Source organism: Ambystoma mexicanum, chromosome 4p, assembly GCF_040938575.1.
Source record: "Ambystoma mexicanum isolate Mex_15411 chromosome 4p, UKY_AmexF1_1, whole genome shotgun sequence".
Lineage (NCBI taxonomy): Eukaryota > Metazoa > Chordata > Amphibia > Caudata > Ambystomatidae > Ambystoma > Ambystoma mexicanum.
Window position 1 is genome coordinate 71,588,004 of NC_090927.1, and position 144,179 is coordinate 71,732,182.

Sequence of the window (144,179 nt, forward strand, 5' to 3'; positions counted from 1 at the left end):
AAAACTAGAGACCATCGAAAATCTAGTCACTGACTTTATCAAAACAACCACAGCGAAGAAAATGGAGAAACTTATCAAAGATGTTAAAAACTTTTCTAAAGAAACAGCATATCCGTATCTCAGCACTGACTACCAGGGTCCAGCCAATTGGAGGGACCCAGATGACAACACAGGGAATTAGTTTTCCCGCAAGAAGGTTACCTTTTCAGATACCTCTTCCGACGAGGGAGATGGCTACCAAAAGGGTAGGAGAGGTATCCAACAAAATCAGAGACAACGGGGCAGAGGCCAACAAAGAGGGGGAAGGAGAGGAAGACATAACATCTTCTTCCAATATCCTCCTTATTTTTATCCCCAGGGGTTTGCCCAGCAGGGGCAGATGCAACCTTATCCTCCCCCTGAACTCCCTTTTCCTCCACCTCAGACAGGCCCGCCCTGTTAGGAAATGTATTCAAGACAAGAAGGAGGGCGTACAGAATGTAAACCCTCCCTCTGCGGTATACAACCTGTCAAACAAGAATTTGACACCTAATGAAGTTTCTATACTAGAAAAAGGCTTTTCTTTTATTCCTATGAGGGATCCTAGTAAAATGGAAGTAGAAGGTGAACTCAGGAGCATGTTCCGTAAGATTAGACTCAAAGATTTCTTTTCTAATACTCAGATTGCCTCTACGGAATTAAGCCCTAATACGCCTTTTAGACCTCCTTCTAAATTTACTCCTTCACTGAATATATCTAAAGAAACGGCCACTTTTGAGAAAGTGGTGCTTAGAGATGTTCATGCTATCTATGCGAACAAAGATAAGACTACGTCAAAAAAATGCTTCAATTTCACCAAAGAAGATTGGGCAGGACTTAAGGAATTACAGTCAGATAGAACGATTGTGATAAAAAAAGCTGACAAGGTAGGGGGAGTTGTAGTTTGGGATGCTATGAAATATGACCATGAAGTTACTCGACAGCTTGAAAACAAAGAGGTTTATGTAAAACTACAAGCAGACCCTTCCCCTAGGATTCGGAAGGAAATTGAAACATTGGGCAAAGATGCATTGGAAAGAGACATCATTTCGCAAAAAGAACTTAATTTCCTGCTGCCCTCTAACACCAGGACTCCTCTTATCTATATGTTACCTAAAATACATAAAAGCATGAGTGCTCCCCCGGGTCGACCTATTGTTTCTTTGAGTGGTTCCATTTTGGAACCTATAGGTCAATACTTAGATTTTTTCTTGAAACCATTGGCAAAAAATACGCCTACTTACCTTTCGGACTCAACGGATGTTATAAGGTTAGTAGAATCTTTTCAACGCATTGGATGTTGAATCGTTATATTCGAATATCCCACAAGGTGATTCCCTGGGGATTATGAAGAGATTTCTCCAAACCAGAACAGATATTATTTCTGTACCTAGTGAGTTCCTGGTAGAACTATTAGAAATTGCTCTCTCTAAGAATTTTTTCAGATTCAAAAACACATATTACATGCAAATAAAGGGGACTGCAATGGGGGCATCCTTTGCCCCAAATAATGCTACCCTATATATGTGGGATTTTGAAAACTCTAATATTCTCACAGAGTCCAATCCATTTAAACCGGCTCTAAAACTCTACAAAAGGTACATCGACGACATACTGATTATTTGGGACGGTTCAAAAGGTGACTACAATATGTTTTTCACTTGGATTAATAATCTTAATCCAAATTTGAAATTCACGATCCAGACCAGCAACAAAGAGATTGCCTTCTTGGATTTATTAATAAAAGTGGACGATAAGAGATTGGTTGTGGACCTGTACAGAAAGGACTCTGATAGGAATACAATATTGCACCATCAGAGCTTTCACTCTCAATCTCTGAAATCAAATATTCCCTATAGGCAGTTTCTTAGAGCTCGTAGGAACTGTACTAAAGTAGAAGATTTCATCAAGCAAGCCTCTATTATAGAAGATAGACTATTAGAAAGAGGATACCCTAAACAACTTCTCAGACGCTGTAAAAAACGAGCACGTTACCAACATAGAGAACTACTTTTGGAAAAAAATGTTGTACGAGAAAGAAAGTTGAAAGATGATCAAATAGTGTGTGCGCTCACATTTAATTCCCAGCACAACCAGATCAAGAAAATTATCTCTAGCCACTGGCATTTGCTCCAACTAAATATGCAGAAATTACCCAAACCAATTGATGCATTCAAAAAGGGCAAGAACATCAAAAACTGGGTTTCAAAAGCAGATAGGAACCATCTACAAGATACACAACCCACTATTTCTATGACTTGGGGCATGTCCCCTATTGTTGGCCATTTCCCATCTGGTAACTGTTGCAACTGTGCTAGCACTTCAGCCACCTCCATTGTTAATATTCATGGGAGGGACTGGAAACTTAGGCACCACACCACTTGCCTCAGTACTAATGTGATTTACGCTATTATTTGCCCTTGTAAGAAGGCATATATAGGAAAGACCACCAGAGCGGTCAAATTACGAATAGGCGAACATCGTTCGAAGATTAGAACCAAACAAATCAATGCCCCTTTGAGCACACACTTTTTGGAACTAAAACACAGCCCAGAAGATCTGCAATGGTGGGCTGTAGAAAGAGTATGTGGCACAGATAAGGCTAATGTGGCCACACGTCTTGAGCAAAGAGAACAGTGGTGGATATACCATACTAATAGCCTCACTGCAGGCCTGAATCAACAGGAGGAATGGAGCTAAGAAGGATTTTTTGAAAATAATTTTATTTAAAATAAAGTCATTTGGATTTCATTCCTCCTTGTATTATCAGTACGATGTTTGGTCTTCTAATTTTAAAACTTCAAAACTGAGTGTATCTTTTAGATCCTGGCGACAATACACAGTTTATTTCATTTTTACACACATTATTTGTTTTGAAGAACACCTATATTCGGGCTACAAGAAGTATACAAAATGATGACACTTGACATTCTTTTTCTTCTTTTGCACACTGATTGGCCATTTATCTGTAAAAATTTGGCACCAGATCATTTATATGGCGGTAGAACACACGAGCGTTAGAAACAACTCTCCTTCGGCAGGTGAATATATGGCGTTGGTCCTTTTTCTGTGTCTGTGACCCGGGGACACACGATAATGGTCCTTTGTTTGTACCTATGCCCCTAACATCCTCGACATAAAAGAGGGACTAGCACTTTCCGCTTGGTCTCCTCAGTCTGCTGGGACTCTCCGTGGGCGACGGTCACTCTGCGTGAGGTAAGCGCTTTTTCAGAAATTTGCTTTGAACCTTCTTTTTTGAAATATCTTTTTTGAAATATGTTTTGGAAATTAGCTTTGAACTTCCTCTTTTTCTTTTTCTCTATCATCAAGCACATATTGGAGTGCTTCCACATGCAGCCTTAGCGTGACATGTACTATTTGTCATGTAACATTGGCGTAACACTTTCCATTTCGCTTCTTTTTTAGAAGCAGTACTGCATGCAGAGTAGAAACTGCTTGACAGAAGGGATATTACAGCAACATCATTTAATCTTCGAATTGCTTGCACAGAAGACATTTGGGAGTGCTACGCCCCATATATTGAGTAAGAAGGGTGGTCTTCTCTTCTCTCTTGTTTTCCAATTGTTTTCCAATTGAAGAGCACACATTGGATTGCATTTCTCTACAGCCTTAGCGTAGTATTGATATGTTTGATTTTGTTTTTCGCGTTTAGAAGCTGCGTCGCATGCAGAGTAGGAACTGCGACACAATGGGGACGTTACGGCGGTCACAGTTTTCTGTCTATCCCTTTTTCATTTCGATGAAGTCGGCCTCGATAAGAGACAGACGGTGCCGACATTTCATCTATACAAAGTCAAGGAGATTTATCCCTTTTTTGAGGTAATTTCGCTGGCATTCCTTTTGTGGTGCTCATTTGCCTCATATCAAATACTCTTAAAGTAGGATTGTAATACAGTGGTGACAGAAGTACTGTTCTTTTGTTGTTTGGCGTTTCAGGGATGTTTGATGTTTACAAATTTCCTGGAGTGTGCTTTATAACGAGGACTACCTGTATTTGACCCAGCATCTCTAATACAGAGGAGAAGCTGGTCAAGACAAGACCAGTTTACCATCCGGTGTATGGTTTTCAGGTATTACTTTAATTGATTGTTGAATGGAATTCCAAATGGAGACATGGGGGGAGTGGGGTGTTAAACTAGGAAAATATATTGACACGAAATTATAGTGTCCCATCAACGTGAAATGATTTTTTCTTTCCTGATGCATTGAATTCTCTATCCTTTTGTAGAGAAAGGGGGTATGTGAGGCCTTTTGAGATATGCATTGCCCCTCAGTGGGCAACATTTAAACAAATTGGAGTTAACCCTCTCCATTTAGTCAATTTTGGGTTGGTTTCAGAGTATGACTTAATTTGTCCTCTCCCCATATTTGGACTATTGGTATTCACAGAGAGCAACTGAGTGTTTTTTAACATCCAATTTTAATTGTACCATTGTTTTTTCTTTTTCTTTTTCGAAATGTTGTTAGGTTCATCCCTATCCTGATGAAGACATAGATAACTATTCAAGTCGAAACTATGTATTAAGAAGTCCATTTGACTAAGAAGACTTATTTATCTTGGCATCAACAGTCTGGGCACTAATAGTCGATAACCTTTGTCTGGAATGAACCATTATCATTGAACACTGGAAGTGCTGTTGACATTTCCATTACACAGAATTTGTATCTGTTTGCTTTTGATCCCATTAATTGTTTTTTTAGAAAGCGTATATTTTTTATCCTAACAATGGAACAGTTGTTGCACTTTCTTCACATTTCCCTTTAAAAAAATGTAAATGCACTATTTTTAGAGCTGTATTGAGCTGTATTAGTATGAATGAATGTATGAATGTCTGTTATATAGGATGTGTTTTATAAAATGAATTAATTAAAGATTTTTTTACAATCTATAACAAAATAAAATGAATTTTTGATGCAATACCCTTTGCCTTGTTCTTCAGTTGCTCTCGTGTTTCCGGCACCACCACCTGTTTCATATGTATTGTTTTACCTCTAGGTGCTGGGTTTGGAGGTTCCCATCACTGTTGGTGGTCCAGAGGTTACCCTGTTCCAAGAAACTAGGCTGGCCTTCTGAACTGCCCACCCGGTCAGAGTTCAAAAATCCGTCTTAACATTCAGATTCACAGCTCACAATAGAACTCCCTAGGCCGGGCTCGGACCTTTCAATCACAAGTTCACACAAGCTCACATATCACCCTCAGTCGGGCTCAGACCTGTTAACAATCCTTTCCAATATCTGTTTAAATCGAAGACTTTCAACTGTGTGCTGGTTTTACAAAGACCTCAGCATGACCACTTTGATTGTAACTGACTTCCATTCTTCCTTTTACTTCTTTTTGTTATACGTTAAACAGAGACCTTCGATTGGGCACTCTCGCTATGCCGGACCATTCTGTTAATTTGTATTGCTTACGGTTTGTTTAACTCACAGTTCGTCAAGGTTTCCATAGTTAACAGTAATTCACTTTCACCTGCGTCTTTCCAATATACACGTCAACTCCACTCTCTCTGGATACACTGTTGCCGCTTGCAACCTTCACTTCAACACAGACTGGCCTTGCACAACTTTTCTCCAACTCACTGGCTGTGTTGATTTCTACATTTGCGTCTTTGATCTGGGAGCCAAGGATGATACAACAGCGGCTGCTTCACCTTCCCAGCTCGATCAGCCGTGCAGGAGGGCAGTGGGTATCTCTTACACACTATGCAGAATTCAGCAGCTTCTGTTATTGTGCTTGCATATTTCGCTTTCAAGGATCCCGGAAGGAAAAGTTCATTCGCCGGAAAGCTCAAGGTCTCTCTCCTCCTTGACTCTGCCTCTCGGTCTGCCGTCTTGTTCCACCTGCTTAGCTGCTGCCCCGGAGGAACTGCTCCTTTGCCTCTCAGAGTGTGTTCCCATGCTCCTCTTTTATCCGTGTGGGGAAGATCAACAGGAATCAGGTGCGAGCAATTAAAGTTAATTGCCTGACCATTGTAGCAGGACATGTCGGTGGAATGTGTGTGTGTTAGTCTTTCCTCAGACCAGGTTGTCTGTGTTTCAGTATTTGTGCAGGAAAGGGCGGGCAGTTGGAATCTCGGGAAATATCCTGCATAGTAGGATGGGGTAGAGGTGTTAAAGGGGGGGATGTATCGCCATCATGTGTCCCAACACCACTCCCCAAGGAGCCCTCACCCAGGTGATCCTTCTGTACTGGTCCATCCCCAGGGTCTGGTTCCAAAGGCAATGGCTGTGCACTGGCCAACTGAGAAAGAGATCCCCAGGGACCAGACAGTGAGCATCCTCTGGTTTCTCACACAAGCAAAGTTCCCACCTACAATTAGAACTGTGGCCATTGTCCAGAAGAAGGGAGTCATTTTTCTGGACCAGGAAGATCCACTACCTCTTTAATATTTGTTACAAGCGTAGGCATTTTGACACACAATGATGGGCTTTTTTTGTTTACTTGGACATTCCGACCGTTTCCTTAGTTCCTTGGTAGAGGCAGGGAAACCCCTCTCAGAGTTAGGGAGAGATATGTCTCCTCTTTATTTTGATAAAATTAACATTTATGCCAACAAGCATGCCACCTATGCATTGGTCTCCTCCTTCTGCACCCTTATAGAAAGGACTACATGTTATGTTGGTGTCAAACCATGTGATGTTAAATGAAGCACAGTTGGTGCTGCACATAGCTAGACTTGGATTTGGAGAAAGATGTAAAGATGCATGTGTATGCTACACATGCATAGATGTCTAGTGTTGTACCAGAGCAACTGTATTTCAGAAAGTCACATTAGAGTAAACTGCAATGCTTCAGCATTCACATGTGGACGCTGTGAAGACATTTTTACCATATAGTTTATTAAGAGTAAAATCAGACTTACCTTTCCCTATGTCTTTGTGGTGTTCCCTACCTTTTTAATTGATGTACCACTAGTATAACTAAGGCCAGGAGAATGACTCCCTTCTCCTGGGTGATGTGTTTCTTCACAGAGGTTTACTTGATTATATTGTTCTACTCAATAGATCATATGAAAATAGTCTCTGCTTATCTTTTGGACTAAGTTCTGCAGTTCTTTTAGGCGACTGTCAGCTTTCTTGTCCTCTTTCTTATAGATTATCTTTGTTCTGCTCAAGTACCTTCTCTCTCCCTCTCTTGTAGGACTCCAGACCACCTTGTTCGTGGTTTTCTTTCTCTGGAATTGTGGTTGCGCATCTTCCAATTAAAGTTCACCTCTTCCTGGGGTGCTTTTACATGTATGATATGTATCTTTCTGACCTCACAGGTCTTGACTCCCCAAATGTGTCTGTGGTTTCTGCTCTTTCTTATCCCAGGGTATGGATTGATTTTTCCCTTTTCCCAAGGCAATAAGATTCCAACTTTATTTTATCTGACTCTGACATGTGTGTTTTTCTCTTTATCTCATTGATGTAGTTTTGTTAATCTGCTCATTTCCAATTCTTTTCCCATTAGAACTGGAACAAGTCTTGTTTAATGTATACAGAGTCCCTTTTAACTTTCCAGTATTCCTGTTCCCTGTATTACCTTGTGTCTTCAGGGATAATGTTGACGGTGCCTGTAGGACTTTAGACTCTCGACTGCTTGGTAGTTACGCAGCTCACTTTCTGCAACATCCATTTCATATTCGTCCCGCTCTCGCCTTGTGGTTAGAACTGTTGCCAGGAGTTGCTCCCTCCCACTGGTGGTGTCGGTGTCGTTGTGCAGGCCGTTTGGCCACCAGGTGTGCTGCGTGGTCATTACCAAAACAAAAGAGGTGATGGCTGGAAGGTTTAGAATAAATCTTAACCTCTGGCATTGCTCTGGGCAACCCTCCAGACCATCGTTCTTCGCCTGCAAAGCCATTACAAAAGGTGAAAGACCATATGCAAATCAGGCTTGGTCCCACCCCCAAAGGGGTAGTCCAGCCCGAACTGCTAGGTCACATCCCAACTGCACGAGACCACAAGCATCCCCAGACATGTTTCAACTTTGTTGGGCATCATCAGTGAGGAGTAGCTTGGGTCTCTAGGCCCAGCAGGCACGGGACCCACGTCTGGGCATACCCGTCCCACTCGGGGTGACAATAACAAAACAAAAGAGGTGATGGCTGGAAGGTTTAGAATAAATCTTAACCTCTGGCATTGCTCTGGGCAACCCTCCAGGTCCATCAAGGCCGAAACATGTCTGGGGTTGCTTGGTTTTCTGTGCAAAGGGGACCTGGCCTAGCAGTTCGGGCTGGACTGCTACCAATGGTGGCGGCAGCTGACTGATTTGCCCATGGCTGGACCCCTTTTACAGTGGCGCAGACGGGCTAAAAAACTGGTGTGGAAGGTTGCCCAGAGCAATTGCCAGTGGTTCAGATTAATTCGAAACCTTCCACCCATCACTTTTGTGGTCACAGTTTGTCTCTCCATGCGAGAGAGGGTATGCCCAGACGTGGGTCCCTTGCTCGCTGCGCCATAGGGAACCAGGCTGCACCTCACTGAGGAGATCCAACAAGGCCAAAACATGTCTGGGGTTGCTTGGTTTTCTGTGCAAAGGGGACCTGGCCTATCAGTTTGGGCTGGGCTGCTAACAATGGTGGCGGCAGCTGACCGATTTGCACATGGCTGGACCCCTTTTGCAATGGCGCAGACTGGCTAAAAAACGTGGTGTGGAAGGTTGCCCAGAGCAATTGCCAGTGGTTCAGATTAATTCGAAACCTTCCACCCATCACTTTTGTGGTCACCGCGTGGTCATTACCAACTTGTTTGAATTTCCACCATTTATGCACGCCAATCTCTCACTGTTTCTCATTCAGCACTTGTGCTGCTCTGGCTTACGAGGGCTCTGCGTTTTGTGACAGCTCTGCCTCCTTTCGCTTTGTTAAGTTTAGGGAGCTTCCCCTGGTATTCCTGGCTTTCCGCCCTCTCTTGGCTTTTCCCCGTCTCTCGCTGGTTAATTGGTTTGTCATCCCCTTTCAGCATCCTCGGCACAGTCCATTGGAGACTGATTTAAAGGGATATCCTCAGTTTCTTGTTGATAATATAGGTTCACTTTATCTCCATTAAACTGATAACGTTCTGGTGTATTAGGTAAGTCCATTTGGAGGGCATATGGGAGTTCCTGTCATGCACCCTAAATGGAAACTGTGGAACTATTGGAGGAACCATTGATTGTTCCATTACGTTTCCTACCGTTCTTTGGGCTGCTGTCTAGTTGTTTTAGGAAAGATGGCCGCCACCGTCTGTATACCGACTCCCATGGCAGCCGCTCGGTGCGTTGCACCTTCAAATTCAGCCTTGTATGTAACGCTAGTGTTTTTCCTTCCTTTGAGCTAACGCTCCGTTGCCTTTTCCACTTCAGTGGTTCCTCTCTGTTTATTCAGGCGTCCCTTCACCTGGTTGCTTCCGATATTCTCCCGTTCGTTCGCTCTCTCGTGCGAACGCTCCTTTTCACTCTGGGCTCGCGTATCTGCTAGTTTCCGACTTACTTCCCGGCGCGCGTCTTTGCGAGTGTTAGCTGTATTTTCCTTCATTTGCTTCTTTGTTATTGCTTTACTTACTTACCTCCGTTCAGTACCTAATTTGCTCAGGTCTCTCTCTCCTCCCTGTTTATATCGGATTTGCTTCTTACTATTTTCTTTTCTTTCGGTTTTCATTTATATTGGATTCATATTTCTGCAGCCTTGCGCTGCGAGCCCAGTTATTTTTGCTCGACTGTTTCTTCCTTGTGATTTCTCGCTGGGAGAATTCCATCCAATCCTCCAGAACCTGCAAGAGATTACCTACCTTCCATACCTTGGAAAGTTCCACAGTGGATAAAGATGAGGAGGAAGGGGGAACATTTTTACCAGAGTCTGACAGTTCCTCCCAGGAGCAGTAGTTCTTGTCCTCAAATGGGGAGTCTCTTCTGGGGAGGTCCAACTTGCCTCGACCCATAGGTACGGCGCAGGCTCACCTCCCTAGCCTAGGAGCGGGGCTCACCCTAGGAAACAATCTCTCAATTTGTCCTGACTATTGCCATCCTAATTGTTTTTATTGTGATTTGGTTTGTTTGCAAACCTTACGCATAATTTTATACAAAAACACAGAAAAAGGAAAGAATAACTTCATTCATCAAGTGTGCAGCGAATGAAAATGATATCGCAAATAACACATTGATTGATTTTTGATTAATAAATATCAATGTACAATCATACTCCAAACTGAAAAATGCCCATCGCTAATTTTATTGCAGCTAACATTAACAAACATGATGGATTGACTGATTGGATGCCTACTGTGAGAATCCAGAGACAGAAAGAGCGCGGACACAGGATTGATGCTTCCAAATGTCTTTCTTTAAATAATAAAGGGGTTGGAAAAAAGCCTTACTTGCCCTAGTTCTAAATGGGAGTATCCTCAACCATTAAATCAAACAATACCTCTGTCGTCGTCAGGATGCCAAAATAATATAGTGTCTACCGTCCTGCATCAACACCAAAACAACAACCTACTCTGACCCTCACAATTACTACACCATAAAACCAGTATTCGGGTAAAAACTAACAATAGTGGGCTGCTTCTCTGGTGCTGCAGAGTGGCTCGTTTGCCTGCTCTTTTCAAAGTAAAGTTCATTTGCCAGGGGGACACTCCCCTTCTCTGGTCTTTCCATTTGCTTAGGGTCTTAACACCCCCAATGTGCCAGGGGGACACTCCCCTTCCCTGGTAATTCAGATATGTCCTTACTGTGCTTTGGGCGTCCCACAGCTCTGTCTTACATAAACAAATATCTGCTTTATAACACATTATGTTTTCTGTACACCTAGTGGGGGTTAATTCAGGGAAAGAGGAGTTGGGCCTTCTTTATACGCTTCTTAAGTAGATAACATCTTATTTTGTCCATTTACGTATTCCAGCCAGCCCCCTCCTTCCCCTCTCCGTACCTTAGATTGCAGCGTTATAATTGGTACACGTCTTTCCTGGATAGCTTCACTCGGCTCTCCAGCATGTGTTCCAGGTGGCGTCCTTCTCCGCACCACACTGCACACTATGCTCCAAAGCCTGATGATAACTCATCTGTGCGCTACCCTGTGACCACCCCACACACTGAAGTGTTTCCACTGGCTGCCTTCTTGTTTAACACGGTTCGTTCACCGCACCCTGGGAGGCTCCAATCCTTGTAGATATGCCAGCCTCTCCTTGACACCTGAACTCCCCCTGCCACTGGGAGTATGCCGTCCTCTGGCATCAGCTGGTCTCCGTGTCTCTTCCTGGTTCAGCGTGACCCCCCGATTAGTTGCTCCTTTCTTCTGCTCGCCGCAGCACACTTCCCCACTGCTCCTCCTCACTTTTGCCTCCCATTCTCGGCGGAGGCTGGCGCCTTCCCCACTGCTGGGTTCCTTTTCCCCGCGGGATGCTCACATCACGCTTGGGAGGTATGCCGGCTCTTCTGATGAAATGTCAGCAACAGCCTGCACACATTTATTACAATGTTTCCTACCAGCAAGGCGTTCTGCCCGACAGCAGCTGCCAGCTCGTCCAATATGCTGCTTGTTCTAGGAGATGGAGAGGCCGCTGGCCAGACCCACGCGCAGACAGTTTTGCAGGCATATTTCACATGTCCCCCTCCCCAGCTGCAGGTGGTTTTCTGGCTTGATTTGTGTAGGAAAAAGTCTCTCTTCTGCTCAGTAAAGGTCTTCTATTATGCCCCGATTTCTGCCTGTTTAGGCCATTGTTTCTAAACTTCGTCATCTGAAAATCTCTCATCATGATCCCTCAAATGTATAATTCCCATCAACTCTTACTACTCCCCTGCCCCAATAAGCGCTTTTATCACCACTCACTTCTTAACGCTAACAATTCAGTCAACAACACCCTGCCCCTTATCCAATGAGGCACTCGCCACATACCACAATAATTTGGTGAGGGATGGGGGGCAAGAGGGGTTATATTCAATTAGAGACACATGTGGCATGGGGCTTGCATTGATGTACACAATGCAAGCCACAGAATGTTTACCAGACGTGGAACCTGATGTCACCTCAAGGTTTCAGGAGTGACGGTGGAACAAACAGGATGGGAGATCAACTTGGAAGGATGCGGTTACTATAGCTCCCTATCTGCCTTTCATATTGAATCCCTGTAACACAATAAAGCCTCTTCTTATTTATACTCGCCTGCTTCCAGTGTGCTTCCTGCTTACCTGATTAATGTATGAACCCAGACCCTACAAGTGGCACGAGGATCTTCAATAAAGTGAATCCAGAGAATAAGGTGAACCAAGGAGAAGAAGTGAATCCAGGCAAGCAGAGCAGAGCTGAGGTCAAATGAAGCGAATTTACAGGTGTCCAGGCTGTGAGAGAGTCCAGGTGGGGACCAGTACAGCTATAAGTCCTGCTAAGTAGGGGTACTTATGGTTGGACAGCGGTGTACCCATGCAGGCAGCCAGAAGAAGGTACACTTTGCCGGTGTACTACATGGACAGCAACTTTAAACATGCGCGCCGTGGCGTTTTGAAGATGTACTGGACGTGAAATCCATGTGTATTATGCTTCCGGTTCAAGGTACTGTGTTTTTTTTTTCCTTTTTGAAATATGTGCGGCAGACATGGGAGCCAATATTAGGCCTATATCACTGTTAAAGGTGGCAGCGGGAGGCTTGAGAGGCAGCGCCGCAGCTCGTCGCTGTCGCGTGGCTAACGGAAAGTCTGAGCTCCGTTCAGCTTGGCGTCCATGAAGCTACTGATTACGTCATAATAGCCACGCTGAACAGGATGGCTAACGGTCGCATTTCAATTCGCCCCGCCCACTCCAATAAGGGTTGAGGAAAGGACCCACGTGCGCCCGGGGGACGTGATGACGCACCCAGTTGGGCAGCGGCCTCGGAACGTACGTGGCACGTAAGGAGGAGCGCGAGCCGAGTGAAGATGGAGAAGATTTAAAGTGAGTTACATGCATGTAAAAGGATGGTTTCATATCTCCAGGGTAGCACGTTTGAGGGTTCTACGGAGCACTGCAGTATTTAACATGTTTCTTTTGCAGATGGTCCACGTTCAAGTGCTGTTGGGTTGTATATAGGGTGTGCAGGCATATGGTGTTTATTTACAGATGCTGATGTCTTTGCACATCCTGAATTTTCTGTGGTATTTGTTTACAAATTCCGATTTTAATGTGGTCCATTTAAGCTTCCAGTGCTTATAATTGAGGAAATGTGTTTTAGGGGCAAAAGCATACTCGTGAAATGATAGTGTGCATTGTGACATGGGCGCGCATATAGATATTGGGGCAGGGGAAGGAAGCCCTATGAACCATGAAACTGAGCACATGTACCTGCCCTATGAAATGGAGAAGCTCCATGTGAGGTAGCCTATGTGATGTATTGGGAATGGGCACATATAGGTATTTGTTCATGACATGGATTTTGCATTGAAAAGCGTTACGGGAAAATGTATGTGCACCGGTGAAATGAATGTGTATGCCTCATGTATGGGAGTTTGACGGGTCAACTGGTGCAAGAGTTATGGCACTGTGTGAAAGTTAATGGCCTATGTTTTTGTGCACATGTGCTGGTTGAATGCATTCGTGTTGTGAGATATTTTCACTCAGATGGAAGTCTGATCAACTTTCTATCACTGTGTCTTTCTGACGTACTGTCCCTTTGGCAGTTAAGTTTCTTTACATGTATTCTTTGTGTTGTTTGTCGCTTTCCTTTTCTATTTCTACTTTTGTATGTCTCCTGGGGTTAGTTGTGGTGTGATCGTGATTTGTTATGTTTGCTAACCGGATGGTGCAGGTGACAGGTCTTTGTTTGTTTGAGGCTTCTTTGTTGTGAGAATGGGAGGTGTGTGTGGTTATGTTATATTTTGGCACGGTTACAGATGGTTAGTTGTGTTTACTTGGATGACTGCGTTAGTGCTTTGGGCGTGGCAGGCCTGAGACCCTGAGTAGCCAGCAGGGTGAAAGGAGAGTACGCCTGGATGGTGAGGGAATGTGGCATTGTGTGTGGTTTGTGCTCATAGGTTGTAGCTGTGAGACCTGGGAGTGGCAGTCCTGGTTAGGTGCTTGTTTTGTCTTGTGGTTGATCAGAATGTTACGTGGATGTAGACTACGCTGTGATGGTTGCAAATGTAGTTGGTGCTTTTGAAGTTGTTGTGTGGAGTATGTTTGATGGAGAGCTTGTTTTGTTTTGTTTGATGCGTGTTACGTTGAAGGTGTGTTCCCTGTATAATGAAGGGGGATGTGTAGCATGTGGCTTGCATTGATGTACACGTTTATTTATTGTTTGTAGTTCGTACAGAACTTTTACAACAATTCATACGTTCACACAGAAAAGAATAAATACATACTTCATTAACAACATTTAACAGTTCAGCATAATATTTACACATCACAAATTGTAGCAAAAAAGTATATTTAAAAATACAGTGCATACTTTCATTTCTAAAATTCTTCCTATACAAATTCTCACAGAGAACAAAAACTACTCATTCTTAGCATTATAGCACCATCAACTATCTTTGACGGCCCACACTTCATCTCATACTGCCACGAGTCAAGTTCATATACGTGGATGGAGGTACAAGCACTAATAGTAGTTGGTCTAAACCATACACTATACATAACAATCTGGGTGTTAAACTCCTATTTCAGAATGAGGAGCATAGTTGTTTTCCATACACAGTATAAAGCTTTAACCAATCTTTCAGATGATTTATTTAGGCATAAATACCAGAATCTATGGATGCAATGGGCTCATAATTATGCACATAGTGGCCATATATACATATTTACGAGTTTAGGGCACGCATTCAATATATGTCAAGGTGTTTCAAGATTATTGCCAATGTTGCATATGCGACAGTTCCTTTGTGTAGGAGCCAACTGCCGCTGAGTGCCAAACGTGGCTCTCACCGGCAGTTGATTAAGTCGCATTCACAACCTAAACTGACATACAACTGGAGACTGGCATTTTATCAGATATTGTTGAGGACATCGACACAGATGGGTTATACCTTCCAAATGCACATAATTATGCAGTTTGCCCATATATGCAAAGTTATCAGTCCAATCTTTCATTCGGGCTTTATGTATTAACGCTCTTTTAATACAGCCATATCTCCCACATTTAGACCGCTCCAGTGACCAGTTCAGGATCAGGTATAATGCCATGCAAAGTTGGTCATATTTCTCTGTGATCTTATCATGCTCGAAATCAAAGATCCCCTTTTCCCACGATCCTCAACATGTCGCTGGGCTGATGGCAACTAGCTTTCAGCGGGAGCAGGTCCCTTTGGTACTGTACAATAGCTTTAATGGAAGTTAGTCCCCATTCCACTCTGATATATTGAATGGGACATGCTAGAGGTAGATTTAGTAATGTCCGTCCGGAAGTACCATTCCACTTTATCTAGCCAGGATAGATTATTGAGAGTAAGAGCTTCTAGGCCATACATCAACACTGGTATGAACCATTGCCTATAAAGCAACATAATACCTTTTTTATAGGTGTACCCAGCGTGGTGTAAGACAAACCTGCGCACTAAATTAGTGATATGTCTTGCATGCTGGGTTTTCCTTTCTATTAGAGTGGTATATCCTGATTTACTATCCATCTCGACCCCAAGATATTTATAACAGGCAGTATAGTCAATAACACCTCAGCTAATTCTCTTTTCTTGTCTATTAACCTGTTCTGCAGATAGAAGCATAGTTTTAGTCTTTATAAGATTGATGGTCATATCGTGTTCGATGGTAAACTGGCCAAGTTCTTCAAGTATTGCTTTCATGCCCTTTATTGTATGATCTATTATCACCAGATCATCCGCGTATAATAACGCTGTAAACTTAGTAGCTTTAAATTAATGGCACAATGGGCACGCTTTTCAAATTGCCGTAATAAGTCGGCAATATACAAATTGAAGAGCAAGGCCGCCAACAGGCAACCCTGTTTGACGCCCTTATTAATACGAATAAAGCCAGTTAGTCTACCATTATTATCCAGGCTAACACGAGTCATATTATTTTGGTGTAGTTTGATCAAAATTTCAACTAGCCAGGAGGGGCATCCAAGTCGAGACAGGGTCTCCCACAAAATATTGCGGTTGATCCTGTCGAACGCTGAGCTAAAATCGACAAACGTGATGCATACTGATGGATTGCCGTGACGTTTAGCCCTAGTCATAATGGCATCCAGAATTCTGATATTATAGGTGGTGCTGGACCCGGCACAAAACCCTGACTGTAGTGGGTGAAGGACTTTATTAGCATCAACCCAACTCTGCAGGTGTAGTACAATAGCAGATTCTCGTGGTATCCAACAATGATAGAACTTTGTAATTACCAGGCAGGGTTCTAGTGCCCACTTTATAAACGGGAATAAGGATAGCCAAGTCGAGGAGGTCCACAACTTGGGTATCGTTTTTACCTGACACACTTCTTTAAGTCATTCACTTTTTAGTCATTAATATCAATGACCAGCTCAATGGGTTGTGCTTGACCACTGCAGATGCCAGGCCGTTAGGACCAGGTGCTCCAGAATTATTGAGCTTGCCAATTAGATCAATAATAGAATGTCTACTGAAGGTCATGGGCCGTACCCCTATAGAGCAAGGATTTTGCTACTGAGAGATGATTTTTTTTAAAACAGTGACACTTACACCATCCTCTATACCTGGTTTTTAATTGTTTACAAATACTATTGTACTCGCTACATGGTAGGGAGAAGTTCTTCAAATGCCTAAGATCGCGACGATATAATCGTCTTTTCATCACCACTTCTTTATCATATGCGGTCGTATGCCTTCTGTTCGTGGAAATGATGGGACTACCACGAATAGAGGCAACTTCACAGGTCCAAGAGCTGATAAGAGCCTCAATTGCATCGCCATCCAACAAATGAATAACACGATGAAGATAGAGCAGAGACCGCTGCAGTCTCTTAGACATTTTCATGATTTTACCTTGGTTCCATCTTATTCTACAACCATTGTTAGACACTTAAAATTATATGTGGCCCTACCAATATTGATCAGTGGGTCTCAAATTAAGCAGGGCTACAACCATAGAATGATCACTGAAGGGCACCAGCACTACTTCAAAATCATTCATATAGCTAAGTGCTGTAGGATTCCCACTTAAATAGTCAAGGGTAGCAGTTTTACTGCCATTAGACCAGATGCATTGGCCAGGACTATCACTTTTAGTTCTTCCATTTAATGGCCATAAATCCCAGTCATGTAGAAAATTACTCCACACTCTACCCCTCGCATTGCACTTATGTTTAACCATAATATTGGTTGCTACAATGTTGGAAAATTCAGCTTCAATTGTGGTAATTCCGCAATGGGCATTAAGATCGCCGCCCAAGATTACCACGTCATTTCCATGGCTAGCTTCCCAATGGCGTCCAACTGATCATGTATGTGCTCCGTACTCTCTTTGGTAGGTGGGTCATATATGTTTAAATTAGGAGTGGGCATTCCTTCTTTTCCTTTAATTTCAACTGACATAATATTGTAATTCTCAAATGTGTCAGTTCACTCGACCAAAAATTATGACTGATACCCGTAAGTTGTCCACCATACGGGTGTCCTTTCTCCCCCGTCTTTGCATGGTGTTGATAAATGCAGTGGGAGTCCACATGAAAATCAGACATTAAACAAGTTTCTTGTAATAAGAATATACAATGTTTAATGATACTATCAAACGAACTCCCTTTGCAAAGAAAGTGAGTATGTCCCATGAGGCAACAGAAATGGCTCATGGTTGCTTCCAATTGGCTCAATAGATTTTTGAGCCACTTCCAACCCATTTGGTTTTCACCGTACTTTCAGGTTGACCCGATTTAAAATCTGTCCAGATTTATTTTTACATGTACTGCACTGATCACAGGCCTGTGTATCTATGCTGGTAGGAATTGAAATATCAAGATCATAGCCCATGAAATTGATTGAGTCCACTTGAGATCGAATGACGGACGCTGTTGCTGGAAGGACAGAGTGGACTAGCGAAATAGCCCCAAATTGGCGTTTGTTCAACCCCTTAAACTCAAAGTGGCACGACTTGAAAATGCGCAAACCAGGGATCTTAGCACGAAGTTCCAACAGTGAAGGTCTGTTGAAGGGTTTCTTTGACAGCATTTCCATTTGTTCGCTAAATGTAACCACTCTGTTGTGCTTAATTGTGGTATTAGAATTTCCAGCATTTTCCACACTGCGTCGAGTGGGCTTCACACCAGGTTTATTCCCTCTCATATCATGAATGATTCTTACACCGGCTTCAAATGGAGAGTTCTGTACTGAATTCTGTTTATAGGGGACCGTAGGAGTCTTCATATTGGCATTATCATTAGTTGCCAACCAACTCGTTAAAGTTCCCAATTTAGCTGAGGCTCTCTTTGTCTTTCTGTTAATCCGCTTCCTAAGGCGTTTAGCTTTAGCTTTAATAGCAACACGTGAGGTAACAGTAGAGTTCAAAGGTAAGCTATGGTCATTGTTGTCATCATCACTACCAACAATTGGTACTAGAGAAGGGGATCTCTGCTTACGTTTTTCCACTCGTTCTTTCGGAGTTCAATATCTTGTAGGTGATTCAGTGATATTGTACGAATTAGCAGCTTCAATAGCTTCAGCTGGATGACAGCAACACTGGGTTCATGAATTATTTCCATGTGACCATTATTAATGTTTTCACCAGGACAAGGCAAGTGGGCACTATCTTTTGCTTGTAAAAGGGAGTCCAACACTTGGCCGTTTTTCACAGTTTGGTAATATGTTTGGTCAGTGAGTTTGATCAAAATTTTCAGAGCGAAGTGTATTAGTCCAATAGCAGGAAATGGCAAAGATTCAGGGAAAGTATTCTCTTTAGGCTCAGTCGAAAGATGGGGAGTATTAGACACATTATGGTCCGATATGTTGATCACCTCGGATGTCGACGGTATTTCCGGTCCCTGATGACTAGGGAGACCTGATAGCGGGAGCAGAGAGTGGGTGCAGGACAGACGTGAAGATGGATCATCAATATGGCATGATGCTTCAGGTGTATGGTGGATAGGTTTATCATGCATATGGTCAGTCATTGCAACCTCAGCTTCAGCGGTCGCTCGATTCGTCCCACACAGGCGATAACACAATTCCAGCAAGGAGTTATCATCTTATGGCATCAAAGGAAGAAAGGGGAGGAATACTTTCACCCGTACCCTAGTAGGTTGATGAATTTCTCCCGTAATGGTGCTGCCAATGCTAACGGTTTGACAAGCCTTTGTTTGAAGATTGTCAGCGGCTTAAAAAAATCTGTGATACGGGCGGAGTTGCAGGCGGCTTTGGATTTGCTAGCACGAGTCTTAATAGACTTGAAATCGGAGGGGGAGGCCGTCATCATATCACAGATTTTACTGTTCATAGATGCTCGTGCCTCGCATTGATAGCCTTATGCTTTTCCATAGGGTTTACTTTTCCTAAGATTATAATGTTTACTTTTAGTTGTTGTCTTGCCCGGCATTGTTAACAAATGCGCAGGCTTACTCTTACCTCAGGAACGTGAAACGAGGTATCCAAAAGAAGAATCAGTAGAAGGCATGAAGCACAGGGAACACCTTCCACTCGCCGAACACCGCCAAACACACTCTTCCACCACACTCCGCGTAGCAGCTATGGTGCTGAAGAGGCGGTGCCAAAGTCAGCAGTAGTCAAGGTAGAAGGACTTCCGCCACAGTGCAATAACTAAAGGATCAGCCGCCAAACGCGTTCTTACATGTACACAATGCAAGCCACAGAATGTTCATCAGGCGTGGAACCTGATGTCACCTCAAGGTTCCAGGAGTGACGGTGGGACACGCAGGATGGGAGATTAACTTGGAAGGATGCAGTTACGGTTACTATAGCTCCCTATCTCCCTTTCATATCTAATCCCTGTAACACAATAAAGCCACCTCTTCTTTATGCTCACCTGCTTCCAGTGTGCTTCCTGCTTACCTAATTAACGTATGAACCCAGATACTTCAACACAGTAGCCAGTATTGTTATGCAGCATAATAATCCGTTAATGCAATACATGGGGGGATTTTTTTTAAATAAATGTATGTTCTTTGCTGCTGGACAAGTAGCTAAAGAAGATTATGTTTAGCTATTTATCCAGCAGCAAAGAACACACATTTAATCCACTGGCGCCTCACGAACTATGCATTACAGTACAGAGCTTCTGCAGGCTGCAGTGATTGTCCTCCTGCGAAAGCTGTTTTCTCGCACTTCCCTTTTCATGAGACATGTGCTTCTTTTTCTCTCTCCCTGCCCAAACGCCCTGACCAGCGGCTAGGAGCTAGCTCATGTGGTTCTCTGCAGCGCCTCTCTGGCACCCGTAGTCCGCTGCCGGGTAGAACACTGCAGGTAACCATGGCTGGCCCACTCCCACTTACATGGCAGTCCAGTATTTGTGCAAGATCGCTGTGAAACTCCCCTTGATTCCTGTCTGCTAGCGCCACACAATACTAGTGTCCGCTGGGTTTGTTTTCTTTGTCCCTCTTGAAGTCGATTGTGACACGGCTTCACTCTGATGAAATATTTCAGTCAGCATGGCTCTTATAAAGTTAAACTTACTGCACCCCAAACACACCAGAAAGACGGGTACACCACAACCACACGCATGCTGTCAAAAAATCCTATCTGTAAAGTAATGACTGAGCATGCACAGAAACACTACTCCTGCTCAATCAGCAAGGATAGGCTGTTTTGACACACAGCAAAAACTGACGTTCCACTGGAAGTACAGTTCGCGCATGCCCTGTATAGTACGGACATGGAACAGCCGCAAATTATGAATATTACCGGAAATGCAGTTTGCGCATGCCCTGCAGTAGGGATAGCCACCGCCGCTGGTTATGAATATTACCGGAAGTACAGTTCGCGTATGTCCTGTAGTACGGATAGCCACCCTCGCTGGTTGTGAATATTATCGGAAGTACAGTTCGCGCATGCCCTGTAGTAGGGATAGCCACCGCCGCTGGTTGTTTTTTTTTATTTTATTTTTTTATTTTATTTAGTTGAATATCAACTTTACAAATACATATTAAAAAAGAAAGGAAATCATCATTGTTATAATATGATCAATCAAATTATATCTTACATATTAAGAGAAAACAGAGAAAATTAATACATAACAAAACTTGTGATTTAAAAGAAAAGAAGAGCAACCAAAATCTTTCACAGATCTTTCCAAGATTATCAAATTTCATCATCATCAGATTTGTATTTTCATTTTCGCACGGTGGTTATGTTACTCTTTTGTTCATATGGAAATGCATCGTCAAGTATGTTAATAGTTGCAATTCTTATCGAAATCTTTTTTGTACCAAATATCTCAGCCCAAAGTTCATTTACAGATCTTGTATTAAACTTAGGGTCCATACATTTGGCCAATTTCATTCGTTTTGTTGCAAAAGTCTTGCATTCTAAGACAATATGACAAAGAGTTTCTATGTGAGATGTCTTCTTACAGAATCGACAATGTATTGGATCTTTTTCAACCAACCCTCGTCTTATTAAAATTTCGCCAACCGGCCATAGGTTCAGACGAAATCTTAGAATTTTTTGTCTAAGAACAGGAGAAGGACATTTCACAAGGTAATCAGCCATCATGCGGAATCTCTTATGACCAAAGACATTCCTATCAAAATCTTTCAATTTCAAGCAATAATCTTGCGTTAGAATCCAGTCGAACTGGTATAATTTGATCTTAGCTCTAGATGGATTTATGAGCAGTAGATCAATTGAGATATCTGCATTGGCTGGCGCATTTAACACAAAGTTTCGCCATTTGAGTGGGAATATCTGATTTGATGTCAGTAGATGCTTCGCTAAGATAGCTAAGCTATTTTGATTAGCAATCCCCAGTATGCATTTCCTTAACAATGTACACATTTTCCATGTGATTTGTGAATGAATAGACAGAAGCCCTAATTCCAACCTTAATAGCATAGAGGGAGAGCTTTTTGGTAAATTAAGCACAGATTTCCAAAATGTTGCCTCTATTTGATTCCAGAATTTAGGATAATGGGCAGCATTGATTCAATTCCATAAGTAATCACAGGTATGACCTTTTGTTGATAATAAGTCATGGTTGGGTTACATGTGAATTTACAGTATTTGGCTAGAATTATTTTTGCTTGGGAAGTTAGCATAATAAGTTTTGATGATATTAGGGCTTCCGTCGATTTATCCGATTTTAAATTGTTGAACATCATCCCCAAATATTTATTACTGTGAAACTTATCTCTAGCTTTTTTTCCGAGATTGACCATTCATACTTGTTTGAAAAGGAGGCTTTTGGTTTGTTCAGTATCAATATTTGGGTTTTATCTTCATTCACCGTTAGATTATTGTTACATACATAACAATCCAATGTGTCTAGAAGGATTTGAAGACCCGCTGGAGTCTGCAAAATTAAAACCAAATCGTCTGCATATAGCAGCCAAGAAATAGTTTGGTTTTGTATCTTTGGAGAGTCTGAGGCGACAAGGGCTAGGTCATCTACAATATCCAAGAGAAAAAGATTGAATAATGTCGACGCAAGAATACAACCCTGTTTCAGGCCTCGGGCGGTGGAAATAGACTTAGAAAGGAGGCCTTCCATATTCAATTTTATTTGTATGGACGTATCAGTGTGCAAAAGATTCACCAATTTTATCAGTGAGTCTGGGCATTTGTATTTCAATAGTTTTTTTATAAGAAGATTTCGGTCGACAGAATCAAATGCCATGCGTAAATCCACAAAAACTATATATATAGGTTGATTTTGTATAATACATGATGATTTGATAATATTGAGCAGTGTCAGGTTTATGGAGGTACCTAAACCTGCGACAAATCCCGTTTGAAAAGGGTCTCTGCGATGATTAGCCAGAGACCAAGCGTTTAAATCACGCAGAATTAATCTGCAGAAGACTTTTCCGGGCACATCCAAAAGTGCAATGGGCCGATAGCTCAGTGGATTTTGGCGGTCTCCCTTTTTGTATATTGGCATGATAATTGAATGGGTCCTGGATTTAGGGAGCTTCTGATTGCAGATCGGTTTAAATAACATATACAATATTGACACCCATAGATCAACATTATTTTTCAACGTTAAATTCGATAGTCCATCAGGACCAGGGGCTCTAGACAAGCTAGCCTTATTAATAAAAAAAAATATCATCTTCGTCAAATTGTAGATTGAATACGGATGGCTTAAGACTTGGAGCATCTTGTTGTGATGGTACCGCATAAATGGCCGAGAAATGATTTATCCAATCATTTTCTTTGACACCATTTAGCTGTGTTGTTAGTGATGGAGCTCTATTGGTTGTATTAAGTAGCTGCCAAGTCTGAGCAGTATTCTTATTTTGCATGTGCATTAGCATGCTGTCACCCTCTTTCTGTTGTAAAGAGCGTCTATATTCAATCATCCAGTTTTTATACGCTGTTTTAATGGATTTCAAAGCTGCATCTCTATTTACTGCTGGTACCGTACATACTTAATCGTGCTTTTCTGAGTCTGATGGTATTATCAACGCAACGCAACATTTTTGCTTTGGCATGCTGACATGTTGCATACATCTGCATTAAATCAAAGGGCGGAACACCGTTCACACCTGGGTCACTTATACCTGTTTGATCATAGGTTCTCAAATGATCTCTATATTTAATAAGAGAGAGTTCCGACCATTTTAGTCAATTTTGTAAATTATTCGGGATCACCGCACCTTGAAACCATTGTCTTTGTAGACTCGGAGCAGATGACAAGAATAATTTAAAAGTTAGCGGTCTATGATCGCTATATTCAGATGATATTAATGCAAATTCTGATGTGTGATCAAACAGATTTCTAGTGACAAAAATATAATCGATGGTCGCGCTTTGATTGCGGCTGGCCCAAGTTGGATTTGGTGGTGAGTCAGTCGCACTCGTTCCATTCAACATTACTAGATTCCATGCTTTGGCAAAAGTATTCCAAGATTTAACTCGGTCTTGATTTTCTGTGACAATCCTATTTGTAAGATGAATATTCAAGTCACCTGCAATTATAAAATGAGTAATGCCATTATTCAGAATGATATGCTCCATTGACGATGTCAGGTTTTTAAAAACAAATTAGTCGAAATGTCCACAGGGTTCCAGTACACATTGATACATGCTATTTTAAAGTGGTTAATAACAAAATAGGAACATTGTATAAAAGAATTAACAGTAGGCAAGGAATGCAATTGCATATTAGTTGCGGAATTCATAGCAGTTAGCAATCCTGACATTGGTCTACCCTTGGTTGCTCGTATGGCAGGTTCCAGATTAATATCATAATTGTTCCAAACTGGAGAGTTGGTTAACCAAGTTTCTTGAAGGAAAATGAGATCATAATTTCCTAATATGGAACAAGGGTTATTGATGAAGTGGCTAAAACCTCGGGTATTCCAGCTGATTACTGTTAAACTTACTTTATCATTTTGTGAATCTAGTTACACTCTAGTGATGTGACTGTGTTCTTTATGTTCTGTTGCATTTTGTCTAGGAGTGTAAGAGACAAAATTCTGCGGATTCTTGAGACAAGATTTTAAAGGACTTTTTCTATTACAGTTAGATGTAATCAAGAATCCCAGGTTAAATAAAGCAACCTCTGCAGCACAGATGTTATATATCACTAAAGACCGAGTCCATATTAATGCTTTGCCCAAATTATTTTGATTGGGAAATTCAATCTGGTCTAGATCAACAGCTCAAAAATATCAGAGAAAGTTTTTAAGATGCTCTGACGGTTCAGGATGTAAACAGGAGAGACTTCAGGTTGACATGCTAACAACATAGAGTATCTCGATTCTGGGATGGAGTTTGTCTTTTTACTAAGAGGAACGGGACGTTTTCGAGAAGCCCCAGGCATTATGTCAGCGTCCTTTCTACGCATATTTTGAGAGGTTTGTGTTTTAGCTTCTACATGTGGTCCTGCTTGGGACAACGAACCATGTCTTTCATTCAGTTGCCATAGCTGTGCAATTGAATCTCTTATCTCTTGAAGTTCATTTTCCGGTAAATGTGAATGATTTGTGTTTTGAGCAATGGCGAGATCAGTCATCTCGGGCTTCGAGTCTGCAAATGAAACCTTTTTAGGTGGTAAACTATTATCATTTGGAACCACTGACGGTGCAGCTAATGTTGGAAGTACTGAAATACATTTGGCAGGGCCATTTGTTATAATGGGTATGATGGGAGGTCAAAATTTACGCTGTTCCAAATACAAATCATTTTCTCGCCGTAATGCTGTTCTAGCATCTACAGAGTTTTTAGGAGGATTCTTTTGATGAACAGGTATCATTGGATCTTTGAGCAGAAAGGGATTGATTCACGGTGGCTGAATGAGAAGTTTGCTGAGTTACTGCTAATTTGATCAGCATACCTAAAGGAGGATGGTCAACAATTATTCTAGGAGAGTTAATTGACTCAATAAACTTGGTTTTCTTTAATTTTACCAATGCTGTATATTTTTTTGTTATATTATTAGATGCACAAGAGTTCTACTATTTGCTCGTGTTAAGTTGTTAATAAATTGTTTTGTAGCAGAGGTTGCAACTAATTTCGCAGTTTTCACATTTTTCGTTTTCTTTTGAGCTTGATCTTTTTTAGAATTTGGTTTCTTTGGAATCACAGGATTAATAGCCTTCACATCAAAAACCGAGTATGTAGTTTTCAAATCATGAGAGCCACTCGCAAGATTTTTAGCGTGATTCACAAGTTGTATGTCGTGTGGGATCGGTAAAGGAGCAGGTGCTCCAAGTTTTTCTGTGATTATTTCTTTTATAAAAGGTACTGATGTTTTTAATGCCACATATTTCATCGTGGGCATTATGTTTTCACATACAATAGAATCTAAAACAGTTATAACAGGTATACATTCTGTAATTTCTGTTGTTTGTGTATCAACATCAGCATGCGTTTTAATAGCTTTCAACGAAACCTCCTGTTTCTCAACAAGCATCTGGGAGCACTCTTTAGATGCTTTAATTGCATTGTCCAGTTTCTCATTTAGGCTATTCTGTAAATGATCAAAGACTGTAGTCATAACTAGCTGGTCATGTCTCATGATGTTGACATTTTCTGAAAGATCTTCAAGATTATTGTCGACAGATTCAAATAACTTGGCAAGTGCCATTAATGCAATGTTCATTACCTCTAAGGTAAGTTGTGAGGTCTTTGAGGGTTCCACATTCTTTTGAGATATTTGCAGATCCCCATTTGATCTCCGAGGAGTAGGGGCTATATAGGAAGCATCTATTCCTGATACATTGCAGCCAGATTGCCGGAATAGATCAGGGGATTGAGAGAGATTTGACTCTACGCTGGCTGAGAAACAAGAATTTGATGAATACAATTCAATCACAGCTTCTTGGCTGGGATTGGCAGTGTTTATTATTCCATGAGCAGGGGCTCCTGAGAGTGCATTACGTAAAAGCATGCTATCCGTGAGGGAACTGTTAATACCATCCAGTTTAGACGCTGGTTCGACCCGTGTGCTGACCTTGGGAGGAATTAGAGCATGGCTGCCCATTCCCAAATTGGAATTTATATCGCCTAGATCGTTATTTGGCAATAGTCCAGAAGCTGTTGTAGCGTCTTTATGAGCCGGCATACTTATACCAGCTGTACCAAAGCCGTATTTACGAATGTCGGTGTTGTCTTGCTCTCCCCCTTTTTTTTATTATTGTTCGTCTTGGATTTACATCGCAGAGCTCGCACAATTGGAGTAGAACAGGTGTTGGTAGCAACCTTAACTGCTGGTGCCTCTTCATGTGTTTGTTGGGATTCTGACATGATTCGCTGGCGAGTGTTCAAAGGCATTCCAGTTGTTAGACGATAAATGCCGTTCGCGACCATGAGTATTCCAAATAGATTTCCCCTTAAATCCAGACAGAACAAACAATTGCCCTATTTATGCTAAGATTACAGAGATTTCCCAGTTGATTGGAGCACTTCCAGAGCCACGAGAGCCACGGACGCCGCGGCAAAGCGGGACTCACCGGGATTCTTCGGGTGCGCGCGCGAGGGTGTTTTTATACACAAGCCCACTGGTTTTAGAAAAGTGCCTTTATAAAAGGGATAAAAGGCAAATCAGTACTCATCCTATGAGTATGAGAGTATAAAACACTGTTCCTGTGCAATAAGTCACCTTGTGGGTATAGAAGTCCTCACGGTTAGTCCTTTCGTTTTGAAACGCGGATGAAAAAGTCGAGACGTCCGGGCAAAGCGGGACTCACCGGGACTCTTCGGCTGCGCGCAAGTGTGTTTTTATACACCCGCCCACTGGTTTTAGAAAAGTGCCTATATAAAAGGGATAAAAGGCAAATCAGTACTCATCCTATGAGTATGAGAGTATAAAACACTGTTCCTGTGCAATAAGTCACCTTGTGGGTATAGAAGTCCTCACGGTTAGACCTTTAGTTTTTAAACGCGGAGGAAAAACCTTTTTAAGCAACTGTAAAATGTGCATTTCAATATTCTGAAAACACAGCTATTGCATTCACACTAGAGTATATATTAATATTGTATATGGTATGAACAGTCATATTTTCAAAGCCAAAGTTTTGACAGATTGTCACAGAATTTAAATGAAGACTTTACGCAACACTAAATCATTGAGCTGTTTACACTGCCCTGTTTTGATTGGAAGTAAGTGCACAAATAACTAGTGGACCCATATGCAGTCAGAATAAAACATTCCCTGGGGCAAACACCATTTTGCTTCCCCCCAGATAATAACCACAAAACATTGGATGAGTGTTGGCAATAAAAGGCTGTGGGATTTTATTTCACAATTATGGTCATAACAAACCTAATCATAATTACAGTAACCATAATATGCTGTATTTTTGGGCACCGGGTCCTGAGGTTGCCCCTTCTGGCCTGTGCCGCCTTCCCTGACCCACAACAGTGTGTGGTCACCGTACGGTGACCTGACTTATTCATCTTTCTTCTCTCCCTTTTTCTAGGGTGGGAGGGTTCTGGGAAAATGCAGATAGAGACTCTGCGTAAGCAGTGTATTCTTTTTTCTTGGGTCCCCGTGCAGGGTCCCAACCCTGATCTGTTTTATTACTGAAAATCAGCTCCTTATATTGGACCCAGGTGTTGGCCCTGGTTCTTTGTTGTGCGTGTGTGGGTTGCTGTACTGCCAGCCCCCTGGCTGGCGGCGCTGACGTAAATCGCCACCCTAGGGTACTTTCTGCTGTTTGCCCCAGCCTATTTCCTGTTCCCCCTATCCTGGGTGCTTAGCACCTCATTGTGGGGAAGGGAAATGTGTTGCTTACACCTTGCCCTTCCTTCTTCCCGTTTGTGTTGGCAGCAGCGTGTCTGCCCTTGGGGGATTGTGCAGGCTGACGATGGAGAGGGGAGGGGGCTGTGCATGTGCAGCTCCGTAGTTGGCTGCCCCACCCTTCTGCGGCCATGGGGCATGGGTTACCCGCCCCCACTTGGTACCCTGCGCTGCTGGCCATAGCCAGTGGACCCATATGCAGTCAGAATAAAACATTCCCTGGGGGAAACCCCATTTTGCTTCCCCCCAGATAATGCACACGAAACATTGGATGAGTGGTCGCAATAAAAGGCAGTGGGATTTTATTGCACACTTATGGTCATAACAAACATAATCATAATTACAGTAACCATAATATGCTGTACTATTGGGCACCGCGTCCTGAGGTTGCCCCCTCTGGCCCGTGGTGCCACACCTGTGCGGGTTGCTGGCTGCCCAGGTTCCCCCAAAAGTTGTTATTGACAGCCCCTGATTGCCAGTTTCTCAATTATCTCCCTGTGGGCCTTCTCCATTCCTGAATCTGACAAATGTGTCCCGTCTTTATGAAAAAGATCCGGGTTTGCGAGTTGTATTGCGCTGTGTCTTATGAAACTGAGACCCCTTTTTGCGCACAATTTTTCAATGCCTCTATTCAATTTCTTCCTGGGAGTGTCCGTGGCTTTGTACGAATTTGCTCCCAGCCAGGTTTTTCTGGGTAGCATGGCTGTATAGAATATTTCTGTCTCTCCAGTTGTGGGCGATACCTGCTAGAGAGGAGCATATTTCTTCTAGTAAATTTCTCCTGCCCATGGACACTAGGTTGTTCCCTTCTCGATGTATCGCTAGGAATTCTGGTGGATCCTTGTAGGCCACTAGTTCTGCCAGTTTCCCATGTAAGTCTGTCAAGCGCAGGCCCCTGTACCCCCACCATGAGGTGATGGTGTTGTTAAAAGTAGTCCTTTCTTTTGTTTCTTCCACCCATCGCCCTGTTCTGAACACAAAGGAGTGCCCTACCATCCATGATGATTTTAGGGGTGCTTCCTGATCTGTTTGATGGGGAAGAATGAGAATATTTTTTACATTAGTTCTGGTTTTATGTATTTCTTAAAGCAGTCTGATTTCCACCCTCCTATGTTTTTTACCTGCTGAGAGCTCAGACCAGCCCCTCCCATGTGGTTGTTGCTGCACCAATTATGAAGGAATTGGTCCCGAATTCTTTTGGATCCCATCCTGCTTTGGAAATGGCTTTGAGTAGTATCCCCTTAAACGTATAATGGCTTAAAGCAGATGCATCTCTATGTATTAAAAATCTGCCCCTTACCAGTGGTAGTGAATCCAGTATAGATTGATAATGCATACCGGACAATTGTTTCTGTTGTCGATACAATAGATATTTATTTCTCTTTTTGCTCCCGTTTTGGACTTCTGATGTGATGCTGTCCGACCGCACCTTTGTGTCCATCATCCCTAAAACATTGCTGGCTTTGGAACTGGAGGCTATCAGTTTCACTCGCCCTGAAAGCTCCAAAGTATGCCAGTGGAGAAGTTGTTTTGAACAGCAGGGTTTCATAGGGGTGCGAGCATATGCCCTCTAATAAGCTTGTTATTGTAATCCATTTTTGGAAATCCAGTGTGTGTCTTTTGCCTAATTGGGGTCCTTCAGTTTGCCCCAACCCTTCAATGCGCATGAAGTTAATGAACTCCATCTGGGGTCTCAGTCTCCCTGAAGCTTTGAAAAATATGATACTGCTGAGAGGTGTTTCTTAGCCCGTTCTTTCTTAAAACCTTGATTGAATGCCCACCATAAAATGCATTTATATCCTTTGTTGTCAATAATTCTAAATGTTTTAAAAATGAAACATCTAGTACCGTTTGCAGACACTTACTGTATTGTGCTGTTGTGCTGTTGTGCTGGCAGTCAAGGAATTCTTGGCCATTTCTAAAAGGAACCCTGTGTCAGGGTGTGTATTTTTGAGAGCGGCATTTTGCTGCATTCACCCGTGCTTGATGTGTTTGTAGAATCATGTTGTGCATTCCGGCCCCAGCCGTACGGCGTTGATGTAGATTTTTCTAACGTTTTCCAGCAGTCTTCTGGGATTTCTGTCATCTCTTTTCGGGCTTTGGGCACCATCTGGTTTTGTCCACTGAAAACGAGATAAAGCACCTGCAATGTTTATTGTCTGTGCCTGCAATGTGCTTTGCTCTGATCACAATATTCAAGTGATCTTTGTGATGGCTCTGAGAACTTTCAGCACCAACTTGCATTTGGTTGTTCTCTTGTTGATGCTTCCCACCACCGCCATATTATCAGACCATGCAGTAAGCTCTGTTTGCGCCAAACGCTTGCCCCAAATGTGCAAAGCCAGCCGGATGGGTATAATCTCTAATAGTGTCATGTTTCTGGTGCACCCTGCTGGATGCCATGTTCTTGGCCATTCTCCAGCGACCAGTCTGACTCCAGAGTGTCCCCGAACACTTTGCTGCCTGCTGCATCGGTAAAAAGCACCCTTTTGTCATTTGAGTTCAATGGCGTGTGCCCAAGTGTTGTCCCGTTGAAATGTGTCAAACTCCTCCCAAACGTTTAGGTCTTTCTTACATCTTCTCCCAGTATGATGCCTATGTGGGGTTTTGTGCATGCTTTTGTTTTTAGTTCCAGGCTTCTAGCAAACACCTTTCCCTGAGGTATTACCCTGGCTGCCAAATTTAAACTTCTTGCCAATTACTGTATCTCCCTGACAGAGCTTTTTTCCTATTTTTTGGGTTTTCTCTAATAGTTCCTTTTTATTTTTGTGCTTGGGATCTTGCAAATCCCTGCTTCAGTATTTATTTCAATCCCTAAAAATATAATATTTGTTGCAGGTTTGGTTGTTTTTTCAGCTGCCTGGGGTATGCGCCAGTGTGCCGCCATTTTATATAATTTCTGCCAGTGCCATTTGACAATCGCTTGTTTCTGCTGGTCCTATCATCATGAAATCATCTAAATAGTGGACTACTTCTGCGCCTAGTAATTGTTTTAGAAAGGCCCACTGAAGAAAATAGCTGAACTACTCAAACAGCGCGCATGATACTGTGCAGCCCGTGGGCAGACATCTGTCCACGTAAAACTGATTGTCAAAAGAAAACCCTAGCCACTGTTGCAATGCCGGGTGGATGGGTAGTAATCTAAATGCTGACTCTATGTCTATCTTTGCCATTAATGCCCTCTTGCCACAGTTTTGAACTACTCTCAGGGCTTCTTGGAAGTGGGTGTAGGTCACTGTTGATTCTGATTCTAGGATCCCGTCATTAAGTGACATACCCCTTGGGTATGATAAATGGTGCATCATCCTCATTTTGCCTGGTTCCTTTTTTGGTACTAGACCTAACAGTGATACCATTTATTCCTTGAAAGGCATATGGGCCCAGGGGCCTCCTATTGTGCCCGGTTCCAGCTCTTGATGAATCTTTTCCCTTATTATCTCCGGGTTCTCCCTTGCTGAAATTAAGTTTTTTGGGATTCTTGTTGATCCCACTCCTTGAAATGGGATGGGGAAAACCCTCTCTAAAACCTTTTTCTATTGCTGCACTGGTGTTTTTGTCTGGGTACCCTGCCATTGCTGCCCTGGGCCCTGCAATGTTGATGGGGGGTGGGTGGAGGTCTTTCCTGGCTCTAAATTTTAAACCTTGAATTACTAATCTTATTTTAACGGGCAGCCGGGTGCAGTTGCTGCTTGGGTGGTCACCCCCGCAGTTTGAGCAGGTGTGCTTATACCTACACTCCTTACCCCATGCACATTGATTTTCTCCATAGTTCCAGCAGGTGGTAGTTTTGCTGGTACTTTGTGTTTTAGACTAGCCGCGGGTGTTGGACTTAGGCCCCCATGGCTGCCTTTTTCCAGAAGGGCTGCTCCCCTTTACCTTGTCTTTCATTTCCTGGCATTCTCTTGCCCCTTGGTTTGCTGTGGGCCCGTGTTTTTACTGCTTCTGCTGGGGGCTTCCCATTCATTAAATAAAGGTCATTTTGTACCTCACCCCATTCTATTGACTTTCTTTCTGACAAGTTCCTTCTGAATCTTTCATCATAATCTAACAATGCATCCCTTTCATATGCAATTTTTACTTCCCGAATTTCGTCCATGTAAGCTAATATTTTGACACCGTCCCCCCGGATTTCTTTCCAAGTATACAGTTGCTAAAATAAGTGCCAAGGGCGAGGTATCTTGTCCTTGGCAGTGCACACACAGTGCCAAGGACGAGATAGCTTGTCCTTTTCGGCACCTTGTTTTGAGCGATCCCTGCTTTGCTTTGGAGGGATCGCTCAAAACTGTAATCCAACCTCCGGGCTATGTGAGGGGGAAGTCCCCCCCTCACTGCCAGGGGGCTGGATTACCTTCAGTTTCACGTTGGCGTGAAACTGAAATTAAATTCCCCGCAGCAGCCATTTTCGGCTGCTGCGGGGAAGAGAGAAGGTAAGAGACCTTCTTGTTCCGCCACGATCTCCGGCTGTATTTCAAGCCGGAGTTCGAGGCAGGTATCGTTGGAAAGGGGAGATTCATTGTGTGGCATTGCTGCCCGCGGATCAGGCGCAGGGCGCGCAATCCCCGGGCAGCAATGCCACCGGATCAATACAGATCCGTTTGTGACACGGGGGAGAGGGGGCTGCTTACTAGGTAAGCAGCCCCCTTCCCCTCCGTGGCCCCAAAGCATGGGGCCACAGCGCCAGAGACCCCTGGGGGCAGATGATCACTGTCCCCAGGGGTGAAAAGGGGAAAAAAAAATAATCGGGGGGAGGTGGGAGGGGGTTTGGGGCCCTGGGACCCACTAGACCACCAGGGATATGGCAAAAAGTGGTGTCTTTGGAAAGGGGAGGTTCTCCCCTTTCCAAGGACACCACTTATATGAGGCATTGCTGGTCACGGATCGGCGCAGAGCGCTTTATCCGTGACCAGCAACCCACTAGACCACAATGGATCCGTTTGTGAGTTGGGGGGGGGAGGAGGGTGCTTCAAGTAAGCAGCCCTCTCCCCCCTCCCGGCCCCCAAAGCATGGGGGCACATGCATGTGAACCCTGGGGCAGATGGCTGACCATCTGCCCCAAGGGAATATAACAAAAAATGAAATGATGGGGGGTGGGGGGCCACTAGCCACCACAGACCTTTTACTGAATGAAGGGGGTGCCCCGCCCCAACCGAAGTAGAAAGGGGGGCACCCCTTGTAACCCTCCCTGGGGGCAGATATCTGCTCCTAGGAAGGGGCATCTGACCCCAGGGAGGGATGCATGAGGTGCCCCCCCCCCATCTGCCCCCAGGGAGGGTTGCATGAGGTGGGGCCCTCCATTTGGGGTGGGGGGTGAGGGCCACCCCCCGTTGCAGTACATCATTCGCTGCCAATTTAGGGTGCCCCTCAGCCCCCCTAAAAATTTGTATTATTTTTTTTGTTTACCCAACTTCACTTGGTGCAGATGGCCACAATGGTGTGCCAATCTGCCCCCAGGGTGCCCAAACCCTACTGCCCCATCTATTGGGGGTCCTGCCCCACCTTTTGTGGTGGCCCTCTCCCCCCCACCCCAAATGGCTGGGGAGGGACACCTCATGCAGCCCTCCCTGAGCCTCCTAGGAAGGGCTGCATGATGTGCCCCCCCCCCTCCGTTCGGTGTGGGTGAGGAGAGGGCCACCACAAATGGTGGGACAGGCCCCCCCAATAGATGGGGCAGTAGGGTTTGGGCACCCTGTGGGGCCCTCCATTTGGGGTGGGGGGGGGGTGAGTGCCACCCCCCCGTTGCAGTACATCATTTGCTGCCAATTTAGGGTGCCCCTCAGCCCCCCCTAAAAAGCAGCCTATGATTTTGTATTATTTTTTTTGTTTACCCAACTTCACTTGGTGCAGATGGCCACAATAGTGTGCCAATCTGCCCCCAGGGTGCCCAAACTCTACTGCCCCATGCATTGGAGGGCCTGCCCGACCATTTTTGGGGGCCCTCTCCCCCCCACCCCAAATGGAGGGGGGGTGTACCTCACGCAGCCGTATGTAGGAGGCCCAGGGAGGCCTGCATGAGGTGCCCCTGCCACCCATTTGGGGTGAGGGGGGAGAGGGCCCCCAAAAATGGTGGGACAGGCCCCCCAGTGGGTGGGGCAGTAAGGTTTGGGCACCCCGGGGCCAGATTGGCACACCAATGTGCCCCTCTGCACCAAGGCAAGTTTCGTAAACAAAGAAAAAATGGAAAATGGTGGAATGCTTTTTGGGGGGGGGGCTGTGGGGCACCCCAAAGGGTCTGGGTAGTTTCTAATGGGATGGGGCATTGACCCCTTGCCCCCAGCCGCAATGGAGTGGGTGCCATGTCATGCAGCCCTCCCTGGGACCAGATATCTGCTCCTAGGAACAGACGCCTGAGCCCAGGGAGGAGTGCAGGACAGCCCCCCCCCCATTATCTGCCCCTGGGGAGGGCTACATGAGATGGGCCGCCCCTCCAATTTGGCCATGTGTGGGTTCCCACGGGTGTCCTCTTTTGGAAAATGCGTGGGGTTCCCTGTTTTCCTTGCTGGCTTCGACACCCTAGGCCCACATCTGTAGGTTGCCCACATGAACAAAATGGGCAGTGGCGAAAGGCTTGGGGTTACCAGTGGGTTACCCTTTTCCTTTTGCGCCCCCGGTAGGTACACCCACACATGTGAGGTACCATTTTCATCGGGACACCTGTAGGAACGCGAGAAGGTAGGCCATGTGGTGTTGGCGGTGTGTTTCGGTGAGTGGCCAGAGGGAAATGTCTGAGAATTGTCTGCATTTCCAGCCAATTTCAGAGACTTTTCCCTGTGTCCACTCACCGAAAATGCGTTTTTCTCCCCACATTTCGGACTTCGCGGGGGTGTCTGGGTAATACATTCTGGGGCGATTTGGGCATCTCATACCTCTGCGGATTCCCACGGGTGTCCTCTGTTCGGAAATGCAAGGGGTTCCCTGTTTTCCCTGGTGGCTTGGACACCCGAGGCCCATATCTGTATGTTGCGCCGGTCGGCAGAGCGTCTCAAATTCCGGTCAAAAAACCGACTTGGGGTTACTTGTGTTTTAGGCTTTCCCCTTGGCGGCCAGGTAGGTGCACCCACACATGTGAGGTACCGTTTTCATCGGGACACCTGTGGGAATGCGGGACAGTAGGCCATGTGTTGTGTTTGTGTGGTTCTCATAACGTTTTGACCCATTTGCTGGTGGCCTTTGTCACACAACCCTTTCATTTCCCAAATGTGACCTACATTTAGTCGCTGCTTTAGGCACCATACACTTTTGTAACCTGCACAAGTCACCTACCCTTGAAAAGGTCTGCCTGTGCTCTTTCAGAAAATGTATGCTTGCCGTTCCTCACCACATTGGTTTTCCTGATTTACACATGCTAAGTGCGTCTGTTCAGGCCGTGAGCGTAAAACTCCTGTGTACCATGGCTCAGTGTTTGGCTTGTGGTATTGCTTGTTTTGTAAAACACTACAAAAAATGTGTGCTCTCCTAACTGCAAGAATCGGGGGAATGTAGCAGAGCATTGCTTTTCTCAAAATTCATAGAAGCCATTGCCGTATCAAGCCAACGATGTTCAACACATAACTTTTTTTCGGTCATTTTCCTGCTTTTCCCCCAATCTATGGCAGTTTCCCCTACCTAGTTGTTGCCTGACCTACGCAAATCACCCCTTCCTAAACTTGGAATTTTGTCTACTTTTCAGAAATATATGGCTTTCTGTCCTCCAATTCGGCTTTCCTACCCTTTTCTTCCATTCCGTCCATGCATGTCCAATTGGCAAAAATGGGCAAAATCGCCTACCTCTCACATAACGGTTGATAACCACATCAAAATAATTTTTTCCACTCAACCTGTTCTTGAAAGCGAGGAAATCGGGGAACTCAGCACAGCAAACCATTTGCTCCTAGCTCCTACAAGGAAAAAACCACAGGCTTCTTTGTACATCATTTTATTGGCATTTTTTGAAAAAACCCAAAATTTTCGCCCTTTTTGCTTATTTTCTCTCACCCCCCTACAGCAACCTAGGATTTCTGGGTGGCGTTATGACCGCCTACATGTGGGGGAAAAAAGGAGCCAAATTTGGCCGACATATCTCATGTAACAAAGTTACAATCCATTGAATGGCCACATACCGAAATCACCAAAACAAACCCTGGCACTGGGGAGAAATACCCATGGCACTTAAAGGGTTAACCAATTGTCCCAATTACGTTTTACATGCGCTTTATCTTCAATATTTTTGGGATCTCTAAAAGCATTTATACCTTTTTTTCTGTGCTTCAATAAGTGGAAACACTTCTATTTAGTCCTTATTACATATTGTATCTTTTATTGTAGGGTCAATATTCCAGGCTATGTATCTATTCAATATCTAGGTTTTTAAACTTTTCCTCCTGCTGCTCACTGGTTCTCATTGTCACCTCTGTGGCTTGTGGGGTCTCTGTTTGTCCTGTGTTGCTTGCAGTTGCTGTTGTTGAGCTGGGAAAGCGGCCCTCTGGTCCCCGGCTCCCCCCTTTTCTCTAGTCGCCAGTGTATCTGGGAGGGGACTGCTTTCAATAATCACAATTGGATCCAAAGGAACTCTATTTTCTAGGGCCCCGATTGGCTCTTTGGGTGGCTGCTGTTTTTCCTTCATTTTTAACATGATCTGCTCAATTTTTTAAATACTCTTGCTTTGTTGTGTTAAATATTTAGCAGCAGTCATCAAACAATAAAGATATTTTCGCTGCATTTTTACCTTTCTTGCTCTTTGCTTGTCAGTTTCTGCAACCCCTCCGTGTTTCTTTGCTGGCGGGGGTGCCTCTTCGTCCTCTGCTGAGTTGTTATCTGTTTCTCCCATTTGTTCTCCATAAATGTGCTCCCTTACCCATGGCCAACCATAGTGTTTTGCTTGTTCCTCTGCTAATCTAAGTAGCTAAGATTTATTATTTTGTGGTGCCTTCTTGGGAGGCATCGTTCTTAAACTGCTTGTGCCCCGTGCTCAGGGTAGTGTTTTGTGAATATGGACTCTTGTGTTAAAAAAAATCTTAGCTGTGTCCCCTGCCAAAAGGTGAAGTCGCCTGCTTAAAAACCCGCTTGTAGCGTTGTTTACCTGCCCAAAATAATAGTTAATGATAGTATGACAAGTGGCTGTATGCAAGAACAAAACCTTGCTCTGCGTTGTCCTGCTTCCAAATATTGTTTACGAACAATATTGCTGTCTTCCGCTGTTTGCCACTGCCTCGAAGACTCTTCCTGCCGTGTTATTTCTTTCCTTGTAAGCCGTTGCCTAGCGACCCCAGCCCGGGCTCCGTTTCACAGCGTTCGATTCTATGTATCCCTGGGCAAAAAACCCCGCCCTAGGATCTGCTAGTGTTTTCAAGATAAACTTCCTGCTGCCGCTCGATGCCAGGTGCTTCATTCTCTTGGACCTGTCTTGCGGCGCCGCTAAAGAGGTAGGTGGGGCTCCTCTGCTCTTGTCCACTTACCGCAGGCTGTTTCTTAATAGAAAATATTTTCTGTAAGAAGATAGAGACTCTGCATAAGCAGTGTACTCTTTTTGCTTGGGTCCCCGTGCAGGATCCCAAGCTGATCTGTCTTAATGCTGAAAATCAGCTCCTTATATTGGACCCAGAGGTTGGCCCAGGTTCTTTGTTGTGCATGTGTGGGATGACCACCCTGGGGTGCTTTCTGCTGTTTGCCCCTGCCTCTTTCCTGTTCCCCCTATCCTGGGTGCCCTTGGGTGATTGTGCAGGCTGACTTCCAAGGTGGAGAGGGGAAGGGGCTGTGTGTGTGCAGCTCTGGTGTTTAGCTGCCCCCACCCTCTCCTAGTTCTGCGGCCATGGGGCACGGGGTACCCTGCGGTGCGGGCCAGGACCATTTTAAATGCCACTGCATTAAAAGGGCCTCTGATTGTGGGCAGGCATCTCAAATCATACACCTGTTTTGGTAAGGCTAAAAGCTGGGCACGACTCACACAAAGGTTGAACAACTGGTGGTCCAGCCGCCTGGGTCTCTGCCTTTCTTATAAGGACACCCACGCCCAGATTTTTCTATAAACGTTGTTTCGACAGTGAGAATAAATGATTTGGCCAGGTTTAGACGCTTTAGTTAAGTGGTGAACTCAGGATTTTAGCTCTGTCTGCGATTTTGGCACTTTGTCAGCAACAGCTCTAGTTCGTACAAATGCGTGTTTGATTGGCAAACATTTGTATTTTGGATTTTACGCCGCCATTTTCCTGGCTCGGCCTGTATTTGGCCCTTGGAGCCAGGCCAGACCCCCTGGCTCGGCCCTCCTCATGAATTCCCTCGCTCTCCCAGCCATTTTTCACACTGGATATATATATATATATATCCACCACTTTTTAGCTGAATACAACTGTATATGCATTAACACATGTCCAAATTAAACTAGGCGAATAGGCATTCGATCTTGTCAAACTGTAAATACGCCTATATCTGTATGTGTGACTGGTGTTACTTTCTGAATGGGAAGCCATGTGATATGCATGTTTTTTTCATAACAAAACTGGCAAATGTGCTTAGAAGGGGCACCTTTTCTCTTTTAAGTAGCCTTGGGAACAGAGCCTCCCCTCCTTGTTGGAAATGTGAATTTGACATTTTGAATTAACCCTTCCCATGCTGTACCGTGTACTGAGAGTTAGGCATACTTTTCAAGGTCCTGCAAAGGCTCCACCCTGAAGTGACACTACAAAGCTCGCAAGTAGCTGGCTTTCCCTTCATGCAGGAATGAGAGAGGCATTCTGATTTGTACCTTTTAGCAGTTAATACAACCCATTTAGGAAAAGGTAACATATTTCCACTGTAGAGGAACAGAGGATTTTGACAAAGTTGCCCTGTTTTCTATTATGTAATGTTACTATCTTTTGAAACACGTGGTAGTGAAGGAACATGCAAACGTTGGAACTCAAAAGGAAGTTCATCAAGGAACTCGTCAAAGAGTATGCCTTGGCATGGACAGCAATTTGAAATTACCGGCACCCCTAAAACTCAGCTGATGCTGCTTCAGCATTATTGGTCTGGCAAAGCAATTGCTTTGTTGACCTTTAAAATCCCTCAGAGCTTCGCTGTAGGCAGCATAACATGCCTGTCTTTGATAAATGCATGATGGGCGACACAAGTAGAGACTTAAACAGCACCTGGCGACTGGTCGCTATGGACACAATTTGTGATCCCACAACATTAAGTGGAACAACAAAAGACCACCAACAAATTACACTTGTCATGGGTGAAAATGTTTGATGGCCCGCTGTAATCTGGCCATTGCTGAAAGTGGGGGAGTGCCGAAGGCAGCTATGTTTATATGATAACAATTCTGGAAAGATACAGCCCCAACACTTTCTATATTGATCAGTCCTTGAGGGGAGTCTCTAGTTGATGAATTCAACCCCGTAGGTCCCCCAGTCATTTCTCCAGATCCTCTTCAATTTTCCACTGGTATAGTAAACTGAAGACCCCTGGGGGGGGAAAGCACTTCCAGAAGAGGTATTGCTTTGGCATATAAAGCAAGTGTAGATAGACTTCAAGCACCCTAACATTACATTTCCTGACCTATCCGGACAATGAGACCATTCCCCAAGAGGAATTTCTGTTTTTTTGTAGCTAAATCAAAAGACTTAGTATGCATATAGCGCAACCTTTTCCTATCTTTAATTACAATTCACCCTAGTTTGTCTCGCATCTCTTATTGGTCCAGCCCAGATGCTAACCGTGGAAGACAATCCTCTAATCCTAATAAGGAGCCTCTGCATTTGAGTACACTGATAATCTGACAAAGAACCTAGGCTGAGGAAGAGACCTAAAGGAAAGCACAATTCCCAAACAGGCCTCAAAGTTTGCACTCACAACATTCTTGAAAAATGTTTATTATGTATAGTACAGCAAAATTATAGGCTTTTTATGATGCATATATAGCAACTTGCACACCCAAATGGAGGGGGAGGAATAGTTGCTCCCAATGAACCTTGTGTAGGTTATGACAAGGTTATACTTTTTAACATACAAGGATGACAGGCAAACCTGATATTTGGCCGGCTGCAACTTATGCACCCTGCAAACTTGCCCATATTTAATACAGTTTCTAGAAGAAACTAACTTCTTATGTACTGCGAGAAAAAGAAAAGAGCAGTTGGGAAATGTAGTGGCCAATTTAGCACTCTAAATGTGAGTTCTGTTATCCCAACTGGAGCTATTAATTAAGCAGAAGTAAGAAAAAAGAAGGGTCAGAGAGTGTTTTCTAACTCACCCTTCCTAGCCACAGTGCTATCCCTAGAGCATGCTGGTGAGCCGCCTGCATTAGTGGATATAATGGAGGAAACAGTGATGTTTTTGGTGTTCTAAACATTAGGCTTCTTTCTTTCTTTGTCTCGCATTACTATTTTCCAATAAACAGTGGTAGGTCCATAGTGTGCATCCCTATTGGTATACCAATGGTATTATTTTACATTAATAGCCAGTACCACAGTTATTTTTTTTTACCACAGTACAATAATTAAAATACCACATGTCTAAAACTTGATGTATTGAAAGACTAAACCAGTCAGTTGAATGGCATAATAGCCAGCCGTAACTGTCTGGTATATTTAGTGTGTGGCAGTTATTGATGAGCCTTCACTAACTGTGTTAACACTTTAAATCACTTATCCCAGTCCGCCTACTTCAGTCACACTTAACCCAACCACCACATCTAGATTTGCACCCCCACTCTAGCACCCGCAATATGTAGCATCTGTTCCTGCACACATTCTCTTTCACCAAGGCCCATCATCCGTGCAGTTTCTCTATGGTTCTCCATAACGCAGTCAGGTGATATATCAAGAGGATCTCATTACTTTCAGGAAATTGTTGCCAAAGGTCTTCATCGACCTGTTGGCCTCTGCCCATAGCCAGTAATGCACACTTTCTATTTACATGAAAACTGGGCAGTAACAAAGCAGATGTATAGCAGTTTCAATAATATAGAACCTACAAAAACGACTTGTGCGACATCCATGTTATATTTCATCCTACCATACTTCATCCAAATGTATGACTTTGGGAATTCCTGTAAGTGGACCCCAGGAGGGGGACCGGTAGTCAGGCCATGGATGTAGACTGCACTGCTGCTTTTGGCAGCCAAGTTAACTCAGTTCTGTTCCCTATCGTACTCTTTAACCTGCTTTTACAATAGTCATTTAAATTTAGACAATGAAAGCTCTGCGGTCACCCAGATTTTTATGCAAGTTGCCGGCTTTTTTGCTAATAAGTGCTTAGTAGCCACTACTCAGGCGGTAATCCAAGCGCCAGTCTGAGCTATACAAAGATTCTTATATAATAGTCTGTTTTAGCAAACACATGCTAGCAGAATCAATATCGACTTCATTTTGAGGAAATTCTATCGTAGTGGAATGCGGCAGATGTAATAGTGCTCTAATACAACCACTCTACAGCCCCTTTAGGCCTTTTTCTATTCCCATTTTGACGATCCTCCAGATGGCACCACTTCTGCCCAGGAGAGAGACCCTTTCCATTAGACTAGGGTGGGAGGCTGATAACCGATAGTCCCCTAGGGTGGTAACATGCGGGAGAACCTCATGGGGAGGAATTCCCCTCCTGGGGACATGCACGTGACTCTGGGACAGGGCCCCATAACTTCCCAACCCCACAGGGTAATAACCTCACCCAAGCCTTCCGTACATCTGGCTAAATCAGAGACTGTACTACTCTAGCGGGTCAGACATTCTCCCGATATCAAATACTGGGACGAAGAAGAACGCTACCGCAAAGCACAAGGGCAGATGTTGTCAATTGGGCCTGATGCTGTGCCGGAAGAAACCTGGCTATTTAAACCAAACAGCAAGAAAGGAGAGGGGTAGCGACATCCGGATGGAGCAGTCAGCAAGCTGGGAAGCTGACTAGGAGTCTGTAAGGTTGAAACTGGGCATGGTGAACCTACAGGAAGGTTGTGGAGTGGAGCGCAGAAGTGCCACTGGATTCCCAGGAAGCGTCTTGCCAGTCGGCTGGAGGCCCGCACAGTTCAAGTAGAACGGTGGCGCGACCTGTGGTGGGGTAGACAGAGCAGTCCAAGAACTACGCTGAGACTGCCAAAAAGAGCCTTCGGCAGTCCCGCAGAGGCAGCCATATGAAAAGCATTCAGAACTGTGGTGGCTGTGTGACCTATAGTGGGTGGACAGTCGAAACTAATGTCAGCAATATTGGGCATCGAAGTGAAGCTGGCCTAACATAAGTGAAGGAGAAGAAATTATCGAAGCACGGCCCCAGGCAGAACTGGTGAATCGCTCCCCAGGAAGCAGATAACGGGAATGGGTTAAAGTCCAGGGGCTGGGTGGGGGGGGGGGGGTGCTGGTGAAACCGTGAGAAAGTAGAAACAGAAGTTGAAACTGTAGTGGTCCATTTTGCGAGACAACTACCGCGACAGCTCCACAATCTTTTTGGCCTCGGGGAGCCTCTAGCTTAATATGAGTTAATATAAGGGACAGATTTTGCTATGAGAATCAAGAAGTAATATGGGATGATAGCGTTTGACTTCTGACCTGCTTCCGTATATATATCTGACCTGCTTCCATATATATATATATATATATATATATATATATATATATATATATAATTTCTTTGCCCCCCCCCCCACACTAAACCTCATTCAGAGCGGCCCATATACATTTTTAGCAAAGTTTGGTGAGGATTCGGCCAGGGGGAGCGAAGTTATAAGCCGCACAAAAAGTGGTATTTCTATGGATTTAGCAACTTAACCAGAACTACACGGCCGCTACCGGCTATGATATGAGATATGGCATTTATAACGTGCCTATATGAAAGTGTTTCAAGGCACTACGAGGCAAGGGAGGGGAACAGAGGGAAGACAGGCAATGATCCTACTAGGCCAAGTGTCATTCAGATTGCGCAAGTGCATGGGAAGGGGAGGGAGGAGAGTGCGGGGGAGGGGAGGAGGACAGTGCAGTACATGGGATAAGAAAATAAATAAACAATAAATAAAAGTACGGCCAGCAGGTGGCAAGTGCAAGGGTAATTGCAGACATCGGGTGTCAAGTGCTGGTAGTGGGACTGTAGGGATACAGAAACAGTCCCCAAGTGCAGGGTTGCCAGGAGGGCAGTGCAGGAGTGTGACTGGTGGGGGAGGGGACCTGGGACCGGGATCAGAGGGCGGCCAGGCAACCAGTGCAATAACAGTGTCAGCCAGGAAGTCAGCAAGGGTGAGGAGGAGAAAAGGCAGAAGCAAAGAGAGGTTTTGAGGTGCTTCCGAAACCGAAGATGATTCTCAAGTTTAAGGGAGGCAGGGAGGCTGTTCCAGAGGGAGGCCCCAGCCGAAGAAAGATCTACCACCAACTTGTTGCTTGGGGAAGCGACTGACCCTAAGGGAGTTTGAGGCAGATGAGCGAAGATCTCGACAAGGAAGGTATTTAGGAAGAGAGAGTTGAAAGTATTGGGGCCCCAGAAGGACTTGTGGACGATGCAGAGGGTTTTGAACTTAATCCTCGAAGCCACTGGGAGCCAGTGCAGAGATTGCAGTTCTGGAGAGATACGATCCCTGGGCTTGAGGCCAAGGACAAGTCTCAGTCCTGTTCTGGATGAGTTGCAGGGGGCGGAGAGTAGAAGCAGGAAGAATTAGAAAGAGGCTGTTGCAATAGTTCAGCCTTGAGATAACAGGAGCTCTGGAGACAGTGAGCTTCTGGGCGAAGGAGAGGAAAGGAAGAATGCCTCTGAGGAGGTGCAGTTGGTAGTGTGACTTTTTAGATACGTCAGATATGTGAGGAGAGAAGCAGAATGTAGAGTCGTAGATGACCCCGAGGTTTTGAGCCTCACAGGTGGGAGCAGGAAGAGGGCCAAGAGAGGCTGGCCAGAGAGCTACAGGAAAGGAGGGAGCAGGTGTGCCGAAGAGGAGAATCTCAGTCTTACTGGGATTAAGGCAGAGGTCATTGGCGGCCCACCACTCCTGGATAGCAGACAGACAGTCAGAGATGAGGGAAGTAGAGGAGGGGGCAGAGGGTAGCTTGAAGATGAGCTGGGTGTCATCCGCATAACACTGAAAGTTGGGGCAGAGAGCAGCGATGCGGTGGGCCAGGAGCGCCAGGTATTGGTTGAACAGCCAGGGAGAGAGGTTAGACCCCTCCGGGACGCCACAGGTAGTGAAAAAGATAGCAGAGAGAAAGGACCCAAGTTGGACCTGAGAGGGTCAGTCGCAGAGGAAAGAAGTCAGCCACACCAGAGCCTGACCGGTGATACAGAGGTTATCACAGAGACGGTTGAGCAGGATGGCATGGTTGACAGTGTCAAAGGAAGAAGAGCGATCCAGCAGGGTGAGGACGCAAGGGGTTTTAGAGTCAAGGTTGGAGATCAGGTCTTCGCGCATGTTCAGGGGAGCAGTTTCTGTGCTTCTGGCATCTCTGAAGCCAGACTGATGGTCATGGAGAAAACAAACGGATTCAGTGTTGAGATTAAGCTGGGAGATGGCCAGTTTCTCCAGGAGCTTGCCCAAGAAGGGAGTGATGGAGATTGGGCGATAGTTGGCTGGGCAGGAGGGGTCAGCAGCGGGTTTCTTAAGAAGAGGGTGCACAAGGGAGTGCTTCAGGGGGGATGGGAAGACTCCAGTGACAAAGGAGTGATTGCAGAAATCAGCCAGGGCAGGAGCCAGAGTCGGTGGTCCTTGATAGTTTTGGAGGAACAAGGGTGAACCTGTTTCAACGAGACATTCATAGATTGGACTTGTATAGAAACCATGTCTGCGGAGAACAGGGGAAAGGCAGAGAAGGAGGGAGGAGAGGCAGCTGCATAATGGCGAGAGGAAGAGTTGGGGGTGGGCGAAGGGGGGGGGGGCAGGAGGAGAGAGAGAACAGGATGTCCTGAGTTTTAGTGATGAAGTGAGACGCCAGTGCCGTACAGAGGGCCTGTGAGGGGACAGGAGAGGTAGAGACTGCAGCATGGTTGGCCAATTCCTTTCAGATTTTAAAGAGTTCAGCCGAGTTATTAGTTGCCGCAGAGACACAGGCTTGGATATGAGCTCTCTTCTTGGTTAGGACAGAGAGCCGGTATTGCCTTTGAAGCAGGCGGCAGGCCAGTTTGTCAGAGGATGTACATGAAGCACGCCATTTCCTCTCGGCCACCCTCCACTTTACACTTGCGTTTTAGGGTGACGAGGTCTGAGTCGTACCAGAAGTTGCACTTGGCTTTGGGCTTCAGGCAGATTCTCGTGCCGGGCAAGGGTATCGAGTGTATCAGATATAGCAGAGTGGAGCGTGGAGAGGGCTGTGTCAGGATGAGTCAGCCAAAGGTGGAGGGGGCGTGAGAAGGTGGCAGCGAAAGCCTCAGCCGACACGCACTTCATGGGTCGGATGACCGAGAAGGTGGGTGGGTGGCAGTGATGGAAGTGGCCTGGCCTGAGGGGTAGGGAGAGTGAGGTGGGAGGAGAGGAGAATGGGATCACTCCAGGAGAGAGGAATGGTGAGGGGGACAGAGAGGGGAAGGTCTGAGGAGATCAGAACAACAAGAATGCCCTGCAGAATGAGTAGGGCCAGAGGGGAGAATAGTGAGTGAAAGAGAGTCGCAGAAGTTGCGAAAGAGTCCAGAGGGAGGACAGGAGGCATCCAGGTGGATGTTGAAGTCTCCAAGCTGGAGGAGTTGAGTAGTTGAGGCCAGGAGTGAGGAGGAGAGGTCTGCCCACTCAGAGAGCAAGGATGAAATCTTACCATGTGGCCGATATAGTAGCCACAGTAAGTGAAAGGCTAGGGGAGAGAGGGAGCCTGCAGACGAGGCATTCAAAAGAGGAGTAGGCCTGCGTAGGAGTGACAGAGGCAGGAATCCACTCCGGGAAGATCAGGGCTACACCCCCACCAGAGCGGTTGGCCCTTGGCATGGCCGGATCTTATAGCCGTCAGGTAAGAGCAAATGAAAGCTTGTGACAGAGCTGGCTGTGAACCATGTCTTGGTGAGACCGAAGACATCAAGATCAAGTTCTTCCAGAAGGCGGCAGATATCAGAGGAGTGTTTGACAGCAGAGCAAGAGTTTAGAGTGGCAATATGGAGAATGTTGCCATCCGTGAAGGACTTTGGGGGAGGAGGAGTACAGGTCAGAGGTACTCCCTGCGGAGGTGTAGAAGCAGCCCGAGAGGGGGCATAGAGGGAAGGGGAAGGAGAGGTAGTCTGGGAAAGGGGAGAGGGGACAGCAGGAGAAGAAAGGAAGTTGATGAGGCGCGTGAAGCATCTATCAAAGAGGTGAAGGTTGGCCTGAGGGCCTTGGACCAGGACGGTCCCATTAGCGTAGACATTAATGGTGACTTTAGAGGAAAGGAAGGATGCCAGAAGGGTGTCCTAGCGGGTGCCACCATTAATGGGAGAAGAGGAGAAAGGGGAGAGCACATAGACCATATGATGGGTCCATAGGTCTGGCGAGGGTACGACAAAGAGGATGTTGGTGAGGGTTTCCTGAGAGCACTGATGTAGGTGTCGGCAATAGGGAGGCCTGCGTTGGAGACCAGGATGTCCTTTTTAAACTTCTTCCTACCAGATTTAGCGAGGAGAGCAGGATAGTCAATAGAGAAGCAGTTAGAAAAGATAGGAGAGACAGAGAGCACCATAGAGTAGGTAGGGAGATGAGAAAGAGGAAGGGAGAGGGGAAGAACCTAACGAAGGTCAGTGGAGTAGACAGACAGCGGGAGGCAAGCAGGTTGCACAATAGGACAGAAGACAACACTCGGGATAGGAGTTTTCAAAAAACGCCGGTTTGAGACAGGTAGGAGGGCACACCTAAGTTTGAGAATCCTAAAAGGGGAGAAAAAGGCCTGGTTTTTTACAATGCCATTTTTTAAATACTGATGCAGTGCATATTATAACATGGGTAAAAAACACCTAAGTTTGAAAACCTTAAAAAGGGGAGAAAAAGGCCTGTGTTATATAATAGAATGCTGTTTGCTAAGTATCTGGGAGAGTGACTGACTCTCTAATATGTCGTCAAATAATATCTTCAGGATTCGGGCCCATTCCATCTGGGCCCCCTTAAATAGGCGGTTTGAGGTAATGTTGGGCCGGGGAGCTCTCGAATTACTAGCTCTCATTATCACCCTATACACATCACTTGTGTCAAAGATAATTGAGCCCACCAAGCCACTCCATTCTGTTCCTTCCTCCCCTCAACCACAGAAGATTGGTTCGCATAAAGCTCTTGGAAATGCCTCACCCAATCAGATTCTGACACTGCATTAATAACCTGGTCCACTTCAACCATGGACTGGTTATTCCTCAGTGCCCAAAAGGCTCGGGAATGTTTCTGTTGCAAGTGCCCGAGCATTTCCTCTGCATCGACTTGCAACATCAGACCTCTGTGGTTTCTCACCCAGTTCTTATATTTCTTTAGCTTTTTACTTTTTTCCATGTCCTCAGTCGTGTCCGATTTCCTCTTATTGATGGCTCCGATTTCAGCCCTCGTATCCCTTCTTTGCCTAACCAGGGCCTTATTACTTGTGCGATTTATTTATTTAAAATAAGCTAGAACCTTTAGTTTTTTGTCAGAATTCTTACGCCCTGGTAAACTGTTAATAGATTCACTCAACAGTCTGTTAATATTGTTGTGTGAAAGTTAAGTTTCCAGTTATGACTAGAAGAGGACACAACAGCCTCTATTTCATTGTTCACTAGTTAAGTCATTCTAGGATTCCACACAATTCTATTTCTATCTCCATTTAATGACACACTTTCTTTGAAAAATGCCTGTTCACACAGCGGTGCACGCACAAAACATTGCAGAATGCAGTTGTTAGGAAAGATTTCATAATTGTATGTAACTTTCCCTCCATGTGGCAACCCCCAAACTTTTTGCTGCTGTTTTACACCCTGATCTAGACTTTGCCAGAGAAGCGCAGCCTTCCGCCGCACTCCTCTGGGCTTTCGCTCAATTCTTATGGGGAAACTGACATGCCCTTAAAACAGTCAGTACTGGGAGACTTGGTTTCCCTTAGTCCTTTCCTCATGTTGCAGCTTTTGTGCAACATGAAACAAAAGTGCACTATAACTTACTTTACCGCGCTCTTGGGTCTCTAGTCATTCCAAAGGCCCTAGAAACTCTTGCTGGACATATTATGAACTGTGCAAGTGTGTCACGGACAGGACTGGTGGCTATCGTTTCTCTTGTGTTTTGAACCCTTTTTCGCCATGTTATCCGCGCTTACCGCGTTTGGCACAAATGAGCGGCCTCGCTCCAAAATGGCCATGCCACGAGGTTCTTTGTCCTGTCCTCTGACCGTCTTGCCCCTTCCCCAGGTCGAGCCAACCCGGGTCAGTCCTTATTTGGTCAGTCACTTTCCCGCGAAACCCAAAGCTTTCGTGGGCTTATGCATCCTTTTGTGTATGCCTCCAGGATGTGCGCTGGGATGTCTGTTCCCAATACACATCCTGGGTGCCAGAGAGTCTGGAGTGTCCTGAATGCCTGGGACCACCGTGTTCTGTGATAGGTCCACGTATGGTGGGAGTGTTTGTGAGCAGATCTCCCATTGGGTCCTCTCCGTTTTGGCGTGAAGGAAACTTTGGATAAGAGGAGGCCTCAAACGCCACTACCAGGTCGATCTCCTGAGTTCACACCGAACAAGGGATAAGGAGCCAAGTATCCTGCAACAAGAAGCTGAGTTGAGGGACCGCTGGTGACCCGCTGAATGTTTGGCACCCTGAACTGCTGTCGTCCTGCGAGACCCCTCTGCATCTGATCATCCTAGAAGGTCTGTGAAGGCGCTTCGACCCATTGGAATAGTGGGATCAACTATTCCCGGCACCTTCATCAAACCCTGCAAGTAAGCATCTTCGGAAGTGTTCCTGGGCCAACCAGTGGGCTGACCAGTTTACGCAGGACGCTTTGCTCTGTCACTGCTGCCGTTTCGGGGAAGCCCTCGAAACTTGGTCTACTGCTTGTTCTGCGTCCATGACACCCTCACACCAAATTACGTACACTTGGCATTCCCAGGTCTGAAGTGAGACGAGTGCGCCCGGACCAGAGTAAACACGGTTGCCGTGTTGCCCTGCTGCGGTAACAACCTGTTGACGTCTGCTGCATTTGGGACACCCTCGACCCTGCATCCTGCTACACAGAATCTACACGGTGTCGAGACGTCCTGATCATTGCAGCTGAACTTGCCAGCAACGTGAACTGGACTGAAGAAGTCTGGGTCTGCCTGTGTCTGGGACCGGTGAGTAGTCCATATCCCAACCGGTGGCCCCTCGTGCAGGAGTCTGTTTCTTTTCTACCGCTGTTGCGAAATAGCGACTCTATCCCGCACTCTCACCCTGCCTCTGCCCACAAGTGGAGGCCTTCCTTGAGTAGTGGGGACTTGTTCTTCATCGCTTCATTCACCTTCCTGAACTGCCTGAGACCCGTGAAGAGACCCTACTTTATCCATTGGCACCAGCGCGTGTAGGTACTTTTGAGCATAAGGCTCCTCTCTTCGTAGGGCTCGGAATTCCTCCTAGTTAGGTGTATTTCTGATGTCGAACTGGGTCTAATGATTACTTGCACTGCATGATTTCCTCCTCATCTAGGTGGTCTACATATTCGTGCTCCTAACTCCTTAGACCCCTTGGTCTTGTATATATATTGTATTGATTATGATGTGTTGTTTACTTTAGTATTATTGTGATTCTTTGCTATGGTCGATGTTACAAAGGCATTGTAATAAATGTGTCTATATTTTTAATATAACACCTGTCTGAAGTAATTTGTAAGTGTCCTTGCTTTGTGTGCTCATTGAGGTCTTTCAGTCACCCTCACCCCTCTTGAGACTTAGTCTTGACGATCGCTACCCTGATTGGTCTGGCTTGTCCAGAGGTTAGTTACCCTGTTCCAAGAAACTAGGCTGGCCTTCTGAACCTCTGCCCCTCTAGGTCAGAGTTCAGAAATCCATCTTAACAGCCGTGGTCGCTCCAACCATTCGCTGCAATCTCAAAGTTGTTACACTTTCCCATTAGAAAATCATCAACAAAAACATAGTCCAATATTGAACTTTGATTACCTCTGGACCAAGTCGGGCAACGCCCATTATTTCCCTCAACCATACCATTAAAGCAATAGAGACCCAGATGTTCAAGCAGCTACACCATTTAGCGCCATTGTCCTGCGTGTCTAAACGATCAATGGTGAGGTCGGAATGGCCCATTGCAGCTCTACTAATATCTCCTGAGGAATCGGGGGGATGTGTGCAGTCTGAATTAAAATCCTCCCAAAACAATCACTTGTCCCAAGGGATGCCCCTCCATCCATTTCATGACTAAACCAACCAGTGTTTACAGGAATAGCTCAAATTTACATATTCCAACGTGCCAGTAGACATTACAAACTAAAAAATACCTCAGAGAATCCCCTTCTCCTATGCACCATTCAGTGGACAACAATCCTTGTCTAATGTTGAATTATTTAACATTGTCGAAGCCGCACTCAGATTTTAACATGGTACTGAGACCCCCTTGCATACTTTGTCCGGGGCCCTTTGTTGCCTATTGGGTTACTGCTTGTTATCCATCCCAATCGGGGAAACTCCGTCAGCTACGACTCCTGAATGCAAACCACTTCAAATGTACGTAATTGAAGACCCACTTCCGGGTTTTTAAACGGGTGTGCATGGCCCCTGGAGTTCCAAGACACCAGATTGAAGTAAGATGTCACTGGGACGACCTGTATGACACTCCCCAAAAATGGTGGCTATTTAAAGAAGCCACCACCCAAGACCAATCTTTTGCCATCTGTGCTCGAGCTTGCATTATGTAAAAGACTGGTGCCTACCTCCTTCCATTACTGGACAAGCCGATCTGGAGTCAAAGGGTGGAAGAAGAAAGCCAATTTGCCAATTTTCCTCAGAGTTGAGGCTTTCCTCAGTAGCAAATCCTACACCAACCTAGATTCCAAACCCAACGCCATCTTCTCTGTGGATCTAAACATTCAATCTTCTCAATGTCTCTTGTTGAGATCATACTTAAATTTGCAATTTTTTTTAACAAAGCTAGCACATTTGACTGATTTTAATATAAGATCACCAAAATGAAACACACGTTCCAAAAGAATCTTATATTTGGGTTGCCTTTGCAAACATTGATCTTTGGTTAAAGGGTTATTAATGACACTCCTCTTGGTCTCATTTTCACTTTTGGCAGAGGAATAACATCCCTCCCCTTCGCCCCTTTAAGGACAGCGTTTGGTTTGAGTGCTCTTTGCTGGAATTGTCCCACTCGCAGAGATCTTCTCATGGATGTATTTGGCACCCTTTTGGATAATCTAGGAACCTGCACAGTGTATCCTTACGATGCACCCCTGTACTGTCAAAACAGTCGCACTCGCAGAGCTTCCCATCGATGTAATTCGCTCCCTCTAAATCAATAACATAATTATTGGATGAGTTGCGGTAGTATCTTGGAGAGACGTTACTTTGCTGGTCATTCTGGATGAAGAAAACCTTACTTTGCCCCTTGGTTGTTTCTGGATGTGGCTCATTTAATCTAACAGCAACCTTTCCATCCTCCTAGCCCATGCACACATTATCGCGGCTAGAGACAAGAGCCCCTTTGCATGTCCGCTGCACGGAAAGAAGTAGGCTGTTACCTGTGAGGACGTTTCCACACTCCGGTTAATTTCCACCTTCAGCGGCGAGTTCGATTTAACCGCATCAGTGGGTGATGCATTATCTTGCATGTAATTAGAGGGTACTTCCTTCAAACATTGTCCTGTTTTGGGGATCTCTCGGCTCCCTTCTGCTGGGTAACATAACTTAACCCCCCAATGGGAGCTTCTGTACGTTGTGAAGTGATAACCGGTCAGAGGGTCGGCTGCTTTCGCACCATCTTCATACTTCACTGGTGAATGACCCTCAACATATTCATCGCCTTCTACTTCCTCTGCATCCAGTAGGTTTCCCACCAGGGTTATTGTGGTAGGTACCAAGCTTAATTTATCAACTCTGACACTTGGTTGCTTTTTTGCCACAAAAACCTCAGTAATGGTCCATTTCTCATAGATTTGCCTGCGCTCAGTTTTGTTACAACTTCCTTATTGCTTTGTTTAATTACTTTCTTCTGCACTGTTTGTACGTATTTTGTTTTTTCAGTGGCCTTCATGCTGGTCCGGGCCAAGGCTCCATTGTTCAGCTGCAGGCCCAACGGGGGTGGGTTGGACACACCTCCCCTCTAAATCAACATTTGGCCGGGGCGCGGTCTTAACTCCCTACCCCAAGTTTGCTTTTTCAATAATCACCGCTTGCGATGGGTCTGAAGATTCGACTCCTTGTGGTCCTTGCATATAGTCCTCTGGTCCGGCTAACCTGCACAGTGTATCCAATTTATTTTGAATAACTCCCAAGGCTATAGAGCCCTGCAGATGTTGAAATCACCTGATTGAGGGTTGACGGGGCAGTTTGGGCCTTTGTTTCTGCTTCAAGGGACTGGTGATATTGGGGACAGAAGAAGCTGCGTCTAGACTTCACACCATAGACTGGACGCAGCGTTGATGCATAGGAGGTGCTCTATCATTTTGCCCATTGCCGTCCCCATCGTCACTTCTAAAAGGATGGGGAAAAGGCAACCCAAAACCCCGACCCCCGCGGTTGCTTGTAATAACGTCTTTCAACAGCTCGTGTGCAGTCCTCGTCCAATTGCCGGCTCGAGTGCGAGTCGCTCCTCCTTGTCCCACACTCATTCTCCTGCTTTTCAGCTACATTAGTAGCCGACCACGGCGGGTCCTTACCAACTCTTTGAACATTGTTGCTGCCCACCATGGCTCTGGAGCTGTGCGCATTGAACTGTCATTGCAGATTGATAATCAGTGGGCGCTTTCATTACACATATTATAGGAGGCAGCAAGTCAGGGAGAGGCAAGTCTTTTACCATTTCAAGGTTTTTTTCTTTCACAGTCATGTCGGAGGGTTTAGAAAGGCTGCGTAGCCCAAACATCTTGCACACAAGTAATGCTCTTGTCTCTTATGTCCAAAGACAAAAACACTTGGATATTTTTTGCCGTACAGTACTGTAGCACTGTTCCTCACCATGAACCACTGTAAACCCCTCTTGCCCCACTTGACTCTCTGCGCTCCAAATGCTCTTTAGTAGTGTTGTTTTAGTTTTTCTACAAAAGATCCTCCTCCTGCAGTAAACAATGTAGAGAGACTCCAGTCTGCCACCACTGCAAACCACTCTTGCTCCACTCGAATCTGCTCTGAGATATTCCACACAAGCTGCGGGCAATTGTCGATTCCCGGACTTGAAGCTAACATAAGCACAGATATTTATATTCGCTAACTTCTTCAATGTTGATCCCTTGCATAGCCCAGCTAAATTTGCACTTACGCCCACATAAATGCCATTGTCTTGGTTTTATTTAAATTTAGGACCGAGTCCAGCTCCAAGGCAAATGATAGAAGTTAGTTCAATAGCTTTTGTAGTCCAATTGGTGTCAAATTTAGCAGCACTAAATCATCTGCATATCCTATCCAATAAAAGGGGTGATTTCCAATTTCAAAGTGGGAGTGATATTTCTTGTCAACGTTAACGTGAGGTCTGCCATACATAGGTTGACGAGTAGAGGAGCAATGGCACAGATGTGCACAAGACTGGCCCAATGTACCTACAAGAGAAGATAAAACCCTACCTCCCATCTCTTACCCTAAGATCAAGCACTGCCCTCTTTCTAGTAATTCCATCACGGACGGAGGATCCGCCTTCTCAACCTTGGCCCCAACTCTGTGGAACTCACTCCCCCCACATGTTCGACACACCCGAGACTACATGGCCTTTCGCAAAGCTCTAATAACCTGGCTCTTTACAACATGACAACCAAGGCCATCTAAGACCGCTAAGACCTTTCAACCTGATAACAAATGTTCATGAGATCCTGAGCAATGACACCACTAAATGCGCCTACTAAGTCTCTATAAGCTTACTGTGACAGCAGCATTTGCAATTGTGCGCTTGAAATCTGGAATTAGCGAGCTTGTTGGATCTAAACCCCCACGCAGACACTCACATCTCCTATTTACTATGCTCACTCTCTAATCTACAGCAACACACAATTAGAGTGCGGCTACACCTCATAATCAATTTCGGCCTAGCTGCTCACATACAAATAATACTCCATGAACACCTCAACATTCTGATGAAACGCAGCTATACCCATAAAAATCGGCCTAGGTGAACACATACACATACTACACAGGCCTAATGCAGCCTGGACCCAGTCTTGGTGACCATCCTCCAGACTCCACACGTTCAACTGATATAAATACCACCACACCTAATGCTAGGATGGATACAGCTACCATCAGGCAATCCCATCAGCTGCGCACATAATCGGTGCACCCAAACACCCTTTGACACCTTACTTGCTCGACTAACCTGGACTACGGTCCCCAAGGGCGTTCAACCTACCAGCGCTTTGAGGTCATACCAATGATATATAGAGAGCTATATAAATGGCAAATAACACAACATGTTAAGGTGCCCATGTACCCAGCTTCTTCCATAATGTGGTTCTGATTACTGTGTCTACCGCACCACTAAAAGCCACAAATGCAGCATACAAAGCTTGCTTACTTATCATCCAGGCAGACTCCACCACTGTGGTTAGCAACAGTATCTAGTTATATTTTCGGATGTAATAATTTCGAAAGTCATATTGTCGAATATTATTTTGAAAATATGAATGTCGAATAAACAATAAATCAAATTTTTTCAAAATAATTCTACATACAAGGTAAGTGTTGTAGTATAGTATACATTTTGTTAAACAGTAAAATTGGTATATTATTATATTATATTAAAAAGTAACTGGTCCATTAAATATTTTGTTAAATGATAACATTTCTAGCTATAATAAATATTTTATTAAATAATAACATTAGTATTTTTGAGTTGTAACTTGGATTCATTTCTATTTATTTTCACCACTGGATGGTGCCATTTTATAACAAATTGCAATGTATGTATTATTGTTATTAAGTTCCCGACGTAACTGTATGTATGCCTTACGTCGACGTAAGCAACATTTTTAAAGTCCATTTGTTACGCGCTTTCGTTCCGGTCGGGTGTCCTCGTTGCGGTTTCTTGGATTTTTGGTGATATGGTGTTCAGGACATGTTCAGGACATGTTCTTGGGAAACAAAGTTGAATTTGAATTGGGTGGCTGTTATTTCAGCATCAGTCGCAAGGGAAGGCAGTCTTTTGACGGCTAGTAGTTTCTTTTTGAAGTGTGAGGATTTTAGAGGCTTGTCCATTCTGAATAGTAGTGCACCAGGCTTTAGTATAGTTGATGGGGATGGTGGAGGGGATGGGAGCTTCCAGTTCTCTAAGTAAAGGTATTGGAGGAGGCGTTGTTTATGCAGGTATTCAGAGAATTCGCTTTGTGTGCCATGACAGCTGATAGGTTTTATTGGCTATCACAAGTGAGTTAGCCGAGGCGGTGGTTGGGGCCTATTTTATGTGAGTGCAACAACGCTCTTTTGTTGCGACGAAGGGAGATGAGCTCTTAGTTGAGCCAAAAATGTGTTTTAGCAACAGAGGGTATTTTAGGAATGATGGGGCTAATACATCAATGGTTGATTTCCAGCAGTTATGGTAGATGGATGAGATACTACCGGGGTTGGTATTTTTAGTTGGGTAGGACTTGAGGGTGTCGGAGAGAATGGGGACGAGATTTTCTGCTGTACGTTTGCGGGTATTTCTCACCGCAATGGGGCAGGTTGTGGGTTGAGGACTGCCCTGAGTAGCGTAAGTTAAAACTTATTGGATAGTGATCCGACCAAGTGATTTCGGAGATGGATTCTAACGTTTAGTGTTAAGATCAAGTCCAATATTCTTCCTTTGGCGTGGGTGGGAGTGTTAACAATTTGGGTGAAATGCATTTCTTGGAGGGCCGTGTAAAATGCAGAAGCTTTGTGGTCCAGTTTATCATTAAATCCAAGGTTGATGTCACCTAGGATAATAAATTTAGTATTGGGTTTGAGGAGGGGGTTAGGGAGTGGTGAGTGGTGGAATGTCTGATTCGGGGTGGTTGGCATTATTCAGTGATCTGTAGATGAGAAAGTTGGTTTTGGGGTTGGTTGTAAGTTTGAGTAGAAGGAGTTCGTATTCATCCACTGGGTCTAGTGAGCAAGATCTTAAATTGTGTGGAATTGGCTATAATGGCTTCTCTTCCTATGGGATCCTGGCGTCCAGCCCTGAGGAAGGTATAGTCGGGAGGGATGGCCAGGACCAGTAGAGGACCAGAGGCTTGGTGTAACCAAGTTTCCGTGACTAGGAAATCTCGATGTTGCTGAAGGACTAAATAATGAATGTCAATAGCATGCGCTGAGAGAGACCGCGCATTTAGAAGGGTGCAGAGACCGCGCATTTAGAATGGCTTTGAGGCTGGGATTGGACACTGGCAGGGGTGAAGAGAGATCTGTCGGGTGATGGAACGGGGTGTGCACCTTGGGCCATGTGTGGTCTTGCTCACACTGTGGTGTGGTAGTGGCTGTAGACTGCCTTGGGCTGTGTGGGTTCCTGGTGCCACTGCAGAGTAGGAGGGGGGGTAAGGGGTGGTAGACCTGAGGTGTACCAGCGGGGGTGGTGTAGACAGGTTCGTGTGGCTAGTCTCAATAGCTTTGTGGTCCCAAGGATAGGGCGGGAGGAGGATGGAAGGGTTGTTGGTGTTCTTGAACTGAGACGCTGACGCTGAGTTGTTCCTAGCGATGGGTTAGTGGACCCTGGTGGGGCTGTGGGGATGGTGGAAGGGGTGATCCCTGGGGGGGACTGGCTAGGTGTTTGGGGCTTATTACCCCTCTGGGCTGGACTAAGATTGTTGTGGCGATGCAGGGCCATGTTGCTGGTGGTGGGAAGGGGGAAGCTTTGGGGAGGAAGGGTGTCCGACATGGGAGAGGGTGGTACTGGGAGCACCATAGTCGAGCAAGGCCATTACCAAACTGGGTGAATGTGTCTGCTGTGCAGTGCAGTAGGCTGGGCATGTTGTGGGCAGTGTTGAATCTATAGGCCTGAAATGTAGTCCTGCTACAGATAATTTGAGTGGCTAGGTAGGGCTGGGTTTCCTATTTGTGATCAGATAATAAGGTCTAAAACTGAAATTAGCAGCAGTGTGCTAGATATAACATGCTCTTAGTTCTCCGCGGCTAGCAGAATGTAGCATGCACTAGATTGACCATGTCGAGTAAGGTACACCATGATTTGAATACTCAGCGGAAGGTAAGATGCAACATTACCTGGATTGGCATTGGCGAGCAGGCTACAACAGGATTTGGGTTTTTTGCAGTAGGTAACTAAACAGAATAACCTGGATTAGCACTAGAGCAGCACGATTTGAATTGAATTAGCAGCAGCAAGCAAGATCCAGCCAAAGTTGAGTTGGCATTGGTGATCAAGATATAGCATGAAATCAGGTTAGCAATAATGAGCAAGGTACATGATTTGCATTAGCTGCGGCCAGCAAGATACATCGTAATCTGAATTGGCAGCGGCGATCAAGAAATAGCATGAAACCGGGTTAACAAAAATTAGGAATGTACAACATGATTTAAATAAGAGGCGGCAAGCAAGATTTAGCCTAATGTGGTGGGGCAAGCAAAATGTAGCCTAAACTAATTAGCAGTGGCAAGCAAAGATACATGTGCTATGAGTGACCTGTGGCATGTGGTAGTCCTCATGGACTGAGTCAGGATATGCGATAAGCCCGGATCTCTCCTGCTCTGCCCTTTGCTTGTTGAGCATGGCTTCCAAGTGGTCCAACCTTTGTGCTAGTGGCAACACTCCTTCTGCCACTGCCTGTGACAAAGAGTCACCCAATACCTTTTTAAAGCTATAGGATAGGCCCTCTTCCACTTCTTTGAGTTCCTCTACCCACTCCTCTAAGCTCCACTCAGGGCATGTGCTCTTTGACCCTCTGGGCTCTTGACAATGTGCCATAATGATGTGCTCGCCCTCACGAGCTACCTGATGTCCTCAGTTGATATAAATATGCCCACAAGGTGTCAGCTGAGCGCTGAGTGTATATCTTTTTTTTGTCATCTTATCAGTAAACTCTTGCACCTTGAACTCGCCGTGCCGTCAGAGAAACGGACACCTTCCCAATGGCGGTATGAATCCCTGCGGTGTGGGGCTTGCCGGGTCATGAATTCAGTTCAAAGCGCTCCCACAGGGTCCTAGAGCCCGACGGGAGCATGCAAGCGTACTCGGAGCAGTTCTATGCTGCCCGATCGCTGGAAATGCAAGGATGCGGGGCTGGCTGCCTAATGCAGGTGCGATCGCCTGCGACTCCGACCTCTTAATGTCAAGAAGAAAAAAGCTGACGAAACCACCGGCAAACGCAGTGGCCTCGCCTGACTACGGGTGCTCGCTAACTAACGCGTACCTCTATTTATAATTCCTCAATGTATCCATAAACCAACAGCGCTTACAATATCCAACGCGAGCGTGTTACCAATAGCATTACCAGGGTATCATCACACCTAAACGCGCATACAATTATATAATTTGCTTGAAGCAAAGGTCAAAATGCAATTATCTCTGATAAGCAGCAACAAAGAAAGGGGAGTTGGGCAATTCCAAAGCCTGATTGGGTAAAGGAGCAGCCCAGGACTACCTGAGACCCGAGGATTATGGGGATTGGTAGTTTTTTAGGGACATTTTCTTCAACATTAAAACTTTGCCCCCTTTTTTGTATGTTATTCTCCAGGGAACCTTGGAGGAAACTCAAAATGTGTTGACAAGTTTTGGAAAGTGAAAAAGGCTGTGAAAGCAGTAATAAAGAATAGCATAATGCTCCCCTCCTGTCTTGCCATAGAATGGTATGTGCAGCCATGGGCAGTATGTATAGCTGCTGGACAAGGGTCCCTGTCCTGTTTGACTGGTCTTGGCATTCTTAGTAGCAGCATGAATGTGTCTGCTCCATGAAGCTGAACCTAGCAGGTTGGAAGACTGTAGTTCTTATAAAGGAGATTTCATTCAAATGGAATGTTTTTGAGTTCCTTTTGCTTTCTCATAAAAGTATACAAGTGAGTCACTTGATGAATGAGACAATTTTAAATCTGCCTTAGAGCACATAGCTGTAAAAATCAGGATGACACAACCTGTTTAGTACATAAAATGGTGGTCATTTTCCAGTTTAAAGCTAACATCTTTGACTGCTGCTATTTGTCCCTTAGAAGACAGTTAAACGTTGGTACCCTAAACCTCTCTGCTGCACACTTCCACCCACAGCAATCTGCCTGATTGAGCTCATCCAGTCAGAAATTCCACTCATAAACTACTGGAATGGCTTGGTGATCTTGTCACACTTCCAATCAAAACAGATGACATTCTGGGTGCCAATCTTTCTATGTGCAGAATATTAAGCCAAATAACTGGATGAGCTTTGGCTGGTGAGTCAACATGAAGATGAAAGAGAAGGAAGTACTGGAAGGAGCCCAGGGGAAGACTACAACAAAGAGCATGATGCTGTGTAGTGTGCAGAGAAACGGGCACTGCCTGCCCTCTGCCAGAGGTCTCACAAGTGTATTAATATGGAATGCTTAAGTGTTAATGGTAGCAGAGAGATCTCACCTCACCAAAGCTCTGACACTGCTGACCTCTGTTGCTTGCCAGACGTTATTGAGATTGGCTTCAAAACAGACTCTGCCTTGGCCAGGGTGGAAGCCAGCTTGCTGTGGGTGTAGCAGAGAATTCACAACATAATTTCACAGAGTTGGGTTGGCACATGGGCTTCCAACATTTTGCCTAGAGCAAGGTGGAAATGTTGAGAACTTCTTGGAAGACAGGATATTGATGTCTTGCTGGCCAGAAGTCAAGATCTCCTACCCAGGAGCAGGTTATTGGATGTCAAGAGCTGCATGTATAGGAGTGTGGAGAAGTGTTTCTTGAATGGCCTCTCGGTTTTAGCCTTTTCTAATTCTGTCGCAGATAGAGGTTTCTGTGGTGTTGGTGTGTAACCCGTTCACTGCAGGGATTCATGGGAACAGTATTTGGAGAGATGTGTGCTGTTGCTATACTGCAAGGAATATCTAAGTAGAATGAGGTGGGGGCAAGCAAGAGTACTGCTGATTTTGTATCCAGATCTCAGTGATCCTAAGGATGTCCAGCCTGTGATTAGATTATAGTCCTGATGAGGGCGAGACCTTGAGCGTGATGCTGATTAGGCCAAAGTGCAATGAGGTGGAGGAAGGAATATTAGGGTGTTGTGTACATTTTAGTTGTTTGTAAATTTAGGGGGCAAGTTCTTAGAGTAAGTGTTCCTAGCGAGTGCAATTGGTTGAAGTGGAGGTTTGGGTGCTTTGCTTCTTGATGGTACAGATCAGAGATGGTCTGGTCAATTGAACGCCATGGAGGAGATAATATCCAATCAAGTTGTTTGGTGTAGAGCAGGCGGCACGTCATTATCAACTCACATGAAGGGGACACTTCTAATTTAACCACCATTGCAGGCTCCGTGTGGGGAAAGACAGTTAAACTCCTAAATGCAGTCCCAATTTCTGTCATTATGTATGATCTGGCCTTACTATCACAAATGGGATGGTTACAATGGAAAAGGCCACAGCTCTACAGATGTATACCAGCTCACACCCTATTGGTGAATCTCAAAAGATGCTGAACGATTACTTATCTGGCCCATTACATAAATGTAAACATACATGCAAAGACACTATTTATTTTGGGTACATAACGCTTTTGTTTTGAGGAGAATCCCTTAACCGTGAATAGAAAGATTTTTGAAGGTAAATGGTGTGATGCTATCCACAGCACCAGACAATATAAGCTTTTTAAGAATTGCACTACAGCGGAAAAGAGTTTGGATACCATTCCAAAATACTTATAACAATTTCTAAATGTATATTCTGACTAAACGTACTGCCAACAGGTGAAATACGATCCATTTGAGATAAAAATACTACACCAATAGGAATCGGCACTTTCTACAAAAAGCAGACGAAATTGAAACATTGCATCACCTGCTTATTAAATGCCTTCTCTACATAACCTGACAAGGACACTGTTTTAATACTTCATGATGAAAACTGGCTTTACGAAGAACGTTTTTAGTTTTGCTTACTGTCAGGAAATTAAACACTCATCTATTGCTGTTATTATATTTCTTTTATCGAATTAACTTAATTATTTTAAAATGGTAATTACACAGTTTATATATTGGAAAAAAGGCAGCATTTTTGTTAATGATGTACGTTTTCTGAACTGGATTAGTGCGATGCATAATGACGGTCAGATTTATATTTGTTTCTCTTCCCTTCTCTTCTACTTTTATGCATGGTGTGTGGGAGCGAGGGGCCAATGGGCCCCTCTCTACCATCACTTCTCAGTGCAAAGCTTGGACCAAGTGCCTCTAGTGGTGGGTACACCCCTCGCCCTTATGCGATACTAACTTTTGGTTACATTCGCGTAGATGGGACCACACAGCAGGACACAGGGCATCCATATTTTGTACCCCTTTTCGACTCCATCTTGGTAACCAGGCTTCACTGCGATAGTACAAAATGCATCCCTCCCTTTTGCCCGCCGCTGTAGCTCGGAGCACATGGCCCCCACCCTCGTCCCCACTCCAACTGGAAAACTCTGCAGCTCCATTCTCATGCAACAAATAATAAATGTAACACATCCCTTTTCCTCTGAGATCACTGTCCCGCATGTGAACCAACATGAGCCAAGCACATAGCTCGTTCATCTCCACAAAAGTGTCCTTGCCCTCTTACCCTCGCCAGTTGAAACTTATTGCCATTCTAACCCTGTGCCCTTGCGAGGCATCCCTTTAATGTGCCAGACTGCCAACCATGTTATGAAGCCCACCCAGCAGACCCCCAACTAACATTAGACCCCTGTTGCAGTATATCGCACCTAATACTAACAAGTGCCACATACCTGAGATTCTTGTGAGACTAACCCTATAGTACAATGACAGTATTATAGTGGTCAAGGCCCTTAAACCTGTGACCTGTATAACCCAAATGTGTAGATTGTATAAACCCTTGAGTGATTTGTATAACGACATGCTACAATACTGAGAGTCTTGATCAACTATTTAGTGCATGCATTACTCAGAATGTATTTTCTTAGCTTAGATAGTGACCACCGTGTTTCACAGCGACCTGACCTTCCGGAGCACAAATGTCTGACGTCAATTCTCCCGCCAACCAAGGAACCAACCCGGAGGAAGAGATGATGCCCACACCTAAGTCACCACCACGGCTGACCAATCCCGGTCCAACGTAGCATCATATGTTAAAGATGTAGATGTACTATATAAATGTGTTGTAACCTTGATGTGGTCCGAACGCTCTGAGATCTAGATAAACTTTTCCTTGAACTCTCGCAGCCTGCTCTTTTGTGCCTTATTCCCTGCCCAGGGAGTGTCTGTTTTATACATTTCACACGTGTGAGTCAGGGTGGGCACAAACATTTGGTGACCCCCTGCAATGTGATCGGAGAGGTGCCTCGAGGCCGGCACCGAGCGGCGAGATCCGGGACGCCCCCCAGCGAAACCATCGCCTCTGCGGCCGACCAACCTGTGCGCACTACGAAGAAGGGTCAAGAGTTCCCGGTTGACGAATATCCGACTGAAAAGCTGCTCGCCGAGGCGGGCCACGGCTTGGTTGGGGTGCGAGCCTGACTGGGGTCGCACTGCGAGCGGCGACCCTCGGGTCACCTGACTGAACACGTGAGTGCCGGTTGCGAAGGTTACGAAGGAAAGGTAAGGGGGAAATAGGGAGGACAGGTGGTAACAGGTAGTAGGGAAGAGTAGGGCCTGTGTGAGTGATGAGGCTTTTCTGATCGATCCTTTATATGGCCATTAGGTTTTGGTAAGAAGTGAAGAGAAAAAGAGAAGTGGTATCCTAGCCCGAACGGGGTAGAAGGCGGCGCCACGTAGCATTGTCTCGTCCAGTGCAGAATAAATAAGTGAAGATACAGAGCAAATAGTAGGTGTCTCGTATATTGAGTAGACTCAGAGTAGTTATTTAGAACATTCTTTTTCTGGGTACGAAAGGGTTCTTGGAAAAGCGTAAGAGGGTTTAAGAGGTAGCGAGTGAATGAGAAGAGTAGGTGAAACGGGTGGAAAAAAGAGCAACGGGGAGAAAACGCGTACAGGTAGTGCATGTGCATGAGAAGTGTTATATGTGCTTTTGTGTTCTGTCCATTTTTTGTCAAGGATATCCAAGTACTGTGATTAATTTGTGGTTAAAGTGGCAAAATATGCAACAATGAACTGTTGAATTTGAACATGCAATAACTAAAAGGTTAACGTTGAAAAGGGGGTTGATATATATATCTTGATACATATATGTGCATACAAATTACAAGTAATTGATAAGACTTTTGGTATATTATCCAACTAGTGAAGAAGTGATTAAGGGGAAAGGGAGGTTGAAAGGTAAGTACAAACAAAAGGAGGAAAGGAAACACATCGTCATGGGGGGAATAACACCACTAGCACATATTTGTCAGCACCTTCCGTTATACAGTGAGAAAATACATAAATACCACGATCAATGGCTGACGGAGATAAAAGAGGACAGTGTGACGCCAATTTGGCCAGAAGGTGGGTCATTCGACAAAAGAGTATTAGATTTAGTATCCACACACTTGTTAGCAATGTATAAGGTGAACCAACTGCAAAACAGAAGGGAAGTACTAGACCTGTGGCGGATGTTTGAAGAAGTTACGCCTACAACAGAGGTAAATAAAGAAAGAGTGAATGAAACACAGAAAACGCAGGAAGAAGTAAGCGGAACGCCAAAGGGGGCGAGTGCACAACCACTACAGCTGAAGGCGATGCAACTAAAATATATCCTTTAATGTCCAGACCAGCAGTAGGATATAGTGAGCCCCTGTATGTACCAGCATGTCCAACTCCCACACCCACAACCGGAGCAGTTGCCACGGCACCACCCCCTATGATAAAGGAGGTTTGTATGGCCCAACAAGTGCACCCCCTGTGAATTTGGCACATTTCACTGGAGAATTAGACCGCCAGTTGGCGCATGCACAGATGGAAATAACGCGGCTAAGAGCATTGTGCGACAGGGGCCAAATGCTGCCAGGGGGAGGAGAGGTGCCACCATTATCCATAGCGGATCTAACGCCAACATTGAGCACAGCAGGGGAAGTGGCGCAAGCGATCTCAGAGCCAGCGCAATCCGTATTATCTCAAGGAACACGCATATCACAAGGGCAAGAGAAAGAGTAGCGGTCAGGGGAATTCCTGTTCCATCTAAATAACAAAACCGTGAGGATTATACGCCCACCCACCCCAGACAGTGAGAGAGGAGAAGGATGTGAAGGGAACAATGAGCAAGAATCAGGACTAAAAGAGATGTGGAGTGACTTAGATGAATATGAAGAGGCAGCTGCCGAGACCGGCTCCCCACTGCCAAACCGCCGGTACCCAGACACACCATCGCCACCACTATGGCAGGGTAGACTGAGACAGCGAGGGGGAAATATGATGGTAAGTAAAATAAAGAAAGGTGCGGTAAGTAAGGTAGGGAAGAAACACAAGTTACAAATGCCATTGATACATAAAGGAGCAGGTAGTCCACATTCCATTCCATGGGCTCAAATGGATAAAAACAACTTGCCAAAGGTCCCCCACACCCCCCACTGTCGGGAGGGGCTGGGAAATGGATACACGCCTTTGAGAACAACAAAGCAGGAGTGCTGCTAGCGATAGGGGATGTGAAGAGTTTATTAGTGTCAGCAATTGGTGACCAAGCAGACGCAGTGTGGGAAAAGGCTGGATATCCCGGAGTCACGATGAGTTGTGACCGCCACGATGGACCGGCGTTCAATAACGTTCGAGCAAAAGTATGGGATGCATTGAGGCGCACGTTTCCAGATATTCCAGATTTATATTTAGTGATGCAGTGCACAATGGAGGAGAACGAGGATCCTACGCAATTCATACTGCAGGTGCAGGATCCTACGCAATTCATACTGCGGGTGCTATGGAGAAGCGAAACCAGTCCACCGTCTTGTTTTATTTTATCATCAAAAGGGGCTCCCGAAGGAGGTGCAAAAGGCCTTGGACAAAATAGCTGGGATAGAAGCCAAGGGCTGGCCTGAAATACAGAGTATAATTGTGCACCCGTGCAGGAGGATCAAAGAGAGGGAAAAGGAGATAGCACAAAAAAGGCTGGCAGATGAGGCAAAGCTGGTACAGAACAAATTAGTGAAGGTCGCCGCCGTCAACGCCAGCGCAACCACAGACCGAGAAAACGAGGGGGGCGAAGGAGCTGGAAACAGACCTGCAACAATAGCAGCACTGCGGGCCGCAGGAGAACAAGGGCAGTGGAACGGAGAAGAGCAATACGGTGGGCAACTGTGGCAAGAAAGACCAGCAAGAGGAAGAGGTGGGTACCGTGACCAGAGAGGGGGGTTTGGAGGTATGGGAAATAGGGGATTTGGCGGCCAAGGAATGAGAGGCGAACCACAAGGGTCATGCTGGAACTGTGGGAGATGGGGACACTACTCTATAGATTGTAGAATGCGGCCTTCAGGGTATTTCCAGGGGCAACAGCCCATGGAGAACGAACAAGGTTGGGGGTGTCCACTCCCAGGTAGCCCCTATGGACTACCGATGGGAAGTGGGAGACAGCAAGACTACTGCTATAACGAACCTCAGGTACAGCAAGGACAACAACCACCACCACAACCAATGGCAAGACAAAATGCAGTGGGAAGCGCAACCAATAATTGTTAGGTAACATCTGCAAACGGTGCGCCCGCACCGTACCGCGGCGTGACCGTGATTGGGGACAATGTCTTCTCAGTGCCAGGGCAAGAAAGAAATTCAGATTAGGACAGCCCACAGGGAACACTTGGTGTCCATTCCTATCCACCACCCTATGTGCAGAAGAGGAACCACTAGTGGGGGCAGAGATAGGAAATAAGCAGTTTATCTTTATGGTAGACTCTGGAGCAGAGAAACCATGTCTTATGGAAGGGCAGTTTCCGCTCTCGGGCAGGAATTTAGAGACGCTGGGGCTATTTTAAAAGTTCCTTACACTAAAGATCTTGATATAACGGTGGGGGGGAAACCGTGCGCGCACCCTTACTGTACCACAAAGACGCGCCAATCAACTTGCTGGGGAGAGATTTGTTAAGCAAATTCAATATGACGATCTCGTTTACAGAAAGAGGAATAGTGTGCTCAACACCAGGAGTATGCCCAGTACGAGCAATGTTGATGATCAGCACAGTAATGAACGAAGTTGTGGTGCGAGGAATACCCATTGATATAAGCATGTTTATATATGGTATCAAAGTATTAGCACGAGTGGTGCCAGAGATAACGAGAAAAGAATGGAGAACACCATCGGATTTCATATTCCGCCCAATTGCGCACACAGACATTGTGCCAGGCACGATAATGTCCATAGACATTGAGGCAGTTCAAGTATCCATCAAACGTATTGTGGTCATAGGACTGGACGCGCATGGGTGCGAGTGGAAGACTGTTATGCATAGACCCAAACATAATGCTACGAGATATAACAGATGAGGAATTATTCACTGATGGTGAGGATGATGGAGAAATAATAATGGAAATAAGCATGCCATGCGACATCATGATCCAGTACAGAGAGGTATATAACCCACTGATGGCTAGCATTAGGGCCCCACTGGCTATATTTGAGGAAGACCTGACAAGAGTAGCACCTGAAATTTGGACCACCGGGCCCCACGATGTAGGGCTGCTGCATGAGGTGACACCAATAAAAATAAAACTCAAGCCAGGTGCAATACTGCCGAGGGTAAAACAATATCCCATATCAAGAGAAGCAGAGGAGGGAATTAGGGAAACCATAAATGCACTCCTGAAACAAGGTATCAAACTCCCCATGTAATACAGCGATTTTCCCGATCAAAAAAGCAAAGGGAGGGGCGTGGAGGATAATTCAAGACCTCCGCCCACTCAATGACGTCATTCAGAAAGAGTTCCCATTAGTGCCTAACCCGGCATCAATACTGTGCAGTGTGCCAAAAGAATCAACATGTTTCACTGTAATTGACTTGACGAATGCGTTCTTCTCCATACCACTCGACCCAGGATCCCAGTACCTGACAGCGTTCACATTAGGGAACAATAGGTATGAACATCGCCGACTCCCACAAGGGTGATTGTGAAGCTCCAGCATTTTTAACAGGGTGTTACGGGAAGACATTGGAAACATAGATGTAGAGAGCACCATCATTCAATATGTAGACTATTTACTCGTCTGTAGCCATACAGAAGAAAAATGCTGAGAAGACTCGATAGCACTACTGAATGTGCTAGCTACCAAGGGATACAAGGTAGACAAAGGGAAATTGCAATACTGCCTCGCCGAGGTTGTATACCTCGGACAGTTAATATCAAAAGATGGGAAGCGAATACTCCCAGACAGAGCAGCTGCTATATGCAACATAATAATACCAAAAACTGTGAAAGACATGCAAACATTTCTTGGCATTTGGAATTATTGCCGAGCATGGATCCTTGATTACGCATCATACACACGCCCCTTACTACAAGCGTTAAAAGAGGCACAGAAAAATAGAGCGGCAATAAATTGGACACAGGAAATGATCGTATTTGAAATTAAAAGACCTCATTGCTGACACCCCAGTCCTCGCGAACCCAGATTATGAGAGGGAATTTTTCTTGTTTTCACACTGCAATGGGACACTGATGACAGCAGTATTGACACAAAAAACATCACTAGGTCACCAACCATTGGCTTACTACAATGGGACACTAGATCCAGTATTGCAAGGTCATTTCGTGTGTGAGCAGGCTCTCGCAGCTGCGGCCTTTGCGATTGAAAAAAGTGCCACCATTGTCATGGGATGTTCGGTAACGCTATATGCGGAGCATTCCCTGCTCGCCATCCTTGAGCGATCAAAATCAACACTAATGACACAAAGAGCAACAGCATATGAAGTAATAAGTTCAAGCCCCAACGTACACGTTGTGAGGTAGTGCGAATGGAAGAAGATGAATATGAGACAATTGTGCAAAAGCGCCTCCCATCCCATTATTCAGCACAGGCAGCAGAATTAACTGCCCTGATTGAAGCCCTGCGCACAGGCAAAGGCTGTGCGGTGACAATATACTCAGACTCAGCCTATGCAACTACCACGGTGCACTCAGGATTGTCTCAGTGGCGTAGACGAGGATTCAGGAGGGCAGACAGTTCTCCAGTACAGCATGCCACATTGTTGAATGAGCTGATAGATGCATTCGAAGTCCCATCGGTAGTGGCAGTGGTGAAATGCCAAGCCCATACCAACAAGACAGATGCAATCTCATTGGGAAACGCGGCAGCCGATGCGACCGCGAAGGAGGCCTCGTATTTCAATGTGACACCAACACTCGAATGCATCACAAAAGCAACCACCACAGATCCACGAGAGGAGGCATACAATAATACCCCAATAGCGCAAATAATAGAGTTGCAAAGAAGAGCGTCCCAAGAGGAGGAACAACTGTGGAGCAAACAGGGATGTAAACAATCAGCCACAGATCTCATTTGGAGGCATGAGACAACAGGAAAGGTTGTAATGCCCATAGAATTACTAGAAATAGCATTCCAACAGCTGCATTTCCCCGGCCATGTAGCAAAACAACACATTGCCGCAGACATCCAGGAACACTGGTTCGTCCCCCAATTTGCAAGAGCACCTGTCAACATTCATTGTAGAATGTATAACATGCCAAACATATAATTCAGGAATGACATTAAGAACACCGCGTGGTACCTTGCCCCGACCAACAGGACCATTTAGAGAGCTCCACATAGACTAAGCTGATATGGGAGAGCGGTGTAACGGAGCAAGATATTTGATTGTGGTGGTGTGCCCCTTTTCAAGGTGGGTGGAAGCGGGCCCATGTCCCCACCCAGATGCGAAATGTGCGGCCAAGTTCCTCGTGCGGGAGGTGTTTTCATGATGGGGGGATATGAGATGTGATTAGATCAGACAACGGTACGCACTTTCTAAATGACCTCCTTAAGGAAGTGACCTCACTCTTGGGGGTAAAACACAAATTATGCTCAATTTATCCATTGGCGAATGGAGTGGTAGAAAATATCAAAGGATTATCAAAGAGTAAGTTGTCTAAGTTGTCTAACACATTAAAGAAAAATTGGGTGTATTGCTTGCCCCTAGCACTGGTCCAACTCGGGACGCAACCATGTAAAGACCACCATCTAAGCCCCCACGAAATTGTATCTGGGAGGAAAATACACACGCCAGTATCCCCGATTAGAAGAGCATCGGATGCACACAGGGCTGCCACAGTGCTGGGGGAAGAGTTCAAGGAATACCTAACCCAGCTAACGCGCGCAGTACGCAACATAGCGAGATAAATAGCACCGCCTTTTACTGAAAATGTGATGACTGATACACCGGCCACAGATCGTTCAAGCGGGCCACTGATGCCGGGGGCATATGTGTATGTCTGCAGCTTTGTGAGACGGTGGAATTCACCCAGGTTTCAGGGCCCCTACGAGGTCATTTATAATACACCCACCGCGGTGAAGGTGAAGGGATTGAAGTATTGGGTGCACTTATCCGATGTGAGGAGGGCACACAATAGTACAATCCCCCAAGAGGAGCAAGACAGCGCTACTGGGACAACAAATGAGGTTGAAAGCAAATAACAAAAGAGTCAGTAAAAGAATATGCAGAGATAAAGGTGATGATATGTAGTTTGTTCTGCACAGCTTACTTCCTCCGCCTTTCTTTTCTGTCTCTTCCCCCTCTCCTCTTTAATTGGCCAACACATTGTCTATATACCTCACCTATCTCTCCCTCTCTATCTCCCACCTTCGTCCGATTATTATCTCTATAGCAAAAGTACATGAGCAATAGAGTAAAAGAACAAACCTGACTGAAAATGATTAAGCGTGAAGTTGAACAAGAATGTAAATATATGTATATATTGTGGTGACTTAACAAATTTATAGCACCCCTCCAGGTGACAAATGGCCCAACGAACTACAATCGCGGAGAACCAATTAATGTTAGATAGTGATAGGGTCGCCATTAGGGCTAAAAGGTTAATTGATGTTGAATGCGCTTTGAAATGTGCTGCAATTTTGATGTCAGTTATATTGTTTTTTGCAGCTTGGTACTATACCCTTTTATCTCTTGTTAATGACATGCGAAGGGGGGGAAGCGGGGCTAACATGATAAGAGAAGGATCGCAAATGATATGGACTGGGGTGAAGACTATATGGCAGGAGTCACATGAAATGAATGTCAACAAAACAGATGGAATGCAACCCTCAGAATACATCACTGGGATCAACAAGTGTGTAAGTGTTGCATTTCAATGTAAATATGAGTAATGCTTATGGATATAACGAATATGATGGAGATTATTATTGGACAAATGATTTAATTAACACTAGTATTAATGCACAGACAACCATACACCCTACCTCACACAATATTGCTGTTACTGATGATGATACATATGCCATATTGAATAGTAATGATACAACATGGGCTGGGATGTTTCCAATACATTACAAAAGGGTGAAAAAACAATAACGAAGGGAGGTGGAGGAGGAGAAAAAGAGGGACGGGAGGGAAAAGATACATCTATCACAACCTGGGGTTAGATGAAATAGAAGACCCCCGCCACCCTGATCAAACGAACAAATGGTATTCTGACATGAGTGCCACGGCGAAGCAAGCAACAAATGAAAGCTGCTACGTCTTCGCTCATCCGCCTCCAACTCCCTCAGGGTCAGCTGCTTCTCCAAACAACTAGTTGGGGCAGATCTCTTTTCGCTGCAGGGGCCTCCCTCTGGAACAGCCTTCCTTGCTCCCTGAAACCTGAGGAGAACCATCTCTGGTTCTGGAAGCACCTCAAAACCTTCCTTTTTGCCTCTGCTTCCTCTCCCCCCTCTCCCCTGCTAAAATTACTGAAACTGCACTGAATCTGCAACTGGGCCACTCACCGTTCTCGGTCCTTGGTCCAGCCACTCTCCCCTGCACTGCCTCCCTGGCAACCCCTGCACTGCGGGACTGTGTCTGTATCCCTACAGCCCCCCTTCCCAGCACTTGTCTGCACTTACCTCGCACTTGCCACCAGCTGACCCTTGTTATTTATCCTGTATGCTATAACCCTGTACTGCACTTTTTCCTCTACCTTTCCCCCCCCTGCACTTTTCCCTTCCCCTCTACCCTTGCACTTGCGCGATCTGAATGACAGCTGGCCTAGTAGGATCGTTGTCTGTCTCCCCTTATTCCCCCCCCGCTGCGCCTTGAAACACTTGTGTATAGGCGCGTTACAAATGCCATATCATATCCCGCATGCATCAGGAACACCGAAAATGTTAGTACCACAGGAAGTGCCCTTGTCGGAGGCCCAATGTTTAATTAATCTGGTTTTATGCAGAATAAAGAGCACATTCCAGGCGCACACCGTCACATTGAAAAAGCTAGAGAATGAGAACATGCACAAGCAGACGCCAAGGATTAATTTGCCTCGAGGAACCATTTCTTGTTTTCAAGGGGACACGATATGCAGAAAATAAATGGCACGAAGAAACAATCCAATGCAAAGCCGAAACGCTTCGAGGCCTACCAAATGACACTTTCCAAGGTATGTGACCCCATCTAGTCGCAACAAGTCGCAAAGCTAACATGGGTCACAGCATTAGAAAAACCTATCAAAATACAAAAAGGTGCCACATGAACTGTGTTTCCGTGGGGAAGGAAAAGTGAACATGGGGGAGACAAGGAGATGTAACAAAACGGTAAACATACACGAAATGAAAAAAGGCACAGCTGCACTAATGGACATGTATTGGGTTTGCGGCAAACAAGCTTACCTGCACCTCCCCGCATCGTGGAAAGTGACTTGTGCTCTAGCCACCCTCCACACAGCCCTGATGGTAATACCAGAGAGCCACATCCAAGGGTCAGCAGAGCAATCGGCTGGCATATCGGCAACAGGGCAATCGGCTGAACCATCGACAGCGCCCCAACTAATAAGAACAGAAGCTCCAGCATATGAACTATTGTCAGAATATGAACTAAAGAAAAGATTGACACGAAGTAAAAGATCCTCCAATTACATCTCATCCGAATCATCGAAACTCCTTGCTGAGATCCCGCAGAAATACAAGCTCTTCATCAGCAGAGACATTCTTTGCCTCACTTCTTGTCCCGGGACTGCAAGCACGAGCGAACGCCAAATGGTTGCAGATAGTGTGCTGGGAGCTCATTCAACTGGCTAACGACACTGAAGAAGGGTTCAACGTGATTAAAATAGAGCTCCGCGCGCTGCGCCTAATGACAATGCAGAACAGATATGTCCTAGATCTCCTCACGGAGATGGACGGTGGAGTTTGCCGAAAAATTGGGGGGCGTGTTGCACATTTGTGCCAACTGAAGATGCTGATAACGGGACACTCTCCCATGTGATAAACGCAGTGTACAACTTGGGGGAAAGAATGAGAGCGGAAGGAGGAGCAGAAGAAAGTACATGGTTCGACAATTTGTTCAGCTGGATACCATAATGGGTAAATCTGGCAATGAAAATACTGATCCCCATCATCGTTTTTGTGCTCCTGTTCTTTTGTGTGTGCCAACTGGGACTACGGTGTTGTGAGAAAAGCATGCCAACCTCGGCTATGATGATGGTGACAAAGGGCCGACCGACAACGGTAGCTACCATGATAGATGCACATATGCAAACGGGAGAATACACCACACCACAATACAAAATGACAGCAATTTACAGGCAATATGGGGATATAGTGGATAATTTGCATCATACAACGATAAAGGAACCAAGAGAGTTGCAATGATACCAAGAAGTATGGGTAGATCGGGATGGGGATAGAGGTATTTACTTAATGTGTACACCAGATGAATATGCCAGAAAAGGAAACGGCCTTAGAAGCATTTGTAGAGCTTGGATGCCCACAAAAGGCACCCCCGCGTGGGACGAGGTGTTGGCAGATGCTGAGTACTCTGAAGGGAGAATGAAAAGAATAAAAAGTAGAAGTATTCATTACTTTAGATGTAACGAAAGGGGGGAATGTGTGGGAGCGAGGGGCCAATGGGCCCCTCTCTACCATCACTTCTCAGTGCAAAACTTGGACCAAGTGCCTCTAGTGATGGGTACGCCCCTCGCCCTTATACAATGCTAACTTTTGGTTACATTTCGCATAGATGGGACCACCGAGCAGGACACAGGGCATCCATTTTTTGTACCCCCTTTCGACTCCATCTTGGTAACCAGGCCTCACTGCGATAGTACAAAATGCATCTCTCCCTTTTGCCCGCCGCTGTAGCTCGGAGCACATGGCCCCCACCCTCGTCCCCACTCCAACTGGAAAACACTGCAGCTCCATTCTCACGCTGAGGCTGGAGCTGCTTGCAACAAATAATAAATGTAACACATCCCTTTTCCTCTGAGATCACTGTGCCGCATGTGAACCAACATGAGCCAAGCACATAGCTCGTTCATCTCCACAAGTGTCCTGGCCCTCTTACCCTCGCCAGTTGAAACCTATTGCCATTCTAACCCTGTCCCCTTGCGAGGCATCCCTTTCATGTGCCAGACTGCCAACCATGCTATGAAGCCCACCCAGCAGACCCCCAACTAACATTAAACCCCTGTTGCAGTATATTGTGCCTAATATTAACAAGTGCCACATACCTGAGATTCTTGTGAGACTAACCCTATAGTTCAATGACAGTATTATAGTGGTCAAGGCCCTTAAAACTGTGACATGTATAACCCAAATGTGTAGATGGTATAAACCCTTGAGTGATTTGTATAACAACATGATACAATACTGAGAGTCTTTTGATCAACTATTATTTAGTGCATGCATTACTCGGAAAGTATTTTCTTAGCTTAGATAGTGACCACCGTGTTTCACAGCGACCTGACCTTCACCCATCCGGAGCACAAATGTCTGACGTCAATCCTCCCGCCAACCAAGCAACCAACCCGGAGGAAGAGATGATGCCCACACCTAAAGTCACCACCACGGCTGACCAATTACGGTAACGTAGCATCACATGTTAAAAATGTAGATGTACTATATAAATGTGTTGTAACCTTGATGTGGTCAGAGCGCTCTCAGAGATCTAGATAAATGTTTCCTTGAACTCTCGCAGCCTGCTCTTTTGTGCCTTATTCCCTGCCCAGGGAGTGTCTATTTTATTCATTTCACACGTGTGAGTCAGGGTAGGCACAAACAATGGTTTATGAATTTGTATTTTGAACATGTCAATTGTGAAGTTTAATTTAAACTTGATCACAAATAAAACAAAATTGCCAGCTTATTCAGCAGGCTCATTTTAAGATATTACATTTGTATCTGCTTGACTTGAACTTATTTACACAGTGAAGTACCTGTTTAAAAAGCATTTCAAAATCTAATTCCCTGTATCACTTAACATATTAACATTCAAAGTCCAAAAAATGTATCTGGACCATGAGAGGTTCTCTTATTAATATTGTCCAATAATATATGTACCTTGGAGTTGTATTGGCTACTAAAGCGGTGTCTGAGAAACTTAGCGATTACAATCCTCCTAAAGCTCTGTGGAGCGTTACAATGGTACAAAATGTTATCAGAGACAAAGGTGGACATTCCCTAGAAGGCCTTACCTTTATCTATAGAACTGGGTTAGTTCCAGGCGTGGTGTATGGATTTGAGACATACAGTGATTTGTCATTTGAAGTGGCTTAAACAGATCGAAGGAAAATTATGGCATAAGGCATTAGGGCTACTCCCATATATATATACATAAAAATCATAACAATGGAACTTGGTTTGATTTCATTGAAGACAATTAAAATTATCCGTAGTTTATTATATTGTAAGATCTTGAAGGATTTATTTTATGTATTTTTATTGTTCACTTGTTAGACGCTTATACAGAACATACTGTTTCAAAACGCCCACAGGGCAAAGGGAGGGAAAAAGGGAGTGATGCATATTGAATACACCACAGTGGGGAAAGGAAAAAAAAGACGAACCTACTATGCCTTGTGAGTATTCAGAAAGTGCAGCAAGGAAGAGGGCAGAGTGGGTAGGTGCTGGAGTGTCCATGCTCGTGAGTGAGTAACAGATGAAGTGAATGTTGTGTTAAGTGCTACATGGCCTGGAGCCGTGTTGGGTGTAAATGCAAGCCTCCAAGGCGGAGTTGGTGCCAAGGCAAGTGATGAGAGTAGACAGAAGCTGGGCGATTGGGTGTGGGAGATCAAGGGCCCGAGGAGACCAATTACAGCAACTGTGAGATTAGCAGAGGAGAGAAAATGGAAAGGAAGAGGTGAATAGGAAAGTCTTCAGGAGCTTCCAGAATTTAAGGAAGTCCTTCTCCTGGCGCAGAGGCTGTTCCATAGTAGGGATCCAGCTGAGGAAAGCGATCAACCTCCTGCCCTCTGTTTAGCAAAGCGCTTTACAAACAGAGCTGGTGCCAGAGGAACAAAGAGGGCTGGACGGACAGTATTTAGTGACATAAAGTTGAAGATAGTGGGGTCCCCGGACCCGACAGCCTTGTGGATGATGCAGAGGATTGAATTTAATCCATGCAGCAACCACGAGCCAGAAGACGTTTTAGGGAGGGGAAACATGCACAGTCCCTGGGCTTAAGGCGAAGGTTAAGTCCCGCTGCCCTATTCTGAATTCGCTGGAGAGGTCACTGAGTGGAAGAAGCTAGATTCAGAAGGAGGCTATTGCAATAGTCCAGCCTTAAGAGAACCAAGGCTTGCGTATCATTGAGCCTCTGGGGGAAAGTGAGAAAAGGGAGAGTTCCTTTGAGATGGAACAGCTGAAAGTGGTACTTCTTGGCAATGGCCTGAGTGTGAGGGAGGAAGGAGAGAGAGGAGTCAAAGATGACTCCAAAGTTTCTGGCTTCAGGAGCAGGGGGGGACCCGTGGAGGAAGGCCAGAGTGAAGGGAAGAAAGAGGCTGCAGGGGTCCAGATGGGAAGGATCTCGGTTTTACAGGCGTTGAGGCAGAGCTCGTTGGAAGTGCACCCGGACTGAATGGCAGATAGGCAGTCGGGGATGATGGAAGGTGCAAGGTGGTCAGCAGGTAATTTGAGAAAGAATTGTCGTCTGCATAACGCTGGAAGTTGGGGAGGAAAAGGAGATGTGTGCCAGCAGAGCAAGGTACAGAAGGAAGTCGGAGAGGAGAAGGTGCCCAGGATGACTGATGACGATCCGAGATACCAAGGGTATCGCAGAGTCTTTGTATGAGAATGGAATGGTTGACTGTGTCAAATGCTGAGGAGAGATGGAGTAGGATGAGAACAGCTGGGGAGTTGGAGTGCAGAGATTGAAACAGTTCCTCAAGGATGTTCAGAAGAGCAGTGTCGTTGCCTCTAGATGCTTGGAATCCAGATTGATGGTCGTGGAGACCACCACCAAGTTCGATGTGAGATGATTTCGGGCAAAGCCAGCTTCTCCGCTAGTTTCCCCAGGAAGGGGGGGTGTGATGGAAATAGGGTGCTAGTTGGCAGGACAAGTAGGGTCTGCTGAATGTTTTTTCAAGATGGATACTGAAAGTACATTGTTTTCACTATTCACTTCTATGTGTTGCAAATAATCCCAACTGCAACAAGACAATGCATGAATGTGTATCGTCGTGGCTAGAGTTTCATAATCTTATAGGTTGGCCTTCTGATTCAAATTTTTATTATGAAGTCAAGAAACTATTTAATGGGCAAAGCCCAAATTTGGGATTGTATTACTAGTATGGAGTTTATTACATCCAACAAAGTGTACGGCGACATTTTGATACAAAGTTTCCCCTTTCTGAAGCCATTCGGTCATGTCATTTATACGGTAGATGTTTACTTGAGAATTATTATGAAATTGAGGTTCAACATTTTACCCGTTTTAGCTGTATTAGGACGGTATAAAAATCTGTGCAATCTTGTCTATGTAGGTTATCTGGAAAGGCTACTGACTCTATAAGACATTTGTTAACGCAATGCATGTCACTTGATGCACTTTATAATGGTAGTATAATTGAAGTTCAGTGCTGAGTCGAGTCCTCTTAAATGCTGCTTTTAATGTATGGCGACAAGTAGGTCCCCTGTTAGCTCAAAATGAACTGTAATGGCATTGTGTTGATGTCTATACAGACAGCTATTTTAAATTAAGGACAATACTGCTGATTGTATGAGTTTGCTGTAGAAAGATACAAATCATAATGATTGTTTTGGAATGCTATTGCATTATGTATTTTGAGATTCTATTCAATTTGGGAATTTAATGTGTTCTATTTTTAATATGCACATTTTATTTTTTAATGGTTATGTAACCAAAAACATTTAAATACAAACATGCCTTACATGTCAAATTGCATGTGCTACTATATTTAGAAAGCTAAGTCTGTTTTGTTTCTTTTTTCAGGTCACTAAGGAATGTGAGGAAAAAATCAAGATTGCAATAAAGTATTATGAGGACAAACATCAGTAAAGTGATACCGTTCAATTTGAAAGAAAGCGAAGATGTTTGAGAACTCTGATAAGCAATGTTACTAGAAGTCCAGAATGCCCAAAACATGGAGTTTTAAAAATTATTCAAGGAGGTTATTTCTATTAACATACTTCATAATAATTTAGATTGCAGGGTTAATCTGGAGAAAGAAAATGTTTTCTTAAAGTAAACAAAGCATTCAGGAAAAGGAAAGCAGGGAGCTTGATGCAAGTATTGACAATAAAACATTAATTTTAAAAAAGCCACCTACTTACAAAACATTGATAATGGTATTAAAAACATACCCATTTAAGACATTTGATAAAACACTTCTTGCACAACTCTGACACAATTTGATCATACAATTTCATATCCATGTGCTGACTCGGAGCACACCTCTGGCCATGAAATTAACCTGATTCTCCAGAGAGAACATACCTGCGAGATGTCATACAATGTAACTGGAGTGATCAAGACAATGTGCAGCTTACTTTAAATTATCCTTTACACAATTAAAAGAGCACTTTCAGAGATTAGCATTGAACATTTTCTAAACAGATCCTGACTCAAACGAGTTTGTTTGCCATGGCATTCTTGCAGATTAAACCCCAACTTGAAGACATGGATCCCCAAGAAATAAATTATCAGTCCACTAATTGTCAAACAAGCTTCAGTCCAAAAATTCCACTAATGCAACATGAAACAATCAACATGGAAGAAAAACCTTATCAGTGCACTGAATGTCCGAAAAGCTTCAGTAACAAAAACGGCCTAACTCGTCACGAGGGAACCCACACAGAAGAAAAACCTTATCTGTGTACTCACTGTCAGAAAAGCTTTAGAAGGAAAACCTATCTGAATCAACATAAGAGAATCCACACAGGAATGAAACCTTACCAGTGCAATGAGTGTCAAAAGTACTTCAATCACAAAAGTCACCTAACCCAGCATGAGAGAACCCACACAGGAGAAAAACCCTATCAGTGCAGTGAATGCCAGAAAAACTTCAGTAAGAAAAGCCTTCTAACTCAACATGAGAGAACCCACACAGGAGAAAAACCTTATCATTGCACGTATTGCAAGAAAACCTTCAGTGATAAAAAGAGTTTAATTCGACATTTAAGAACCCACACGGGAGAAAAGCCTTATCAGTGCAGTGATTGTCAGAAAAGCTTTAGTCACAAAGGCAATCTCAAACTACATGAGAAAATCCACAGAGGAGAAAAACCTTTTCAGTGTAGTGAATGTCAGAAAAGTTTCAGCCAGAAAAGCCATTTAATTCAACATGAGAGAACCCACACGGGAGAAAAACCTTTTCAGTGCAGAGAATGCCAGAAGAGTTTCAATTATACAAAGAGTTTAATTCTACATATGAGAACGCATACAGGGGAAAAACCTTATCAATGCACTGAATGTCCGAAAAGCTTCAGTCAGAAAGGTAACCTAAATCTACATGAGAGAACCCATACAGGAGAAAAACCACATCACTGCACTGAATGTCAGAAAACATTCACTCAGAAAAGCCATCTAATTCTGCATGAGCGCATCCACATGGGAGATAAACAGCATAAGTGCCATCCTTGCCAGAAAAGCTTCAGACGTAAAAAGAGTTTTGATGTACATATGAGATCCCACACAGGGGAAACCCCTCATCAATGCAATGGATGTCAGAAGAGCTTGAATCATAGAAAGAATTTAATTCTGCATATGAGAAGCTGCACAAGAGAGAAACCACCTCAGTGTACTGTCAAAAAAGCTTCCTCAAAAAAAGTTATCTCTCCTGATACGAATGTGACCATACAGGATATTCATGTGGTGATAGTAAAGGAAGAGACAGAAGATTATGCAATATGAGATGCTCATGAATCACTACTAAAAGGCATATGGGAGCTCTGCTGTCCAGCAGATTGTAATTGGTCCGGAACACTAAAATGTCTTGTCTTAACACAGAGACTAGGAAGGTGGAAGTGCATTCGTTCCTCGAGCAAAGAAGGTTATCAATCCACGTATCCTCATGCCAAGGAGATCCTGCTGAACTTTCAAGCGTTGATGTCCTCCAACAGAATATCCTTTACAAGATCTGAGGAAAGGGCCTCAGTGAAAGCATATTAATTTTATGATTGAATATGAATGAAACCAAAATGAATAAAGGTTAGAACCCTAAGTGTGCTAGAAAATAATGAAAAACAATGCAAGGACACTCATAAAATACCTACTATGTTTTTACTGGATTAAATGCCAGAACATCTTCAAAAATCAACATTGTTTTTACAATGGATATGCTGAAACCAGAATTGTACGTCCCAAAATTGTTTTATGATAATTTTTAAGATAATCTGAAAACCATAAAATCTAGTTTGAACCTCTTTGAAGCAGTCAATTGGTGTGGCCCTCAAGACACTGTTTATTGGGATTCTCCATAAAAAGTGACATCTAAGAGAAAAACATTTAGCCACCGAAGAATACATGTAAAGGACACCTGACAATCAACACAACATTCTTCCTTTTCCGCCATCTGCAAATTGGCACAGCGCAAGCTAAAATGTATGGCTTGTATGGTTTGACTGTTTCCGCTTCATGATTGCCTGCCAGTATGTCTTCAATATCTCTTATATTCTCTAGTCTACAGTGATGTTAAAATTGTATCAACATCTGCAAGAGTGCTCTGGTAGTTAGCATTGCGGATACTGCACAGTTCCTGTTTGTACAACACTGCTGAATACTGATTGAATTATCAATGGGTTTAATTTTAAAATTAACTAATTGGAATGGTGATTTTTGGTATATCTGAAATATTTACATCATTAATTTCAACAGTTTTTTATATACAAGTAAAAATTAACATGTGAAAACAATCTGTCATTGAATGGTTATTAAAATACATAACAGATTTGGTACTAGAGTGTTCCTAAAGGTGGTAGTGAAATAACTATTGGTGCGCTTGGAAACAATGTCATGTTTTGAATGATGGAAGGGTAGGCACTCTTGAAGTTGAACCTGCTTCTTAGTATTTTCCATTTCATACTCTTGGAAACGGATCTAACTTGCAAAAAGAATATGTTGTGCATGCATGTATTCCTCTGTAGACTTGTAAATCCATGAAAGCTCATCATATTTGGTATGTCGCTAATCTGGTCAAATTACGTTCTCAAAATGGCTGCTTGAACATGCATTTTTTTTGGTTTGGAGATGTTCATAGAGGCAGGAAAATTACACTCCCTGTATATATCAAAATTGGCAGCTTCCATTTTTATGTTTGGCACCCATTAGGACCGAGGCAGAAGTGGTGTGCTGTACCCCTCTTTGTTTATTACAGATAAAAATATTAAAGAACCTTTCTTGAGTTTGAGTTCAAATTCAAAATGTGCAGTATTTAGGCAGAACTACCATTGGTGGAGTTTTCCCACAGTTTCTGTACATGTTATTTCCCTGAATAGTGCAATTCAGATTTTTGGTGACCACTAAATAATTATATTGAAGATTGTTAAAAATTGATGTACAAACCCTATCTTTGGTGGTGCCCGCTTTCAGTCCTTTTATTTATTCCCTGATATACCGGTCTGGTTCTTTATCTATTTGGGCCACCAAAAGTTTTCTCTTACTAAACCCTTGGTCCCTGTGATACCTGGGTGACCAACATGAGCATAAGTGATTATTTGACTACTCGTATCCCTTTGCATAAAACATCTCTCCCCCTCCTGAGCACTCCATTCTCCACCAATATTTTATCAACAGTTTTCCAGAAAGAATCCCTCCACCTGCTCATTCTGATGGTTCTATCCGTTGTTGGTACATTTGCTCACATTTTGTAATATCGTATCTTTTTCTTGCACTGCCATCCAGATTTAGCTGGCTATGGTATGGCCTGCCATAACACAAACTTAGCAATCAATGGCTCCAGCAGGTCATCTATGCTTCGCTGCGCTTCACTTGGTATCACTAACCGGGATAAGCAGTCGGACACTTTTTGTTTTCCTTCCTTATACTCCAGTTTATTGTTATACTCCACCAACTGGAACGCTATGCATTAGACCTGGTGTGAAATCTTCTCTGCTCCCCCTACCGGCAGTACCTTAAACAAAGGCTTTTTTATTAGTGCGAATTGTGAAGGGTGCGCCCCACACAAATTGAAGTGATCCAACACTTGAGGTACATGCTCAACCACCGAGTACCCTCGTTCAGTGTGTGTGAGAGTCCTTGAGGCGAAACTGATTGTGATTTTGCCATATCTTTTCATTGTGTGAGAACCTTCACCTAAATCCTTGCTGTTAACCATGAACTGTTAAATGACTCCTTCCTCGTGTCAAAGGGTTTCCGAGTGGGTGCCCTTATACAGTATTTTTCCCTTTCATATGCCATTTGTTGCTCATTATTCCATTAACATTTTTCAAACTTCCACATCAGTTCAACAGTGATGGCCATGAACCTGGTGTCGTATTCATACAAACGTAGGAATTATACTACTTCAATTTTTTCAGACGGTCTGGCAATGTAGTTGTAATTTGGACAAGAGATTCTTTGGGACTACTTCCTTCAACAATCTGTGTCCCAGATAGCCCCCATCTTTCTGGTAGAATTTGCATTTTTGTTCTTTGACCATAAGACCATATTCTTTGAGTATGCCATGAACCTGTTCTACTGTTCCATTTTACTCTCGCTGAATATCAATATGTCGTCTTGAAAATACATGACTTCTCCCACTCTTTTGAACAATTTCCCTATCATCTTTTAGATAACCGATGCAGCTGAAGCCAAACTGATTTGCATCCTGTTGAAACAAAACGGATCACGTGGAGTGATAGATGCAGTTAAATGTTTGGTTCTCTCTGCTGATTGGCACCTCTTAAATAAAACATTGAAAACACGTTTGCACCTTGAATGTTGTGTATACATTCTGTTATATTAGGCAAATGATCTGTCTCAGTACTTTGCTGGAATTTACACCTCTGAGGTCCACATATTATCGTGCAGTAGTGTCTAGTTTGATAACCAGTACTACTGCTGCTACCCATTCGGCACATTCGGTTTGCTCCCTCAGCCTTCACTACTCTCTCTCTCTCTCTCTCTCTTGACTGGTCTTGCGTTCTCCGATGGTCTTGTGGAAGCCAAGAGCCTCATCCCATACTGCATCATTCCTATCACAAATGTTCTTTGCTGCAATGAATATTATGTTGTGCATGCAGAAAACCCAGCCAAAGCCAGTTGGGATAGGGATTACTGCGGTTTAGCATGCAGATCACCATAGCATGGTACCAAATAAATCACTATGAAAGGTTAAGTAGTAAACAACTGCAAATGGGCATTCACTTTAATAGTTTATAGCTGACTATCGGGGGGAAACTGTAAATAATATAACATCCTGAACTTTAACTTGTAATGAGAAGACAAGCAACAATTGCATAAGAACATGAGTCAGAAGGCCATTTTTTTATACATATGAGACCAGTATGAAAAGGAATGATCCCCGAGCTACTAACAAGAATCGAAACATCATATATGAACTCATGGTCTGCCCATCTACCCAGATTTATACTACTGATCATCCCCAGGAGAGACTGTACAGTTAAGGGTGACAAAGCAACACACTACAGCAATGCTTATATACTAACATCAGGGGCTGGGGCCAGTCAAGGATGACAGGAGCTGGAGATTTCTACAATTAACAAGGAAGTGCAGACTGTGTACATTCCTAAATTTAATCTGCTAGTAAAAGAATTACAAATGACTATATTCACTCAGGCTAAAGGGTAGGAAAGTATAGAATTCACACTAATAGTGTCTAGAATATGAATTTCCTTTCCAAAGAAGCTAAGTTGATGTGTTTTCTTCTTTTTACGTTTTATTTTTCACTTCTGTGTGTTATGATATACAACTCAGCTATTTTGATGCAATTATTTTCCTATTTCCTATCGTTTTTAACTTCATTTTTACTAACAATATTGCAAATAGAATGTTGATGAGAAAAAAGATGAACATTGGAGAATGCACTCACCTATATGACATTTATTTGTATTGCACCCATAAACAAGTGTTTCCGAGCGCAACGAGGCAAGGGAGGGGAACAAGGGAGGACAAAACAATGATCTTACTAGGCCCAGTGACATTGAGAAAATGCAGGGGAGAGGGAAGTGCGAGGGGCAGGGGAGGAGTGGAAAAGTACCGAACACGTGATAGAACAAAGGAAGGTAGTGCAGCAAGCAGGTGGTAAGTGCAAGAATAAGGTGTAGACAACGGCTGTCTAATAAGTGCAGAAAGGGGACTGTAGGGTAGCAGATACAGACCACGGGTTGCCAGTGCAGGTGTGTGGCTGGGCGGGCAGGGTCCTGGGCCCGGAATCAGAGGGTAACCAAGTGCCAAGCAGACAGTTCAGCAGGGGAGAGGAAGAGAGAAGGCAGAAGCAAAGAGGAAGGCCTTGAGGTGTTTCCTGAACCGAAGATGGTTCTCCTCAAGTTTCAGAGAGGCAGGGAGGCTGTTCCAGAAGGAGGCCCCAGCCGAAAGAAGACCTCTACCCTCAACTTGTTGCTTGGAGAAGTAACTGACCCTGAGGGAGTTGGAGGAGCGAAGAGCTCTATAAGAAAGGTATTTAAGAAGGGAGAGTTGAAGGTATTGTGGACCCAGGCCCCAGAAAGCCTTGTGGATAATGCAAAGGGTCTAGAATTGTATCCTTGCAGCCACTGGGAGCCAAAGAAGAGATTTCAGCGCTGGAGAGATAAGATCCCAGGGCTTGAGGCCCAACGACAAGGCTTGCAGTCCTGTTCTGGATGAGCTGCAGAGGGCGCAGAGTGGTAGCAGGCAGGTTTAGAAAGAGTCTGTTGCAATAGTCCAGACTAGAGAGAACCAGCGCTCTAGAGAGAGTGATCTTCTGAGGGGAAGGAGAGGAAAGGAGGAATACCTCTAAGGTGGTGCAGTTGGTAGTTTGACTTTGAGACGTCCGAGATCTGTGGAAAAGCGTGGAGCCGAAGATGACCCTGAGGTACTTAGCCACACATGTTGGAGCAGAGAGAGGGCCAAGGGAGACCGGCCAGAGAGTGATAGGAAAGGAAGGTTACTGTGATTAACTGATATAACTACACATAAATGGTGCACAAGTATGTGGTACAACTATATTAGTTGCAACATATTTCAACTCTAAATTCAGGAAATTAGAAAATCTTGCCTTTATGAATGCGCCCGCTTTGATTACTTGTTGGCAAGGTACTGAATCATGAAGCTACACCTTCAAGGATATGAACAGGAATTTGGTGACAAACAGTAAATAAAACTTGTTATGATGCATCTTCCTACTGGTATTAGAGTGAAAGGTACGTACAGGTTGTTCCCATGAACTCTCACCACAACATAAATCCATGCATCTCAAATCTACACAGTGCAGCAGAAAAACATATGAAAGCAGAATAGTTGTAGCAACCTAACAAAATGAGGATTATATTGTGCAACACACACAAACTTCCACAAGAACCTTCAGAGGCTGGGTGATGGAAATGGGATGGCTACTGCCTGCTTCATGATGTACGTGATGGAGCAGGTAAAGGGGGATTGGCCATACTCCCCCGGGCATCACAATTGTTTAGTGTCACAATCCATGTCTATAGTATAACTCCTAGTCATGGGTACCTAAGAATGTAAAAGGGTGTTCCCAAAATGTAAAGGCCAAAAGGAGCATGATTTGACTAATAAGAGAGGAGACATTCACAAACCTAAATGCTGTAGTTCCATGTGATACTCTTCTCCACACCACTCTCTGGGTAAAGTGTAATTATGGGAACTAGTTCAGTGGGAGACTGTGCTCATTTACGTGACTCGTCCATTGATGGCAAATTCTTAGGGAATGGAAAAGATGGTATTTATGGACGACATGAAGTTAAAGGGCCCATGGAATGCTGGCAAGGACATTTCATGATGTGTACAGTAAGTGAAGGTGACACATGCATACTGTATAATCCCTAACAAAGATGGACTGCCGTTTATTGTCTGGGCCATGGACTAAGTCAAGGGCCACCACATTGCTTTGATACTAAATGCAGGGACGTGTTAAACAGTGCAAATGCAAAAGTGGCACTCTGCAGCATCATGTGAGCATGCTCATACACACCTTATGGATCTTTTCACAGAATCTTCCTTGCTTATCCACTTGGAAGCATACTCCATTTGGAGAATGCTAGATAATGCTGAACGCATCCCCAGGTTGTTTGAAATCAAGATAGTTGATAAAGCCTCGCGGAGTAGAACAGCATACAGTCCTCCTTGCACTTCAAACAGATTTCACTCCATCTAGGTACCAATTACAGCGCTCGCTTACAGGTAACCTCAGCTGTTAAACATTAAACATGAATCAAATCTGCAACGCAAAGGGTTGTACACTGAGGTATTAAAGGTGGGGCAGGCTTCAGAGTAAGTGGCAGTTGGAGCGAAGAAGCGGATAGTACATTTTAGAGTGGTGAGGAGCAGAGGCGGCTGGAAAGAATCACAATTGGAGGAGGGGCAGGTGGAGAGGAGGTTAGAGGGAGTGAGAGTGGCAGAGGTGAAGGTAGTGGAGAGGAGGCAAAGGAGGAGATGAGGGCAAAATGTTTTTGAAGACAGATTGAGTGTTGAAGGTTATGGAGACCAGGTGGAGCTTTGGAAAGGACAACGAAGGGAGAATACAGGAGATGAGTGAAGGAATACATGAGTTGACTAAGAAAGGTGGCTAGGAAGAACAGAATGGAGGCAGAGGAAAGAAAGTGAAACAGCCTGGAGTGGAGTTAGGAAACTGTAGGGTCACATCCAGTGAGAGCAGAAGGAAAGTGAGGGTAGGAGAAGAAGTTTAGAGTGTTGCAAATCATTGAGGAGAGGTAGAGTAGCAGATAGACGAGATGAGACCAAAGCTGGGGAGAAGGTTGAATGTACTGAGGAGGAAGAGACTAGCGAGAAAGGTGAGCCAAGAGCAGGCTGGTGAAGTCCCTGGGAAGACGTGTAGTATTGTGGGAAGATTATATTGCATCTGTTTGTTTGAAAACTATATTCAGTTTTCTGACTAACCAAACAATCAAAATATACACAAAATATACAAAACAGAAATCAAATATAAACAAATGTAAAATAATAAAATAAAGAAGCCTATCACCCAGTGAAAAGGTGACTGAATATAAACATCTCCCCAGAGTCACTTTTGCTTTACCTTTACTCTTGTCAAAGACATGGTGTAAGGTAGGAGACTCCACACGTACAAAATACAAATAGTGCCTCGTCCCCCCCCTCCTCCATGACATGGCCCCACCCCCCCCACTCAACCCGGCATATGTCATATATTACATGTTGGGGGAAAAAAACAACTCAGACACCTTGTAAAGTTGGAACAGTGAAATGCCTCAGCAGCTTTATTTTGCATAAAGTCTTGGAGTTATCTTACAGGCGATCCGTTATTCACCACCACATGTATTCTACTCTGTGTGCGGCTACCTAGGTATCCCTTGCCCTCCCCCCCTCTCCCTTACCGTCCTCGTCCGGTGGATGCCTCAGGTCGAGCCCGGCCCTTGCTATTAACCTCTCTCTACCTCTGGCCGTTTGTAGATTTCCCATGACCGACTTTCGCCCTAGGCCCCCCCTTTTGCTCTAGGTCTTTGTTGGGAATCCCCTGCCCCACCCCACCCCGACACTTGCACCGTGTCCTGTGTCTGGATCTAGGTAAAACAGGTAGCCACGCGGTGCCTCGCTAGTGTTCAGGTTCCTATACCGGCACCACCACAAGTGCCCCAACGCTACACATATCCCACATCCGTACGTTAAGGCCGACACCGCCCTCCGGTGCCGGCCCACACCTTTCTGCCTGCCTATATGGTCATCGCTTTGCGATGCCCGTCTATTTTGAGTCCTTTCTACTCTACTCTGTCCCCCCCTCCGTCCCCCAAGTGCTGCTTGTACCGGAAGCCCTATCCTATCTATGCTGCCCCCATGTCTCCCTTCCGTCTTGCCGAGCCCCTATATCCTCCCAGTTCCCTCTCCCCCAGGCCTCCCTGTGGAGTCCGGCCGGCCCAGTGCCCCCCCTGCCAGCGTAATATCTCTTCCGTGTACCCTCTCCCTTCTCCTTCCTTCCTTTCCCTCGCTTACTCCTCCACTCACCAGGTCCCCAGTTTTTTCGGGTCCTGCCAAACCCCCCCCCCCCTCCCTGCCGTTTCTGCCCCCCCCCTATCCTAGCTCGATTTCCCCCCAGAGGCAGACTTCCCAGCCCTGTTCTTCCGTACCCCGTCTCCTGTCCCACAGCTTTTGGTCCTTTCCCTAACCCTTATTCCTTGGGGCTGGCTTCCTCCCCCCTGCTCCCTCTATTCGCCTTGCCGCCCTATCTTGGACCCCCCACCTCCCTCCCCCTCTTGCCCCCCTCCTTCCGTGAAGACTTCCCCTTGCTGTTATTTTGTCACTGTTACTTGAGCCCCCCGTATTCTCCTCTTGCTCCCCCCGACAGACTTCCCTTGATGGTCTTGTTTGTGAGTTTGTTATTCGTTTCCCCCCCCCCCCCCCTGCAGTTTTGGGCTTGGAATTGGCTCCCAAGTCCCCTACATACCTCCCCTTTTTCCCAGGGCCTCCCCCGAGCCTAGTACTCTTGGGGCGCCGTAAATCTAATCTTGTTGGCTGATCATTCCCCTATGAGTCTGCCAGTGCTTCGTTAAAGGGATTGACCTGTGACACCTCCAAGACTCTCTGCTGGCTGCCGGCGGCGGAGAGTTCCCCCCAGCCTGCACAGGGCACTCCACTCTTAGTATTCGTTTTGCTCTAGCATGCCTCCGCTCCTCCACTTCTGTTCTGGCGTGTGGATGTTAGGTGGGGGGGGGGGGGGGTGGGGAGGAATCACCCCCCGACCCCTGCCCTTTTGACCTGTACCCTATCACGTGCATCAAGCGTTGTTTAGTGCCGTCCTCCAAGCGGTGCCTACCTCGGACAGGTGCATTTTGTCCTTATCGGAATAACCAGGTATCTTTAAGGTAATAAGGGGTGCCGAACCCATACCATCCCCCTACTTTTTAGGAAACCCCCATTTGACTGTTATTCTTCCTCCTCCCCTCCTCTATGGCCCCGTGGCGTAGCGCCCCCCTCCATTCCTGCCTTGGAATTATCTCTGACCACATCACCTCACACTCCCTGAATGCCCTCCCTATTCTGGTTAGTAAAGTTCTTAATAGCTCTGTCAAATCCTTCCTTCCTTTTGTCACAAGGTTGTTGCCCCCAATGTGTATCAACAGAATGTCGGGAGAAGGGTGTTGCTGAGCTGCTTGTTCCAATGTATCCCATAAGAGCGCGCTTTTTAAGCCTCCCTTGGCGATCCAACTGATCTGTGTATTCCGGAGGCCCAGGTTACTGTCCCAAAACGCCGTCCGTGCTCTGGCAGCTGCCCTGGCCACTAAGTAGTGACCCACAACCCATACCCTGGTGACTTCATTGTTGCCTCGTCTGCGTAAACAAACGCGGCGGCCCTCACTTATGCAAACACCTGCTGCATTCCTCCCCTCACCCACATCTAACCTTATGCCTAAACAACAAGTGGCGCGGCGACCATCCCAATAACCCCCCTGTTACCTTCCTTTAATGTATCCAGACAAACCTTGCCTTTCCATAAACAATGCGTGGCGCGGCGGCCATAGCAATAGGACTGCATGCTGCATCCCCATGACGTAAAACCCCCTGCCATAGCTTAAACAAACTCGTGGCGCGGCGGCCCTTACTATCTAACAACACATGCTGCATTCCTCCCCCTCACCCCACTTCAAACCTCATGCCTAGACAACACGTGGCCCGGCGGCCATCGCGATAAACCCACCTGTTCCCTTCCTTTCACGTATCCACAAATCTCCTTTCCATAAACAATACGTGGCTCGGTGGCTACGGCAATAAACCACATGCTGCATCCCCTTACCTAGAACAGATTGCCATTATTCAAACCCACGTGGCGCGGCGGCCATCCCGATACAAAACCCCCCGCTGCAAGTATCCGCGACCATACCAAACACATGCTGCATTCCTCCCCCACCCACATCCGACCCCATGCCCAAACAACACATGGCGCGGTGGCCATGGCACCAATCCCACCTGTTCCCTTCCTTTCGCGTATCCACAAACCTCCTTTCCTTAAACACATGTGGCCCGGCGGCCGCCCCGCTACAAAACCGCCCACTGCCTGCCTCCAAGACCAGCCTTGCCCCTCGATAAACGCCGCGTGGCACGGCGGCCACAGCCACAAGACCGCATGCCGCATCCCCATGACGCAAAACACGCTGCCACTGCCTAAACCACTCGTGGCGCAGTGGCCCTCGCCATGCAAACCCACGCTGCATTCCTCCCCCACCCACATCCCACCCCATGCCCAAACCACACGTTGCACGGCGGCCATCGCAACAATCCCACCTGTTTCCCTTCCTTTCACATATCCCCCAACCTTCTTTCCTTAAACACACGTGGCACGGCGGCCATCCCGATACAGAAAACCCCCCGCTGCATGCACCCAAGACCAGCCTTGCCCCCCCATCAACAACGCGTGGCACGGCGGCCACAGCCACAAGACCGCATGCTGCATTCCCATGACGCATAACACGCAGCCACTGCCCAAACAGACTCGTGGCGCGGCGGCCCTCGCCATACAAACCCACGCCGCATTCCTTCCCCACCCCCATCCAACCCCATGCCCAAACACGTGGCGCGGCGGCCATCGTAACCATTCCCCCTGTTCCTTTCCTTTCGCGTAACCACAAAACCCCCCTTCCTTTAACACATACGTGGCTCGGCGGCTACGGCCATACCCCATGCTGCCGTCCTTTACATGGCACAGATTTCCATTGACTAAACCACACGTTGCGCGGCGGCCTTCTAGCTTATACATGACGTGTTTCCTTTCCCCCACATCTATTTAATTAACTGCATATAAATGCGGAGCGGGACTGCCTAACCCTTGCTTCCCACTTTAACACGTGGCGCGGCGGCCTTCTGGATTGTTAATAACATTCTTGCTTCCCCCAACGCATGGTTCAATATACAGCAGACAAAACGCGGGGCAATCCTGTGACTGTGTCCCGCCCAGCGTTCCTAACCTTCGCCAAAACCGCGTGTGACTTACGCACCGACCCCAATCCTAAAATCAATCGAGCATTTCCATGGTGGCCCGTCACGGCCGCAGGCGCGCTTTCCTTTACGTATTCCCCCCCATTGTGAAACTGCTGCCCCCCATCCTAACCGAGCCCATTCGATCCCACTCCCCGCCATCCGCCGACCCCTGTTCTACCCTGTTTTCCTACATTTTAGTCCCTCCTCCGCCTCTGCTACTCGGTCTATTTTCTTTTTTTTAAAACAACCCCCCACTCTAATCTCTTCCGTTACAACTCGACCATGTCCCATCAACACCCCCACTTTATACCTGACCGGCTGGATGCACCCACCGTTCCATTCCTACTTCCTGCTCGGCCCCCTACGTACCCCCCCTTTCTCTTACCTCGCCGCCCACCGACTCTCACACACGGACGCCCTTTCCCCGCCGCGCGCCACTCGCTCCAGTCCCTCCTACGAACGACTCCACTAAACATGCCTGAACATTACCTTCTTACTTCCGCCCGGAACCGACACCAGCTACCACTGGAACTGACACCAGCTACCACTGGAACTCCTGGGGCGACCTTCCTGGAACCGCACCGTCTCTTCCTCCTGATCGCCAACACCCCCGCCTCCACGAACTCCGACTCCAAACAAAATCCACCATCCGGTGAGGCAGGAAACCGAGGGAGAATGTGCTGGTACCTGTAACACCCATGCCTTTATGGGGCCGGACTCTCCCTCGGCTCCCTGCCCCGCCCCTCATGTTTCGCGTGCTCCCGTCCGCTTCCGGGCGCGGGCTATCGTGTTCGTCCCCATCCCCGCCACCCTGGTCTGTTTGAGGAGTGGGGGAGGAGGTCGGCTGGGCAACCCCCACTAAGGGGCGGCGCCCGCCATGCCACCTTCGCTGGCACGTTCGCCCGCCATTCTCTCTGCCACACTCTCCCACAGCAGTACCAACTCCTGCTTAGTGCGACAGCTCTTCTGTATATATACAAGCCAAAGAGCTTTCTGAGATGGAAGCGTGGAACGCTCTTAAATATGAACATAACAAGGATGCACCAACAAACTGACAAGGCACCTGTACCTTCAGCAGAACAAGAAAATAAAACAAATTTAAAAATAAGCACATAAAACACACCTCCCCTCCTTCACAAACCACAAACACTTCACCTACTCACTACTTCCCATCACAGCAATCCTCTCTGTTCCACACTTTACCATCCTCCAGTACTTCTGCATTACCAAGAACCCTCCTCATGCGCATAGGGCCATCATACTTGCTTTGTACTTGGGGCACAAATCATGTCTTGCGCACCCACTCTCTTTGCGCCACCCTAGTGAGCCTTTGCGTCTGTCAAACCGTACCTTCATTTCCTGCCTCTTGGTGTCAACCCTCTCCCTCAGCACAGCCTCATCCGATTCCATGAAGTGCATCCTGTCCAGTCAAGCAGGATCCACCATAGTAACTGCCTTCCTCCACCTCAGAGCCTCAAACGTCACCAACCTTGTGGTGACATGTGGAGCGAATCTGTATGCATAGATTATTTTGTCCACATACTCTTCCCATTCCTTCACAGCCATGTGAATACCTTGCATCAGGGTGCAGTTAAAGCGCTCAACTGTACCTTCATTGCAGGATCGAATGACAGTCTTCTGATGCACCACCCCAATTTCTGTCTAAAATTCCTTCCTAATCCTGGATGTAAACTACACCCCATTATCTGTCAGCACTTTGCTGGGAAACCCTTCCCTCTGAAATACTTGGTCTAAAAATGCCACCACCTCTCTGGAATCTGCTTCCTGTACCACCTTGACTTCTGCCTGCTTGGGATACAAATTAACTAGAACAATGACACATGTTTTATTTCGTTGCAACCCACAATGGGTCTCAAAATGTCCATGGCCACATACTCCCACGGCATCTCTGGAAAATACAATGGTTTAAGTGGTTGTGCATAACTCCTGAGCTCTTTGTCAGAATTACCGCACACAAAGAAAATCTTCAGTAATCTACATCTCCATCTAAATCTAGCAACCAGTAATCCGCTTTTAGGCGATCCTTGGTCTTTGTCATCCTTAGGCGGCGCTCATGTGCTGCTTCCATTAACACACCCAAATCGTGCTCAGTCCAATCCGGCTAATTTGCCAGCACCATCTCTTTTACCCTGGCCAGCGTTTCATCCGGCTTCATGGCATCCTGCCAATCCTGTTCCTTGATCTGTCCTTCGCAAACAAATGCCTCGCAACTCACTCACTCTTCTTCTTCCCCATCCGTTTCATGTCCTACATAGTTGCTCTGGATAGATAGTCCACCACAATACTTTCTTTGCCAGGTACATATTCCACTACAAAACAATGTCCTTGCAGTAAGGTAACCCACTGCACTATCCTGCGGGATACCCCATCCAAACCCTTTGAAGAGAAAATACTGACTAAGCCTGTGATCACTAAATACTTTAAATTCTCTGCCCATAAGAACACTTTAAACATCCTAATTGCCCAAACCACACACAATGCTTCTTTTCCAATTATGGAATATCTGGACTCTGCACCTCTGCGAAAGTCACTACCCTCTCCACACCCTCTTGCTTCTATAGTAACACTGCAATCCAACCCTGTGTTGCTGGTGCCAGTCATAACATACATGTTGAAACTCCCATAGACTGAATCTCTGTTACTCACTTGACCAGTTGAATAGTGCATCCTTCTTGCACAATGTCCTTATATTTTTGCATCAGTCTATAAAGTTTCTCGCAAACTTGCCATAATACTCTACAATGCCTAGCAATGACATAACTTCATGTCTGTCCATAGGGAGTCCACCTAAGGATGTCCACCGCCACAATAAATGCCACAATGACCTCCTTGGGGGAAACACTCCTTCTACTTAATTTGTGCCGCAAGTAGTCCATTTCCTCAGATTTGGGTTGTTTATGCTACTCAATTGCATTCGTCCCCCCAGCAATAGATCCATGCAGGCTTCTGCCTGGATAAATTCACACCTAGACTATTGCAATAGCTTGCTTATTGGCACCTCTCAAGCTAACATCTCTGCTTTGCAAGTGGTTCCGAAAGGTGTTGTCTGCGCAATTCACGGTCTGACTCGTGTCCACATCACCTCGGTCAGGAGCGACCTTCATTGGCTCCCTATAAAACATTGTATGAAACATAAGCGTTTTACTCTGAACCATAAATCCTGGAATCATGAGGGCTTCTTACTCTGAACCATAAATCTTGGAATCATGAGGCACCAAGCTATCTCTGTGTTCACCTAAAAGTATACCAGCCATCTTGTTATCTTCGTTCTCAAGGTCAGTTTAAGCTATCCCAACCTAGGTTTAAGCTGTCCAGATCTGGAGGTACCAGTTTTGATGTCCAGGCTCCTGTAGCCTGGAATGCCCTTCCTCTGGGAACGGGAATGACCACAACTATAAAAGAATTTAAAAGCATGTTCAAGACTCACTTGTCCAACCTTGCACCAGACTTATTTTTTATCTCTTCCTCTGCAGAGATGCTTCCCTGTTTAGTTTGTGTTTGTTTGTCTTTGTTAGATGTGCGCCCTGTGGCCCATGGGCGAAAGGCGAGTTATAAGAATTAAAAAGAATAATTATAAGACTTGGACACAGTGGTATTTTCGTTGTTGACCAAAGACTTTTATTATCAAAAGAAAAAGAGGGGTTGGGGAAATCCTACCTATCCCTAACTCTAAGATGGGTTGTTTGAGTTCTCTGTCCTGTGTCCAAAATCCTAAGCTGATCCTCACACACTAAACTCAATATGACGTGAAATGGGAATGTCTTGTAGGTGAACACCTGCAGCTTCTGTCCAAGGTTCCAAACATAAAGTTCTAACGTGAAGAAAATAAAATCAGTAAAGTTCCACCAGAGAAGTGACCTTACCCTTGCGTCTAAAATGTCACTGTTGTATATTCCACAATTTCAAAGGGGGATGGCTTGAGTTTTTTGCTGTTTATGCAACACTTGTAAATATATAGATCTCTCTTTGTTTGTTTGTTTATTTATTTGTATTGCGCGCCAGACCCAAGGGTAACCGGGTGCAGTGAAAAGAATATACGAGGCTTACAATGTTACATAGAATTACAATGTTACATAAGATTACAGTGTTACATAATTTACAGTGAGGGTATATACAGATTTTGTCGCACGTCTGAAGGACGGTTGAGGAAATGCTAAGGAACGAGTTGGTTGGTTATGCACAGTGTTACTGTAAAAATTTACAGTAGTGATATATCTTTGATGGTACATATATACATTTGGATAAATAACATAAAACAAATTAAAGTCTTTCAAAACCTTACATGTTGTTGTCCTTGAGGTGTTTGATAAGATTCGTTCTAAAGTGTGGGAAAGGTTGGTCTGATCTCAGGTTTTGTGGCAGGGCATTCCACCATTTAGCGGCTCGCAAATGGAAGCTTGTGCCGCCAATTTTAGCAAGTTTAAATCTTGGAATTACCAGACAGTTGGAATTGGGAGTTCTTGTAGGCCTGCTAGAGATTTTTCTTTTTATTTTGTCCATCAGATAACTGGGAGCAGCGTTATTGAGGGATTTGTGCGTCAAGGAGAGCATTTTTAGGTGGATTTTATTGTCGGTGGAGAGCTATTTGTATTGTCTAGTGGAGGAGATATGTTCCCTTTTGTTTATGCCTAAGGCGGCTCTGAGGGCATTGTTTTGTAGGATTTGTAGCCTTTTGGTGATAGTTTTGTTAGCGCCACTGTAAAGGGCATTGCAATAATCAAGTCGTGATAGTATTAAGGTTCTCGCTAGGATCATGCAACTATTATTAGATAAGAAAGGTTTACCTGCTCTTATTAATTTACAGGTATAAGCTGTAGTGGAAGCTAAGGAGTTAACTTGTTTGGTGAAAGACATGGTGGATTCGAGATAGAAGCCTAGTGTTTTTACTTCACTCGAAACCTTGATGCTATTGCCATCTATGTTAAACATGGAATAGTCCTTGCCTAACTTGTTGATATTGGCCTGCGTGCCCAGAATGATCAGCTCAGTCTTATCATCATTCAGGCAGAGGCCATGTGATGCCATCCATGCCTGAATAATGAGGTACACCCTATTCACCAACTCCCTGTCCTTGCTGTGATCCCCAGAAAGCGGGAGGAGAATCTGTGTATCATCTGCATAGTTAGTGTAGGTGATACCTAGAAGGTCCAGATCATCGAAGAGGGGTTTAGTGAATATGTTGTATAGGGTTGGTGAAACACAGGAGCCTTGAGGGACGCCGCATGTGATTGGTAGAGGGTTGGCTGCTGCCGAGGGGGAGAAGACTCTCATTGTTCTCTCACTCAAAAAGGATTCAATCCATTTGGTGGCATGCATGGAGAAGTGTGCAGCGGTGTCCAGGTGTTTGCAGAGGACCTTGTGGTCCACTAGATCAAAAGCAGCTGAGAGATCAAGTAGAAGGAGGAGTGCCATTTTACCTTGATCTCTCAGTTCGTCTATTTGGGTCTTTAGATCAATGAGTGCAGTTTCAGTGCCATGGAGTGGACGGAAACCAGATTGTCTGGCTCCCAGTAGGTTGTTTAATTCAAGGTGTCTTTGAATTTGTGTATAGGCAACCTTGTCTAGTATCTTCAATAGGAAAGGTACGGTAGTGATGGCCCGATAATTGGTAGGGATGAGGGGGTCAAGAGTCTGCTTCTTGAGAAGTGGGAGCACCCACAATTGTTTTAGGTTCGCCGGGATATTACCTGTGGCGAAGGAGGTGTTGATCAGTTTTGAAATGAACAGTGAAAGGTCTCTGGCAGCGTCTTTTATTAGTTGTGCTGGGCAGATGTCACCTTTGCAGTTCGACGGTTTGAGGGAAAGGATGATTTTCTCTACCTCTAAGATGGTGGTTTTAGTGAAGGAGAATTTGTTGGTAGGGTCGTTGATGGTGTTAAGTGGCGGCTTGTTTGTGAGGTTTAGGGAATCTTTTTTTAGTTGGATTTTGTTTTGCAGTGTGGTAATTCTATTTGCTAGGGCTGTTTGGATATCTGTGCACCAAGTCTGGTCTTTGATGCAGGTATCTGGTGTGGCAATGGGGGACTCAAGTTCTTTCAAGATGGAGAAGAGTTCCTTCATACTTGAGTTGGCATTGGCAATGCGAACATTGTAGGAATTACGTCTCGCTAGACAGATTTCATTTTTGTAATGCCGAGAGATATTAGTTAAGTTAGCTTTATTCTCTTCGGTTGGACATAGTTTCCAGTCGGATTCGCATTATCTTTTGTTTAGGCGCAAGGCCTTAAGTTCTGGCGTGAACCACTGTGCCTTGGGTTTGCTTGCTCGCATTTTGAGAGGGGCGACTTTGTCCATAGATGTATGCATGATGTTGTTGAATTCGTTGACCAATGCACTAGGGTCGAGGTTGTCTGGCAGTGCATTTAAGGTAGGAAGGATCAGGGGAATAATATTATCCGCTGTAATATTCTTTTTGTTTCTTGTAGGGTATGGTGGAGCTGCCTGTGGGACTGGACTAGGTGGTTTGATGGTTAGTAGATTAAAGGACACCAGGGAGTGTTCTGTCCAGGAAAGGGGCGTAATAGAGGATACTGTGGCTGAGCAGTTGGAATCAGCGATCCAGTCAACTATTCTACCCTTTGCATGGGTGGGGGTGCTAACTTTTTGGGTAAGTCCTAAGGTGTTAAGGGTATTGGCAATAATAGATGCATGGGCGTCTGCTTGGTCATTGAAGCCAAGGTTAAAGTCCCCTAATACCAGCAATTGGGAAGTAGTTTTGGTATTGTTGGACAGAAGGCTGTGCAAGTCCTCCTCGAAAGTTCCAAGTGGACCCGGTGGTCTGTAAATTAGGTGAATCGATAGAGTTTGGGTGTTGTTTATGGGAATTTTGGCGGTGAGAGTTTTGCAAGATTGCATAGTTGTGGTAGGGACTAGGCATAATGATACATTTATTTTGGATATAATGGTGATTCCACCTCCACGGGAGCCTTCTCGGTCCTGCCTGGATATGGTGCAACTGTCAGGAATGGCCAACATAAGTGATGGACCTGCCGCATTGTGTAACCAGGTCAGTCAGGTCTAGATTGGCTTCTGTAATTAAGTCAGCTAGGTCAATGGTGTGTGCCACTAGGGATCTTACATTAAGGAGTGCTCCCTTAAAGGAATGTCCTTTAGGGTCCATTTTGGTTATGGCCGAGTTAGATGAGTTGGTATTTGTCTTAAGCATGTTTATGTTCACTGGTGGGGAGGAGTGAGGGGGTACAGTACATATTCTGGTGTGTTGGTCTTTCGTTGTACGCTTTCTGGTGTGTTGGTCTTTTGTTGTACGCTTTGCACCTCTGATGCCTTTTGGGAAAAAAGGGGATGGTTCTTCCCTTTTGATCGACAATTCAAGGAGAGGGTATCCGCCCCTAAGCCTTCTCAGCTTTTCCGCAATTTGTTTCACAGTTCACATTTGGGGGACTCTGCCCCTTTTCTCCAATCCCTGGTTTACTCTCCTGCCAGGGTTTCTATTATCTTGCTTTTTGGGTGTGGGTCCCAGACTAGCTGTGTGCCTGGTTTACTCTCCTACCAGGGCCTTTTGTTTTATCCCTTGTGTGCAAGTCCCAGACTCGCTGAGTGCCTGGTTTGCTCTCCTGCCTGGGCTTTTGAGTACATTCAATATTTGAGTACAAATCCCAGGTTTACACTCTTCATCAGCATTCACTCTCTTCTATATACAGGTAATCATATTCTTTAAATGTTGGGTTACTGACCCTTTGGCAACTGTGTTAAATGTCCTAATTCCCTTGTTAGGGCTTATACTCTTTACTAATGGTGCGCAGCATCCGCCTTGAAGTACCCTTGTAGCCCACGCTCCTTCTCTGGGCTTACCGGTCTTCTTTGGTAGCTTCGGCATCTCTGCGTCACATCGTTTCCTCCACTGCCCATTTGATGACTGGGAGCGCGTTTCCTCAGCTTCTCGGTTCTCACCTTGCCTTCTCCTTTGCCCGGCAGCTCCTGCTGTTCATAGTGACAGCACGGTGAGCACTCTATTGCCAGACTTTCATGGACGTTGCTCTCACCAGTTTCCTCGTCGCGGTCTGCAGTCTGCTTTCCTTCCGTGTCCCAACCAGCGTTGGGAGGACTGAGTTTCTTGTTCTTTTCAGGTGTGCCATATTTGAATGCCCTGGCACCTGTTAACATCCTCCAATGACTCCAATGCAGCGTTGGTTTGCCACTTCTAGTGATTTTCATCACTCCATCCCTCTTCCTCGTCTGTGTTATTAAAGGGGGGGGTGTAAATAAGGTTGGCGTTCAGTAAACAGTGGAGGTTCTTTATCCACACTAGAATATGCCATGCAGGAATGGGGGAAAGGTAAATGGGTGCCACCAAGGAATACAGGTAAAGGCCTGCTCTGATCCAGTGGGTCCACTTTGCCTCCCTGAGGGTTGTCCTCTCCCGTGTGATCCTCCCACAGATGCCACCCCAGGGTCAGTAGCTTCTTGCTTTCCCTGGCCCATGAGGGGAGAGTTCCCCCAGATGAGTAGTGACGAACTTGCTACATTAGTCACACTACCTAAACAAGGATTTAATGTGGTGTTCGTCATCAGGGTGAAAGTCCAAATGAATATCTGTCCTCTGTCCAAAATTCTCCTCTACTCTAGCCCTACCACTAAAAAGAAAGAAACCTAGCTAGTAGCAGGAGTATGACCTCCCTTCAACTGGTTCTGCAGGGATCAGCCCTAGGGGCAATATTCAAGATTCTTTATTTCAGTTAGGTACTTCTTCTTGAAGAGAAGATGTCAGGAGGATGACTCCCTTCTCTTCACAGTCTATTACAACCTTTAGCTTTACATTCTGATTCAACAAATGCAACCCAGGAGAAGGGCTCCCTTCTCCTGGTGCTGTGACTGAAAGTGTTCTTCTATCTGTTTTTCACAATAGTCCTTATGAGCTCTTCTAGTTCCCGCCAGGGTTCTCTGCGGACTCTCTTGAATGTATCACACTCTATCTCTCTCTGATTTTAACAGTCTTGCACCATGTATTGCAACAAGGCACACGGCTCCTGTTCACTTTGGTTACTGTTAGAACAGTTATGAAAATGAAGGAGATTCCTTCCAAGGCTTTCTTCCTTAGTACAATTACTGGGAAGTGGGAGATCACTTTCATGGCTTTCTTCGCAACTTTAATTCTCAATGTGTTTACTGAGACGAGGGGGATCACTCCTGAGGTTGCTCTGCGGGCATACCGGGACAACTATCAGTATATTTGTGGGACCACTCAGTCCACCACCTCTAGGCCACGCACTGTCTCCTGGATTCTGCGGCCAGCGTCCTCCCAGCATCTGGGTTGCTCCTGCAACGTGAAGGTGAGCGTCCCCCAGATAGCACGATCCTCCCCACAATGAGAGACAATAATGGACTCTCCCAGGATGGGAATAAGGCCAGGACAAAATGCGGGTGAGCTTAAATGGGAGTTTATCAATCGGAATAGGGCATGCAAAGAACTCTGCAAACTCCGAGAGCGCTCTGTCTGACAATAGCAAAGACAGGCGTATATATTTACAAAAAGCGTCATAAGAACATACAAGCTATAGGGGGCACAAGTTCGTGGGGATTGGGTGGCGACGACTCACTATAGGTGCTGCTGCGATGTGGTTTGCTGTGGTTGGTGGACGTCACTGGTTACCCTCGTGGGTTGGGCTGGGCCGAGCAGGTCAGCTGGGCTCATCCGGGCGGTGGTGTTGTGCCAGTCGCGACCAGTGTCAGTGATGAACGTCTTTCCTGGCTTTCTGCCCTAGGGCCACACACACCGCAGTCATTCAACATTGCAATATTATCTTCCCTGATAAATTTTCCAATAGGTTATTCTACAGGTTAATGCAACACAGGAGGAATGCACCTAGAGTGGGGTCTTTGGCGATACATCAATACATGGTTACCATCGTCCTGTTGACCGGGTGTCGTAGGTCGCAAGGTTGGGTCTCAGGGCATGGGACGGCTGTCCGGGTTATCATGTCTCGTTAGAAGTCATTATGAATGTGTTCCTGTAGTGTTGCTATAATATTGGGTGTCCTAATTTTACAGGGGCCATTAACCTAAGGTGAGCCTGTGGGTTGTGGAGCCTAAGAAAGGGCGCCTTTGGATATGTGTGTTAAGGCCAGGGTTTACTGCTGGGTTGTAAATAATTCAGGTGGCAGGCCGTGGCCTTGGGCGCTGCGGGGGAATGTGAATGCTTGAAGCGGCTCCAGCCGAAATGGGGGAGGTGGAGCAGCGCGGCACAGGCCTCTGCTTTTTCGTCTGGCAGGCTTCAATGGGAGGAAGGGGGAATGGCCTTGCATGTGCTCACAAAGGTATTTTCCTCGTGTGTTGCAGATTTAGGTGGAAGAGGCATAAACATACACATAATATACAATACTCATTGAGTCTTTTTAAAGCTCACGTTTTTGACATTGTTAGTGCCTTTCACATGGCTACTTTGACCACGTTACTTATACGCTAAGTATTTAACACCTACAATCATTTTGTTACATGTTTATACATGTGCGGTAAGTGAGGTAGTAGTAAGGTTGGTGGAGCGCGCAGGAACAACCCGCCAATAAGACTGACGGCAGTGACACATGGTGAGCTTGGACATACATATGGTGCATTTTCATGCACCCCTTACGTGAGCTCCCAATAGGATTGCATTTGTCTTCCCTTGCACTCTAGCAGCATTAGTTCAGTTATGGTATGGGACTTTGGGGTGTAGTCTTCTTAGTGAAATATAAAACATGAAAAACCCCCGGGACACTTCTACTATTTGTGCATAGCTACGGGGATGTGGGTATGTTAACCCAAATGTTATATAAGCACACATTCCGCCATCTTCATGGAGGTTACAGGTTTTTAATCAGAAAGGTCGTGGAGAGAAACGTTTCATCACAGGTGGTTTGCTCATTAGTATTCGGGGACTCTGCTTTTGTCAGGGGGCCATTTTACAGTTCTTTTCCACCCCGGCCCTGCTGACCGGGTCATACTGAGAACAGTGATACACTGCGGAAGGTGAAATGTTACAGTGTGTGCGTCTAGTACTAGCTTATGTCCGTCCGTTCGTGGGAACGGGTGCTCAGCGGATCTTCCAGAGAGCTGTGGCCTCAGGGATAAGTGAAACTCTCCAAGGGTGGGGCCCGTGCTGCGGTGCACAGGGCTCCGGCCATCTTTATGACACAAAATGGTTTCCAGGGCCTAGCTAAATTCAGCATGTTTGGTCAATGTCTTCAGCCAGTGGCCCACCCACCACCTGGGCCCTGGTGGCAGGGGGAACCCCTGACGAGCCATGGACTTCACCGGGGGGAGAGGATGCAGGGGAGGGGGGTCTCTTGGACCAATCCTCCCATACATTTCCCCCCTTTCGTTACTTAAGTAACGAATACTTTAAATCCTCCAACCTCCTGCATTCTTCCTCTTCAGCTATAGCGTCATCCCATGCTGGGGTGCCTTTTATTGGCATCCATGCCCTGCACACCCCTCGCAGGCTTTCACCTCTCCTAGCATATTCATCTGGGTTGCAGGTCAGATATATACAACCGCTTTCCCCTTCTAAGTCCACCCACACCTCCTCGTACCATTCAAGTATACGGGGCTCTTTAATTGTGGTGTGCCATAACTTATCTACTATATCCTTGTCGTGGTACATGGGCACCATCTGAAATCTTGACGTGTAATCTGTTCCTGTTTGTACCTGTACTTCCTGCATGGTTTGTATTGTACCGCGGGCGTTGCCCATTGTCACCATCATCATTGCACCATTCGGTACTGCGTTAGCACAACATCGAAGACCCACCTGGCACAGGCAAAAAATAAAAAGGAGGAACACTACAGCCGGCATCAAAAATTTAAGTCATTCCCAGCCACGATGGGACCCAGGAGAAGATGTTGTCGAACCATGTACTTTCTTCTGCTCCACCTTCCATTTTCATTCTTTCTCCTAGGTTATGTACTGCTTCGATCACATGGGACAAGGAACTGTTATCTGCGTCTTCGGAAGGTACCAAAGTGCAGCAGGCACTTCCAATTTTTCGGCAAACACCTCCGTCCATTGCTGTCAACAGGTCCAAGACATACCTATTTTGCATGGTCATTAGCCGCAGTGCTCGCAGCTCCACTTTTATTACGTTAAACCCTTCTTCAGTGTCATTCGCCAGCTGGATCAGCTCCCAGCGTGTGATTTGGAGCCACTTTGCAATTAATCGTGCCTGGATGCTTGGGATGAGTGAGGCAAAGAAAGTTTCTGCGGAGCTGAATAATCGATATCTATCCGGGATCTGTGCCAGCAGTTCTGATGATGCTTTTGATATGTAGTTCGATGATCGTTTGTTTCGGGACAGCACCTCCTCCTTGTTCCTGGAAGACAGGGCATATACTTGTGACTCTGCAGTTGGCTGGGCCTCATTCTGCTGAGGTTTTTCTCGGGTTTTCTTGCTCCCATCAATGTGGCTTTCCGGGATCACCATTAGTGCGGAGTGTAGGGTGGCCAATGAGCAGCTGCCACCCCAGGATTGTGGGAGGTGTAGGTATGCCTGGTTGCCACATACCCAATAAGTGTCCATGAGGGCACTGTCCCCTTTCTCATATCTGGGATGGTGAGGGTCTTGTTGCAATTTTTGTTTACCTCCATGATGGTTTTCCCGTCTCCCTTGAAACACAGTTCATAGTTTATTTCTTTCTGTAGCTTGAAGGGTTTTTCAATGGCGTTACCCAAGTCAGTTTTGAGATGTGTTCCTTCCATACTGGTGTGCATGTCTCTTCTATCCACTGCAGTTTCTCTGGTGCCACACCTCGCAGTGCTTCAGCCTTGCACATCATCTCTTCGTCTTTCCACTTATTTTCTGAAAAAAGTGTCCCTTGTATTATAAAAAATACAAATGAAGAAGTATCGGTTTCTACCAAGAAAACCTCAACAAAGAGGAAAGAAAAGCCCTGATCGACCTCAACGAAGACCTATCCATCACCATCAAACCAGCAGACAAAGGCAGCGGGATTGTCTGTATGAACACCACAGACTACAACCAAGAATGTCTACGTCTTTTAGCCGATACTTCTTCATATAAGAAAATAAACAGAGATCCTACCAAGAGATTGTAAGAAGAGATCCTCACCCTTACAAAACATGCTGAAGACCAGAGCTGGATATGCGAAGATGAACGCCATTTCCTCACCAAAACCCACCCAAGGATACCAGCCTTCTATATACTTCCGAAGATTCACAAACATGCCACTCAACCACCCGGACGTCCCATCGTCTCAGCCTGTGACTCACTTTTGGAGCCTCTATCTCTGTACACTGACTTCTTCATGAAGCCATTTATCGGACATATGAAGTCATACATCAAAGACAGCACCAACACCATGAAGGTCCTACAGAATATACACTTATCCGCCGACTCCATCCTGGCTACCATGGACGTACAGGCTCTTTACACCTCTATCCCCCAACAGGAAGGACTGGAAGCTTAAAAAAATCTGCCTCAACAGAAGAACCGACATCACGTCCACTCCCACCAACTTCATCCTGGAGTGTATCAGACTAGCTATGACCGAGAACTTCTTTCTTTTTCAAAACCAGATTTACCAGCAGGTGAAGGGCGTCAGCATGGGGCCTACCTTTGCCCCTGACGTAGCCAACCTATACATGGCTCAACATGAGGACGACAACATCTACCATGATGACAACCCCTACAAAGCTCACATCTTGCTTTGGCGCAGATACATCGACGATGTTCTCCTAATATGGGAAGGGAGCAAAGAACTTTTGCTTGAGTTCCACAAATGGCTGAATCAGAGAAACTCCCACATACAATTCACCATCGAATGGGATCATCAAGCGGTACATTTCCTGGACCTCCACATCTACCGCTCTGGAGACTCTGTAAAAACAGAACTATACAGGAAACCAATCGACAGGAACAGCCTACTACATTTCACTAGTTTCCATACACTAGGACCCAAATACAACCTACCGTACGGACAATTTCTTCGTGTACGCAGGAACTGTACGGATAAAGACAAATTCGAACATCATGCTCAACAACTCCAAAAACGCCTCAGCGAAAGAGGCTATCCCAAAAAAATCCATCAAAATGGCCCGCAAAAGAGCAGCCAACACCGACCGCACTATCTGTCTGACAAACAGCACCAAGGAACCCACAGACCGGACGGTCTGTATCACCACGTTCAACCCTATCAGCAACTTGTTAAAAACCACCATAAACAAGCATTGGCACCTGATAAAAAACAAAGGCACCTTGGACAAAAAAACCTTTATTTGCTTTTAAAAAGAACAGGAACCTTAGAGATCTGTTGGTACATACATTTCTCGAACCGGAAAAACAAGAAGACACACTATGGGGCCTACCACCCATAGTAGGACACTGCTCATGTGGAAAGTGCGTCTCATGTCGCTACACCAAGACCAGCAAGACATTCACGCATAACAATTTCATCTGGACAATGCAAAGCCATACGAACTGCGAGAGCAAAAACGTAATCTATGTGATAAAGTGTCCATGCAAGCTCATTTACATTGGGAAAACAACCAGACCCATTAAACAAAGGATAAGTGAACATCGATCGTGCATCAAGAACTCCATACAGGATAAACCACTAGTGGAGCATTACAGCAGAAAAGGCCACACCAATGAGCAACTTACCTGGACCATCTTACAACAACTACAACAACAAAGAAGAGGAAGTGATATCAATCTAGCGCTCACTGGGCTCGAACAGAAATGGGTCCACAGACTGGACACAGTAAGAACTGGACTTAATATCACCGTAGAGTGGAAACACTTCTGGGACTGAGTGACCCCCGTAGATTCCACCGGCGTTTGTACAGTACAGGTCGTTCCCGAGTACTGGTTCACATCCTGCTGTCCTCTGTCTGACACTGTATGTTTGCATGTTTTTCTTGCAGTTTTTAACATCAACATATATGCCATTGAATAACCGTGTATATACAGCATTGTATGATCCTGCTTTACATTAATCACATAAGAAACTATACTGCTTATACTGTCTTGCGTAGATGTGGATGTCTCCACACTAGCTGTCGACCAGGACCACAATACTGATTTGTGTATATCGAGCCTTCATCATACAACATTGTGTCTACCTTCGAAAGATAATGTTGTGCATAGTCAGGACTTTGTTTGACACCATGCTAAATCTCTTACATGTCTCTGACTTTTGATTTACTTTTATTTCCATTCAAGCCATCAACATCTTATAGTGTCCATTAATCTGCAGCAGTTTACTTCCTGCCGCACTCCCGTTGTACTGAGTCCACAATAGTCCAGCCCGTTTTTGAAGTCATCCATGATAGGAACCTTCTGTGCCCCCTCGAGAGCTCACACATACGGGTCATATCTGTTGCTTGTCATGCCTCCTCTCTATTGGCCGTATGTCGAACACCAATAACCACGGCCATTACTCAATCCTATCTTTGCCCTACCCCACTCTCCTTTGGGCACCCCATTGGCTGGTCAGCCCAGCTGGGCTGCTTTTAACCTATGGTGTCTGCACTCCTCAGTAGCATCCATTACCGCGAGGAGCGCAGACATTGCCACAACAGGCTTCGTAAAGTCACATTGCTGAATTATGCTCTTTGTCTCATTTAGACAGTTCGGAACAGACAGCCTAGATACCTCCAGCATTTCCTACCTAATGCACTGTCCTTTTATAGTCCCACTCGTGCACTGTAGAAATCTTTAGCCTTCATGTAACATTTTTTAAACGCGCACGAAAGCACCATTCTTGCAAAAAGATTGGAAAACTCTATATACCTATAAAACACGGCGATGGCTACAGCCGGCTTCCACCCTGATCCCGCACAAGTACTCCGAACTTTGCACCCACCACAAAATCATATTGCAAATCTCCTCTTGCATGCTCGTTTCACCTTTAATCACAGTAAACTGGGTTTTACAGCCCATAGTTCACCGTGGCGTTTAAACTTGATTCCTGCCACCGACAGGATACCACATCGATAGCCATTACCTGATCGTTTTGTTAACAAACACCACTCTCACGAGACACCCACACCACCGGTGTTCATCATTCTGGGTCCAACACTCACCACTCTAACACATCCCATGCTGGATGTACATGGGCCTTGTATTTTGCTTAAAATACACTGTCTCCCCCCACGTGGGGATAACGATATACTTACCTTTGTCTCTACAGCTCCCAGAGACCATAGGCATTAATCAATAGCCTGAGTGACCCGAGTCATATGAGTCTTCCCATGTCCCCAAGAGTCCGGCAACCATAACAGGACTCTAGCACAGCGTCCCCGCTGCACCACAGCAGACGGTAAGCTGTTCTACTGGCAATACACTCCGAGCGTATTTTTAGGCACCAATCAGCCATTATTTATTAATACGTAAATGAAACCTTAACTACCCGAGATCCTGACAGCTCTCCCCTTCCCCCACAGATTTCCTTTACGGACAGAACCTATAGTAAGAAACCATCCTGATGAAGGCCACTACAACCTCGGGCTTAATCCCAGCCCAGTTTGGCCGAAACACTGTTGTGTCGATTTTCTGTGGCACAACCCCTGTTTATATGTGTTTGTAGAATAGTGTTGTGTTCACTATTGTTGTTCTAGTACCCCCGGACCTATCATAGTCCTGGGTTGCACACTGTTGACACCCCCTGTCATCAATCACTTGTACTGTATACTCGTGCATCACTGTGAAAATTGTTCCTCCGCAAGAAAAGAGGACGATACTCATTTGTATTTCGCAAAAAAAAGAAATATCTGTCCACCTATCCTTTCGTGCTTATCGAAAGTTGTGTAAATGTTTAAAAATACTAATCTGTGCAAAATCTTTTTGAAGGCAAAATAAAATAGCTTCAAAAACTTGACAGCTGCTCTCGGATCTCTCACCCTGATACATACAGACAATCCACACTCATACGAATATCTACATCTCTCAGCTAAAAATTCTCTATATCTAATAAATCTATCCGTTGCAGGCTCCCCGTTAGTTGCCTTGGTAGTTCCTGTTTGAGATATAAAAGTGCATTAAGTGCATGCATGTAAACATTTTTGTTGGCACTACTAGTGCCAAGAGGTCATGGAAGGGAGATGGGTTTGGGTAGGGGAGGGGTGTGGGGGTGATTGGGATGTTACAGAGAAGGGAGCAGACAATATACATATTCTTCACATTATTATTTACACTTAAATCGTTTTTTATTAAGTCATTTATCTTCATCAACAACCTATAATATAATATTTCTCATTAACGTTTTATCTGTCAGTTACACTCCTTCATTCACATGTTCACGTTCATTCATCATTTTCAATAGTTTTGTTTGCTGTTGTCTGTGCCTCCTCATCCACCTCTTCCTGCACAGTATTATATGCTTTTCGCACATCCGTCAAATGTATCCAGTATTTGAGGCCCTTTACTTTTACAGCTGTAGGGGTACAAAATACTACTTCGTACGGCCCATGGAACCTTGGGGCATTCCACCGTTGCACAAAGCTCTGGACATAAATGAACTCTCCTGGCATCAGTTGTACCTGTGTTTCAGGTTCCGTAAGGGACTCTGTTGTGTTCTATTCTTCCCTTGTGAATGGTGGTGAGAGCTGCTTTGATATTGCGCGCGCTGCCCTAGTTAGCTTCTTCAGGTATTCTGTGAACTCATCTCCCAATATCGCGGCGCTTCTGTGTGCGTCTGAGTGTTGGCGCAGTGGGGAATGTGCAGTATGCATCCGTCTCCCTGTCACGATTTCGTGCAGGGACAAATGGTGGTCCTTGCTCGGCTGATTCCTCAGCTCAAGCAGCGCAAGGGGCAAACAGTAGATCCAGTTTTTCTTTAATGAAAAGCACAATTTGGACAGTCTCCCTTTTAACAGTCCGTTCATCTTTTCTACAATGCCATTACTTTGAGGATGATAAATCGAGCACAATTTATGTTTTATTCCCAATAATGTGGTCACTTCTTTGAAGAGCTCGTTCACAAAGTGAGTGCCGTTGTCTGAGCGAATTACGTTGCAAATTCCCCAACGCGGGAACACTTCCCTTACTAAGAATTTTGCAGCGCTCTTAGCATCAGGTCGTGCACATGGGCCTGCTTCCACCCACCTCGAAAATGGGCATACAACCACTATCATGTAGCGTGCCCCATTACACCTTTCCCCCATATCCGCGTAGTCAATGTGCAGTTCTCTGAAGGGCCCTAATGGTTTTGGAATTGTTCCCCTGAGTGTTTGTAGCGTCATTCCAGAGTTATATATCTGGCACGTTGTGCACTCCATTGTCAATCTAGATATGTGCTCCTGGAGACGGGGCACAAACCAGTCTTCTTGTATCTCTGCTGCAATGTGTTGCTTGGTGTTGTGTACTGGAAAGTGTAATTGCTGAAATGCTATCTCTAATATTTTGACGGGCATTACTACTTTCCCTGAGTTATTTTGTCGCCATAGTAAGTCTGTTGCCGATTGGCTGCACCCTCTTTTTTCCCACACCATCTTTTCATCACCACTTGCCCCTTCCTGCAGCTCTAGTATTTGTGATATGGGCATGGCATTGTATCCTTCTGGGAGCTCTTCGCTTGTCTTGTGCTGTAATATGTACTCACCTATTTCATGTTTTTCAAAGTACGAGGCTTCCTTGGCAGCAGCGTCCGCTGCCGCATTCCCCAAAGGCACAACGTCTGTGTTGGACGTATGTGCTTGGCACTTCACTATTGCTACAACCGTTGGATCTTTTAGGGCCTCAATCAATTCCTTCAGTAGTTCTGCATGTTGCACTGGGGTCCCATCTGCTCTTCGAATTCCTCTCTGCCCCCATCTTGCTAGACCTCCATGTACTGTTGTTGTCATGTAAGCTGAATCTGTATATATTGTTACTGCACAACCTTTAGCTGCATGTAATGCTTCTATTAGGGCAATACGTTCTGCTGCTTGTGCTGAGAAATGTGATGGAAGGCAATACTGTACTAGTATCTCATACTCACCTTCTAACCTCACCACTGCCAATCCCACGTGTTTCTCTCCTGTGTCCATGTCAATCGATGCTGACCCATCCACAAAGTACACCTCTCCCTCGCTCAGGGCATTCTCGCACACCACCGTGTCCTCCCCGGTTTCCCCTGTGTAAGTTGCACAATTGTGTTTTTGCATGTCCTCTAGTGTGCATGGTTCTGTGATGAACGTTGCCGGGTTTACTGTCCTGCACCGTACCACGTGGATATTGGCGCTGGACAATATTATTTCATAGGCAGTTGCTCGCTGTGTGGTCAGTGTACTTTTTGATCTTTCAAGTATCGCAAATAATGAGTGTTCCACGAACAAACTGACAGGGCACCCCATTACTATTGTGGCACTTTTCTCAATGGCGAACGCGGTGGTGGCGAGAGATTGCTCGCACGCGAAATGTCCTTGCATCACCGCATCCAATGTGCCACTATAGTAAGCCAATGGTTTGTGTCCTAGGGAAGTCTTTTGTGTCAATACAGCTGTCATAAGGGTTCCCTTACAATGTGAGAACAGGTAAAATTTGCGCTCATATTCCGGATTAGCGAGTACTGGAGCACTCGAAATCAACTCTTTTAGTGACTTAAATGAGTCGCTCATCTCTTCTGACCATTCTATTTTCCTGTTCTCTTGTTGGGCCTCCTTGAGTGCTTGCAGTTATGGTCTGGTGTAGGCTGCATAATCTAATATCCATGCTCTACAATAGTTACACATTCCCAAGAATTTCTGCATCTCCTTCACTGTCGTGGGTTCTCTCACTGACCTTATTGCTTCCACTCTGTCAGGGAAGATTCTTTTCCCGTCTCTTGATATCAGCTGCCCCAGGTACAACACCTCTGTCTGACAGTATTGTAGCTTTCCCTTGTCCACCTTGTACCCTTTATTCGCCAGCAGCGTCAGAAGTGTTACTGAGTCTTTTCTGCACGTCTCTTCACTCTGTGCGCAGACGAGCAAATCGTCTACGTACTGAATGATTGTGCTTTCAACTGATAAATTACCCAGGTCTTCGTGTAGTATGCGGTTGAATATGCTTGGGCTTTCACAGTATCCCTGGGGCAACCTGCAATGTTTGTATCTCTTTCCCCCTAATGTGAATGCTGTCAGGTATCTGCTTTCTTCTGCCAAGGGGATGGAGAAGAATGCATGTTTCAAACCAACCACTGTGAAATGTGAAGCCGTTTTTGTGATGCTGCACAATATTGAAGCAGGGTTCGGGACCAAAGGGAACTCTTTCTGTATGACATCATTTAGGGGGCGTAAATCCTGGATCATCCTCCACGCCCCTCCCTTTGCTTTTTTGATCGGGTAGATACAGGTGTTACATGGGGAATTTGAAGGCACTATTATCCCCTGTGCTAACTGCATTTATTGTCTCTTTTATCCCTTCCCCAGCTTCACGGGACAATGGATATTGTTTCACTCGGGGCAAAATTGCCCCTTGTTTGAGCTTTATTACCACTGGTGTCACTCCATGCAACAACCCCACATCATGGGGGCCTGTCGTCCACAAATTGTTTGGCACCAGTCGCATGTCATCGTCAAAAAAGGATGGTGGCGTTCCCACCACTGCCATCAATTGGACGGGAATTTGTCTCATCTGAATCAAAATGTCACAGGGCATTGCTATTTCCATTTATTATTTCGCCATCATTTTCTGTATCAGAAAAGAGGTCCTCATCAGATAAGTCTCGTAGGGCAATGTTAGCATTCATGCACAGTACAGTGCGCCATTCACACCCATCTATGTCCATCCCAAGTACTGCAATCCTTTTTGCTGATACCTGTACCGCATGCAAATCTAAGGATACCACTGACCCTGGTGCTATGTCTGGGCGCACTATTGGGCGGAAGACAAACTCTGCAGGTATTCTCCACTCTAACTTTTTTAGCTCAGGAACTACTTGGGCCAGTGTTTTTAAACCTTCAATGAACATTCTTTCGTCCGCTAGCAGGCCACGTACTTCCGGTGCAGTTGTCCGAGCCTGTACCACCAGCATTACGCGTAATGGGCATATTCCTGGTGTCGAACACACTATCCCTCTTTCTGTGAACGATATTGTCATGTTAAGCTTGCTAAGAAGGTCCCTTCCGAGCAGGTTTATTGGCGATTGTTCATAATACAGTAAGGGTGTCTTTACCGTTTTACCCCCACTGTCACATCCAAAGCTTCTGTGTAAGGAACTTCAATTACAGCCCCAGAGAACCCCTGCGTCTCTAACTTCCGGTTAGATAACGGAAACCGGCCCTCCCTAATACATGATTTCTCCGCTCCCGAATCCACCATGAATATGAACTGCTTGTCTCCTATCTGCGCCCCTACCAATGGTTCCTCTGCTGCATCGTAGGTTGTAGGTAGAACAGGACACGCAAGTGTTCCTCTGTGGGCTGGCCTATGCTGGGTGTCTCATTTCCCCTCCCTGGTTGAACACACTCCCCGAGACTACTGATACACCACTATAGGGGGCTGGTGCTGGGGCTCCATTTGCTGTCGTTGCGAAAGGGTTGCCTGGGGTGTAGTGCATAGTGTCGTTTTTTTGTGGATGATTCTGTGTTCTGTAGTGATGCACCTGCCTTTGCTCTGGGTACCCCTGCTCTGGTTCTCTTTGTTGTTGCCCCATTGGGAGACCATATGGGCTTCCCGGGTGGGGGTGGCCATAGTGTTCTGTCTCTGGGAATCCGTTGTTTGTTCTACTCCTACATTCTCTGGAAAAGTGCCCCCAACTCCCGCAGTTCCAACAACTTCCCTGCGCGCCTCTGGGACCTTGCCATCCATTTCCTCCCGGTCCCCCGTACCCTTGTCCACCACCTCTTCGACCCCTGTACCCACCTCGTCCCCCTCGAGGGGCCCACTCTTGCCACTGCGGACCTCCACTCTGCTCCTGCTCGTTCCACTGCCGTTGCCCTGCTCCTGCCCAATTCGTTGCCATCCTCCCCTGTATTGCTACCAGCCCCTCCTCCTCCTCGTCTCCCTCCCTGCTGTGTGGGAGTGCGGCTACGGCTGCAGCGACCTTCACCAGCTTCGTTTGTACTAATTTTGCCTCGTCTGCCAATCTTCTCTGCGCAATCTCCTTTTCCCTCTCTTTTATTCGTTTACAGTGGTGAACTATTATGCTCTGTATTTCGGGACATCCTTTTGCTTCAATACCTGCTATTTTGTCAAGTGCTTTTTGCACCTCTTTTAGGAGCCCCCTCTTTATTATGAAGTAGAATAATTATGTTGATTGATACCAGGGCGTGCCCGTTTCTGCTATCCACATCTCTTGGACCCGAAAAATGTAATCCATAGCATCGTCCCCGTCATTCATTGTACATTGCATTACTGACTGCAAATCTGGGGTGTCTGGAAACGTCTCTCGTAAGGCGTCCCATACCCTGGCACGTACTGTCTTAAAAGAGGCGCCATCATGGCGATCGCAGTCTAAAGTTACTCCCGGGAAGCCAGACTTTACCCATACTCTGTCAGCTTGATCCCCAACTGCTGATACTAGCAGACTCTTCACATCACCTATTGCTAGAGGTACCCCGGCTGTGTGTTTCTCGTATGCATATATCCACTTGCTTGCCCCTCCTGATAGCGGGGGCAATAACTTTAACAAATTGGCCTTATCCATCTGAGCCCAAGGTATGTAATTTGGCCTCCCTCCTCCCCTGTGTATTAGTGGGAGTTGTAGCCTCCCCTTTGTTGTTGTATCTGCATTCACCTTCGTTCCGTTTTTTCCCTAGTGGTGCCATTTTCCCCAACCTATTCCTTAGTCGTCCTGCCCACTCTTCTTCCATTGTTCTCCCTGAACATGCGCCATCCAACCCCTCACTTCCCCCCCCATTGCCATGCTTAGCCTTTCACTTTCCTCTAAATCTTCTCCTATATCACACAGTAGCTCCTCTCTACCTCCTGTAGTCCTTATCTCATCATCAGTGCACCCCTCCCTTCCCTCTAGTTCAATTATTCGGGCCGGTTCTTCTTGTATCCTAAACAGTATCTCCCCTTTTTTCCACCCTTCTTAAATGGTTTTATTCTCACTCTGCGCTCTTGATATAGGCTCTGATCTAGCAGCATTGGTCGCAGTCTGTTCACATATACCTTTTATCCTCGAGAGCTCATCTTTTGCTATAGAGAGCCTAGACTCTAGGTCTTCTGTTAGTTTCTCTATGTTCATTATTGGCGTGCTTACTTGATCTCGCTCTCTATGACTCTCATACGGTGGGGGTGCTGTTGGCCCTTGAGTCGTAGTGACTGTTGTTGGGGGTACATAGGTTGGGTCACTATACCCTTCTGCGGGCACTGGCTTATTCAGTATTGGGTATAACCTAATAATCTCTACCGGTGGCTCCCCTTCTGGCAACACCTTGTCATCTTTTGGTATCAGTAATGGATTGTCAGTGGTAGATGGCAGATCAGTACCTAATTCCCTTTTCTTAGGCGGGGGTATTTCTTCAAACAACCTCCATAGGTCTAATATTTCTCTCCTATTATGTAGCTGCTTCCCCTTGTATTTCAAACGAATGCATGTAGCTACCATATCTAGGATACTTTTGTCAAATGATCCCCCTTCGGGCCATATCTGAGGTAATCCTTCTCCCTTCAGCTCTGTGATCCACTGATCATGATATTTCTTAATGCGTTCAGCGTATCCAGGTAGACTCTTACAAATATGTGATAAGGCTGTTTCTGCCCCCATACTTCGTGGTTGCTGAATACTGATGTATATCTATATATATCCTAATATAGATGTATCACCATATGTGGGTACGTATTTGTGTCTTACTGTGCGTGGGGGCCTGCGTGCTTTTCCGCCACCTGTGCAATATGAGAATGGCTGCGCACAGCCTCTATTCTATACACTTTAGGGGGCACATACAAGAGCAAACCACCCTTCGTACACCATCAATAACTTCAGTAATTTTACCCACAAAATCAAAAAATAAACACTCACTTTACCACATTACACTCATCTTTGTGAGATTTCTCTGGTCACACTTACCATAACCACACCATAATTATGCATTTCTGACCACCTTTACACACTCATTATAACAAATATGTTCTGACACATACGATGCTTACACACCCATGGGCAACACTCTATTCATAACCCAGTTTATCCTCCCTTGCCAGCTGTCGCTTTCCGTCTTACTCTATGTATTCGTCTCCTAGTTTTGATATAAACTTGTTTTTCTACTTAGATTATTTCTTTGTTTGTCCTAACCCTGTTTTTTCCCCGTAAACCCAGAGAGAAGAATAGAAAAAATAGCAGTCACTAATGTATTCTCCATGTCTTCCTTTACCAGACACCTTTATCTCATTTTCCACTTCTTCATATATTCCCAGTACTAGTCAAGATAGCACTATGCGGCGCCGCCTTCTACCCCCTCGCGGAGCTAGGTTCCCGTCTCTTTATCTCTTTTCACCTCTTAATCCTAATGGCCATATGCGAAGAAAAAGCAAAGAAAGTCTAGAGTGGTCCTTAGTAGACCCAATGTGTCCCCTTTCAACCAACCTCGTTCTCTGTCCTATATTTCCTCCCCTACTCCCTTTATGGTCGCTCGCACTCAATACTCACGTGCCCGTCTTGAACCGAGAGTCTCTGAAACTGGGTCCGTCCAGGCAGTGTTGCCGTACGCTCAACGGTCAGCCCCGGCTCCGGCGAAAAGGGGATTTTTCAACCGGGATCCTCCCCACAATAAGAGACAATAATGGACTCTCCCAGGATGGGAATAAGGCCAGGACAAAGTACGGGTGAGCTTAAATGGGAGTTTATCAATCAGAATAGGGCATGCAAAGAACTCTGCAAACTCAGAGAGCGCTCTGTCTGACAATAGCAAAGACAGGCGTATATATTTACAAAAAGCGTCATAAGAACCTACATGCTATAGGGGGCACAAGTTTGTGGGGATTGGGTGGCGACGACTAACTAAAGGTGCTGCTGTGATGTGGTTTGCCGTGGTTGGTGGACGTCACTGGTTACCCTTGTGGGTTGGGCTGGGCCGAGCAGGTCAGCTGGGCTCATCTGGGCGGTGTTGTTGTGCCAGTCGCGACCAGTGTCAATGATGAGCGTCTTTCCTGGCTTTCTGCCCTAGGGCCACGCACACCGCAGTCATTCAACATTGCAATATTATCTTCCCTGATAAATCTTCCAATAGGTTATTCTACAGGTTAATGCAACACAGGAGGAATGCACCTAGAGTGGGGTCTTTTGGCGATACATCAATACATGGTTACCATCGTCCTGTTGACCGGGTGTCATAGGTCGCGAGGTTGTGTCTCAGGGCATGGGACGGCTGTCCGGGTTATCATGTCTCGTTAGACGTCATTATGAATGTGTTCCTGTAGTGTTGCTATAATATTGGGTGTCCTAATTTTACAGGGGCCATTAACCTAAGGTGAGCCTGTGGGTCGTGGAGCCTAAGAAAGGGCGCCCTTGGATCTGTGTTTTAAGGCCAGGGTTTACTGCTGGGTTGTAAATAATTCAGGTGGCAGGCCGTGGCCTTGGGTGCTGCGGGGGAATGTGAATGCTTGAAGCAGCTCCAGCCGAAATGGGGGAATTGGAGCAGCGCGGCACAGGCCTCTGCTTTTTCGTCTGGCAGGCTTCAATGGGAGGAAGGGGGAATGGCCTTGCATGTGCTCACAAAGGTATTTTCCTCGTGTGTTGCAGATTTAGGTGGAAGAGGCATAAACATACACATAATATACAATACTCATTGAGTCTTTTTAAAGCTCACGTTTTTGACATTGGTAGTGCCTTTCACATGGCTACTTTGACCACGTTACTTATACGCTAAGTATTTAACACCTACAATCATTTTGTTACATGTTTATACATGTGAGGTAGTAGTAAGGTTGGTGGAGCGTGCAGGAACAACCCGCCAATAAGACTGACGGCAGTGACACATGGTGAGCTTGGACATACATATGGTGCATTTTCATGCACCCCTTACGTGAGCTCCCAATAGGGTTGCATGTGTCTTCCCTTGCACTCTAGCAGCATTAGTTCAGTTATGGTATGGGACCTTGGGGTGTAGTCTTCTTAGTGAAACATAAAACATGAAAAACCCCCGGGACACTTCTACTATTTGTGCATAGCTACGGGGATGTGGGTATGTTAACCCGAATGTTATATAAGCACACATTCTGCCATCTTCATGGAGGCTACAGGTTTTTAATCAGAAAGGTCGTGGAGAGAAAAGTTTCATCACAGGTGGTTTGCTCATTAGTATTCGGGGACTCTGCTTTTGTCAGGGGGCCATTTTACAGTTCTTTTCCACCCCGGCCCTGCTGACCGGGTCATACTGAGAACAGTGATACACTGCGGAAGGTGAAATGTTACAGTGTGTGCGTCTAGCACTAGCTCATGTCCGTCCGTTCGTGTGAACGGGCGCTCAGTGGATCTGCCAGAGAGCTGCGGCCTCAGGGATAAGTGAAACTCTCCAAGGGTGGGGCCTGTGCTGCGGTGCACAGGGCTCAGGCCATCTTTATGACACAAAATGGTTTCCAGGGCCTAGCTAAATTCAGCATGTTTGGTCAATGTCTTCAGCCAGTGGCCCACCCACCACCTCGGCCCTGGTGGCCGGGGGAACCCCTGACTAGCCATGGACTTCACCGGGGGGAGAGGATGCAGGGGAGAGGGGTCTCTTGGACCAATCCTCCCATACAAACGTCCCATCTTCTATCCCGGTTTGAATTTCCAAGGCTGACCAGGCTTTGCACCTATTGCTCTCTTTAGTGAGTCCTCCTTTGCTTTTTATCTTGTTGGACTCGAACCTCCCCTGCAGACCTCCCCAGCTGAGTGCCATAATCCATTGCCAGGCTTAGTTGTGTACTCCCCTTGCCTCCTTGGGGCCATCTTGTTACAGTATCTTTTACATGAGTGCTCTGTATGACTCTGTGAATGTTGTTCTTCGTAGTACAAATCCTGTTTAGACTGAGTGTTCATATTAAAGGTGTCTAATCTTACAGGAAGAAGAGTAGCATTGCAATAGTAAACAGTAGTAAAACACAGTCTGCAAAGCATATTTGCAAAGAGAGGAAGAGAAAAGATTAAAGGTGATTTCGCAATGTTTTACTTTTTTACACTCTGCTTTGAGAGTGGTGCAGGGGACCAGTAACACACAAGTGTAAGCGTTGGGGGTCCACTGAATGGAATTGGCATTTCTTAATTTTTTAAATGACTTTTATAGTGTATCACAAACACACACTGTAACATGCAATTGTGAGCATATGGATGAAATCCGTCTGAAAGTTGAAGTAGGGACATGTTCATACAGGAAGGCAGCCCGGCCTATATTTGTTTTCTTGCCATGTTGGACTCCTGGCAGTTGGGGCAAATTAGTGACCCTTTCTGGTATTACTCTGATACTCTGATGAAGATGATTTGCTCGTTATATAGTGCTTTATATAGCGCTTTTTCCAAAGTTGTTACTATAATTAGTTGCTGATTTGAGAAAGAATTGCATCCTTACCAACGCGAGCCACTCCATGGGCCAATTGCACCAGATACATCTAAATACATGTCAGGACTGCTGGCCTACTGTCAGGGTGCCTCTAGACTTCTACACGCATCTAGAGCACAACCTTCCTTCTTCCACCTCATCTCATTGTTCTGACACATATTCGGAATTGAATGAGAATGAGTTTGGACATTGGTCTCGAACATAGATCCTGCATATCAGCTCTGAAGTTACACCTGTGTCTTCTCAGCCAGACGTCCACCTTTTGCCTTTCCGCTCCCCCACCGACCTTCCCTATGTCTTGATCTGCACCCTTTCTTCATGGTCTTCACTTGCCTATTATACCCTCCATTATGCATCTTGATTTTGCGCCATTCCTCCTTCTGTTCACTCTTCTCCTTCCTTCTCTCATAGTCTTCAGCCTCAACTTGGTGTAACTTCTGCAACATTCACCGGCCTCCCTATCTTCCTCCTTGCCGCACTGGACCCCTCAGATAAGATGCTCCCATGCACCCAGGATGTCAAGCATCATCCATCTTCCTCGCCTACTGCACAACACCTGCTTGTCTCTCTCACCACTTCGACTCCCATCACCCTAAACTTTCACTTCTTGCTATCACCAGAAACCTGGTTATACCCTCACGACTCTCCACACTGACTCAGCTTCCTTCTCCCACTCTCCCAGATCTTTTGGGAAGGGCGACTTTGTGGGGATCCTTATTAATAAGGCCCTAAACAGTGCCCATCTATCCCCCCTCTGACATCAACTGTTCCTCTTTTGCATATGCATCTGATCAACTCCTCCCTCTTACTACTGCCACTGTTCGGGCTCTCTATCGACCCCATGTCCTCTCAATGCCTTCTTCCCTTATCTGACCCCTTTCCATGAGTCACTTCCTATCGACTTCCCATTGTCATGATGGGGGCTTTTAACATTCCCAAGCCTTCTGCAGCCACGTGCCTTGAACTTGAATCACTCCTATCTGACCACTCCATCTATGACCACCCTACCCACTCTGATGAGAACTTTCTTGGCTTGTCTTTCTCTCTAAATTAATCTCCTCCTCTGACATCTCCATTGACCCTTCTCTCTTTGATCACTTAAACATCTCAGTCCCTCCACCTTGTACTCCTCATATCCCCTCTTTGATGAATGAAGGCAGAACTCTCTTGCCCCTTACCATTATGTTGTGAGTACCACTCTCCTATCTTTCCCTTTATGCCTCTTCCATTGACTGAGCTTTCTCTGACTTTCACTATGCACTTATGAATTCATTTGACCAATACTATCCTGCTCACATATTCACACCTTCCTGTCCCCATCTACAGCCTTGGCTCACCTTTGAATTTCAGACCCTCAAAATAAACATGTCCCGTGACTTATGACATTGGCGCAAATTATGGACACCTTCTCTACTCCTAGCCTACAACAATTCACTTGCTGTCCTAACCTCTGCACTGGACTCTGCCAAATCATCCTATTGCATAAGCCTAGTCCCCACCCTTCGCAATCACCATATAAACGTTCATCTACCCTCCAAACTTTAATCACACCTCCCAAGTTAATATCCATTGCCGACTCCCTTTCTGATAATGACTTTGCCCCCTACTTTTCCTCTACATTTTGTGACACTCTCACAGCACTGCTCTCTCTCCCTTCCCAACTCCCATTTTGTCCACTACTACTTCTACTTTTGTATACTTCTCCCCTGTCCCCCCCTATGGAATTAGCACCCATCCTTCGCAGTGTCAACCCTTCTGCAATCCTATTGACCCTTTTGCTCCCCAAATGGTCAAAGACTTGGTCTCAATCACTCCCCCTTATCTCTGAGCTCTTTAACCTCTCTCTATCTCTCTTTACCCACTGGACTCTTCCCTGCCTTCTTCAAAGCTGAAACTGCCTTAAGAAAACCTCTGCTGACCCAAACGTCCCAGTAAACTATCACCTAGTTTCTCTCCTTCCCCATTCTTCAAAAGTCCTCGAGTGGGTCTCTTCGACCGGATCACTAAGTACCCTGAGGAAAAAAGTCTTGGAGATCCACCTAAATCTGGCTTCTGTAGTAAATACTTCACCTGGACTTCACACATCACTGTCTCCGACTTTCTAATGCTCACACTCTAAATTCTCTTCTATACTCCTCCTCTTGGAATATTCTGCTGCTTTTGGCAGTCACCCACTCTTGCTCCCTCTCCAGGACCTTGAGTTTCTCAAATCTGCTCTTGCCTAGAAGGTCGATCCTTTTAAAATCTCTTGGAACTCGCAAATCTCTGACCGCACCCGTCTCCCTTTCGGCGTCCCCCAGGATCAGTACTTGCACCTCTGCTCTTCACCCTCTATACCGCTGCCCCAGCAAAACTTAGTTCATTCTTTGGCTTTCACTATCACGTTTTAACTAATAACACTTCCTCTCTACTGCTTCCTACTGCTACAAAAAGTCCTCAACTTTGCAACCTGCACTCTCTACAACCTACCTAGATTATCCCACACTTCTGCTACCGACATAATGCTGGTTGGCTCTCCATGCACAACGGTTCTCTTTTCATGTCCCTTCTTCTCGTCTACAAAGCTATCAATGGTCTTGCTTCTTAGTACCTGTCTGAGTCTATCACTGTTTACTCACTATCGCGTTCCCTTCCACTGCACTCAACCTCACTGTCCCATACCCTCCCTCGGCATCCTCTTGCTTCCGCTCTTTCTCCCTACCTACCCTGTGCCACTGCAACCCACTGCCTATGCCAATCAAAGCCAGTCTAGCTGTGGACCTCTTCAAGCTTGCCTTAAACTTCACTTGCTAAAGAGGAAGCTCCCCTTTTTGCCTCCCCCATCCTCCTTACTTGACCTCATGACTGCCCCCAATGGCGCTTAATAATGTAATTGTGTATATTTAAATTGTACTCCTCTTCAGTTTAAGGCACTTGCCTCCTGAGGTTAATGTTACCTTTTTAAGGCACCTGTTTCCTTATATACACATTGTTTCTGCTTGTTTTATTTTTGTCCTTGGTATATGTACATATTTTTCAAAAATGTCCTTACACCCCCATACACTGGCTCTCTGCTTGTTCTCCCCTTAATGCTATTGTACAGGCACCCCTGATGGGAAAGCTTCTGCCATCTGTAAATGTGTTATTGTATGTCATTTCTGATCGAAATTGACATCCGTTCTTCAAGTAAATAAAATATAGAGAAATGCTAGTCCATTCTAGCCTGATTACTTTTATAGGCATAGTGTTTGGTAAATCTAATACAAATCTTGCCTTCTAGTGTATCCAAGTGATTTTTTGTTATATTTTTAAAACAGTAAATAGGCTAACTCCCCATGTAAACATTGTTTTTTTTTAATTATCATCGGTAAAATAATTTTAAATGTATCTGATTGTAGATTCTTTATAAAATTATGTATTTCATAATTCACATATTTCAATTCTGTAAATCACTATTGCATAACAAAAGTCTTGGATGCATTGATTGCAAGGTTATGCAGCAACCAGCAAAGCTTTAGTAGCATCTACCAAATGCTGAAAACCAATTTGGGTCTGGTAAATTAAAGCATCTGCATATGCAATCCTATTCTAAAAGTATGATCCTATCTTAACCGGGTTTCAGACTCATGAAAATATAAACCATGTCTGCAAGATATCAATTAAAAAGAGCAGGTGATAAAACATTGCTGAAGTCTGTATAGGAACTGATAAGCTATCTGATGCATTCAAAAACAGGTTTAATATTTGGACATGCTAGAGGTCATGTTGGAAATTGGAAAGATGGAAGGAATTCTGGGGTTTGAGCCACCAGTCCTTGCAGCTTACTTTTTAAGTTTGGTTTATTCTGCAATTCCCTGGAAATACCCTAAGATTGAAAGGAAGTAGGATACAAGAGGAGTGCTTCAGGGTTTCGCAGGGTGATTTCCTTGTAGGTGAATGATGCAGAGAGGAAGGAAAAAGCTGAACTGTGTGTAAGATGCTTTGGAATGAAGGGAAAAGCGAATGTTCTACACGGATTACGTGAGCCGTAGTAGGCGCACCCCCATGAGTAGCAATGTGTGAGGGTACTACTGGAAGGATCGAGGTCAGTGATATGGGTGAAAAAAGTGGTAGAAGGGAAAATAGAAGGCTGTCTAGTGATTTGCCGTAAGCTCTGACAAGTTGATGAACAGCTTTCACCAGAATATCATAAGTTTAGGAGGGTAGCAATATGATAGTAGTGTAAAGGAACAGCCAGGGGGAAAAGTACCTCTTAGGAAACCTAATGATCCCAACCATCCAAGCATTATCTGATGCAGACGGGGGTACATTAATCTGTACGATGAGTGAAGCTAATAAAGAGCATTATTGATCCTGGTGGGAGTTAGGAAAAGGGAGATGGGGCCATTTTAGAGCTTTCCAATGAACCCTGGGGTTATATCCGCCCTGCGTCCCGCAGCGCGGTGACGTAGGGCAGCTCAATAAAAGCCCCGCCCCCTGGAGAGGGAGGCAGTTCCAGGCGAATGCATGCCAGCGTGTGTGTGTCATTATTTAGCGCTCCTGCCTAGGCCGCGCTCCAGGCCACGTGGCCTCCTGGACCGGAGCCAGCTCCTCGCGCTGGGCCTCCGGAAAGCCAGCATCTAACAATGGCGACGAGGAAGTGAGCGAGCATCCACGCGCTCCACCACCATTTTCGCACGCGGATGCCGAACGGACGCTCCGTGTTAATTTTTGGACACCCGGTGGGGGCCCCCACGATCACGTGACCCCCACCCCCAAAAAAAAAAAAAAAAGAACATTTTTTTTTCATTCCCCTCCCACACATCATCTTCAAGGGGGTGAATTTTTTTTTTATTTTTGTCTCTTCTCGTGTCTTCCCGGTCATCACCTGCACAACGCCCCTCGCATGGCACACGGGCCACGAAGCGGCAATCCATCGGAGCACAAGTGCCGGTAGGACACCGCCTCACCACAGGGCGCGCACGAACCCAGAGGGCGGAGTATCGTTGACCAAGCGCACGCTACACCATGGCGACTGGGTCATCTACCCCTGGACCCTCAACACCGTCCAGGATGGCGGCAAACCTGTCTATGGGGTCACCGCCGCCTCGCACGCAGGGGAGTTCGTCGACGTTGATCCAACCATTCGACCCATTCACAGACCCATCGTCCAGTGGGCCCAGATGGCAGCTATGGCCATGGAATGTAAGGACGTCACGTCTTCCAGAAAGATGAAAGCTCATCTACTCCTCAGTGTGGGCGACGAGGTGCTGCGCATTTTCAACTCCCTGGATGTCGATGACGGCCAAGACGCATACCGGAGTGCGAAGGACGCACTAACAGCACATTTTCTCCCGCAACTAAATCCAGTCTATGAAACCTTTATCTTTTGCACGAACATCCAGGCCACCGATGAGACTCTCGACGCCTACCACACGAGGCTGAGGAAGCTGGCCATGTCGTGTGAGTTTACGAACACTGAAAGGGTGATAAGGAGGCAAATCATAAATGGAATTCACTCGGAGAAGCTGAGGCGTCTCGTGCTCAGTGAAAAGGGCATCCCCCTACAACGCATCCTGGAACTGGGTCGACAGAGGGAGCTCGCCCACTCCAGGGCAGCCAACATGGAAGTGACCCTACAAAAACTTCAGCCGTCACTTTCCACAGCGATGGTTGCTCAAATCTCAGACAGACAATCTACGAGAAGTGAAAGTGGCAGCGGTTATACCCAGAACAGGTGGCAGCCTCGAGCACCAGGACCAACCGAATGTGGATGGTGTGGTGGTCAAAGGCACGGAAGGCGAAACTGCCCGGCGCAAGGCACCACGTGCGGAGCATGTGGCAGGAAGGATCACTACGCGAAAGTGTGCAAATCAGTGAACACGCCACCACAGCCTCCACAAGGATCCCAGGAAAAAGGGTCATCGAAAAAAAAGAAACAAGCCAGCGCGAGGAGGGTAGCGGTAGTCAACTCCTCGACGGAAGAAGAGGGAGATGACCTCTCAGCCCTACGACAAACAGCAGGCACGGAGAACGAAGGAAAGGGCCGAAAGGTGTACTTAGTATCGACACGAAACCAAGGGCCAGCACCGCCGAAAAGAACCGCCAGGCGACGTAAATGCATGGTCAACATACAAGGCCAGGACATACAGATGACCATTGACACGGGGGCCTCGGTAAACGTCATGCCAACCACCGTTTTCCAAACTCTCGCACCACGACCTGAGCTAAAATCCACAGACACTCGGCTATTTGCCTACGGCAGTCGGAAACCTCTACCAGTCATCGGGAGGTTCCGCACCACTCTTGCGCATGGCGAACAGAAGTTGTGGTCGAAGATCTATGTTGTCAAGGCGGGGATTGAAAGCCTGCTGAGCGGAGATGCGGCTGAAGACCTGGGCGTGGTCAAATTCATATGCCACGTTGACGACACATCCGAGGTCGAGAACTTCCTCAGGCAACACCCCAAGCTACAGAGGGGGATAGGCTGTCTCAAAGGAAAGACCATCAAACTACATATTGATCAATCAGTGCAACCACGCGCGGTAAGACACCGAAGGACACCCTTCCACATGAGGGAACAAGTTGAGAAGGAGTTAAGGTCACTCGAAGCCGCTGGTATTATTGAAGAAGTCACGGGACCAACACCGTGGGTTTCCCCGATGGTGGTCACCCGGAAGCCCAAACAACCAGGAAAAGTTCGGATCTGCATTGACATGCGCCTGCCCAATGCAGCCATAAAAAGAGAGCGACACATAACACCCACAATTGATGAAATCATCACTGACCTCACTGGATCGTGTGTGTTCTCAAAGGTAGACCTAAAGGCGGGGTACCACCAGCTGAAGCTACACAGAGAGTCGCGCTATATCACCACGTTCTCAACCCACCTAGGTCTGAGGAGGTACAAGCGCCTGGGTTTCGGCATATCATCGGCCGCGGAGGTTTTTCAACAGACCATCCAGGAGGTCATCAGAGGCATACCAGGGGTATTGAACGTGAGCGATGACATCCTAATACATGCACCGGACACCAAGGAAAACATCGTGAGACTCAAGGCACTACTGGGCAGGCTGGAAAGCGGCAGACTCACAATCCATCGAGAGAAGTGCGAATTCCTAAAACCAGAAATAACTTTTTTTGGATACAGGTTCGACCGCACCGGCATATCACCTGATCCCCAGAAAGTGGCGGACATACAAGCGGCCAGCCCCCCCACGACTCCCACCGAGGTGCGCAGTTTCCTGGGAATGGCCACCTACTGTGGCAGATTCATTCGGAACTTAGCAACCCTATCCGAACCGCTGTGGGAGCTAACAAAGGCCAGCACCAAGTGGGACTGGGGGCCCGAATGCCAGGAAGCATTTGAGAGCATAAAAGACTCCCTGTCAACTGATACCAAGATGGCCTACTATGACACGGACCTCCCGACAGAACTATTTGTGGATGCCAGCCCAGTCTGACTTGGAGCCATCCTGATGCAGGTCACGAAAGAGGGCACAAAAAGGTCGATTGCATATGCATCCAGGGCGCTCACAGCAACGGAACAAAGGTACTCCCATATAGAAAAGGAGGCATTCGCCGTTCTATGGGGGTGTCGACACTTCCACATGTACCTATATGGGCGCAAGTTCACGGCGATCACCGACCACAAGCCCCTACTACCAATCTTCATTGGGTCATCGGCACACCCACCAGCCAGAATCACCAAGTGGCTGCTACACCTCCAGCAATATGATTTCGAACTTGTCTACCAACCGGGCAGCGGCAACCCCGCGGACTTCCTGTCGAGACACCCACGACCAGCCACCCAGCAGGAAGTGTTAGTCGCCGAAGAAACGGAGGAGCACATTTGTCAAGTGGTCCACACCATGAGGCCCAAAGCGATAAACATTGAGGACATTGCAACAGAAACCCAGAATGACCCCTGTTGCGATCTGGTAAAAGATGCCATTATGTCAGGCAACTGGAAAGACTTCATGTCGCACACACGCAACAGAACCGAGGGGGCCAAGGAGTTCCTAGCAGGCATGTTCACGGTTCGACAAGACCTCTCAATCACTGAGGGAGGGCTCCTGCTAAGGGGTGACCGCATCATCATACCCCCAAGGCTGCAAGACAGGATAGTTGCCTTAGCACATGAAGGACACCAAGGGCTTGCAAGAACAAAGGCACGGGTCAGACACCGGGTATGGTTCCCTCACATCGACGATCGTGTTGAGGACCTAGTGAACACATGTCTACCCTGCCAAATAACGAGTGGACCACCAGACCCAGAACCGATCCTATCGGCCGAGCGTGGCCGGGCACGATGGGAAGCGATCAGCATTGACTTTTGCAAAATCAGAGAGGGTCTACATCTACTGGTGGCAATCGATGATCACTCACGCTATCCAGAGGTCGAGATACTGGAGTCCACTGCCGCGGAAGTGGTCATCCCGGTGATAGAAAAGATGTTTGCCACCCATGGTCTGCCCACGACCATTAAGAGCGACAATGGACCCCCATTCACAGGGGAGGAATTTCGGTCGTACATACAAGAACTGGGCATCAAATACCACCACATCATGCCAAGGTGGCCACAGGCTAATGGGGACGTCGAGCAATTCATGAGGACCATCAACAAGGTACTCCGAGTATCAAAAGCAAACGCCAGCCCGTGGAGATCGACCTATTCTGGTTCCTAAGGAACTATCGGGTCACCCCCCACCGCACCACGGGCATACCACCTGCGGACCTTATGTTCGGTACTATCATCAACTCGTCGATTCCCCATCATCCAAGCAGAACCCCTGACGACGTCAACCATGCACGCGTGGAAGCGAGGAGAACACGGGCCAATGTTCACATGAGCGCCAAGAGAAGAGCAAGGCCCTCAAACCACAGAGTGGGCGACCAAGTCATCATGTTGCGAAATCCCACGAAATCCAAGTTAGACACCAGGTATGAGGAACTGCCATGGACTATCAGCAACCGGCGTGGGACCATGATAACCGTCACACGGGGAGGTCGGGAAGTAACAAGGAACGCCTCCTGGTTCAAGCCCGTGCCCCAGCACCTCTGGACGGATTGCGAGGGGCCTCACGACGACAACGAGCAACAAAGCAGCGACGTGCCGGCGCAAGACCCCGAGGAGGAATCCGCGGGGGATCGCAGCTGGCAATCACCGAGACTGCCCAGCAGTGAGGACACATGCAGCGAAGGTGAGCAGACTTCCGAACCGAGCGGGGACAGCCCCCAAGCGAAGCGGTACAGTCTGAGAGAGACCACGAGACCGCCTGCGAGGCTGAATGACTATGTATGCTAAGCCAACAGCAGTGGCAGGAGTTTATAGTTGAGCATGGTGTTTATGTTTGTTTTGTTAGGCCATTTTGAAATAAAGGAGGGATGTTATATCCGCCCTACGTCCCGCAGCGCGGTGACGTAGGGCAGCTCAATAAAAGCCCCACCCCCTGGAGAGGGAGGCAGTTCCGGGCGAATGCATGCCAGCGTGTGTGTGTCGTTATTTAGCGCTCCTGCCTAGGCCGCGCTCCAGGCCACGCGGCCCCCTGGACCGGAGCCAGCTCCTGGCGCTGGGCCTCCGGAAAGCCAGCATCTAACACCTGGGTTGACAAAGAGAGTGCTTTTCCCCAAGCCATGTGGTGGCGTCTTTCTCGAGTAGAATTAACATGGTAAGACAATACACTGAGGGAGGAGGTGTGTCCATGTTTAAGTGAACAAGACTCTGTATGAAGCTGTATGAAGAGGGCCATACCAGGGGAAAGCTTGCAATCTCGTTGGAGTTAATCTTTGTTTGGAAGTTTGGCAAAGTGTAAGCATGCATACGTGAGTATGTAAGTGGCGCGCATCAAGTACACGCTCAAGTATACGCTGTTTGCTGGCACCTCGCTCTGCTTGGAAATCTAAGAATACTATTGGATATCTTTTAGGACATTTATTGGTGCCCCCCCCTTTTACCCAGAAGACCATTAAAACACAGGGCTGCGTGCATCTGCATGCGCGCATCAAGTACACGCTGTTTGCTGGCATCCCGCTCTGCTCGGAAATGTAAGAATACTATTGGATATCTTTTTGGACATCTATTAGTACGGACATTGCAAAGAAACATGGTAATCCTTGTGTCAAGAATAATTTCACTTTTATATATTATTTACAGCGTTTGTATTTGTATAGGTGGACCAGCCCCCTTTGACCCAGAAGACCATAAAAAAACCAGGGCGTGCTCATCTGCGCGTGCACATCAAGTATACGCTCAAGTATGCGCTGTTTGCTGTTCGCTGGCTGAGCGGCGGTCCTATTTCCCGATTCCTTGTTCCTCTGTTTTACTTATTCTGATCATATGCTCGTTAGGGTTTGATTTAATCTTGGAACTTAGTACTTGGACGCCTGTGGAACCGCTAAGCTAGCCTTCCTCGTTTGGTGGGCGGCATCCAGGGAAAAAAGTAAGTCTCTGACTCGGTTTTCGACTCATTTTGTTATTTAATCAGCAGCACTTCTACATCTGTAACGCTAGCTGTTACTAACTTGTTACTGATCTGACCGTTTAACTGGAAATGCTTTCTCTGGATCATCAAAGTTCATGGGATTGCCCGCTAATCGGGACCAAGCTTTGAAGTTTATCAGGTCCAAACTAATGGCAAAGTGATTGAGAATGTCACTGCCTAAATAAAATGTAGCAGGGACATCTTGCATGACCCAACAATTATGGGCTATGCTCTTGTTGCCTATGGACATTTTGAGCATACACCTGCTAGGCTGGAGAGTTTTGGAATTGGGTGTTTCCAGGTCCATTTCCCATTTGTCTTTCAGTTTAAATGTGGGAATGGCTGGATCTTTTGGGAGTTTGCGGAACATGGCGTCGCTGATGAAGCTCTTACTGTTGTTCACACATACTCGGGCGAGAACAGAGTCCTTCCCCTCATTTAACTGAATAGGGATGAACAACTGCTCTCCAATTTTCTTTTTTGTTTTTTTTAAACTTTTGTTTATTGGCAGGTGGTTAAGACAGGTACAGCACAGTTAGCACGTAAGTGAGAAAAAGCAGCATGACAGTATCAATATACATTGCCTCAGAAATGATGTCGACTTCATATTTTAGAGGGGTAAACATAGTGGAATTGTAGAATAGTACGCATGGGACAAGCATCAAGATGAGTCCGGTGGTACCGGTGAGGGGGCGGAGGTCCACTCGACCCCATCCTTGCTATTCAGATAACTACAGAATTCAGTCCACACATTTGCAGGGCAGGATGGAACGGGCAAGGTACCGATGTACTCCTCCTCGCATGTTTGTACCCACGTGAGGGCCTTCAACCACATGTTGAGGGTGGGCAGAGTGCGGCGCTTCCAGCATTGTAATATGCACCTTTTGGCAACAATAGCGCTTACATTCAAGAATTTTGACTGTTTCCTTACATTTTCACCCGTCCAAATGCCAAACAGTAAGGCCAGTGGGTCCATCTCTACCGGGGAATCAATTATCTCAGAGAGCGCCTCTGTCACCTCCACTCAAAACGTACGCAGCGCAGCACAGGGCCAGAACATATGAACATGATCTGCTTCATTTGATTCGCATTTCGGGCATTTATGTGTCGAAGTAAGCGTGAATTTTGCAACTCTGTACAGCGTGTAGTAAAGCCTGTTGAGTAATTTGTATTGAATGGAGCGGAACCTGGCACTGAGTGATACTTTGCGCGTGTGTGCCCACATTTTGCCCCACATCTCGTCAGCGATCTCTGTTTCGAGCTCACTGGCACATGCCTTCCGTGGTGCCGGGGAGGCATTCTCCAGTTTGCTCATCTGCATTTTATACAGGGAGGATATTATGCCCCTACAACCTGTGGAGTTCGCTATGTACTGGAGTTCAGGTGAGTCAGGAGGCTCCTCTGGGAAGGAGGGCCACATTGTCCGTACCTCTGCCCTCAATCTGTAGTACTGCAACAAGTCAAGCACGGAGCTGGAGTGCCCGGGGCGCAGTGTTCGGGGGGTGATGAATGAGCCATCAGGATACAGGTGCGTCAGGGCCCGATATCCCAGACTCTCCCAACGTCGAGAGAGGTGTTGGTCATGTGTGGGGGTGAGGCCGGGAAATTGCCATAAGGGGAGCCACTTATAGTATGGGCGCTGCCCAGGACTGGGGAAAAGGATATTGTTCCATGCCCTAATCGTGGAGGCTACCGGGTCCCATGGGGCATCTGCACAGAAGCCATGGTGTAATAGGAGGGTCATGATGTGGGTACCGTCACCCGCCATTTTTTCCAATTTAACATGTGGGGGCGGGTTGTGTACCAAATGGTTGGGGTGTGTGTACCAATGGGTAGCATGTTGGGCCTGTGCAGCGTTCCAGTAGAAAGTTAAATCGGGGGCAGTAAAGCCCCCCTTCTCATAAGGCAGGGTCATATGTTGCCACTTCTTACGGACCGCCCCAGAATGGCAGAGAAATTGAGCAAACGCCGCGTGAAGCCTCTTGAAATACTACTTGCCTGGCCACACTGGCACATTTACAAATATATAGAGTAGCTTAGGTACCGCAATCATTTTTATTAGGGAGAGTCTACCCGCGAGGGATAGAGGGAGATTACGCCACTTAAGCATCTTGGATTCAATGAGCGCGCCGTTGCTTTATAGTTGTCTGCCAGCAGGGAGACTTTAGCCAGTGACACCTGAACCCCAAGATACTTGATCCTAGCCGGGGACCAGCGTAGGGGGAACTTGCAGGACGGTTGCTGAGTTGTTTTAGTGAGGGGGAAGATTTCGGATTTTGAGTAGTTTATGGTGAAGCCCGAATAGGTGCCAATTTTTGTTATATCTCGAATGATAGGGTCCAAGTGTGTGGAGGGTTGTCTGACGTAGAGGAGTACGTCATCCGCGTACAGCGAGATGATTTCCGGTGTGCCCTGCAACCGGACGCCCTTATAAGTATGTCGATTTCTTACATGATCGGCAATGGGTTCAATGGCGAGCGCAAAAAGGATGGGGGAGAATGGGCTGCCTTGTCGGGTGCCCCTTTGTAATTCAAAGGGGGAAGAGGAGACAGAGTTAATTAGCACCCTTGCCGATGGTCCTGTGTACAACAGTTTTATGTAGGAAATAATGTTTGGCCCAATTCCCATTTTCTCCAATACAGCCCACAAGTATTGCCAAGAGACCATGTCGAACGCCTTTTGGGCGTCTAGTGTGACTGCCACCGCGTCCGCGTTTGGGTCATTTCTAGACAGTACGTTGAATAGACGCCGGACGTTAAGTGCCGTAGAGCGGCCGGGGACGAATCCGCTCTGGTCGGCATGGACTAGGTGAGGCATGAATGGGAGGAACCTATTGCCAATTACTTTAGCAAAGATCTTCATGTCAGTATTAACGAGGGACAGGGGCCTGTAGGAACCACATTCATCTGGAGGTTTCCCTGGTTTGGGGAGGACTGTGATTAAAGCTTCTGTCAAGGAGGGGGGGAGAGTGTGTGAGCGGAGTGATTCAGTCCAGACCCCATGCAGTATCGGCCCAATATGGCAACATGCTCTTGATAAAACTCAGATGTCAGTCCGTCGGGTCCTGGGGCTTTACCCTTAGGGAGATTCGAGATCACCTGGACTATCTCGTCTAATGAAAACGGGGCATCAAGCAGTTCCCTGGTGTTTTGAGAGATCAAGGTCATCGGGATGGACTCTAGCAGGTCGTCCAGGTCACGGGCCGTGTGCTCCGGTTGGGGGCCGTATAGGGTGGCATAAAAATTGGCAAAAGTATCAAGGATAGCATGGTCTGACCAGTGTCTCGACCCATTATCATCGACAATACTATCTATACGAGTCCTACCTCCCTCAGAGCGGACCAGCCTGGCCAGGGTTCTGCCCGGCCTGTCCCCCTCGCCATATCTTCGGGCAGCCACAGGCCGGGTATAGTATCTCACTTCGCTAAGGGCATGTGCTTCGAATAGTTCCAGTTCCGTCCTAATCTTCTCTAGGGTGGCAGGTGCTGGCTTGGAGGCATACTCTTGTTCTAAAGTTTTAAGTTTGGATTCGGAGAGGTCTAAGGCCTGTTTTATGGATTTGAGGACCCCCGCTTCTTTAGAGATGCACATTCCTCTGATGTAGACTTTGAATGCCTCCCAGCGGGTCCCCTCGGACGTGTCAGAGACATTGTTGTTTTCATAGAATAGGTTTATGTTGGCTAGTATCTCCGCCCTAAAGACAATATCTGATAAGGCGTTGGATTTGAAACGCCAGGCGGGGCGAGCCCCAGAGGCAAACCCCAGCTGGATCTGAAGTAGCACGGGGGAGTGGTCGGAGAGTGTACGCGCCAGAATCTTAACATCCGAAACCCTACCCATCCGGCTACCAGACAGGAGGAATAGATCTATTCTCAAGGAACTATCATGGACCGTGGAGTAAAAGGTGTAGTCCCTCTCCTGGGGGTGGAGTGTTCTCCAAGCATCGTGTAGATTCAAGGGGCTCATGTGAGTTAGCAGCCGCTTGGCCGCTCGGGTTATAGGTCTCCGGGCCGTGGTTGTCCTGTCTAGGGCCATACCAAGTATGAGATTCATGTCGCCGCCCCATATGATGGGGACATCAACATACTTCATGAGAATGGAAGACACCGTATCTATGAAGTCGGGAGAATCGATATTGGGAGGATACAAATTTGCAAGCAGGCATTCTTCGCCAGCTAAGGTGCAGTGGAGGATCACAAATCTGCCTTCAGGATCAATGTGGGATGTGTGAAGTGTGAATCCGATTGATTTGTGGATGAGAGTGAGGACTCCCCTGGACTGAGTGGAGTACTGAGTGTAGTACCTGTTGGGGCCCCAGGACTGTTCAAGGTTTGATGCCAAGAGTTTCTTAGCGTGTGTCTCCTGCAGCAGGAGAATCTTGACCCCATGCCTCTGTGCATACGCAGTAATTCTATGAGATTTGGTAAAGTTAGTCAACCCCCGTACATTCCACGTCAATATTCTAATAGCCATAGTAAAGAGTTAATGGGCATCCCAGATGTGAAGTCTCACTTTGATCATTAACTGGAACGCTGTGATGAGGCAGGCCTGCCACCCTGCCGCACTGGGCAAGACCAACCCGCCATTTTGTGGAAAACAAACCCCAACTGTCCCTCCCACCCACCCTCACCGCCCAGTAATAACTAGCAGTGTATAAGCGACCACCCTGAAGTGAAACTGCGTGCCAACCCCAACTAGGCAACGCCTGATAAGTAGCCCAAACGGGGCCCGAACACAAACTTACCACCCTAAACGGCATTGCAGCTGCAGTGGGGGCTGCTGCTGCCGCCATCAGGCCCACCAATATTAAAACTTTGGATGTATAACAACATACACATTTTCCAGCATTATTAGAATATTAGAGTAGAGGTTACGAATAAAGGATAACCATGGTTTGCAGAATAGCAAGGTCGAAATTGGGACTGCCACGGTTCAGTGCGTGGCGGTGCGGCCCGGTTTCTGGAGTAGTGGCCTGGGTTATGGCAACAAAATCATGAAATACAGGGAGGCAGTTCCCACAGGATGAGAAGTTCTAGCTAAGGTGCCAGGGCCCCCGCGGCCGGACAGCAAGTGGGATGGCAAGGGGGGCGGGCCGCATTGCGCCAGGTGAACAGTGTCCCAGCCTCAACCTCCGCCAGAGGTCAGTGGAGAAACCTAGAAAGTACAAGGTCAGCCGTCATCCATTTGTTCCTCTGGAGGATTCAACAGGGGGACCTGTGCTTCAATAAACTTAACGGCCTCATCCGGGACCTTAAAGAAATAGCTTTTGTTGCGATTAATACATTTCAGGCGAGCAGGGAAAAGCATAGAGTACTCAATTTTCCTATCTCTCAACATCTTCTTAACCCCGCTAAATCGGCGACGCTCCATCTGGACCCTCACCGAAAAGTCAGGGAAAATTCTGATTTGGGACTCAAGCATCAGCTCCCCCTTTTCTCTGGCCAGACGGAGAATGTGATCCCTGTCTTTGTAGCTCAGTAATTTTGCGATGATTGGCCTGGGGAAGTCTCCTGGTTTAGGGCGGGGCGCCAGAGAGCGGTGCAATCTTTCAACCGTGAAGAATGGTGAGAGCTCGGGGTTGCCAAGGAGATCTTTGATGAGCTGCTCAACCACGAGCTCCATTCGACCCCTAAGTGCTGATTCGGGAACCCCCACTATGCGTATATTATTTCGCCGTGACCTCGATTTGAGGTCATCATTCTTGGCCTTGACCTGTTTCATATCACGGACGAGCTCTGTAACTGTGGTCTGGAGGGTATGAATGTGATCCTCGTTGGTGCCAATCCGTTGCTCCGTCTCCGTGAGCCTAGACCCGTGCTGGTTAATTTGAGCGCGTAGGGAGATGACATTAGCGTTGATGTCGTCCAGCTTTTCATGGAAGGATGCAAAGTTTTTTTCCATGGACTCCACGATGGTGGTGAGGTCTGGTTGTGGGGGTTCTGGCAATGTCTCGCAGTCCTCCTGTGTCGCACAGGTGGACGCAGGATCCGCCCGAGGGGCTGCCTTGGCATATTTGTCCATAGCGCCCACTTTGCTAGCGCCCCGCGCTCTGTTGGACATTATAGTGGAGGTGGGTCTCCAACAGTTCTGGCAAAGTCAGAGATGGGCAGTGGCTGAGGAGTCGCCGGGGGAGACGGAGACAGGGCTGTAGTCGCCAACCGCAAGTATTGTAGGCCAAGGGGTGCTGATAGTGTGCCAGCAGGGTGGGGAAGGTGGATTATAGCGTGGCAGCAGAGATGATGTAGGCCAGCAGGGGGTATGCGCAACCCAGGGCAGCGCGGGTCTCATGGGGAGCGGAGGCCTCGCCGGTCAAGGGGGCCTGGGGCCCCGCGTATCTTGTGCGAACGTAGGATCACCAAAACCGGGCTAAGCTCAGAGCGCTGAGGTGACGGCCAGTTGGAGCGGAGACCACACACTGCCCAGGGAGCGACAACACCCCCCGTCGGTCAGTAGAGTGAATGGGGGCAACTCCACCCGCAATGGCAGCCCGCAGTGTGTCGGTCCTCCGTAGCGGCCCCAGCTCCTAGAGTTCCAGAGCGAGATGTAGCGAGAGGCAAGGAAATGGGTGCGCGACCACTACCACTAGGTGGGCCGCAGCGCTGGAGTGGAGGCAGGATGCAGGAGCCTCACTTCGCAGAGAAGGAAAAGTCAGTTGGGGGCCAAGCCCCTATGCAGGCCGCCCAGCAGCGCGCGGCGAAGGCACCCAGGCAAGAGTACAAGTGGCCGGTGGCAGCAGGGGCCCGCTCAAGGAGGCAGCAGGGAGAATGAGACGCAGCCCCTAGCACCCACCCTGCGGCCCATGGGGTGGCCAGACCCGCTCGTCATATGGAGAACACCGGGCACAGGACCACAGCTGGCAGCCGTTTGTCGGCGTGTGCCACGTGGCAGGTCGGGGGAGGTGCGTGATGGTTGTCCCAGCGGTGGCGCCCGCAGGATGTGTTAATTGGCCTCACCCCTCCACGGGGGAGCGACCGCCCGCTCCACGGACGGCCCGACCTGCCAGCCCAGGCAGTCGCCGGCACCACAGCCAGCGAGGCCCCCACAGCCCAGGATCGGGGGAGAGGTCTGCCCCCCCACTGGAGGTAGCGGGCCACCGCAAAGCCACGGCACACGGGCCTACCAGGTGCCGCAAGCCAGCAGCAGTCGGGAACCCCACTGGACCGTAACAAGGAGGGCGCCGCAGGCGGCCGCGGGCAGCAGCGCCGGGCAAACGGGAGCCAACGCTCCTCCCGGCAATGGAAATGCAGGTAGAGGGAAGTCCCAGGGTGAAGAATCAGCAGGCAGCAGCAAGGGGTCAGGCACAGCTGCGAGAGGGCACCTCAGGCAGCCGCCGGCAGTGGCGCGGGAGGCCCCGGAGTCCCAGCACCTCACGGCGACGGTGGGGCCAGTGGCCACGAGTTGTCTCAGGAGGCCGCAAAGAGGCCTCGAATGTCGGAAGCACTGGTCCCGGGCACCGATTCAGATCGAAATTGCAGGCGATGGTAGAGGACGGTGCCGTAGGAAAAAACATTGCAGTGGCAGCGGCAGGCAGACAGGATTATCGCTGATATGGCAAGGATACAGGTGGGCCTCGATGGAGCTCCAAAGCTAAGCGGCCATCTTGCTTGGCTGCTCAATAGCGCCCCCTGCTCTCCAATTTTCTGAATATCAGCCAACCTTTGAGCTGATTTCTCCTCTTTTTGGACTATAGGAATGGGATGGGATTGTGAATGTGTATAGAATTTCAGACTGTTTCCTTCCAGTGTGGAATGCCACCGTAAACCGGAAGGAAGGTTGATTTTCAGAAATGGAGAGGACTCCCCATCACCAGTTTGTTGTCCTAATGCAATTACTGTCACGTCTGGGATTTGGTTATTCTGGAAGTGAAATTCAATTTGGTCAGGTTTTTGTTCAACCATGTGGCATGTGCCATTTAAACTAACATGGTTGATGCTCTGTTTCACTTTTACTGGTCGGTTAGTCTGGGTCCAGAGGACCTTGCTTACGCAATCTATGAGGGGAGACATGAGGGGAGATAATCTACGCAGCATGTCATTCCATAGTAAGCAAGGTGTGCCCTCCGGAGTCACAACTATGACCTGGTGCTTCACCTTGTGTCGCCCAATTTTAATGTCTAAATCCGCAGTCCCCTCGACAGGAATTTCCTTCCCATCGAAGTTCTGAAGTTGTCCAGGAAGAGGGGTGAGAGGGATTTGGTATTTCTCCCCCCTTCCCAAATTCAGCTGATCAAAGGCCCATTTTGACAGAAGGGTAGCTTGGGATCCAGTGTCCACCAGTGCCAAAATTGTACATTGTCCCTGTATTTGGACTGGGGCATAACATCTTCCCTCCTTTTCCTCAAGGGGGCAAAGATAGTGCACATTTTTGGCCAACTGGTGGGTTACTTTCCTTGCTTTGGATACCGACAGAGAGGTGATTTGGGCAGGATTTTGTTTGGGATCTTGGGAACCTGTAACAAAAAGGTGAAAGCTAGATATGGGGGAAGTTTTCGACTCCCCTGGTTCTGATTCTGGGCTGCCCCACCCTTTTTGGAGGCAGTCACCAGAATGGGTTTGAACAGGGGGTTTTTCGTGCTGGCCATTTTGGGGTTTGATAATGGGCGGTTTTAGCTCAGTCCCCACATCTACCCAGTCTGGATTTGGATCCTTTGGGACCCATTTTTCTTTAGGAGGAGTTCCCCCATCCCTGAAGGAGAAGATCCTTTTCCCAGAATCCTCTGAGGACCCCTCTCCTTCAAACTGGAAGGTTTGCACCTCCTCCACAAAATGGGTCTTTTTAGGCTCTTTATTTCTCCTCCCCACCCTCTGCTCCTTGGGTTGCAAACTTTCGGGGGCAGGAGATTTGGGTTCTGGTTCCTGGGTTTCCAGGGGCTTTTCACAAGTGGGGAAGGAAGCTTCCTCCAAGGCTTTATACCCCCCTTCCCCTTGTGCCTCCTCCCTAGGAACCGGTGGGCTGTCGGGGTTCTTCCCCGTCATTGTTCTGGAACACCAGACCCTGGATATGAGGAGTTCTGGGACGCCCTGCTCATCTGAGGGTTCTGTTGAGCCCTCAGCATGCAACCCAGATCCTGTGGCATGTTCTGGACCTGGCGCTCCAGTTGGGACACCCACTCTGGTTGGTACGGGGTCCTCAGGTCTACCCTGGGTTGATCCCGGGAAGGGTAACTATCCCTTCTCGCATAATACCCTTGGTTAGGAAAGTTTGGGTACCCCTCCACCCTTGGCCTACCCTCTCCTGGATTGGGCTGTCTCGGCTCAGGAAAGTGGGGAAAGAAAGAAGGGTTGTTTTGGGGGTTTAGGGGTTGAAGTTTGGTGGGTACCGGGGAAAGAAATTTGGTCCGGCATTTGGGGGATTACTGCCCTCCCGGGTAAAGTGAGGAGGGAAGTTCCTTGGGTTGGCAGCTGCCTGGTTGGATCTCCCCCCACCCCCCCTTGGGCTGGAGGAGTCCACACATAGCCTTCTGGGTTTGGGGTCGGTCGGATTCTGCGCGGGAAGGTTTTTAGGCCCCCCCCATCTCCAGATCTAAAATAGGGGCAACCTTCACCTCCGCTACCTTAGCGGCAGCAGGGGTGTTGGTTGGTTTGGGGCTTTTGCTTATATTTTTATTTTCCCAACAGCTTCTGCACTTCATAGATGCACGTTGCTTGTTCAATGACCCAGTCTAGTTATCTTTTCTCCTGAAAGTCCCTCACTAGCTGGGTCATAATGCACTTAGGGAGAGCATGAAAGGAGGGGTTCACAAATTCCTTACTGTCAGTGCGCACCCTTCTAGTGGTCTGCGCAAAGGCGCGTTTCAATTCCTTAACAGATTCTTGTGGGGCCTGGTCGTCCCCACACTGTAAATTGTAGGCTGCCTTGCAAGCCTCTTGAGGGTTCCTATGAATGAAAGATGTTTCAGGATGGCCGCCCTATAGGTGGACCATCTGGAATGGTTCTGATCCTCCAGCCCCGCAAAGAAGCTGGAGTACTCGGAGAAAATGTCCACTTTACATACTGAATACAGCTTTGGCAGAATATTTGGCATTTTTTATGGTAGGGCGTGATGACTCTCCTAATAGCTTTTATTTGCTTCAGGAGATCTTTGTGTAAAGCTCTCTTAACTTTGTTGGCCTTTTTAGTTCTGGTCACCCTGGTCCACTCATCCTCTGACTCAGCACTGCTACCAGAGGTGTCTGGTCTTCCTGGATTCTGCGAGCTTGGGAATGGCTGGCAGAATGTGGGGGCCTAGTCTCTTGGGACCTGTGGCGCTCAGAAGAGTCTTCTGACTCTTCCTTGCTCCCAGGATTGGTTCAGTAACCCCCCCACTGTCCTAGCTTGGAAGAGGTTTTTAGTATGCTCTTGGTGGGCCTGGTCTCGTGGAATTCCCCACCTAATTTCACTGCCTGATATCTTGGTAATTTATATTTCTGAGGATACATTTCTCTGACTCTCCCCTCAATGGAGTCTCCCTGATCAGAGAAGATGGCCCTAGCACTTGGGAACCTGTACATAGATGCCCGTCCATCCATTTCTGGGAGGCGCTGACCTATTAGCCCCATATTTCCCATTGGGTTGAAGTCTACAATCTTCGTGGCCCTTGGTTCATGTGAGCCAGTGGACATGGGGGTGGCAGAGTCCATGGAATTGAAAGGATTAAAGTCTCTGGTGAGAACAGAATTCCTGAGGTTATGCTCGGGGGTTTCCCTCTCCCATCTGACCTCATCCCTCCCAGCCCCTAATCCCTGATGGCATGCAAGAATCTGACCCTTTTGTTCTTCTATTAAGGCCTTACTGGTCTCTATTAGTTGTTCCTGCATGGCTATCTGTCTATGCAGCCTGTCATTTTTTTCACAGAGAGCCTCATTGTCTCTCTGTGTTTCCTGTCTGCTTTGGGAGTATTTGGCCAACTTTTGCTGCAGGAGACTCACCTCCTGAGTTCTGTCCTTACTGGCCTGATTATTCTTTGCCAGAGCATCTTCCACCCTCCTGATGTGCTCTAACATCTTTTCGTAGTCCATTTTGAGTTCACCCAGTCCCTGAAGGGCCAGGTGATTTTCTTCCACCTTGGTCTTAAATGGCTGACTTCCTGGCCTAAGGCGTCCCTTTCCTGAATTAGAGTACCCCTCTGTGCAGCCAGGTCGTCCCTTTGTTTTTTAAATGCCACAGCTTTCTGGCGTTCTTCATCAAACTCTGTTTGGGATTCAAGGTCTTTGATAATCAATTTATTTTCCTATTTTACTTGTTCTATCTGGTCTTGTAAGATGTGGAGCTGTTCTTAACAGGCTCTGTTAAATGATAATTGTTGCATCAGTTTTTGTTGGCTCTGTTTTAAAGAGTCCAACCTTTCTTGACACTCTTTTTGCAGTGCCAGTAATTTGGTATCTTGCTCTACCTTCTCTTGCTGCAGGAGATCCAGATCTTCCTTTACTTTTGTCAGGTGCTTTCTGGTTTCTCTCTCTGAATCTTGGCTCTTTTCTAGACTTTGCTCCAAATCAGTTTGGGTTTTCTCTAGGGATTGTACTTGCCTCTTTGCCAGATCTAGGTTTTTGGCATATTTTTCCTCTATTACTCCAATGTGGAGGTATAGGTAAACCGCTATTTTGGCAATTTTATATTGCTCTTCTTTTACTCTTGAGCCATATACAATTCACTAAGTTCCTGGTGTAGTGGACCCTGGTCCTGCCATGTATCTAATTCTATGCAGTGATTTGTTGTTTGATTTCCTGCAGCCAGACATTCTCATCCTGCTCAACCCATTCACCCCTGACAAACAGTTTGTGCAGTAGGTGTTCTTTTGCCATATTGATTTCCACTGGGGTCGCCATTCCAGAAATATTAATTTCCTTCTGACTTATCTCAGGGTTACTTTTACCTTTGCAAAACAGGCCAAACTCCTTTGAGTATTACTAGTGAAGGGTGTTTTTACAGTGCAGCACATTGTAGTAGCCCAACAATGTGTATGTACCCTGTCCGTTAGCATGCTGTGTTAGACTGTCACAAGTGATCTGTCTAATTCAGGATCTCGTGACGAGCCCCCTAGCTGTAAGTGATTTCAATCCGGCACACACCCAAGTCAATGCCTAGCGTGTTATGCACAACTGAAATCCTTATTAATTTTTGTCTAAAAGTTCTTTATTCTGAACAATATACCACTCATATCATGCCCCTCTCCTGTAAACCACCCCCTCACCCCCCCGGTCACACTGAACAAGGAGTCAGGCTGGTTTGCAAAGTTAAAATATTTATTTATGTATTTACAATTTAATCACACTATGTTTTAATGGGTACACAATAATCACCAATGGGGTGAGATAACAATAAATAATCTCTTTAATACACAAGGAGTAATAGTGAGCAAAACAGTTCAGCACAGAAATAATACTTGTGTGTGTGTGTGTGCGCAGATCAGATATCACTGTGGTTAAAGGTTCCCCCTGCACACCCCTCAACCCCCCAATAGGCAATGTAAAGAGATAGGAGAGAGCAGGTATTCAGGAATGGTAAATTTCAAACAAAATAACAATCCCACTTTCCCCCCAGCAAACACAAGAGAAAAACGGAATTGACTGTCAAGCTGTCAGAATGGCTTTTAAAGTTATCTTGAGAATGGACTGGGAAAAAAACACTAAATATGATCTAAATTGCTGAAATTGTATACATTCTTATAGGAGCCGCTTTGGATAGTTGCACATAAACTCGAGCAATGATTTAATACCAAGAAACAATTTGAAATCTTAAAATTCAAGTCGGGAGCAGTCAAAAGCTGTTTTACACGTGTTGAAATTTCCCAAAAACCAAATTCGTGGCAAACCTTTAAGTGCGCGATAATCGCGATAACGGGAGAACCGTATGGATTTGCCGTTTTAGATGCGATTTAAAGCTGTGGATGTTAGCTACAAGCAGAATTTGTTTCTAGCGCACAAACTGAGGAAGTTATGGACGTTTTAGTGGAGGTTGTTTTTTCAAGATAGGCGCAAGAATGGAAAACAGGAATGCACTTTTAAAATGACAAAAGGATTTCTTGCACTAGAGGATGACTATGAACAAAACGAATACCCCACAGGAACACAGCCACTTGATCAGGGTGACTGCCTGCAGAGGAAAACTCTCCTTTTTCAGATGAGAAAAGATCAGCGCAGAGATAGTTTTAGCAATACTAGTACAGGAGGAAGATAGGATAGAGGGTTCAAACAATTCAAAAATACTCCCAACAATACAGGTTCTGAATACAAGACAGGATGGGTTTAAGATAGGGATTAACTAAGAAAGGTACATATGCTAGTGACACAGTTCTATCTATAGATACTCACTAGATATGTTTTTAAACAGAACCAGGATTCTGGTCTGTCAAGATTCTGGTCAGGGAATTGGATCTGGTTCTAGGAATTGGTCTGCAATCAGCAAGGTGCTCTGGTCACAGCACGGCACAGGACTGGACTGGATCTGTAAAGCACTCTGGTCACAGCACGGCACAGGATGGGTTGGATCGGCCCTTCTTGGTTCTGATGATAATTCTTTCAGCAGGCAAGCAGTACAGCACAGCCCGGCTGTAGTATGATGCTTCCCCTTAGGTTGGTGGGGTTCTGGAATTTCAGGCCTAGCTGAAAAAGGTTCAGCTATGCAATGGGTTTCTGCTTTGCCAAGTTTCTGGAGTCTGAAACAGGGACGATGTAAAGTTCATTAGCCGGGTGCTCCACCAGCATCGGGATAGTGAGTGAATCCGTCTGTCTTTTTGAGTGGTGAGCCGTCTCTATTTATGCTATGATAAAGGGCTGTGTGGGCTGGTTTATCCTAAACTCGCCCCTTTGACAGGTGATTGGGTCAGAGTCTCCTCTCTGCCTTGCTAGGAGGAGAGAAACAGGGTGTCACCTTTATGGTGTGATTTTATGAGGCTGAGGATCCACCCCTGGCCCCTTGAACACAAAATCTACTTTTGGCACCATACATATTTACACATGTGCAACCTCTATAAGAATCACATATACATATTACATATTTTATATAGCAGCTATCTCTCCAAACCCTGTAGCAGTGGGATCTTGTCTCGGCTTTTCACCGAATTGTGCCCTTTTCATCAGGAACACAATGTCCAATTTATAAGCAAATATCTACAAGTGTGCGTGTTTAACATCGGCGTAAGTGTCTACAGTATCATATTTCTAGCAGCAATACATTTTGTGTAAAATCACATTTTCTGCTGTTTCTTTCTAGAACATGTCACACGATTTTGCTGCCTCTTGAAACGTGCAGCCAACATTTAGATTCACAAATCTGTTAATGCTATATTTTACACAATTTTCACTGGCAAATTATAAGTCTTTTAAAAAGTGTTCTATGTGAAGGTTCATCCCAGATGGTTGTTTGTCTCCGCCTCCTTCTGTCTCCCTGCAATGCAGAAGCAGTCTCCTCCCTGTTTGCTCTTGGCAGAGGCCATTAACGACTGTCCTCACACCCTGCATTTCCTTAGTGGCAGCTGTTCATTGTTCCCTTTTGCCTCTGTAGAGCAAGTTCTTTCCAAACCCTATAATTGCCGCTTGGGTATGATTTCCTGGTGGGGGAAAGGCCATCCTTCTTTGGAGAAACCTGATATTCCAGTTTGGTAGCTTTTAGCAAGGCTTGATTTAATTGTTAATTCTGTTGCATTTTCCCTTAGCTTAAAACACACTTGTGATTTCAAAATAGCAGCTAGAATACTTATTCAAGGTTTTAAACCATGGGATCAAAACAAACAATTACAACATAGGTTACTCTCAGTAACAGGCCTCTTAGATTGCAAACATTTGATTTCAGTTTATATACATGTTAAAGTTTAATCAGGCCGGCTCCTGACAGCTGTCATTCAGGCGGCCCAGGATACTGCACCCATATTTTTGACAGATCCACAGATAGGCCACTTTTGCTGTGGAATTTTCTTTATGCTCTCAGCTTTTCAGGACCTTGCAAGTTCACAATGATTTCTTAAACTAAGTGAATTGTAGCACCCAGCACGAATTTTGGGTGTTTGAGGGTGTTTTGTACCGGCATTCGGCCATTTCAGTAACAAAGAAAAAAGGATTTAAAGCAAGATTTTGGTGTTTCATTTAGCAACACTGCTTTTTTCTTCTGTACTCCATTTTTACTTGTTGTGGAGCCCAGTGACATATTCCAGGAGTGAGATCTCTGTTCCACCACTGACAACATGCGTGGCAGATTGGGCAGCCATCTTTTTGTGCGTTGCAAAGTGCAATTCTCAGAGGTTTTGGTGCGCACAAGGGTTTTGCAGCCATTTTTGATGTTCCTGGCATCATCATAACACAGTGCTGCAGCATAGCAGAGCAGAAAGTGGGTTAAAACATCCCACATACTGCGGCCAGTCGAAGCTTTGATCCCAGCAGAGATGGCCTAGCCTTTTCATCCCTCTGATGTTCATAAATTAAATGCCATAACATTAACAACTGATGTTTACTGTGTTAGATAATTCAACCATTTTGTAAGCAAGCGCTTAATGGGTAACAAGACTACATCCTACTTGTTTTACGCACCATGTTTTGATCAAGTGTCCTT

At 46.1% G+C, this 144,179-nt stretch overlaps 1 protein-coding gene across 3 annotated transcripts; it reads left to right on the forward strand.

Annotated features, from left to right (window-relative positions):
- The first annotated feature begins 12,829 nt into the window (after positions 1-12,829).
- LOC138453012 (zinc finger protein 883-like) lies at positions 12,830-80,588 on the forward strand. Of its 3 annotated transcripts, XM_069605421.1 has the most exons (4): positions 12,872-12,924; positions 70,393-70,583; positions 74,177-74,301; positions 77,668-80,588. In XM_069605421.1, exon 4 carries the CDS (start codon positions 78,319-78,321, stop codon positions 79,585-79,587), a length of 1,269 nt encoding a protein of 422 aa, XP_069461522.1. In that variant the 5' UTR covers positions 12,872-12,924; positions 70,393-70,583; positions 74,177-74,301; positions 77,668-78,318; the 3' UTR covers positions 79,588-80,588. The 3 variants fall into 3 exon arrangements, with proteins under 3 accessions (XP_069461521.1, XP_069461523.1, XP_069461522.1); XM_069605422.1 differs by lacking the exon at positions 70,393-70,583 and having other exon boundaries at positions 12,857-12,924; XM_069605420.1 differs by lacking the exons at positions 70,393-70,583; positions 74,177-74,301 and having other exon boundaries at positions 12,830-12,924.
- The last annotated feature ends 63,591 nt before the right edge of the window (positions 80,589-144,179 follow it).

Coding starts and splice junctions, on each gene's coding strand:
- LOC138453012 (XM_069605420.1), top strand. CDS start 78,319: ATGGCATTCTTGCAGATTAAACCCCAACTTGAAGACATGGATCCCCAA.